Below are 144,179 nucleotides of genomic sequence, written 5' to 3'. Positions count from 1 at the left end.
GAAAGAGAGAGAGAGGAGCTCCAGTTGCGCAATCGGTTAGCGCGCGGTACTTATAAGAAAGAGAGAGAGAGAGAGAAAGAGAGAGAGAAACATCAATGTGAGAGCTGGATCAGTTGCCTCCCATAAGCGCCCTGAGTACCTGCCGGGACTGGGGATCAAACCTGCAACCTTTTGGTATATGGGACAATACTCAACCAACTGAACCACCCAGCCAGGGCAGTAAAAGACATCTCATAAGACCTTCTTAATTTTTTTCACAGGTATTGAGGAAATAAATGAATAATATCTGGTTAACAAATTTCTTTGCAAATCAGGTAGATTCCAATTCTTTCTTTCAAACCAAATTGAAAGAGGGCCTAATTAAGCATAATAGATAACTAAAAATAATTTTGATTATAGGTAACTGGGATTTTATTATGTAACTCAGAAAGAACTAAAAATGTTGAATAATAGTGCATGACAAAACTCCTTTTATTACCATCAACCTATTTACATGAACAAGGTTTTTCAGCATTTACATCTATAAAAACAAAAAATAGGAATAGACTTGATGCTGAACCTTGTTTCTTTTAAGCAACAAATGATATTCATCCACATATAAACTAATTTTAAAAGATCCTATGCATTTCATTAAAAGATACATTCTAATAGATTTTTACTTTGCATGTTTAAAAAACATTTTTCACAATATGTATATATTGTTCTGATCTGTGTTATTCTTTTAATATATTTTTTATTGATTTCAGAGAGGAAGAGAGAGTGAGAGATAGAAACATCAATGATGAGAGAGAATCTTTGATCAGCTGCCTCCTGCATGCCCCACATTGAAGATCGAGCCCACAACCTGGGCATATGCCTTGACCAGAAATCAAATCATGACCTCCTGGTTCATAGGTCAACACTCAACCGCTGAGTCATGCCAGCTCGGCTAATCTATGCTATTCTAATTGTAATGATAACTCAATCCAGAAAACTGTTTTAACATTTGAGCTCATTTATTCAATTTTTAAAATAGTAAAATTTCATCCATAAACATGAAGTGGTCACTCTGTTACTGCAGGGACATGTGACAGAGGGACCACTTAAAGACTTTGAAGTATAAACATATTGTATTAGGATAAAATTCTATGATAGGAGTAGAATAAAAATATGACTGATGAAATGTCCAACTGCTAAAGAAGAAGTTGGCCATGTTTTATCAATAATAGTATTAAACATTATTGTATTTGTGTTCCACTAGATGCATTTGAAAGAATGATGAGTTTTATTATTTAATAGCAATTTTATATTATAGCAGAAATTACATTTTTATTAACCATTTAAACTGGGTGAAAATGTTTAGATGTCAACTTAAACATATGAATGGAGGTAACTAATTTTCAAAATTTTTCTAGAGAGTCCTAAGCAAAATAGTTAGATATTACTATTGTAAGCCAATCATAGTACTTTTGCTCCCCTTGCCAGTGATTGATCTAGGGGTGGGCATGTGACCAAGTCCTAGCCAGTGAGGCCTCAGAGGAATGTGGCAGAGGGTTTCCTTAGAGAAGAATCTCCTTTCCCTTTTTGTTATATTTCCTTGTGAGAATGCAACTCTTTTTTAAAAAATATTTTATTGATTTTTACAGAGAGGAAGGGAGAGGGATAGAGTTAGAAACATCGATGAGAGAGAAACATCAATTAGCTGCCTCCTGCACACTCCCCACTGGGGATGTGTCCGAAACCAAGGTACATGCCCCCGACCGGAATTGAACCCGGGACCCTTGAGTACACAGGCCGACGCTCCATCCACTGAGCCAAACCGGTGAGGGCGAGAATGCAACTCTTTTTACAGATGCAACCATTCTACAGCCTTGGGGGAGGCATCATTGTCGCAGGGAGGATGATGGGATGGAAGGATGGAAAGGATGATGTTGCTTAGCTACTGATCCATCCCTGGAATGCTCACCCCTGGACTTCACATTCAGGGAGAACAAATAAAACTTTATTTGTTTAAGCCAGTTTTGGTTGGATATTCTGTTACTTGCAGCTAAAGCATCCACACTGACTCACCTTCTTAACTCATCTGACAGTGGATAATCACATTCATCAGACAGGAACTCGCCACCGACAAGCCCTCTTTCTCTCCTTTTGTCCCAATAGAGGAGACATCCCGCCACAGATTGAAGGTCATTCTGTCACACATGGCCTTCCTTCCAACTGAGGACGTTGCTCAGGTGGTTATCTTCTCAGTTTTGCCTCTTTAGCCTCTTATTCTCCAGTCATACCTTCCAAACTCCATTCAAACATCCTCTTATGGCTCCTACCCTCAAACAAACAACCAACAAAAATGCCTCCCTTGATGATGCATTCTCCTCTGCCTGTATTCCCAGGCAAGATTCACAAGAGTTATTTGCACTCGCTGTCTCTTCCTTGCATTCTTCTACTCCCACCAATTATAAAAACAGTTCTTACTAAGGTCACTGTGACATTCATGCTACTAAATCCAAAAGACACTTCTCAGTCTCATCGTATCTAACTTCTTAGCAGCATTTGACATTGTTGACTACTGACCAATTCTCTTGGCTCCTATGAGAGCACACACTCCTGGCTTACGGTCAACCGTGTGGCTAGACTCCTGGCCTGGTTCCTCCTTCTCAAGGCACTTCTGAAAGCCAAGCCTCCCCATGGCTCTACTGTGGTCTCTCTCCTCTTTCTATTCTGTTCTGTCTTCCCAGACTGGTCTCATCTGTTTTGGCCACCAACTCTCAATGTGTATCTCCAGTCTGATCTCCTTGATTAGCTCCAGATTTGCATAGATAGTTGCTGCCTTGACTTCAATATTCAAATGCCTCACAGATACCTCTAACTTAAGTCTTACAAAACCAAAATCTGTATCCACTCAAATGTGTTTCTCCTTTGGTGTTCTCCACCAATAAGTAATATCTTCATCTACCCAATGTACTTGCTGGAATCCTTGACATATTCTTTACCTTCAATCTCATCTCTTTCCTTTAACCCCAGATTAAATCCCAAATAAGCCACCACCAAGTCCTATAGATTATACCTGTAAAATACTACCTGCACGGATCCATTTCTGTATGTTTACACTCTAACCAAATCCAAACCACCAAAGGCTCTTACAATAGTTTCTTAACTGGTTTCCCTTCATCTTTTTTTAAATCCATTCTTCATATAGGAACCAGGGCAATGGTTGAAAAGATTAATTTAATCACATTGAAGCAAATGCTTCAATGGCAACCCATTGCACCTGGATAAAAATCTGCTATCTTTAATATTGCCTTCAAAGTATTGTGTAATTTATCTCCCGCCTACCATCCCAATCTCATCATATGTATCTTCCCTTGGCTCACTGTAACCCAACCACATTAACCTCCTTTAGTTCCTTGAAGGTTCCAAGTTCTTTGCTTATTCAAGGTCTGTTCAGTGTACAACACTTTTTGCCAGGCTTTGCCTCCTAGTCTAAATTTAAATGTCATTTCCTAAGAAAGTCCTTTCCTAGTACCCAGTGCAAGTTATACCCCTACCTACAGTTACCTTACACACATGTTTACCATTAGCCATATGCATTTCCCACTTTTTTGCTATTTCAAACAATGCTGCTGTGGATATATATATATATATATATATATATATATATATATATATATATGATTTTCTCTAAGGCAATGTTTTCCAATCTGTAGGTCCCAACTTGCTGGTAAGTAGTAATATCAATTAAAAAAAGAAAAAACAGGAAGAAAGAGCTCAGCCTGTGTGGTTCAGTGGTTGAATGTTTACTCATGAGCCAAGAAGTTACTGGTTCAATTCCTGGTCAGGGCACATGCCCAGTAGGGGCATGTAAGAGGCAGCCAACCAATAATGTTTCTCACTCATCAATATTTCTCTCTATCCCTCTCCCTCCCTCTCTCTCTAAAATCAATAAAATATTTTTTTTAAGAAAAAAAAGGAAGAAAAAAATAAAAGAGAATAGAATGGAAAACACTAGGGTATATTTCATATAACAAGTGTAAGCTTTGTTTTGTGAAACTTTCATTTCATTTACCGTGGGTCACATGGTAAAATAGATTTATTACTGAAGGTCAAAGTCAAAACAGATTGGAAAGCCACTATTCCATGGTATATTTTAGGAATGGATATCTTGGGTCATAATATTCAATTGTAATTTTAAGCACAAATACAGAAAGGCAAAAGCTCAAATGCATATATATATATATATATATATATATATATATATATATATATATCCATCCATCCCTTGGTTTACTCATGTTAGTTTCCATAAACTTATCCCTTGGTTTACTCATGTTATTTCCATAAACTTTTGTTCATATTAGCAGTACCTTTTTTTAAGGGAAGGGGGGGATTCTTAAAGTAAAATACCTTACAAGTATAGTATAAAAAGTTATTTATGTAGAAATCAGTGTTATTTAAGCACACTGCATGCTGACAGAAACCAGGAGGTCTGAAGTCTTAGCATGCATTCTTTTTTCATAACTTTCCACATCACCAATTTACATTATGGCTAGAAATAAATCCTCCATGTTTATTTAAAAGTTAAAAGTGCAGAACCCATTTGTTTTATTGTGTAAAACTTTCCTGGCTGCTTAGGATAGTAATCCCCAATCCATAGACAAAATACCATCTCCATGTGCTGTTTTCTATTCTCAGTTCCATGTGGTGCACTTCTGCCCTTTGACCTACCTTTACTCCACAGCAAAGATCTGTAACTGCGCCAGTCCTACCAAGCCAGAGCAGACAGCTGCCTCTGTGCAGGACTTGAAGGAAACTGAAGGACAATCCACTCTGAAGTATCTATCCTACTGCCTGACTCCCCACCATTAGAGTGATTTGTTTGGTTTCAGCAGAAGGCCCTCATGAAAATCCAAATACTTTACATAGAAAGAAGTCACATATTTAAACCATTTGTTTTAAAAGCAGGATCAGGACTTGGATAAATGGGATGGAAATAAGTTGGCTACTTGGACAGGCTGAGGTGGGAAGCAACAATGGTGCCTTTAGTGAGGGGGCAGTCGGAGTTTCCCAGCTGGACATGGAAACAAAGGGCTGGAGACAAACTCTTGGTAATTCACAGTTTGGCCCTGCCTGGGAACACTATCCCTGATACTGTGGGGACATTCCAGCTCTGTTCTATTCGACCTCATTTACATGCTGCTTCCACTGAGAGGTTGCAGGCACTGCCCCACACTCACATTCAAACAGCTTCTCAGAAGTCAATATTTGGTATATGGAAACCACCCTGGTTTATGTGTCACCCTTTTATTTCTGTTGAAATTATCTTTAGAACTAGCCTGACCCTTCTTTTAGCCAGCTTTATTTTTTTTCAATCAACTCCAAATAGATAATCCACATGAGAGAAACCAGTATTGCCCTGTATCCTAGGCCAGCAACGAAAAGAGGAATGCTGGATTTCAAAAGTGATAAAAGAAAACAAAACCAGACGGAGAACAGGTCTGTTTCTTGGGACACATCAACCTTACACTGCATTGTTGGAGTCGCTTTTTATTGAAAATGACAAACAGGTAAAAATCCCTCCATAGCTGATGTAAGAAGTCTTTTGGTAAGAATAGCAGTAAAGAGAACTCAGGTCTAGGGTGAGATTGTTGTGCCAAGTGTCAATTGTGGGGGTGAGTTGTCATCAGTCCATCTGCTTCAGATAAACAAGATGTGACCTGATTTTGCTCCCAGGTGCCCAGGGACTCTCTGTTGGGAGACAGGCTGGAGAGAGACAGAGTTCCTCACCTTCAGAGTCCATGACTTCTTCTACTTCCCCATCACTCACTCCCTGACAAGGTTTTGATTAAACTCATTTACAATAAGGCATAAATGACAAATGTGGCTTCTTGTTTTGTTTTGATTATCTTCCTACTGAAAATGCATAATGCTCATTAGCATGTAATATATATTAGCGTATAATGCACAGCAGGCATTAGTGCCCTCATTTTCCAGAGGAGGAAACAAAGGTCAGCAAAGCATGTGACCTTCCCATGACCACACAGCTACTGGAGGGCAGAGTCAGGATCTAAACTCAAGTCTGTCTGAGTCCAAAGTCATGTGCCAAACTAACAACTTCCTGAGAACAGCTGCCTGCTAAGAGGCCCATGCCATCATGCATTCCCTCCCCAGAGCACCTAAATACCTCTTTGCAATTCCAGACTCCGTGTCCTGGAGATGGTACAGCCAGAAGACTACACAGATGGCACATTCAGTTTTGAAAGGCACCCTTCAGGACTCAAAGTACGATTCTCAGTACCAAAAGTGGACACAATTTGCATTTCATGCTTTCAACTAGGCCAGTGATGGCGAACCTTTTGAGCTCGGTGTGTCAGCATTTTGAAAAACCCTAACTTAACTCTGGTGCCGTGTCACATATAGAAATTTTTTGATATTTGCAACCATAGTAAAACAAAGACTTATATTTTGGATATTTATTTTATATATTTAAATGCCATTTAACAAAGAAAAATCAACCAAAACAATGAGTTCGCGTGTCACCTCTGACACGCGTGTCATAGGTTCGCCATCACTGAACTAGGCTGTACTCCCAAGTGCAGAAGGGAAGACAAGCATGCCCTTTGGAAGTCTTGATTTTTCTGTGGTTCTGAGCCCTGAATGGTGGCAGTGGTCTTTAGAGAACCCAGGAGCAGGAGCTTGTGGCCTCCTGTGGGCCTCCATGCTAGCATTGCAAACCCCAGGCCCCTCTGGGAAGCTCAGAGGTCCTCGGGGAGCTGGTTGGTGATATGGATGTGGCTTGAGGATGTTCATAGCTGCCAAATAGGGTTTGAGGCTGGAGGATGAGGAAAGAGGAGTTGGTTTCAAGGTGTTTTACAAGATCTAAGTGTCTGGCAAACTGCTTCATCTGTAGAGTAAAACTATGTCCTCAAAAAGCCCTGGGTCAGCCTATTTTTTCTCTGAAATGTAGAGTGGCCGACAGGGCCAAAACCCATGTTCCTGACATCTTCTACACCATATATTCATGTATATATATATATATATATATATATATATATATATATATATATATATATATATATATATTTTATGTTGTACCTGCTGTGGGCCTAATAGCCAGTTGAATTTCGAGAATCTTGGAGTCGGAGAAACCAAGATGGCGGCATAGGTAAACACCTGAAATTGCTGCCTCGCACAACCACTTCAAAAATACAACTAAGACAAAACAGACATCATCCAGAACCACAGAAAGACTGGCTGAGTGGAAATTCTACAACTAGAAGGAAAGAGAAAAGCACACTGAGACTCAGAGGAGCTGCGGAAGTTAAGTGCAGAGGTACGGAGGCGGAGGCGCATGCAGAAAGGGGCTGGCAACTGAGGACGTGGTTGTCTTTTTCAATCTGGAGGGAGACACATGATCCCGCTCTGAACTCCAGTTCTGGGCTAGTCTCTGGGGACCCAGACTCATACGGGGAGAAACTGGACTGTCTGGCAGCGGTCAGACCTCGAGGGTGGCTTTCTCTCAGAGGTGATTGCAGCGATTACCGGGACACTGAGACACGGGGCATCTTAGGGCAGGGCTGAGGATCAGCCATAGCTGTTTGCTCCGCCCTGTTGATTCCCTGAGAATCCGCCCCACCCAAGCTGCGGCAGAGGCTTTTGCATATGAATGACCTGGTCCTTTGCAATCTAAAATTACCTAACAAACTGCAGCTGGGTCAGAGAGACCCAGAACATCCAAAAGAAGGCCCAAGGCCCCATAGCAGCTTGCATTGCTTCACAGCTGGGTCTCATCTGGGCACCTCCAAATCCCAAACAAAGAAGAGGAATCTGCAGATCTCTCCATAGCTCCTGCTGGGTAGCCTCAGACAGAGGCTAAATTAGCACCTTCTTAGAGATCCAAGTGCCAATGTACCTAGTGGTCAGAGTGGGACCATCCAGATTACAACTCCTCAGATCCATAAGGGACACACTCAGGGGGCAGACTCAGTGAGCACCAAAGCCCCACTGAAGCAAGTCTTGCCCTATAAGGGTGTCTCCAACACAGAAGTTCTCCCACTGTAGACACAGCTGATTCTCACAGCCAATTGGCCTGGAGGTCAATTCCTCCCAGTGATACCTACAACAATCAAGGCTTAACTACAACAAGACTGTGCACACAGCCCACAAAGGGGTGCACCAAGAGTGTCCACCTCAGGTAATTGGGGAGGCTGAGCTACTGAGCCCTATAGGACACCTAGCACACAAAGCCACCCTATCACCACAGGGAAGCAGCCAAAATGCAGAGACAAAGAAACGGGTCACAAATGACAGAAATAGAGGAAAGCAAACTACTAATATAGAGTTCAAAACCACACTTTTAAGGTTTTTCAAGAATTTTCTAGAAACCGCTGATAAGTTTAGTGAGATCCTCAATAAATCTAGTGAGACCCTCAAGGATATGAAAAAAGACCAAATAGAAATTAAGCATACACTGATTGAAATAGAGAATATTATACAGAGATACAACAGCAGACTAGAGGATCACAGGAATCAAGTCAAATATTTAAATATGAAGAAGCAAAAAACACCCAACCGGAAAAGAAAAAAGAAAAAAGAATCCAAAAATATGAAGATAGTGTAAGGAGCCTCTGGGACAACTTCAAGCAAACCAGTATCCAAATTATAGGGGTGCCAGAAGAAGAGAGAGAGCAAGATATTGAAAACCTATTTGAAGAAATAATGACAGAAAACTTCGCCCACCTGGTGAAAGAAATAGACTTACAGGTCCAGGAAGCGCAGAGAACCCCCAACAAAAGGAATCCAAAGAGGACCACACCAAGACACATCATAATTAAAATGCCAATAGCAAAAGACAAAGAGAGAATCTTAAAAGCAGCAAAAGAAAAACAATTAGTTAGCTACAAGGGAGTACCCATAAGATTGTCAGCTGATTTCTCAACAGAAACTATGCAGGCCAGAAGGGAGTGGCAAGAAATATTCAAAGTGATGAATACCAAGAACCTACAACCAAGATTGCTTTATCCAGCAAAGCTATCATTCAGAATTGAAGGTCAGATAAAGAGCTTCACAGATAAGAAAAAGCTAAAGGAGTTCATCACCACCAAACCAGGATTATATGAAATGCTGAAAGGTATTATTTAAGAAGAGGAAGAAGAAGAAAAGGTAGATAAAAATAATGAACAACAAGTACATACCTATCAACAAGTAAATCTAAAAATCAAGTGAATAAAAAAATCTGATGAACAGAATAAACTGGTGAATATAAGAGAATCAGGGGCACAGAAAGAGAGTGGAGTGACAATTCTCGGGGGGGGAAAGGGGTGTGGGGGGTGCAGGAAGAGACTGGACAAAAATCGTACACCTATGGATGGGGAGGGAGGTAAGGGCAGAGGGTGGGGTGGGAACCGGGTGGAGGGGAGCTATGGGGGGAAAAAAGAGGAACAACTGTAATAATCTGAACAATAAAGATTTAATTTTTAAAAAAAGAATCTTAGCCCTAACCGGTTTGGCTCAGTGGATAGAGCGTCGGCCTGTGGACTGAGGGGTCCTGGGTTCAATTCCGGTCAAGGGCATGTACCTTGGTTGTGGGCACATCCCCACTAGGGGGTGTGCAGGAGGCAGCTGATCAACGTTTCTCTCTCAATGATGTTTCTAACTCTCTATCCCTCTCCCTTCCTCTCTGTAAAAAATCAATAAAATATATTTAAAAAATAATAAATAAAAAAATAAAAAAGAATCTTGGAGTCTCTTATATCTAATAATTGTTATGATTGGAGATGCCCCAATGAAATGTCATCTTTGGGGCTGAAACAGTCCTCACAGGGCTCCCTCAGGCTTACATACTTGCCTACACAGAGACAGTGGGAGACACCAAGGGTGCAAATAATTCCTATAGATCTTACCTGCCCTTCAGGACAACACTGCCCCAGAAAGAGACCTCTTTGTAAGGCACAGGCTTTGACCACAAATACACCTGAGTTTGACTCATGGCTTGCTATGTGATCCTGGGCAAGACATTCAGTTTCTCCATCTGTAAAATGGATCTAATATCTTTATGCTGGGGTTGCTGTCATGATTAAATGAGTTCATATAACTCAGTTCACAAAATACTGAGCACATTGGAAGCCTTTAGAAAATGGTAGCAATTATTTCCTTCATGATTATCAAGCAGAGGTGAAAGGCCCGAAATGAGTAAGCAAGAGGGATCAGCAAAGAAAAATCTGCAGCAGTCAAATCTCTGGCTCTGGTGACCCTATCTCGTCCCACTCTGATCCCCATGAGATCTAATGGTCCCTAAATGAACTGACAAATAGCCTAGTCTCTTAGCCATCTCCTTGGGCCGGCACATGTCTTTAAATTGAGGCCACATGGGGTAGCATATCAGGAATTATCCCCACAGTAGTCCTGCTTTCATCTTTTCTTGACTATTTGATCTTAGGCAAATAATTTATACTCCCTATATCTCACTTCTCTCATTTGCAAAATGAGAATAATAATGACACCTATCCCACAAACATTTGTGCAGATTAATGAGATGATGTGGGAAAGGTGCATTAAGGTATAGTTATGTTTGATGATGGAGAAAGAGGAGTAATTGTTCATAAATTTGGTCTTTACTGGAAAACTCCCAGGAACAATGAGTTCACAGAAAGGATGATTACATTATTGATCAGTTATGATTATTTAAAGTTTTCCCTTTACATTAAGTAAATGCCTGTTCTTCATCTCAACTTTGACACTAATGGATTTTGTAGGACAAGATCCAGACGCTCTTAATCAGAATCTATGAGGACAGGACCTGGGTTTATATAGTCAAAATCCCCACAGGTGACTGAGGGACAGCCAACACTGCCAACGCTGATCTAGGGGCCAAGAATAACACAGAATTGGGGCAAAACTGTTGGGCTAACATTGATATGATCAAGTTTTATGGATAGCAAGGACAGAAATCTACCCAGTGTAGTTCAAACTCTACCCTTGGCCAGGAGTTTGTCTGAAACCCTCTGGATTTCTATGACTTATCTTCCAAATGACCAAACCCCAATTTATCCCTCTAATTGCCCTCGAGTATCTCCGAAGTGACTTGGGGTAGGGGTGGAAGAAAGCAAGGAGAATGGCCACAGCAAGGGTGGCTGAAAAACTGGAGAGACTGAACCCTGCCTGGCTCAGGGGTTGTCAGTTTATTTAGAAAAAAAGAGATGAATGAGGAGGCTTCTCTACTGTATCCCACCCCCCTTTCCTGATGCTTGTACATACTTGGACTAAAATGAACACACTCTAAAGACGTAAGAAATTTAGCCATTATTAGTTTGTGGGTATGTAAGAGATTCAGCTCATATGTCAAGAAAGTGTCTCACCAGAAAAAAACAACAACAAAAAACAAGAACCATATGATTTCACTCATATATGGGATATAAAATAAAAAGCAACAAACAAAACAAAACCACTCATAGACACAAACAACAGGGTGGTGGATACCAGAGGGGAAGGGAGATGGTGGAGGAGAGTAAAGGGGGTCAAATATATGGTGACAGAAGGAAACTTGACTTTGGGTGATGAACACACAATGCAATATACAGATAATGCATTATAAAATTAAACACTTGAAACTTATATAATCTTATTAACCAATGTCACCCCAATAACTTTAATAAAATTAACCAAAAACATCTCACCACATAATGTTTTGCATAGTGAGCTGTTTAAAGCATAAATGTAAGCAGTACAAGGAAAAATATACTGACTTCCATTATAGCATTCTTTTTCTATACTCTTCTTCTTGGAACATATTAATATACTTTTCTGCTTTGCCATTTCATATCAATTATATTATTTTCTCAAGGATATTAGAAACTCCTTGAGGGAAGGGATTCTGTCCTGTGCAGCCTGATACAAAATTCTGGGTGCTTGGTAGGTGCTCACTAAAACCTTAATGAAAAGTGAGTACTGTGGGACCTAGCACTATATGCCGCTAACCTTGGGTCCAAGATAGACCTGGCTTGTTTGGAAAGTACCATCCAGCATCTTACGTCAAACTATGGTGAAACATCCCTGGGAAGCCCCCAGAAGTTTCTCTGGCTGCTTTCTAAAGCTGACATCACCTGAGTGACAGCATCTGTGGGTCTCTAGAGACCAGGACCACGGGATACACTCTCTCTTCCTCGTTCCTCACAATGCAGCATTGACTGAAGGGAACTTACTTTTTGTAGCAGGCAGGTTAAGTTACAGGTACACACTGTATCCATTACTGATTCACTGGTGATGAGTTGAGGGGCAATAAGCAGTCTTCTGAGTGGTACCATGGGTGGGATCCTTCTTAGCACAATCTTTCGACTCCCATCCTGTCATTTTTCCCTTTCTCCTCTCTTTTTTTATTCGATTGAAATATAATTGACAGATAACATTATGTTAGTTTCAGGTATACAACCTAATGATTTGATATTTGTATATATTGCAAAAGGATCACCATAATAAGTCTACTTAACATCCATCACTACATGTAGTTACAATGTTTTTCTTGTAACGAGAAATTTTAAGATCTACTCTCCCGGCAACTTTCAAATATGTAATACAGGATTATTAACTACTAGAAGCTCATTGCATGAAGATTTGCCCAATAGGCCTTCCTTCCTCTGGCTGCTGGCACCGGTTTTCCTCCGGCACCCGGGACCCTGGCCACAGCGGAGAAGCCAAGCCTCTTCAGTCTTCACTCTTCAGTCTTCACTTTTTAGTCTTCACTCCGGCCAGAGCCTTCAGTCTTCACTCTGTGCCTGCATATGCAAATTAACCACCATCTTTGTTGGGTTAATTTGCATAGTCGCTCTGATTGGCTGGTGGGCGTAACAGAGTGACACAAATTTGTATATTTCTCTTTTATTAGTGTAGATCAGGGGTCCTCAAACTATGGCCCGCGGGCCACATGTGGCCCGCCAAAAACATTTATCCGGCCCGCTGGGTGTTTTTGCCGCTGCTGCCTGTCCTGCTTAGCAGCCAATTCGTCCTGGGTCCACAGTGCGCATGTGTGGAATGTCTGAGGGACAGTGAACTGGCCCCCTGTTTAAAAAGTTTGAGGACCTCTGGTGTAGATAGTCACTAGACTATACATTACATCCCCAAGATTTATTTATTTTATAACTGGAAGTCTTTTCCTTTTGACACCCCTCACCCATTTTGCCCAACCTGCCTTGATAATTTGTCTTCCTTCTGCCATTTTGTTTTGAGATCTCTGATTTCTGAAGATATAAAGTAACTTCTGCTCAGGACCTGAGTTTATCCCCTGGAATTTTCTCTGCTCCTAACCAATGGAGCCCATCATCAACCAATGTCCTGAAGTGCTATTAAAATTAAGGCTCAATATTATGTACTCCCTTGATATCTTATAAAATCCAGAGGTCCTTGTATGGCCTAACTGCAAGTTCCCCTCCCTATTCTGTTCTTGTGGATAAGGTCTCTGAGCCAAACAACCCTTCTTATCAAAGGAACTGGGCACAGTGCCTGCCTATCCCTGAGTAGGGGGTTTCATTTCCCTGCCAGCTCACAGAATTATTCAAACAAGCCAATCACATCCTTCTGTTGGACTCAGGGGAAGCCTGCCTCCCACAGCCCCTGCTTGTTCACTCTGTCCCCAAGTGCAACACCCCCACCCCCACCCCCAAGATGGCCCTGCATGCCACTCCGTGTCCTCTTCCCGCAGGCTGTATGTGATTAATAAATTGCTGTTGATCTCATCCGTCCAGTGTCTGGTGTCAGGTGTTTGGCCAGCCCCCTAGTCCCAAGGCTCTTAGGAATCCCTCTCTCACTGATGGAGTGAAGAGGAGGCAATGAAACACTTATGCCCACACTATTCCTAAGTGAATCCTGTGTTGCCTCTACTAAATTTTGTTGGATTCCTCTCATAATCTAGAATGTAGATCTCTCTTCTGCAATGTAGGTCACCTGAAGATTAGATTTACTTGGATTAGCCAGAAAATATAGGTGAATGTTCATCTGACTCCTGATTAGGGAAAGCCAAAGTTCAAAAGCAAAGTAAGAAAACATAATGGGGGAAAGGTGATAGACTTAACTTTATAAAAGTGGCAAACTTTGCCCTAACTGGTTTGGCTCAGTAGATAGAACATCAGTCTGCCAACTGAAGGGTCCTGGGGTCGATCCCAGTCAAGGGCATATGCCCGGGTTGAGGGCTCAATTCCCAATAGGGGGCGTGCAGGAGGCAGCCAATCAATGATTCTCGCTTATCATTGATATTTCTCTGTCTCTCTCTCTCTCTCCCTCTCCCTTCCTCTCTGAAATCAATAAAAATATATTTATAAGTGGCAAACTTCTGCAGGCTAAACTTAAAAATTCCTAAATGAGGTTAAAGGTCAAATTGGAGGAAAGACGAAACATATATAGCTGTTAAAGTGTTCATATTCGTACTGTTAAAGGAGCACTTACAAAAAAGACAAACCAAAAAAAAAAAAAAAAAGACAGATAAATGCCCCAATAGAAAGCTAATTATTTGGATAGAAAAGCCATCAAAAGATATGTTTAGATAGTTAACAAAAGAAAAAAACACAGACCACAAATAGGTCTATCCAAAAGGTCCATCATCTCTAGTAAATAAGTGCAAATTAAAATAATATTAAAGTACTATTTTTTGCCTATAAAACTGACAGTGAGTGGACTCTCCCACCTTGCACATCTTTGAAGAAGGCAGGCCTCATCTCTCTCTCTCTATGGGAGGTATATACACCTGGCACACTCACTGCTAGCCCCTAGGCTTGGGCACTCAGATGTGACGACCCAAGATTGTGTGTCTGTTGCCTGTCATGCTGACAAGCTGACAGAGAGCAGAACTCTTTCTGGCTGCAGTGCATCATCCAGTTTCAAGGAGCTCTAAGGGAATGTTGCCAGCTTCGGTGTCTAGTGTCCAATGTCCAGGCCCAGAACCAGCAGTTGTGGCAAAGCAAGTACAGCTCTCATTTAGCCTCGGTGGCAATGGCAGAGGAATCCTCACTGCACTGGATTTGTAGCATGGTCTTGGCTGTGTCTTTGGCTGCACAGCCTTCCTCCATTCCTGCCCATTTTCTAAGCCTGTGGCTGTAGCTCTCCTGACAAATTTTTGGGATGCACAATACCTTGCAATAAGCTCCTGCAATGGTTTCTGTTGCTTGACTAATATAGTACTATATAAATAAAGCAATCCAACCTATTATTTTCACTTCTCAGGATATATCCTTATATGATTAGAAATGTGTGCATTTAAGTAAAAGGGTATCCTAAGCCCTGTTGAGAGTAGCAAAAACATGGAAATGATCTGAATATTCTCCCATAGGGAATTAGTGAAATTAATTGTAATATATCTATAGTCTAGACCAGTGGTTGCCAACCGGTGGTCCGCGGACCACTGGTGGTCCATGAGGTCTGAAAGGTTGGCAACTGCTGGCCTAGACTATTAAATAATAATTAAAAATCAAGTTCTTGAAGAATATTAAGAGAAGAACCAAGATGGTGGCATAGGTAAATGCTATTATTTGCCACCTCCCACAACCACATCAAAATTACAACCAAAATACAGAACAACCATCATTCAGAATCACCTGAAATCTGACGGAATGGAAGTCCTACACCTAGGGAAGAAAAGAAAAAAGTACATTGAGACTGGTAGAAGAGGCAGAGGCACAGTGGCTGGTCTGACACCCGCATGTGGCATTTTTTTAATTGGGAGGGATATCTCCACTGTAGAAGCCTCCCATGAGAAGCAAGGGATCCCAGCCCCACACCAGATTGCTAGCCCAGGGTTCCAGAGCTGGGAATAGAAGTCCCCGTAACTTCAAGCTATAAAAACCAGTGGGGATTGTGGCTGAGTGACATGGTTACTGGAGACCCAGGCAGTTCCTCTTAAAGAGCTGGCGCATACTTACACGGACTAGCTCCCTCTGAGCTCCAGCACTGAGTGGAAGCACCGGGGAGCCAGGGACATACAGGGAGGAGCTTAGAAGCTTTCTACCAGATGGGGGTGCTCACAGAGGTCATTATTCCTTTGCTGGAACCTCCCTGGTCACAGAGCTGACTGGCAGCCATATATGAATTTTCATCAGCATGGCTCACAGTGTTCACTCCACCCTGGTGATTCCCTGAGACTCCATCCTATCCAACTTGCAGCCCTTTCTAAGCTGTTTGCAGCAGATTTTCCATATGAATGGCCTGTACTGGCTCAGGCTCCAGACTTTGCTAAAATCTCTCAAACAAGCAGCAACTGTTGTGAGTGTGCTCCCATACCTCTCAATAAGAGGCCCAAGACCCCAAACTAGTACCAGCCTGACTTGCTCCACAACTTGGCCTCTCCTGGGCACTTCCAAGGCCAACACAAGTAGCAGCCATCAGCAGATAGCTCTGTAACTCCTGATGGGTGGCCCCAGGAAATGGCTGCCTTTGCACCTCCGGGAAGGCCCCAGAGCCAGTGCACCCAGTGGTCAGCTCCAGACCATACCAGATTACAACTCCACACATCCAAGAGCAATACACTCAAGGGGCAGACTCAGTGAGCACCAAAGTCCCACTGAAGCAATTCCTACTCCATAGGGGTGTCTCCTGCATAGCAGCTCTTTCATTATAGTTGCAGCTGGTCCTCACAGCCAATTGGCCTAGAAGTCAACTTCTCCCAGTGATGCCAATAGCAATCAAGGCTCTTCACCACACAGGGATGAACTTAGACAGCCCAGCTCAGGTGACTGGGGAGGGTGAGCCACTGGGCCCTACAGGACACCTACTACACAAGGCCACTCTACCAATTACAAGAGACACAGAAACACAGGGAAGCAGCCAAAATGCAGAGACAAAGAAACATGTCACAAATGAAAGAACAGAAGAAACCTCCAGAAAAAGAAATAAATGAAATGGAAGCAAGCAAACTATTAGGTACAGAGTTCAAAACACTGGTTATAAGGTTGCTCAAGGATCTTAATGAGAGCTTCAAGGAACTTAGTGAGACTTTCAAGAATGTTAGAGAGAATGTCAAAGACATAAAAAAGGAGCAATCAGAAATGAAGTATACACTAACTGAAATAAAGAATAATTTACAGGGATTCAACAGTAGAGGATTCAGAGACTCAAATCAATGATTTGGAATATGAGGAAGCAAAAAACACCTAGTCAGAAGATCAAAAAGAAAGAAGACTCAAAAAATATGAAGATAGTGTAAGGAAAACAAAAAAGATAGTGTAGGGAGCTTTTGGGACAACTTCGACAACTTCAAGTGTACCAACATTTGTATTATGGGGATGACAGAGGAGAAGAGAGAGAGAGAGAAAGGGCGAGAGAGAGAGAGAGAGAGAGAGAGAGAGAGAGAGAGAGAGAAATATTGAAAACCTATTTGAAGAAATAATGACAGAAAAATTCCCCTACCTGGTGAAAGAAATAGACTTACAAGTCCAGGAAGCACAGAGTCCCAAACAAGAGGAACCCAAAGACGCCCACATCAAGCCACATCAGAATTAAAATTCCAAGGGTTAAAGACAAAGAGAGAATCTTAAAAGCAGCAAAAGAAAAGCAGTTACCTACCTACAAGGGAGCACCCATATGACTGTCAGCTGATTTCTCAACAGAAACTTTGCAGGCCAGAAGGTAGTGGCAAGAAATATTCAACGTGATGAATAGCAAAGACCTACAACCAAGATTACTCTACCCAGCAAAGCTATCATTTAGAATTGAAGGTCAGATAAAGAGCTTTCCAGACAAGAAAAAGCTAAAGGAGTTCACCACCACCAAACCAGCATTACATGAAATGTTAAAGGGTATTCTTTAAGAAGAAGAAGAAGAAGAAGAAGATGAAGAAGAAGGGATCAAAAATATGAATAATGAAATGGCAATAAATACATACCTATCACCAATTGAATCTAAAAATCAAAATAAATGAACAAGGAATCTAATGAACAAAATAAACTGATGAATAAAATAGAAGCATGAAAACATGGAACAGACTGATGAATCTCAGAGGGAAGTGGGGAGGGGTGGGAAGAGATTAACCAAAGATCTTATATGCATATATACATTTCCTATGTACACAGACAATAGGTTGGTGAAAGCCTGAAGCAGGATGGGAACCAGATAGAAGGGGAAATTGGGGAGAAAAAGAGGAACATCTGTAATACTCTCAACAACAAAAATTTTTAAAAGAATATTAAAAGACATGAAAATACTCATAATGTAATAATGAACTTGGAAAGCAAAATGTTCATAAAAGTTTAATTTTTCATAAATAACCAAAATGTTAACAGTTGCTTTCTTGGGACACAGATATGAGATATGGGATTACTAGTGAGATTTGTTTCCTTTGTACTTATTGTGTATCTTTCCATTCTTCATAATAAGCATGCATTTTTTGCCAATTTCAAAAAAGTAAACAAAAGTTGAGTTTTAAAAAATAGATTTATGCGAAGTTGTCAGGTGAATTCATTGGTCTTTTGTTTGGTTGTGTGTTTGCTTTTTTTGCAGTATGGTAACAGATCAAATGGCAAAGTACAGAGAAGATTTAACAGGCTTCTGAAGAGACTTAATGCTCCATTTTCTGTATGTTATAGACTGATGCTTGCTTCCAGCCCTCTCCACACCCGCCCCCCCCCCCCCCAAATCATAGGTTGAAGCCACAAAGTGATGATATTTGGAAGTTGGGTCTTTGGGGTAATTAGGTCATGAAAGCAGACCTGTATGAATGGAATTAGTGTCCTTATAAAAATAGACCCCAGAGAGCTCTCTCACTTCTTCTGCCATGTAGGGACACAATGAGAAGATGGGCCTCTATAAACCAGGAGGCAGGCCCTCACCAGACATGTAATCTGCTGGCACCTTGATCTTGAAATTCCCAGCCTCCAGAACGCTAAAAAATAAATTTCAATTGTTCAAAAGCCATCCAGTCTGGGATACTTTGTTATAACAGCCTGAACTAGGACACTTTTGTCCCCACAACTGCCCAAAGAACATCTCAATATAACAATGTTTTTAACTTAGAAAACTTGCTTTAAAAAAAAAAGTAGCCTGAAAATTATTTGTTCATTTATTTATAGCAGGTAGTTAACAAAACAAAATTTAAGTCTAAACTGGAGGAAAGATCAAAAGATAGGTGTATGGGCTGATGGAGAGACTCACGTGAGGAGGGCAAAGGGTCATAAAAGCAACACAAACTCTAAAAACCTAGGGAACACAAACATATCACCTTTCTCCACTGAGGGAACATGTTAATTGTCTTTGCCTTATGCTGATGCCACTCTTAACAACAATTACTACAGTGGCAGGCCGCTTTACAGTTTATGAAGCACTTGTTCTTTGCCACATATTATTATTAGGCTCATTTTGCTGAAAAGAAAATTAAGCCCTAGAGAAGGTAAATGATTTATTAAATATCTTATGCTTCTTATGTGCAGAACTGGGCCTACAAACCAGGTCATTTGATCCGTTCATGATTCCTGGAGATGGCAGAGCAAAGTGATTAAAAGCTTGGGCTTTGGAGCCAGACAAATCTGGGAATGCACCCAGCTCTGGCCCTGTATAACTGTGTCAACATAGAGAAATTGCCTACCCCCCTCTCAGCCTCAGTTTCCTCATTTTTCAGGTGGAGGTAAAAACACCTACCTTGGAGACTCCCTGGGAGAAACAAAGGTAGCCGTTATTACCCGACTCATCTTCTTGACAAGCCTTATTTTTTAGTCTCCTGGGATTACAACCCTGTTATGGCTGGAATGGTGTCATTGTAAAGTTGATATGTTGAAGTCCAAACCCAGTACCTCAGAATGTGATCTTATTTGAAAATAGGGTCTTTGCAGATGTAATGAATTAAGATGAGGTCATATTGAAGTATGATGGGACCCTGGTCCAGTATGACTGGTATCCCATAAAGAGGGGAAATTTGAAGACAGACATATACAGGGAGAATGCCAGGTGAAGATTTTAGTTATGCCAAGGAACTATCAGAGTTCATTGAAAGGCCTGGAGCAGATCCTTCCCCACTGCCTTCCCAGGGAGCATGGCCCCCTGCTGATACCTTGATTTTGGCCTTCTGGTGCCAAACTGTAAAACAATAAATTTTTGTTTTTTAAGCCAGCCAGTTTGTGGAACTTTATTATGATAACCTTAGGAAAGTAGTCCCAAAATATTAAATGGAAAATTTCAGAAATAAACAAGTCATAGTTTTAAATTGCATGCCATTATGAGTAGTGTGATGAAATCTTATACCATCCGGTTTGGTTCCACCTTCAACGTGAATCATTGCTTTGTCCAGCGTATCCACACTGTATATGCTACCTGCCCGTTAGTCACTTAATAGTCATCTGGGTTATCAGATCAACTGTCCAGTCTCACAGTTTTTGTGTTCAAGTAACCCTTATTTTACTCAATAATGGCTCCAAGGTGCAACAGTCATGATTCTGGCAGTTCAGATATGCCAAAGAGACGCCTTAAGGTACTTTCTTTAAATGAAAAGGCATATATGTGCATATAGAAAAAAATATAGTTTATATACAGTTTACTACTACCACAGTCACAGGCATTCACTGGGGATCTTGAAATTTATTCCTTGCATATAAGGAGGGACTACTGTATATGCATTAGTTTCCTTTTACTGTTGTTAAAAAATTACCATAAACTTGGTGGTTTCAAATACACAAATTTATTGTCTTATAGTTCTGGAAGTCAGAAACAAGAGTTGTCTGTAGCGCCATGTTCCTTCTGGAGGCTTAGGGAAGAATCCATTTCCTTGCCTTTTCCAACTTTAAGAGACCACCTGTACTCTCAGCTTGTGAGCCCTTCCTCATACCACTCTGACCTCCTCTTCCATCATCACATCACCTTCTCTGGCTCTGCCCTTCCTAACTCCGTTATAAGGGCACCATGATTACATCGGGCCTACTCTCCCAGCACATCACTGTGTGACAATATGCAGCACATTGCCAACTGTGGAAACTCACCCAAACTTCAGTGTCCAGAGTTTTCATTAGGGTTTCATTACATAGGCATGATTAATTAAATCATTGGCCATGTGACTCAATCTCCAACTTCACGATCCTCCTAGTGGGTTGACCTAATATCACTCTATTCAAAGGCTCAACCCTCTAATCACATGGTTGGTCTTTCTGGAGTGGTCAGCTTTTGTCCTAAGTCATTGTCTTTGTTAAAACTATCTAATGACCCACCATTAGTCACTTATCAGGGAACATAACAATGAACAAAGACACTCCTATCATTTAGGAAATTCCAAGGTTTTAGAGGTTACTTCCCAGGAGCTAAGGACAAAGACTGATTTTTTTATTACACAGCCTGAAAACTAGAACTCCTACACATGGTCATCCCATGTTATCTGTGGGTCCAAGAGTAAATGTCCTGAAAAAGAGAGAACTGGGTAGAAACTATAATGCTTTTTATTGACCTAATTGACCTAGCTTGGAAGTAATGCGATGTAACTTTAATCATATTGTATTTGTTGAGGAAGTTCCAAAGACTCACCCAAAATCAATGAAGAAGATCCAAGAAGGCAAGGTTTGGAAGAGGAGAAATGGAAAAGAAAATATCATGAAGGCATTTGTTGAAAAATAAATCTTACAAAAACATCAAGTCTCAAGTCTGCCTGAAGGCTTTCACAATCTTTGACAATTAGGTCTCATATAACTTTTCTTTCCTAATATCTAATTGCCTCTTCACACTTTGGGAGTCATTCCCATCTCAGAGATTTTGGGCATAACTTTTCCCCCACTGCCTTCTCTTAATGTAAATCCAGCCCATTTTTTTTTTCAAGGATATCCCTATTATGACATCTGTGAACCAATAGACAGAAATACTTAGTTAAACTGGCTTAACAGAACAGAGAATGTATTGCCTCAACAAACTGAAACTCTAGAGGAGAATTTGACTTTAGGCATGGATTTGATTCATTATTCTTACTGCCAGCCATCATATACAAAGAACAGGGTGTCTTTCTTCTAATGAATCCCAAACAATTACATATTCAGAAACTTGAAATTCAAAAAGATGAAATGACTTTCTCAAGTTGCACACAGTGGCACATCATCAGAGCCAAGACTAAAACCCCATATTCTGACTCCCTCTTTGTATAGCCTAATGTTTTAATAGACACCAAGATTATATTTTAAACATCAGTTTTGAGTTATTAAAAAACAACAAAAATTATGCCATAGCCGGTTTTGCTCAGTGGTTTGATCTGCAGACTGAAGGGTCCTGGGTTCGATTCCAGTCAAGGGCATGTACTTCAGTTGCAGGTTCAATCCCCAGCTCGAGTCAGGGCGCATGCGAGAGGCAACCAATCGATGTGTCTCTCTCACATTGATGTTTCTTTCTGTCTCTCCCCATCCTTTCCATTCTCTCTACAAATCAATGGAGCCTGGCCAGCATGGCTCAGTGGTTGAGCGTTAACCTATGAATCAGGAGGTTGCTGTTAGATTTGGTCATGGCGGGCTCCATTCCCAGTGGGATGTGCAGGAGGCAGCAGATCAATGATTCTCTCTCATCATTGATGTTTCTATCTCTCTCTCCCTTTTCCTTCCTCTCTGAAATCAATTAAATATATATGTATGTACACACACACACACACATATATATATATATATTTTAAAGACAGTCTCTAAAAAAATGTTAATAAATCAATGGAAAAAATATCCTCGGGTGAGGATTAACAACAACAACAAACATACCAAAAAAAAGAGAGAGAAAAGAACAGCAAAAATTAGAATCACATGGGCTTCAAATTCTATCCACTCACTTGCCCTATTAATTTGACAAGTGACTTATCCTCTCTCAGCTTCCATTTCGCATGTACAAAATATAGTAATAACAGCTACCTTGAAGGGATGTTATCAGGATTACATTAAATACTGTAGAAATAAATATTCTAGCAAACAGGAAATGCTCAATAAATTGTAGCTACTATTTACATCTCTTGCTATGTTTAGTAGGGTTTGACACATATTCCATACTTAGTGGTTAACTAACTTAATTCTTTCATATGTGGGGGTTAAGATTTACCTCATCTAAAGCATTTAATTGATAAGTCAGTGAAAGTTCTTGCTCTTAATAGACATTAAACAAATATTTTTTTAAAAAAAGAAGTATCTAGCTATACAAGTTAGATAGAATTATAAGGAGCATTTTATGGGCTTCTGAACACCCTTTTGTAACACTGCCTTTGAAAATCCAAGTGTAGGATGGCAGAAATTTTATGTGTCGTCAATTCCATGTGTTTCTGTACTTTAATTTTTGCTTTCACATTCAGGCAGGACTGACACGTGCGGATGAGTTTAGTGATGACAGTTTAAATAGTCTGACTCTGCCCTTAAGCCAATGTTTATGGGTACATAACCCAGATATGATACACATGACTCACCAGGCCATACAAATCACTGGTATTTTATATCACGTCAAAATTTTTCTGTTGGCATTGCATGTTTCAAGTACTCACAATGTTCCCTTTAATCTGTTTTTGTTGTGATTGACAACACAAAAGAGTTTTGTATGTCTTGCCTACTTGGATAAAGGCCAGTACTTTTACTTAGCCCCAAGAGATGTACATATGGTTCTTTAAGAGTACAGATGCAGATATTTTATTAAAAATTTCTCTCAAGAACTTATAATTGCCATAAATGTAATTAGAACAACAAATTATTTCTAACAGATATTTTAAACAGAATTGATGGGACAAGAGTCTGGTAAATAGGAGGTTTGAAATACATTTCAGCAGCTATTATTTGCATCCCTCTCCATGTTTCATGGTATTTGACACATGGTAGGTCCTAAATGAATACTTGGTTCTGAATGATGGATTATTCTTTCCAATGGTAGGTGCTTATGATTTATACCATCTAGTGCATAGGCTCAATTTGGCAGAAATTATTGTTTGACTCATCAATGTAGAAACTATAGATTGTATAAATGTAATATAATAGCCATATATTTTTATTAAAAAAATATTTCACGGGTTATCTGTAATGTACTTATTATAAGATTAAACATAAAATTGGTCATGGTCTTTTGCCAAAGGCCGATTCTAGGTTTACTTTGGAGAACACCAATATATGACCATCAAATTAAATGAAGAAAAAACTAAATATATGAAGTGTATATATTTATTTCAAAGATTCATGAGCAAGGCTGGATCTAAGCATGGTGGTGCTTAGTCTTTACTAAATCCCTTTTTAAATTTATTTTACCCTATTTCACCAATGCATGTCAAGGCAACTTGCTTACCAAGTATTAAAACTTGAGTCTAAAAAATCTAAAGACTTTCCTATTAAGATGTAAATGTCTGCCTTAGGTGGGAACACCCAAACTTTCATCCTCACACGACACACAAGATATAAATTAGTAAAATTTTAATTTTCAGCCTTCAGATGTGTGTTGGGAGAGCAGCAAAGGAGAGAGCAATGAGGTCTTCACAGAGTATTTTTGATGGCAATAAGTATTCACCTACATTGAAACATTTAAATGAATACCAATGACTCTTGGCCTTTCTAATAAGGTACTCCTTGCTACATTTTATTAAACTTACCAAGAAAGGTTACTTGATGAAGTCATTGGCAAAAATATCTAAGTATAGTTCCGCAGATAATGAAAACACGAGCCCCAGTAACAAAATATCTCTAGAAGACCACATTCGTACCATGAAAATGTAATCACTCTGTGCCACTTAAAGCTGAAAACTACTTTTGCTTCCTCTGTAAGCATTTATGAAACTGACATGAAATGATTTTTCCACTTCCACCTTTGCTTTCCTAAAATCTCTTCTCCATACTGCAGCAAGAGTAAAACATAAATCAGATCATGTCACTCCCCTGCATGAGAACCTGCAGTGTGATTCTCCATAATGCTTAACCTCAAAGCCCTTACTATGGCCCACAGGCACCCTGCCTGCATAACACTCTCTCCCTCCTCCATTATGCCCCAGACATCCCAGAGTTCTGTTTGTTCCTTGATAGGCCATTCTTACTTGCACCCCAGGGCCTTTGCTTTTACTTTCCTCTCTTCCCCCATACCCAGCCTCATCTCACATTTATTATTTATGTGTATATATATTTATATTGATTTCAGAAAGGAAGGGAGAGGGAGAGAGAGAGAAACATCAATGATGAGAATCATTGATTGGCTGCCTCCTGCACGCCCTCTACTGGGGATCGAGCCCACAACCCAGGCATGTGCCCATGACTGGAATCGAACCTGGGACCTTCAGTCTGCAGGCCGATGCTCTATACACTGAGCCAAACCAGGTAGGGTGCCTCATCTCACATCTATAGCGACTTGCCTGGTCCCTATCATAGGCTATTACGTTTGCAGTCTGATGCTAACCTGAATTTCTCCCACTACATGATGCTTTTCTACAAAGAGGCCTCTCCCATGCTTGCACAGATGGCAGGGTGATAGATTCTACAGTGACTTGTGGAATGGGGGTCAAGGGTATTGTGTTAGCATTTGTCTTGCAACTGGGGTTTTTAAGGAGTGTGTCAAAAGGAAAGGAGGGTGTGTTAGAAGAGAAGAGAGAAATTTTCCTTGAGTGGAGAGAGCAGGAGAATGGAGAAGGTGACAGCTGGAAGCAAAACTCTAGGAAAAGTGATGATTTTACATGAGGCTTGTGAAATATTTTTTCTGTGTAATGTGCAGAATAACTCCTTTCCCATCTCACCAAGATACTTTCAGTAAAGATACCATTGTTGAAACTGTTCTTTTTTCTTGGATGGAAAAATGCATTGGAAAGGGTCTCAAGCAGAGAACAAGTTATCAAGAAGGCCCAGTCACCTTCTGCAACAAAAAAAGCAGTGACTGAAATCAGATGGTACTAGGTCTGCAAAAGAGCTTTTTTTTTCAACCTTAGTTTCCTCTTCTGTAAAATGGAAAAATAGTATCTTATTTGCAAAGCTGTTAGGAGAATTAAATGATACTCATAAGAGGTATGGAGTTTGGCACATTCTATCTAGGTCAAGGTCATTCTCATCCCCTTATAGCGAACTAAAATTATCTTCTCTGTAATTCCCACAAATTTGGTTCTAGTTCTACTCTGCTGAACATAAAGGAATTTTTACCTTTTTCTATAATGGAGCTCTAGTTTGTCTAGATCCTGCAAGTAAAGAAAATGCATTTTAATATAACTGTATTTAATTGTTCTCAGGCTTAAAATGACTTCATTTTTCAGTTAACGCTTTTACTATTATTTCCTAAAAGTAACAATAAAGATAAAGATTAAAAGGAATCTAACTGAAAAAAATCTCTTAACTATTTAAAGGGTAAGATCAGTATACATCTGACCTTGGCAACTTTTCTAAAGGAAAAGGATTCCCCAGGCCAGTGTGGCTCAGTTGGGCATCGTCCCCTGTACTGAAGAGTTGCTAGTTTGATTCCAGGTAAGGACACATGCCTGGGTTTACTGCTGGGTTCGATCCCAAGTCGGGGGCATGTGGGGTAGGGAGTATGAAGGAGGTGGCCTATCAATGTTTCTCTCTCTCCCTCTCCCTTCCACTCTCTCTAAAAATCAATTAAAATAAATAAAAATAAAGGCAAAGGGTCTATTTTGGTGATTAACCTTTTTGAGCACTCACTAGGAGTCATTGATATACTGTGTTTGGGTGCTTTTAGCTACAAATGACCAAATACAAAAATAAAAGTGGCTTAAACAATGAGGAACATTTATTATTCCTCCCTCCCCCGCAAAAAAATAAGTTCCCAAGGTAGACAATTCCAGGGAGGGCTCAATGTGAAAGACCCACACTCATGCCATCATTCCCCTTCTTCACAGTACATTGGTTCTTTGCAAGGTGACCCAGGAGTTCCAGGATCACATCCTATATAAGAAAAGGGTAGTATGTAAATTGACCCTAAGGGCCGAATGACTGGTCGCTATGATGCGCACTGACCACCAGGGAGCAGACGCTCAACACAGGAGCTGCCCCCTGGTGGTCAGTGCGCTTCCACAGGGGGAGCGCCGCTCAGCCAGAAGCCGGCTCATGGCTGGCCAGCACAGCTGCGGTGACGGGAGCCTCTCCCACCTCCACAGCAGTACTAAGGATGTCTGACTAATGGCTTAGGCCCACTCCCTGCAGTTGGACATCCCCGGGGCGTCCCGGACTGCGAGAGGGTGCAGGCTGCGCTGAAGGACCCCCTCCCCGCTCCAGTGCACTATTTTTCATGCACAGGGTCTCTAATATAGAAATAACAACATATGGCCGAAGAAGGCATTATCTCTCTTGTGACTCTTTTTATTAGGGAGAAAAATGTTTCCCACATCCATCTCCCCAGGACTTTCCCTCAGGTTCCATTGTCAGAATTGCATCACATTACCCATGCCTTAAGCCAGTGCTACCCAACTTTTTTTATGTTTCAAATAGAATGTTTTTGACACAAAGGGGTACCTGGATGAGGTTGCCTGTGGCCAGATGGAATCATCTCAGAACTTCAGAAGCTGAACCTCACTTAATGTTCTGAGGTTTAAGGGATCAATATCTCATCATGTCTATAACCTATTCAAGACATACCAGTGTATGCTGGCACATAGATATAGAACACTCCGCTCTCGGCTACATGGGAGATCGAGAGAACATGTATCCATATATAAACTTTAGTGAGAGGAGGGGTTTCCAGTGAGGAGGAAGAAGGACATGGTGGTCAAGGGTGCCTACTCTACTCTAATTCTCATTAGTACATCATGAGAGGGAGTATTTTGTGGAGAATAAAACTTGGCTTATAGTTTAAGTGACTTATTGAAAGTTAAGTGGCTTATTGAAGTTAAGTGACATATTGCTTAAAGTCATGGAACCAGTAAGTGGCCAGCTGGCACAGTGGATGTAGAGCCAGCGGTGTACTGGTAAATGTTTAACAACCAGCTCTTCAAATGTAGTTCATTTGCCTGTTGGCTAATATTTTCATTTAAGATAAAAGTGAAACGACAAAAATGTACTATATGGGAAGATACTTGTCTATGATGTGACTTCTTTGCTGAATCAGATGCGTTTATGCTATTCACCATGTAACAGCTATATACACACAACGTGCCTTTTAAGTTTAATCTGCATTATTAACATTTTCTCCATCGCTTTCTTAGGTCTAGACAATCAACAAAGCTGTAAGTCAGCCCTGATTTGTGTCATTTGCTGACTACCATGGTGTAAATACTCCCTCCACAGCCAATTTCAAGCTACCAAAGTGAAGTCATTGAATGCGATGTTGAGAAGAGATATGAAGTAACATGTTATCGAGAATTTTTACCATACACATACAATATGTATAAGTAACCTCAAGTATAGATAATAAATTAAAATATATTAAAATAATTTGAGAGTGATGAGTTTTAAGTATACATTACCTTTGTTTAAAACTCACTTAATTAGAAGTTCACAGCTGGCAAAATTGCTAAAAATTTAACAGCCAACTCTCCTGAGCTAGTACAAGCCAGCTCCACACACCATGACATGCTCTTTCTACTCCTTGACTCTCCTTGCTGCCTTTGTTACTGGCATATAAAAGCTAGGCTTGATCCATAGGCTACCGGGAAAACCTGGGTACCATCATTACTTTTGGTGACTCTGGGTATTTGCTATCCCTCCCACACTCAGTTTTCTCTTCTGTTAAGGAAGAAGACAATAGTCCTTGCCCTGCTTGCCGACAAGAGTTGCTGTGAGGATTAAATTGATTGGTTTAAGTGGCAGTTCAGAGCCAGATATAGAAAAAGACCTTTATGTTGATGGTCATTTCATCACTGGTTTTCAAACCGCCCACCATTGTTCAGGATGCAAAATGTATTGCAGCTTTCAAAAGTATGGTTTAGTTTGAGATCTTCTGTGTTGCCCGCATTAAACAGTAAACACCCAGAAAAAAAAAATGCTTCTTTGTTTATATCCCTCATTATAATATCAGTTTTCAAATTTTTGCTAATCTTTACTCACTAAGAACAGCTATCTTTATTGGGAGAAAAACAATGTTTTCAAAGTTTACAGTTTACTCATTTTTAGCTGCTGTTGGATTGTCAGAAGAGAACGCTCCCCGAGTTTGCGGAATGCTTCTTAATTTCAACAGTTACATAAAGGTCCTTGGATTTTTAATTTTGACTTTTCAAGCTGCTTTGCTTTTTTGGCCCAGACCAATTCACTAAGTTAGTTTGTATGCATTGTGTCCCTCTGCTCAAGGCCGTTTCCTAATTGTAAACTGGATTAAGTACCCCAAGTATCCTCAGTTGAAATTCTAAAGTTGAGTGACTTTATAAAATATTTGCCTTGAATTTGCAGACCTTCTCTTGGGTCTATAGACAACTCTTTCGCTGCCAAAGGTCTTTCCCACATCAAGCCCTTTGCCTATGCTGGCCCCTCTGCCTGGAGAGCTCACCGTGATTCTTTGCAAAGCTGACTCTCATCCTTCAGCTCAAATGCGACCTCCTTAAAAGGGACTCCTTGTTTCAAGCCATCTCCCTGATATAGCTCCTTATTTCTTTTACAGCACTGATCACAATGTTTATTTATTTACTTCTTTGTTTCTATCCCTCATTATAATATCAGCTCCTTGGGAGCTGGGCATTTGCCCAGTGGTGTCATTACCTGCCCCCAGCACCCAATAACTATCTGTTGAACAGATGAACTTGTCTGACAAGAACCACACCAATGTTGTCAGGCATAGCAATATATAGTTCTCTTGAGGCAAGAGCCTATTCCAAAGCCTAACCAAGCCTTGGCCTGTGGTGTTCACAGTGCCCATTGCTCTCAGGGACCAGGAGGAGCCCAAGTGGCAACAGAAGACTGCTGTCCCTCTGCTCCACCCTAATGGGCCTCAGTGATGTCACACAGGACAGAATTCTCTAATCCTTTTCATTCTGTAACAGTCCTTTCCACAGCTACGTTTTTCATAACCTGATATGTTGGGGTGAAGGGGGGTAGAGGAAGGAGGACTGGAGTGAGGGTGCACCCCTCCCCAACAAAATTAGTGTAGGGGCACTATTTGCTAATATGCACTGCCTCAGTAGAAAGTGGTTAGCAGACGCTGTAATTTGGACTAAGCTAAAGAAAAGAGAGAAAAGAAGAATGGGGAAAAGGATAAGGGAGAAAAAAGGAAAACAGAAGAAAAGCATAATAAAAAGAAAAGAGAGAAGAGGACAAATGAAGAGGATGTTCGTGAGAAAAAAACATGAAACAGGTAGTAGAGGAGGAGGAGGATGGAAGAGCTGAATCTATGTTCGGCTTGGCTTTGTAACTCTTGAGTAGTGACTGGCTTCAGTGGAAAAGGATGAATGGATCAGGTGAGGGGGATCCTCAGGGGTTCCCTTGAGGAGTCACTTAAATTGCTGAGATTTATTCTGAGAGGCCCAAGTAAGGCTGTCGCAGGGGTGACTCTCCTGGGTGGATTCGCAATAGTAATTTTGGAAACAGGAACATTAACTTTTTAAAAAATCATGATTGTGGAAGAAGAGAGAGTATTACTCATCAGTCTAAGCTTTAGATTCCTCACGGCAGCCCCTGTCCCACCCAAGCCTCCCGATTACTAGACTAATAGCATATAGTACTTAAATTCAGGACTTGAAAGCCAATCTGTCAGAAAATCTTCTTCCTCTTTGGTAACTGAAATATAAACAGATTTCCAAAGCAGAGTTGGGATAGTTTTAAAAATATACCTATAAAAATTACTAAACTACAGCTATTGCAGTCTGTTCAAACTATTTCACAAAAACTATGAACATCCCTAACATGTGTAGGCCAAAGAAAATCCTTGTAGTTCAAAAGAAAACAAAACTTTTAACATTATTTTTTCAATGTCCTTTTGCCCCTTTCTAGATAGTATGCTATTTTAGAAATATTTAGTATAATACTTAAGGAAAATAATATTATAAGGAAGGGAATATTATAATATCAAGCATATATATCCAGGCAATATTAATATACCTTTGCTCTGAATTTTTAAATGTTAATCTTATAACCCATGAGTTTCTTAGTTTCCCAAAATGTCCCTGCAAGCTGTGTCAAGAAAGAGTAGAGGAAAATGCAGTTTTATTGGCAGTTTTTGATACACTGTACAGACTCCTTAAAAATCTCTTTATGCTCAGCATTTCTTTTTCCTCCTCTGCTATAATTGACCCAGATTCTCCTACAAATATAGAGCAGAGAGAAGAAAGATATGGATGGCCTAGAGCAGTGGTTCTCAACCTTCTGGCCCTTTAAATGCAGTTCCTCATGTTGTGAGCCAACCATAAAATTATTTTTGTTGCTACTTCATAACTTAATGTTGCTGCTGTTATGAATTGTAACATAAATATCTGATATGCAGGATGGTCTTAGGCAACCCCTGTGAAAGGGTCGTTGGACCGCCAAAGGGGTCGCAATCCACAAGGTGAGAACCGCTGGCCTAAAGGAAGGAAGTAGAAAGACAGACAAGACCTTCAAGTTCATTGCCACTATTGCCATTGGCAACCCTGGTTCTGCCTTATGAATAAGAAAATTTGTTTTCTAAGACACTCCAAAAACTGGTTGCCACATGAGCTAATCATGCTATTACTTGTCTGAAGTATTAGGGATTTCAATAAGTCAGTTTCAAAGATCTTTGATCTAATTTTCCTTTTTTTTTTTCTTTTGGCAAGTGTGTGAAGAGGTAATTAGGAAATGTGTTCTCACATGATACTGGGACTAAGTGCATAAGTGAATTTTATTTTTACTTTGTACACATGGAAATAATCCATCTTCATCTTACTCTAGGAAGTTCTAACCTCAAACATATTGGGTAGAGTGATTTGGGGGTTCCTTAAAGATTTGGCTGCCAGTGACCATTTGGTGATATTTGATCCTGTGGTTAGGTCCCAGCCCTAAAAGTGAAAGAGACAGAATCTGCCTCCAAAAGTCATGTTGAAGAAATTGGAGATGGCTTTTACAGCTCTAAAAGCAGCTAAATGGTTGCTGATGACAGAAAGACAAAATTAAGAGTTGGGGCAACAAAGTGGTTTTAGGAGATATAACTTGCTCTCTATAGTAAGCTCCTGAGATAAAATGGAGAGGCCTCATCACACATTTACCATTTTATTGGCCAGAACCCAATTTGGCTAATATTTTGCAGTGTTCTTTTTAAAGGTACTACTATAGTGACGAATGTATACGTTTGTTTCTCTCTTTGTATCTACCGGAGCTTTTAAAAACAAACAAACGGATATTTCTTTTAAACTTCTATTCCTGCAAATGCGGTGTGGGCCAAATCCATGAACAGGTTAAGCTTCTGACACCAAAGGGAGGCACCCGGCCAATGGGAAGCCGCGCTGGTGATGCACTGCTCGCAGGTCCCGACTCATTGGCCGCCCAGGGCTCGTCATTCCATCCCCGCGGCGGCAGCGCGGGTCGGTCCGGTCCCCGCAGCCCGGCTCGCTCACCGGGACGGTGGCCTCCCGCGCGCAGTTTCCATTAGGTTCAGTCGACCCCTGACTCTCCACAGCAGCAGCTGTTACGTTTCGGATTCTACTCGAGTTTCTGAAAAACCTCCTTTCCTTTAATTTCGCTGGAGGTCGTTGGCGGTTCCCAGTGACAGAATCATGTGACTAACACGTGCAAATAAATACAATGTGGGATCCCACGAGCTGGACGGAAAACCTGCCAGAACCTCAGAGCATGTGCCCTGTGCGTGCATGAGGGTGGGTGGGTGGTGGTAATGTGTGTGTGTGTGTGTGTGTGTGTGTGTGTGTGTGTGTGTGTCTTCGCCCTTCGGTTTGGGGTTGGGGTACTTGCAGGCACCTCCCGGGGTCATTGGGGAAGAATGGGTTCGGGGAGGGGGGCGGCCTCGGGGAGGGGGTCTGGCGGCGGCCTAGAACCCAGCGCGCATTCGAGCCACACACAGCCGCCCGTCGGCGAACAGCCCGGGGCCGCGCCGGAAAGGTGGCAAGGGCAGGGTCCATCCTCGGGGCTCCGTGGACGGCATCATGGCGGGGAGCGGGGTGTGGATTTGCAGACAGGTGGAAGCGCGGAGGGAGAGCTTCCGAGTCCGACACAGCAAACGGTCTAGGTTGGAGAGGCCCTCGATTCTTACCCCCGCCGCTGCTCCTGACAGTCGCGACACTGCCCAGCGCCGGTGCCCAGTGCCGACCCGGGACGCGAATGCTTCCTCGACTCCGGGCCGCCGTCCCGTCCTTCGCAGCGAGAAAAGCTGGGTAGGGAGTGGCGTCATCCACGGCCGCCCCGCCCACGCCGGGCCGCCGGCCGGGCCTCGCCGCAGTTCCTGCCCAACGACATCCGGGTCCCTTCGGCAGCTCGGCCGCGCCGCGGCGGTGGCGGCGGCGGAGCCGGCGGGGCGAGGTGGGGCGGGGCGGGCGGGGCGGTGGGGGAGGGGCAGCAGGGCTCCGTCGTGAGCGCGCCTGCGCGGGTACGCGCTCGAGGCGGCGGCGGCGGCGGCGGCGGCTCTAGGGGCGGGAGCGCGCGCAGGAGCGAGGGAGCAGTGGTCTCGGCCGGCCCGGCCCGCAGCTTCGGGTGCTCGGGCGGCTGCAGCTCAGGAACCGGTGGTTGGGGAGGGGGGGTGGGGGGCACTCCAGGCAGGTGGGGCGCGAAAGCGATGAATCTTCGGCTCTTCCTCCTCCTCCTCCTCAGGGACCCGCTCTCCGCCTGCCGCTCCAACGCCCGGATGATCTGAGCCGCGAGGGCGCCGAGAGCCGGGGGCCCGGACGCAGCCCGGCTCCTCCCCTCCTCTGCCCCCTCCCCAGCCCGACCTGGTCCGCAGCCGCTTGGGTGACCCCCATCCCGCCCCCTCCCCGGCCGCCGCCGCCTCGGCCGACCAGGGACCTGCCCGCCCGCGGCTGCTCCGGGTAAGCGCGAAGCTCGGGCCGAGGGCGGGCGGGCGGGCGGGCGGCGCGGGCCTGCGCGGCGGCGGCGGCGGCCAGGCCTGGGGCCTGGGGCCTGTAAACAAGCCGGGCGTCTGCCGGGGCGCTCCCGGGAGGAGACGCGACAACTCCTCCCCCTGGCCCGGCCTCCTCCTCGGAGTCGGGCGGCGGGCGGCGAGGGGTTAACGCTCCGCGAGGGCGTCGGCCAGGAGGCGGGGGCGGGGTGTGGGCGGCGGGGGCGGCGGCGGCGAGGGGAGGGGGCGCGACCCTGGGCCGGGTCGGGTGTTGGTGGCGGCGACGCGGGCGAGGGCCGCGGGCTGGCCCGGCCCGGTCCGAGCGCGGCCGGCGGAACTTTTCCCGAGCGGCGAGTGGGCTCCCGCCGCCCCCACCCGCCTGGCCGCCCTGGACTCCAACCGGTGGGAGGGAGGTCCGCGGAGAGAAGGGGGGGCGGGTGCTTCCTTTGGACCGAATTTGGCCTCGATACATCACATTCTGTAGAATTTGCTTCAGGTTTTCTAGGGCGCAGAGCTGAGAGCGAGGCTTATTCAGAACTCGAGTCAGTGATGCCTCCGATTCATTCATTATTCAGGCGTCGAGCAGATCCATTGAAGTCAATCGCGCTGATTTCTCCTCGCCTTTGTAGCCGTGCTAATTGTGCGGGTCAAAGTTGTCGGTGTTCGCGTTTGGTTGCGGGGTAGTTCTGCTCTGCTTGTCGACTGGAAAGATTCTCCGGCTGTGCAGAGCCTTCCACCACTCGCAGTTTTAGATGCGTTTTGAAAATGTCATCCCCGGAGTTATTTTTCCTTTTCCTGAAGCACGCGGCACTTAAAACCCACAGAGGTCACCAGTTGTCCACGCCGAGAAACCCACGCGCCGCCGCCCCCCTTAAATTTGAAATAATGAGCCTGACGCATTCTAATGAGTGATGGGAAGAGGATCAGAGATGTAAAAATACGGGAGACGGGTTACTTTCTCGCAGTGAATGATTTTGACATTGAAAGGAAGGAGGCATTTTAAAAATGGTTTTGCGGAATGAGGCTTGATCTTTACAGATGTGCACCTGGGGGATTTTAAACACAGCCATTTTTCAGATGCGAACAGCTCTGAAGGGTCAAGAGGATTGACTCAGGTAAACAGTTCTCTGCTGCGCGTTAGGGGTTCCAGAGCCCTCAGAGGTCCGGCAGGGCCGGCTCTCCGACTCCCTAATTGGAACAACCTCAGTTTTATACTTTTACTTATTTGTATGTTGGGCCTATGCCAAAGACTGTATTTCTGTAACTCTTTACAGATTAGAAAACTGACTAGGAGGACAGTGACCCGCCCCACTGCCTATTTCCTAATCATATATGTTACCTTTATTAACTTAGTATTTCCTTTGCCAGTAAATAATTTGAAGCACAAACATTCCTTGCCTGATGTTACAGCCCTCTTCTTATGTGTAACATTTCTAATTAAACAGTCATGTAGGGATGATTGCTTTTAACTTAATGAACTACACATGGAAGTTCTTTAAGACATTTTTTATTTGCTATCTAAACTTTTTTTCACATCAGTGAAATCATGGGAGAGGTAAGGTTTGGCTACATACCTCATATATTTGAGAAATAACATGGTTGAAGGCTGCTGCATTCATCAAAATTTTGTACATGGCATAGGTATAAATATATATACGTGTGTGTATATATATATGTATTTATTATTTTTAACATGGTTTGTATCTGTTTATATTTTAGCTTGAAGGGTTGAGTGATGACCATAATTACAGTATAAACTGTTGAAGGGAACATTGCACTAGGAGATGAGAATTGTTTAGTCATGGCTGTGCTCCAACATATCTGTGTCCATGGACAAGTCCTTTAACCTTTTGAATCTCGGCTTACAAATCGGTAAAGCCAAGAGTAGATTATATTATCAGATGTACTGCCCAGTTGCTAAATTTTTTTATTATCTTGTTCAATGTGCCTTGACCAAATGCTTCGTCTGTACTTTAATGTTTCAGCATTCTAAAGCTAATTTTCTGCCTGGGGTTTTGTCTTATTTAGAAGAATTTTAAGTTGGTGATTGTTCTTTAGGAAAGATATCCAGTAGATAGCCTTTATTGACTTTTCTATTAGGATTGGGAAGTCTAGAAAAACTCTTGGAAGGGGGATTGAAATCAAAGGGTGGTTGAGATTCTAGGTTTGAACAATCATGTGGCCCTTGGTAGTTTGATGTGAAGGGTATTATAAGAACATATAAGTTTTTTTCTGTCAGTTCCAGTTGTGTCTTGTTTATCTTATTAATAAACCTTCATTTGAAAATGTTCCCTAATACCTATATTTCCTTTCAAAGAAATTTATAGCAATATCATATCACATGGTAAATATTGCTAAGCAGTTACTAAAAATATGCAGTCACTGAATTTGTTTAGATTACACCTAGACTATTTCTTACAATGGCTAGTAGTGTAGCTGATTCCTGTTTAGCTACACTATTTTTTTTGTATGGGATGTTTATTTACTTAATAATTTAAAACTAAAGACTGACATATGCCCAAAGAGAGCTTGTTATCTTTGAAATTGTCACCCATGAGAGCTGATTAATTTCTGAAGACATAAATCTGTGATCATGTAGAAATAATTAAGTATAATTATTTTGATGATCACCCCAAATGATTATCTAACACTTATATAGGCACCTGACCCTGAATGTTACCCCCTCCCCAAGTATCACATTGTTTAATGATAGATACAAATGTATAAAATTAGGGCATGAACATGACTTGATAATGAATGTTACTCTTGACTACTTTCCATCCTTAATCCAATCAGAGGAAGGAGGCAGCCATGTAAGAAAATCCGCTCAAGTGGAGTCCTATAAGGGTTAAACAAAAAGATAAAACAAGGTGTGGCTCTGTAAAAGATATGGACCTTGTGGGAGGAGGAAGGTGTTATGAGGCAACTAGGTAAAAGTTTGTATCTTCCTATTCCTTGAGTAGTATTTTTATTTCAGAATATGTTGCTTTCCATCTCAAATCACATTGGTGACCAAAAATTTTAAAATTGAGTTGTTTCATTTATTATTTTACTATTAACCTCTATGTATAAATTCTGTGAATTTCCACCTGGGATTATTCCCACCTGGGTCCTTATATGAAAGAAGCTTGGGTTAAATTATATCAAAATCAAAAGATTGATTATATTCTTTTTTGCCTCTTTCTAATATCTAATGTGCTCCATATTACTCAAGTAAAAAAATTATATTTTGAGTCTCCAGGATATATTCCATGATGATTTTGACCTTTGCATGTCCTACTTGTCTCTGTACTACCTAGATAATCTCTTTACATAGCTTGTTTTGCTGAGGCAGGTAGGAGGAGCTACAGAAAATAAACAGTTATGAGAGGTGAGCTTCAGTAACCTTTTTCTAAAATGTAATACACACTTTAGAGTTTTTGTGAGAAACTGAGGGAAAGATACTGGATATTAGCATATATTAATAAAGTAAACTTGATACTGTGTTTATAAAATTAAAAGTGTTTTAAACATTCCTTGAGTTAAAGTGCAATAAATGAGGGAGCTTGAGTTTTTATAATTACTAATGTGTTTATTTGGAATCCATTGACCAGGTTTATGTAGCATTCATATTTAGGATCCAGTTTGAAAGTCATTAGAGTTTTTGTGGCTGAAAAGATTTGAATTAAAATCCTATTATACAAAACTACTTTTAGATCAGAAGAAAGTGAATAAGAAAAGCCATAATTTGTTACTATTTATTTGTGTCAGGCTATAATTTTCACCACAGCCCTCTAAAATATCTGATGTTGCTATCTCTGTTTCACAAATGAAATATTGGCTCAGAATTGAAGTTACATGCCAAGATAAGATCTGTATAGATACAAAATTATTTTCAAAATATTTCTGAGTGGATTTTTCCAATTAGATGATCCTTCTTGTTCTTAGGAATTAAAATTTGAAAAGCTGAATATTAATACTTTTGACCCAGATTCCTAGAGTTAAGAGTATTTATATTTACTTAAATCTTGCAATGCAAGGGTCTCTTCTAAACTATTCAGAAAAGATTTAAGAAGCTAAGTTCATTTCCTCATTCCCAAAGTTTCAGAAGTCAGCAGAGCTAATTTTATGTCTATCATTGCTCAAATTGAGGAATGAATCAATGTACTAACATGGTTGATAATAAGGGAAATGTTTTTGAGTACACTCAATGTGTAGAGCCACGTTGAAGGTCACAAAGTGGAGAGGTAACACTTCCTAGTGGGGTGATCTTTTTTTAATTAATTAATTAATTAATTAATATATTTATTTTATTGCTTAAAGTATTACAAAGGGTATTACATATGTGTCCTTCCCCCCCCCCCCCCCGCCCTTGACAATCCCCTGGCCTCCCCTACCCCCCAATGTCTTATGTCCATTTGGTTATGCTTATATACATGCATACAAGTCCTTCGGTTGATCTCTTACCCCCTCCCTCCTGCCCCCCAACCTTCCCCGGCCTTCCCGCTGCAGTTTGACAATCTGTTTGAAGCAGCTCTGCCTTTGTATCTATTATTGTTCAAAAGTTTATAATGGTCTCTATTATCCATGAATGAGTGAGGTCATGTGGTATTTTTCCTTCATTGACTGGCTTATTTCACTTAACATAATGCTCTCCAGTTCCATCCATGCCGTTGCAAATGGTAAGAGTTCCTTCCTTTTTACAGCAGCATAGCATTCCATCGTGTAGATGTACCACAGTTTTCTAATCCATTCATCTACTGATGGGCACTTAGGCTGTTTCCAGATCTTAGCTATGGTGAATTGTGCTGCTATGAACATATGGGTGCATATATCCTTTCTGATTAGCGTTTCTGGTTTCTTGGGATATATTCCTAGAAGTGGGATCACAGGGTCAAATGGGAGTTCCATTTTTAGTTTTTTGAGGAAACTCCATACTGTCTTCCATAGTGGCTGCACCAGTCTGCATTCCTACCAGCAGTGCACGAGTGTTCCTTTTTCTCCACATCCTCTCCAGCACTTGTCGTTTGTTGATTTGTTGATGATAGCCAGTCTGACAGGTGTGAGATGGTACCTCATTGTTGTTTTGATTTGCATCTCTCGGATGATTAGTGACTTTGAGCATGTTTTCATATGTCTCTTGGCTTTCTGAATGTCCTCTTTTGAAAGGTGTCTATTTAGGTCCTTTGCCCATTTTTTGATTGGATTGTTTATCTTCCTTTTGTTAAGTTGTATGAGTTCCCTATAAATTTTGGAGATTAAGCCCTTATCAGATATGAGATTGGCAAATATGTTTTCCCACACAGTGGGTTTTCTCATTGTTTTGTTGATGGTTGCTTTTGCTGTGCAGAAGCTTTTTATTTTGATGTAGTCCCATTTGTTCATTTTCTCTTTAGTTTCAAGTGCCCTTGGAGCTGTATCAGTGAAGAAATTGCTTCGGCATATGTCTGAGATTTTGTTGCCTTTGGATTCTTTTAGAATTTTTATGGTTTCCTGTCGTACATTTAAGTCCTTTATCCATTTTGAGTTTATTTTTGTGTATGGTGTAAGTTGGTGGTCTAGTTTCATTTTCTTGCATATATCTATCCAATTTTCCCAACACCATTTATTGAAGAGACTATCTTGGCTCCATTGTATGTTCTTGCCTCCTTTGTCAAATATTAATTGAGCATATTGGTTCGGGCCGATTTCTGGGCTCTCTATTCTATTCCATTGATCTATATGTCTGTTCTTGTGCCAGTACCAGGCAATTTTGAGAACAGTGGCTTTGTAATACAGCTTGATATCTGGTATTGAGATCCCACCTACTTTGTTCTTTCTCAGGATTGCTGCAGCTATTCGGGGTCTTTTTTTATTCCAGATGAATTTTTGGAGAGTTCGTTCTAGATCTGTGAAGTATGCCGTTGGTATTTTAATGGGAAGTGTGTTGAATTTTTAGATTGCTTTGGGTAGTATGGACATTTTAATGATGTTGATTCTACTAATCCATGAACACGGTATGTTCTTCCATCTGTTTATGTCTTCCTCTATATCTTTTTTCAACGTCCTGTAGTTTTCTGAGTAGAGGTCTTTTACCTCTTTAGTTAAGTTTATTCCTAGGTAGCTTAATTTTTTTGGTGCGATGGTAAATGGGATTGTTTTTATATAGTGAGGTGATCTTAGACAAGCTTCTTGATTTCTCTAAGCCTCAGTTTTCTTTATCTGTCAAGTGGGAAAGCCTTTCTCATAAGGTAATCTTAAAGATTAAATGAAATAATTATGTAAAGCAGTTGCTATATTTTCTACCATGAAGTACCAAAGAAATATGGCAGCTATTATTGTTAAGTATATGCTATTATTGAGTATATGAAATCTTGAGATACCTAGGGGAATAGAGACTTAGTGGGTATGAGAGGGTTGTCTTTGAGTATAATTTTACTTATTTATTTTAAAATATATTTTTATTGATTTCACAAAGGAAGGGAGAGAGACATCCTATATAATAAAAGCCTAATATGCTAAGTGTCCAGTCATCCATTCAACCAATCAAAGCATGATATCCTAATGATATGCTAATGCAGCTCAACTGCTCACTGTGACATGCACTGACCACCAGGTGGCAGATGCTCCAACTGGTGGGTTAGCTTGCTGCTGGGGTTGGGCTGATAGGGACTGAGCAAGACAGGCCAGACATGCCCTGGAGCCCTCCTGCGGTCCCTCCCCAGCCCTGATCGTGCACTGGTGGGGTCCCTTGCCCTGGCCTGTGCCCTCTCACAATCTGGGACCCATTGGGGGATGTCGGAGAGCTGGTTTTGGCCCTATCCCACAGGCCAGGCTGAGGGACCCCACTGGTGCATGAATTTGTGCACCGGGCCTCTAGTCAGTGATAAGAGAGAATCATTGATTGGCTGCCTCCTGCATGCCTCTACATTGGGGATTGGGCCCATAACCTGGGCATGTGCCCTGACCGGGAATCGAACCGTGACCACCCGGTTCATAGGTCGATGCTAAACCATTGAGCCCTGCCGGCTGGGCTGAGTATAAATTTAGCCACTAATCTGGAAGCTATAAGAACTATAAGAGAGTGAGTAGAGACTTTAGAAGAGATTGAGGTTATAGAACTTATATATGAATAGACGAGAAGTTAAGAGATAATGGGAAAGTAATGTATGAGTAGATTTATTTGACTGAAGCTGGAGAAGAGTCATGGGTTTGGAGTAGATGATTAAAAAGAGGATAAAAAAGTAAGTAATAAAGCAAAGGTGAATGTTCAAGTGAGGGAAATACAGGGGTTGGTATTTCGAAGAGGAGTTAACAGTTTATGATTAGAAATGGGCAAGATGATATTGCTACAGGAAAAGATGAAAGAGTAAGAAAACTAACTTATTCTAATTAACTTAGTTCTTCCTGTAAAAAAGAAATAGGGAGTTTTCATAAAAGGTATTAAGGTTTTATATGTGGGTCCTGGGTTATTTAAAGTTGAAGAGTTGCATTTGAACAATTCTAGTCTTCTTACCTCATACCCAGACCATTGTTTTAGAACGCTTAACTGGTCTTTACCACTAGCATCTTGTACTGTCTCTCTCTCCCCCATTCTGTTCAATATACTCAATGACTTCTTTTGCCTCTAGAATAAAGTTTGGAAATCTTGGTTTGGCTTTTGACACTTTCCATTGATTGGACCTCAGGACTGATCTAATTTCAACCAAACTGGTACACTTGCTATCTCTGGAACATACCCTGTATTTTCAGTGGATCCTTGTTTATGCTAATTGGTAGCTTGAAATTCTTGCCCTTCTTCAGCTTTTGTTTTCTCCTTTATGAAAGCTCATTTCTAAGATTTCCTCTTCCACAAAACCTTCCCTGATGAGCAGAGTATTTCTTCTTTTCTCTGTACTTCTACGTATCTATTGTATTATATGGATAGCTTTAATAATATAATTTACTCTGTGTTTTAATTATAATTGTGTGTTCATTTTAATTATAAAATTCTGAAGGGCAAAATATAATAACCTTTATTTTCTTTTTTGAATCCTCAACCGAGGATATTTTTCCATTGAATTTTAGAGAGTGGAAGAGAGAGGGAAAGACAGAGAGAAATATCAATGTGAGAGAAACACATTGATTGGTTGCCTCCTGCATGAGCCTCAACCAGGGGAGGAGGAGCCTGCAATCACCATACATGTCCTTGACTGGAATCAAACCTGGGACCTGCAGGCCGACGCTCTATCAACTGAGCTATACTGGCTAGGACAATACAATAACTTTTTATATACCCAAGGCCTAGCACAATGCCTTGTGGATAGTAGACTTTCAGATATTTTGTTAGGGTTAGGCAAAATCTACCTGAGAGTGGGAGTGATTGCTGTAGGCAGTGGTGGAAAAAGTTAAGACCTTTCTGGGAGCAGATATTTATTACACTGTTTATATATTATTTTGGCTGAACCTGGATGTTTAAGAGTGAGTATTACACAAATCTGAAATGTGGCAGAGTTTATGTCGGTATAGAAAATTAACTTGACTGATTCTGGACCTTAAAGGTTTCATTTTAATTTTCTGTATTTAGGCTTTGAAGCTTCACAAGACATTCATAATATGCATCTGTTTCCAGTTACATTTGCAAATATTATGAACTATACATTCTTTTAAACAGAGGAATTGTGGTATTACAGCAATTACACATTGTATTAGCAACTATCAACTGATTTAATGTGAACCAAACCAATGTTTAATATATGAATAGTCTGTTCATTAAAACCTCTAAAACTTTAAACCTTATCAAACTGTTAAAACTATTTCCAGTATTTAGAAAATACATATACAATTGCTTTTATTAAATGTTTAAATGGATAATTTTATACAGGCAGCTTAGATTCATTTATTGGAGTAGGATACTAAAGAAACCAGAATCATGAATTTGATTCTTTGTGTGCCTCTTCATTTTTTCTAGCCTTGACATTAGCTAGTAACAGTGATAGAGCATAATTGAGCACTTATATGCTAAGTATTATTATTAGAAAATTTCAAGTACTATTCATTAAATATTCATATCTATATGGGATATAAACAATTATTACCTATCTGTTAACAGATGAAGAAATTGAGACGGAGGTTAAGTTACCTGACCAAAGTTTGACAGCTAGTAACAGAAACTAAACACATTCATTGGACTCTTCAAAGTAATTATATATGTGGGTTACTGCAGTTTTGTTGCTATTGCTAAAAGAAAATATGTTGACACTTGTGATGGATTAGAAAATTTGTATGCGGAGGGTATGACTGGTTTCATTGTACCCAAAAAGTGAATCTTGTGATTGAGTTGGGTTCTGAAGTGGAAGTGTATGCTAAATTTGAGGTTACAGTATTATGTGTCATGTCAGCTCCTTTTAAAAACTTTTCACCAAGAAGAACTATTCAGTTTTTAATATTAAAAAAGCATATAAGATACACATATGATACAACCAGTACCACAAACCAAACACAATTTTATTTTATGACATTCATCTATAGGAGATGCAACTTGCTTACTTATGACCTTTGTTGCCAAAATTCAGAAATGAAAATGTTAATGGTAAAGATAAGAGAAGAAGACTGTGTATAATTTTTTGGTTTTGTTTTGCAAACAGAATCATAAAACTTAACCAGGCTTTAGAAAAACATCTTTGAAGTATGCCATCATGCTTCAGAATGTAAATAGGCAATAAATAAAATTTTCACTTTTTATAAAGCAGTAGAATATTATCTTTGCTGAGAGTCTATAAGGCTGTTTTGGATGTCAAGAGGCTGATCTTAGAATTGGCAGCTTTTGTTTCATAGTCAACCCACAGCTTAATCCTGTGTTACTCCATATCTGTTGTCTTCATTTTCTCTACCTGTATACGTGCCTCCTTGTACAAGTGAGTACTTCAACAACTACTGAGCCACCCAGTGTGATCTATATTGTAAAGAATAGCAAAATGGAAATGGTAGGATACAGTTTGTTTGCAGGTCAATTTCTATGGGAATGAATACCTGGGTAGAAAAGAATTCCTAACTTTTGAGAAGGAAGGAAGAAGGCACGATGATGGCTGTCATTCATTTGTCTTACATATTAATCAAATGTCATGATACAGTAAGTACTATGAATAAAAAGGCATGATCCCTTCCCTCATGGATCTTAAAATCTAAAATGAGATAATTCTTTCATAGGGTTTTATGTGCTTTGGTAAGGGAAATACAGGATTCTGTAAGCTCATTACTAATGGTAGATTTATTTCCTGAGACACGGAACTGGGTAGGAGAAGTGGTAGGGAGTTGAGAAATGCCATTTTGGGCCATGTCATTTGACGTGAGGCTAATAAAGTATAGGAGGATGTATGTGTGTTTAGAAAGATGAAATTTTCACTGAAAAAAGCTTTTTCTCTTATTTTTCCAGCACCCCTTTCCATATACACAAAGCATCTCATGGACAAACTCGGTGAATAATTTTTTTTTTTTAAGAGTCTTAGCTTGTATGGACAGAAGTCTATCTCTTCAAGACAAATACTTTGGGATCCTCTTTCCAGTTGAACATTTCACAGCAGTCCCGGACCCTCGGGTGATGTTGAACTGCTGGTTTCAGCTCCATCCCTGCAGGCCAGGCCGAGGGACCCCATCGATGCATGAACCCATGCACCAGGCCTCTAGTTGAGATATAACTCACTTAGCATAAATTCACCTATTTGAAATTTATAGCTCAAAAAAATACAATTTATAGTTCAGCAGTTTTTATTATATCCACTAGGGGCCCGGTGCACGAAATTCGTGCACTGGGTGTGTGTGTGTGTGTGTGTGTGTGTGTGTGTGTGGGAGTGTCCCTCAGCCCAGCCTGCCCCCTCTCACATACTGGGAGCCCTCAGGCGTTGACCCCCATCACCCTCCAATCGCAGGATCGGCCCCTTGCCCAGGCCTGACGCCTCTGACAGAGGTGTCAGGCTTGGACAGGGGACCCCCATCTCCCCCCGATCACTGGCTCTGGCCCTGGCCCAGGAATCATGCCTGGGCAGGGGACCCCCATCTCCCTCTGATCCCTTGCTCCACCCCCCGCCCAAGCCTGACGCCTCTGACCCAGGCTTCAGGCCTGGGCAAGGGGACCATCATTTCCCCCCAATCCCCGGCTCAGCCCCCCGCCCAGGCCTGATGCCTCGGCCAGAGGAGTTGACCCTCATCACCCTCTGATCACCAATCACCAGATCGGCCCCTTGACCAGGCCTGAGGCCTCCGGCAGAGGTGTCAGGCCTGGGCAGGAGACCCCCAGCTCCCCGCGGTTGCAGGCTCCACCCCTGCCCAGGCCTAACGCCTCTGGCCTAGGCGTCCGGCCCGGGCAGCGGGGACCCGCAGCTGCAGCGGCCCCGCGATCGTGGGCTCCGCTTTAGGCCCAGGCAAGGGAACCCTAGCTCCTGGGACTGCCAGCTTCGACCGTGCCCAGCTCCCATCGCTGGCTCCACCCCTACTTCCTGCTATCACTGGCCAGGGCGGCAAAGGCACCTGATTCTCCGATCATGGCCCTGGGGCCGCCTTTGCCCTGCCCCCAGCTCTTAGCTCCCCCCTGGGTTTCCGATCACTGTCAGTGGCAGGGGGCTTCTTCCTGCTTTCCCTTTCGCCTCCCTGCATTGTGCCTACATATGCAAATTAACCGCCATCTTGTTGGCAGTTAACTGCCAATCATAGTTGGCAGTTAATTTGCATATAGCCCTGATTAGCCAATGAAAAGGGTATTGTCGTACGCCAATTACCATTTTTCTCTTTTATTAGATAGGATAGGATTGTACAACCATTACCACAATTTAATTTTACAACTTTTTTTTTTTAAGAAAGAATTAGGAAGGGAGGGGGAGAGACAGGGAAGAGAGAAAAACGTTGATGTTAGACACATTGACTGGTTGCCTCCCACACATGCCTCAACAGGCCAGGAATGAAGCCTGCAACCAAGGTACATGCCTTTGACCAGAATCAAACCCGAGACCCTTCAGTCCTTAGGCCGACGCTCCAACCACTAAACCAAACCAGGTAGGGCTGGAACGATTTTATCACCCCTAAAGAAAACCCCTTGTACTCATTAGCAGTCAATCCCTATTCTCTCCCCAAGCCCTTGTCAACCACTCATCTACTTTCTGTCTCTATAGGTTTTTGCTTTTAGGTTTCCTGTAGGTAGAATCCAGATAACTTTTTGATCAGTGATTTCTAGCCTGTATCAGCATCTTGTATATCTCATGAAACAGCCTGCTATGAATAATTTAACCTCCTTTTTACAGCTTAAATAATGGTTGTTTTTTGCTTCTCCGACCAGGAAAAAATATTCAATAATTGGAAGACTGTATCCAAATTTAAACCAAGATTCAGGCTTTACACTAGTATAACTTGAACAATTATGTATCACTCATCCTCACCTTTAGTAATAGTGTTTTTCACTGTGGGTTGCTCAGTAGCCCCCCAGCTTTCCCTAGAATGTTGCTGTGGTAGCCATTTCTCTTCTGCCTCTCAAACTCAGATTTGCATGAGTTCATTAACATGTTTCCCATTGCAGCTGGCTTGCTGCAGCGCTACCTTCTCATTCCTCTACGCCAGTGGTTCTCAACCTTCCTAATGTCGCGACCCTTTAATACAGTTCCTCATGTTGTGGTGACCCCCAATTTCATTGTTACAAATTGAACATAATTAAAGCATAGTAATTAATCACAAAAACAATATGTAATTATATATGTGTTTTCCAATGGTCTTAGGCAACCCCTGTGAAAGGGTCGTTCGACCCCCAAAGGGGTCACGACCCACAGGTTGAGAACTGCTGCTGTAAGCCCAAGAATGAGGAAGAATTAAAAGCAAGAAAGGGAAAATAGAAGAGACTGATCGGGCTGGGGAGGGACTAGGTGGTAAGAGTAGGAGTAGAAATGGTATACAATTTGCAAGACTGAATTTGTGGGAAGAAGAATGAAACTTGGCTGCTGCTTAGGAGAGAATAAGACCTAGAGGGAAAGACAGAAGGCAAAAAAAAAAAAAAAAGGACATAGAAGCCAAAGATGTTATGATGTAATAGAAGAAAAGATAGGTGAAGTTTTTTAAATGTTCAGTTCTGAATTTTGAATATTAGTGATATGTAACTAAAGCACAAATGATAATTTCATTTTCTGATGAGGATTAGTAGTACCCTTGACATTGTTTCTTTCCAGAACTTTGTGTAGACATTCCGAAGCTGAACCATAGTCATGTCTTTTGGGTTGTTTGAAGATCTTCAGGTTTGAATCAGTGCAGAGTTAGAAACTCATTTCACCTTGGGATTATCCTTCAAAGAAGTCCCATAGAGAATTAAAGGCACCATCCCCTGAGGTTTTCTAATTGAAAGGGCAGAAATCCTCTTCTGGGTGCCTCATGTTCAGTGGGCTGCTTCAGAGATCTAGAATTAGCCAGAGTTTGGCTACTAATTGAGAAGTTGCCATTGCCAAAGAAAATCTTATTTGATTTGATACATAAGGAATGTTTTGGTTGGATTAAAATTGTTAGTGAGATTTTAAGGACAGTCAGTAAAAGTGTCTCAAAAGAGCCAGAATCCCACATGTAGTTTTAAAGTAAGTAAAATCATATAATAAGCAAACTGGAAATTGGGGAAGAGGGAAGGGCAAACCAATAGGAATTGTTAGTTCCTGTATGTGACCACTTGGATGAAATGTTTCAATCCCTGTATTCAGTTCCTTGATCAGAAATATTGCCTATTATATTTTGTATATAACTTTTTCAAGGACCTGGTGATGTAGATAAGTTACTTTTTTTTTTTTTTTTTTAGAATAACTGAGATTTGTTATTTAACAGGTAAATTGTATTATATAACTTAAATGAATGTTTTTAATATTGGAAACCAAGTTTAACCAAATATCTGTGTATATCATTTGTTTTAATAGCAAGTATTCCTTTCTTAAAGAGCTCTATATACAGGGGTGGGCAAAAATAGGTTTACAATTGTGGGTATGGAAAATAATACAGTAATTAATAGAGAATAGTACAAGATAAACTTTCGTGTACTCAAACTGTAAACTTACTTTTGCCCATCCTGTACATTTGACCCTTGAACAACATGGCTTTGAACTGCATGGATCCATTTATACACAGATTTTTTTTTTCAAGTATTATAAATGGATTCTTTTCTTTTCTCTAGCTTATTTTATTGCAAGAATGTAGTATATGCCCTGGCGGGGTGGATCAGCTGGTTGGAGTGTTGTCCCATACACCAAAAGGTCGTGGGTTTCATTCTTGGTCAGGGCATGTATGGGAGGCAACCAATCGATGTTTCTCTCTCTCTCTCTCTCTCTCTCTCTCTCTCTCTCTCTCTCTCTCTCTCTCTCTCAAATCAATAAAAACATATCCTGGGGTGAGGATTGAAAAAAAAAAAAAGAATGCAGTATATAATAAAGCATACAAAACAGGTTTTATTGACTGTTTATGTTATCTATGGGTAAGGTTTCTGGTCAACAGTAGGCTATTAGTAATTAAGTTTTGAGGGAGTCAAAAGTTATACTCAGATTTTCAACTGCATGGGGGAGGACAGTGCTCCTAACTCATATAGTTCAAAGGTCAGCTATAAATTTTCATAACTATTTCCTATATTAGTTAAATTGTAGAAGGAGAGGCTTAAGAATAATTGTTGATTTAACTGACTAATCTGTAGCAATACTATATTCTTTATTAAAAGAATATTTAATCAGAAAACCTGTGAAAATTTAGTCCTGAGGGAAATTGGAGAAACATAGAGACCATGATCCTAAGAACTGCAAACTAATAGGTCTTAAGAAATTTCTACCTTTAACTAAAGAAAGATGTGAGAATTTAAAGATTGCTATGATATAAGTATATTTAGGAAAAAAATGAAATACCAGAGAAGCATTTGTTCAGTGAGATTGAGCATTACTATATGGGATTAAGGTAACATTATTTGGCTGGTATTTTCTGATTTTTTCAGTAGAATGTGTTGGTATTAAGAGTCTACAGAACTCTATTATAATACTAGAGGCCCAGTGCACAAAAATTTGTGCACTCGGCGGGGGGGGGGTGGGGGGGTTCCTCAGCCCGGCCTGTGCCCTCTTGCAGTCTGGGACCCCTCAGGGGATGACCACCTGCTGGCTTAGGCCCGCTCCCTGGGGGACTGGGCCTAAGATGGCAATCAGACATCCCTCTGGCAGCCCGGCAGCCCTCGGGGTTGTCCACCAGCCAGTGGGGAGCACTGCAGTCGGACATCCTTAGCACTGCTAAGGAGGCAGGAGAGGCTCCCACCACCACCGCTGTACTGGCAGCCATCAGCCTGGCTTGTGGCTGAGCAGAGCTCCCCATGTGAGAGTGCCCTGACCACCAGAGGGCAGCTTCTGCATTGAGGGTCTGCCCCCTGGTGGTCAGTGTGTGTCATAGTGATCAGTCATTCCCAGTTGTTCTGCTGTTAGGGTCAGTTTGCATATTACCAGTTGACTATATAGGATAGAGGCCTGGTGCATGGGTGGGGGCCGACTGGTTTGCCCTGAAGCGTGTCCCGGATCAGGGTGGGGGTCCCGCTTGGATACCTGGCCAGCCTGGATGAGGGGATGATGGCTGTTTGCAGCTGCTCATACCCCCTTCAGGGTGGGGGTCCCCACTGGGGTGCCTGGCCAGTCTGGGTGAGGGGCTGAAGGCTGTTTTCAGGCTGGTGGGCGACTAAAGCTCCCAGCCTCTCCTTTTTTCTTTTTTTTTTTTCTTTTTATTCTGGGATTTATTTACCTTCTATAGCTGTCACTGGAGCTGAGAGCCGGCTCCAGCTCTGAGCCCGCTGCCGGCTGAAAGCAGGTATCTGGAGTTTGTTTAGGTTCTATAATTGCAACATTGTTGCATCCAGAGCTCAGAGCTGGGCTGCGGCAGGTGGGGAACCTTGGCTTCAGAGCTGGGCTGCGGCAGGTGGGGAACCTTGGCTTCCTTCATCACTGGAGCAAGCAAGCCTCATGTTCGCTTCAGCTGCCTGGCTGCCGGCCGCCATCTTGGCTGGCAGTTAATTTGCATATCTTGCTGATTAGCCAATGGGAAAGGTAGCGAAGTTACGGTTAATTACCATGTTTCTCTATTATTAGATAGGATACTAGTAGCCCGGTGCATGAAATTCGTGCACATTGAAAGGGAATTAATTAGAGGAATGTAATTTGGACTCCCTACCTAATATCAATAATATGTGAGCGTGAGGCAGTCTGCATTTCTGAAATTCAATGACATGAATTTTAACTATTACTTTGCCAAATTAATGGAATTTACAGATATCATTTAAAAGAGCATCCAGCTTAATATTAAAAACTCTGGGTACCAAGTCAGGTCTGTTTTCAACTTTTTGCCAGCGTTGTAAATTGCTTGCAATATCTGCCCATTTGGGGTTGCATATCATGGTTATGAATAAATCGGGCTTGCCATTCTTCATTATAATTGCCTTAGCATCCTGATATCGCTGCTGCATAATTCTGGGACTACCCTCAAAAGATGATGGAAGTATTGTCATTTTACTAATCGGCACATTGTCATTTTCAGATCTAGATTTGAGATAGTCCATCAAACCACTGTTTTTCAACTCTCAACTTAGATTGGTTTGCTTTGATGAAACCCGATTGGCCTCCATTTTTGAATATGAATCCATGATAAACTGTTGAGTTAATTTTCCTGCATTTAAAATAGGATTGAACGTGTCCCACACAGAGATGAAATCCATAATATTGCATTTGTGTGACTCATGTCCTTACATTTTGTTTAGTATTATTGTCGATTACACTGTTGTCTCTTTAATGCAATATCTGTTCCCTAGCCTTTTTCACCATGTGGAAAAAGAATAGGATATGTCATCGCATCTAATGTAGGAAACAGAATATTGACTTGTTTCATTTTAGTGGCATTTGGATTATTGGGATCTGGTTTACAATGAATGAGCAAGTCCCTTTCAAAAGGGGGTTCTCCATCTTTTTTCTAAATATGACAGCAACCTTAGTTACTGTGGGAGAATTATATCTACCTGGGTCACTGTTACGATCATATTTAGTTGCCATTGTTTCTTCTGTGGGAGCAATACCTTTTTCTGCTGCTTCAGATTGGGCTTCCTTTTCTACCTCATGTAGCATCTTGTACAATTTTGTTAATTCATTTATTTCATGCATGTGGTTGTTGATGTTGATCATGAATCTTTTTGAGCAGCCCTGGTTTTCTGGCATTGCTAATCTTTTACTTGTAGCTTCGGCTGTATCCAAAATATAGAGTTAAGCAAACTTCTGAGGAACACCATCCAAAGGATGTAAAGTTCCAGTACGGTGATAAACTTGTCCATGTATTCTAAAACAGTATGGCCCATATCCTGATGGCAATACAATATTTGCACCCGTGGAAGCAAAAGCAAAAGAACTATTTATGAAACAAATATTTTCCATGAAGTTTTTACTGTCAGAATCTTCGTTTGTCATTAATCTTTTTAAATATGCCGGGTAATCTGGAAAATGTATATCATTTGGACAGACTTTCCCTTTGCGACAACATCGAGTAAATTTCCATTTCCATCGGATGGCTTTTCATCAGAGAAATTTAGTGATAGGCACAATTCACATTGAACAGTCATTCCACCATAACTATGTTTGAGAATTGCATCCTCATGTACTCCATTTTTGCTAAGAAGGCAGTTCCTACCAGTATTGGTAGTACTTGTTGATGACTGTTCTCTAGACATATTCTGTCGTCGCCACCACCTTCTTTCAACTTCAAAGACACGTTGGTCTTTAGACATTTTCTGTTGATAACGCCGGTGTTTTTCGGCATCAGAGTGACGTTTTTCCAGTACCTGGTCTTCAAATACATTCTGTTGCAGGTGCCACCTTCTTTCAAGATCAGACGCACGCTGCTCTGCAGACATATTCTGTCGATAACACCGGCATCTTTTGGCTGCAGAGCTACGTTGTATCAACAGTTGTTCTTTAGACATAGTCCCACCCTCTCTACTGTCACGGTGAATGAGAGTCCTGGCTGTCAGGCTGCTGAGAGCTATCTGACCAAAGGCTGATTCTGGCTGATTCTGTGGGGGTGGGACTTCCTCCTCCCTGCTGTCAGTTTCCACAGCTATGATGAGGGAGCCGCGCCCACCAAGCTGTCCTCTCTCTCGCTCTGCTCTATGTCCAGTGGTCGCCTGCTCTGCCAAGTCCTCCAAACCTCCCGCTCTCTGCCCGCTATCCTGCTCTGCTCTCTGCTGGCAAGGTCCCGGGAGCCCGCAGGCGTGGCTTGGCATGGCAGGCCTCACCTCCTGGGCCGGCAATGGTCCCGGGAGCCCACAGCCTCCGTCACCTCCTGGGGCACTTGACACCTGTGCATGCAAATTAACCATCTTTGTCAGGTTAATTTGCATACTCACTCTGATTGGCTGGTGAGTATAGTGGAGGGACGGTTAATTTGCAGGTTTCTCTTTTATTATATAGGCTAGCCAATTCCAGGGATTTAACATAGAGATTAGTTAATAATAGCTGGACTTCCAGAGGTGTCAATGTCCTAGTCTTAAATATCTAGGTTCCTGCATCTGTAGAGTATTTATGCTATTTTACTATCATTGGAGAATTTTATTTTTCTTCCCCTTTCTGTCATTCTTGGTTGAAGCTTTTTTTTTTTAAAGCAAACATTTTTTTTTATTTTTTAACTCGAACTAATTTACTGCATTTGTTTCTAATCCATTGTTTAAGTCATCCTTTGAGTTTTTAATACCTCGATTTTTTATTTAATTTCTAAAGTGTTATTTAATTCCCAATTTGCTTGATAATTTTTAAAATACTTTCTCATTTTTCTGTTTCTTTTTTAAAACCTTGTTAAACATTTCATACACATTTATTTTATATCTTATATTCTTTGATTCCAATTATCTGAAATTTTAAGGGCTATATATTTATTATATGTTGACCCCTACTCATAGCAGCTTGATTCCTTCTATATTTAGTGATTTTTTAAATAAGCTCACTAGATGCCCAGTGCACAAAATTCGTACACTGGAGGGTGGGAAAAGTCCCTCAGCCTGGCCTGCACCCTCTCGAAGTCTGGGATCCTAAGCTGGCAGTCAGACATCCCTCTCGCAGTCCAGCACCGCTCGCTCCTTAGTGCCCGCCTGCTCGCTGCTCCTTACCTCTCAACTCACTGCTCCTTAGCACTGTCACGATGGTGGGAGGGGCTCCTGCCACCACCGCTGCACTCGCCAGCCGTGAGCCTGGCTTCTGGCTTAACAGCGCTCCCCCTGTAGGTGCGCACTGACCAACAGGAGACAGCTCCTGTGTTGAGCATATGCCCCCTGGCAGTCAGGGCGCATCATAACAACCAGTTGTTCCACAGTTGGGTCGATTTGCATATTAGACTTTTATTATGTGGGATACTTGATTAAACACTAATAAACATTCCTCTATCATCTGTATAATTGTAATTACCTACAATTGTATTTCCCCTTTTTGAACATTTTAAAAAAAATACTTAGTGGAAAGTATTACATATGTCCCCTATTTTTGCCTGTTGAACTCTTCTAGACCTCCCCCATCCCCTGCCCCAAGCCTTCACATTATTGTATGTGTCCAAGGGTTATGCATATATGCATACACAAGTTTTTTGTTGATCTCTTCCCACCATCCACCCTCCCCCACCTATGCTCTGAGATTCCACAGTCTGTTCCATGCTTCTATATCTCTGGATCTATTTTGTTCATCATTTATTTTGTTCATTAGATTCCACATATGAGTGAGATCGTGTGATACTTATCTTTCCCTGGCTGGCTTATTTTGCTGAGCATAATTTCTAGATCCCTCCATGCTGTCTCAAAGGGTAAGAGATCCTTCTTTTTTACTGCTGCATAGTGTTCCATGGTGTAAATGTACTACAGCTCTTTTATCTACTCATCTACAGATGGGCACTTAGGCTGTTTCCAGATCTTAGCAATTATAAATTGTGCTGCTGTGAACATAGGGGTGCATACATTCTTTCTGATTGTTGTTTTGGGTTTCTTAGGATATATTCCTAGAAGTGGGATCATGGGTCAAATGGGAATTCCATTTTTAATTTTATGAGGAAACTTCATACTGTTTTCCATAATGGCTGCATCAGTCTACATTCCCACCAGCAGTATACTAGGGTTCCTTTTTCTCCACATTCTCGCCAGCACTTGTCATTTGTTGATTTGTTGATGGTAACCATTCTGACAGGTGTGAGGTGATACCTCATTGTCATTTTAATTTGCATCTCAGACGATCTGTGACTTTGAGCATTTTTTTCATATGTCTCTTGGCCATCTGTATGTCCCCTGTGGAAAAGTGTCTATTTAGGTCCTTTGTCCATTTTTAAATTGGATTGTTTGTCTTCCTTTTGTTAAATTGTTTGAGTTCCTTGTATATTTTGGAGAAAAATCCTTTATCAGATATATCATTGCCAAATATGTTCTCTAATATAGTAGGCTTCCTTTTCATTTTCTTGATGGTTCCTTTTGCTGTCCAGAGCTTTTTATTTTGATGTAGTTCCATTTGTTTATTTTCTCCTTAGTTTCCTTTGCGTTAGGAGATCCTGTATAATAAAAGCTTAATATGCAAATTGACTGAACGGCAGAACCACCGGTGGAATGACCAGTCACTATGATGTGCACTGACCACCAGGAGGCAGATGCTCAACACAGGAGCTGCCCCCAGGCCAACCAAGGCCGGTGCCAGCAGGGCCCCCCTTGATCACCCCGCTGGTCACCCCACAGATCGGCCCTGATCGCCAACCAGGCCTAGGAACCCTACCCATGCACAAATTTTGTGCACCGGGCCTCTAGTGTATCCATAAACATTGCTACAAGAGATGTCTAGATTTTGCTGCCTATGGCTTCTTCTAGGATTTTTATGGTTTCCCAACTTACATTTAAGTCTTTTATCCATTTTGAGTTTATTCTTATATGTGGTATAAATTGATAGTCTGGTTTTATTTTTTTTCATGTGCTTGTCCGATTTTCCCAACACCGTTTATTGAAGAGACTTTCTTGACTCTACTGTATGTTCTTGCCTTCTTTGTCAAATATTAATTGAGCGTAATGGCTTGGGTCAATTTCTGAGGTCTTTGTTTTGTTCCATTGATCTATATACCTGTTCTTGTGCCAGTACCAGGCTGTTTTGATTACAGTGGCTTTACAGTATACTAGTAACTTGATATCTGGTGATCCCTTCAAGTTTGTTGTTCTTTCTCAAGATTGCTATGGCTATTTGGGGTCTTTTTTGGTTATATGTAAATTTTTGGAATATTCGTTCTAGCTCTGTGAAATATGTCATTGGTAATTTAATAGGGATTGTATTGAATCTGTAGATTGCTTTGGGTAGTAGGAACATTTTAATGGTGTTAATTCTACAATAAATGAACACAGTATGTTCTTCCACTTGTTTGTAACTTCTCTCTCTTTTTTCAATGTAGTTTTCCAAGTACAAGTCTTTTACCTCCATGATTAAGTTTATTCCTAAGTATCTTAGTCTTTCTGTTGCAATAGTAAATGGGATTGTTTGTTTAGTTTCTCTTTCTAAGAATTCATTATTGATGTATAAAAATGCCACAGATTTTGCCTGGCCTGCATGGCTCAGTAGTTGAGCATCGACCTATGAACCAGTAAGTCATAGTTAGATTCCTCGTCAAGGCATATGCCTGGGTTGTGGACTCAATCCCCAGTGTGGGGCGTGCAGGGGGCAGCTGTTCAGTGATTCTCTCTTATCATTGATGTTTCTCTCTCCCTCTCTCTTCTCTGAAATCAATAAAAATATATTTTTAAAAAGTAATAAAAATGTCATAGATTTCTGGGTGTTAATTTTGTATCCTACTAGTGCCAAATTCATTTATTAAATCTAGTAGTTTTTGATGGAGTCTTTAGGGTTTCTGTGTACAATATCATGTAATCTGAAAATGATGAAAGTTTTACTTCCTTTTTTTCAATTTGGATGCCTTTTATTTCTTCTTCTTGTGTGATCACTTGTGGCTAGCACTTCCAGTACTATCTACTTATATAAAAACCCTGGGTATAACATCACGACCCGAGGTGCGACCAAATGGAAGGAAGTCAGTCCTGCAGGGGTTGTCTTGGAAATGGCTGCACCTTCCCCCAAGCTGTTTCCCGGAGCTGTTTCCAGTAAGGGTGAGGTTTGAGGCAGGAACCCATCCTTGGAGTGGGGAGGCATATCTTTATAAAGTGTGCTGTGCCAGCACGACCAAGGGTGAACTTGAGTGGGGGTGGCTGAAAGGCTTAGAAAAGACAGACAAGAGAATGAAAGCTGGGTCTCGGTGGGACGCTGCTTCTCTGAGAGACAGCGACCACACCCACAATCATGTCTTTATTTTATAGCAGATGCCGTGAGGCAACGTAAGGGTGTGACCAAGATGTTTACAACATTCTCCTGGGTTTCAATCCTACTCAACTACATGCACCTGAACTCTGTCAAGCCTACATCACTCGGGCACGTGGGGCCATGTGTTTGGACCATAGGTTCAAGCTTACAACTATAGCTGTTGGCTATAATTGTGCTGGGAGGGCCCTGCCTTACAAGGTGGGACTTGCATGTGGCAATGAGAGGACTGTGCCCTCTCATCAGTCCAAAGCTTGAACCTGTCCAAAACATTGTAGTGGCTCCCCACAATAAAGTTTTAATACATTATATCAGAGGTTGTGGTGGTACTGTTTTACCCACAGCATCTACAGGAATTGCTGCAAATTTACTTCTTGGTGGAAGAACCTTTCATTCCCAATATAAATGACCAATTCCATTAAATGAAACTTCAATTTCTAGACTCGATATAAACAGTGAAGTTGATACAACTATTAAAAAGGCCCAATTTCTCATTATTGATGAATGCATCATGGCATCCAGTCATGCTATAAACGCCATAGACAGATTACTAAGAGAAATTATGAATTTGAATGTTGTATTTGGTGGGAAACTTCTCCTTCTTGGAGGGGATTTTCGACAATGTCTCAGTATCGTGCCTCATGCTATGGGATCGGCCATAGTACAAACGAGTTTAAAGTACTGTAATGTTTGGGGATGTTTCAGAAAGTTGTCTTTTACAACAAATATGAGATCAGAGGACTCTGCTTATAGTGAATAGTTAGTAAAACTTGGAGATGGCAAACTTGGTAGCAGTTTTCATTTAGGAATGGATATTATTGAAATCCCCTGTGAAATGATTTGTAATGGATCTATTGTTGAAGCTACCTTTGGAAATAGTATGTCTATAGATAATATTAAAAATATATCTAAACATGCAATTTTTTGTTCAAAAAATGAGTATGTTCAAAAATTAAATGAAGACTTTTTGGATATTACTCAATGGAGATTTTCACACATATTTGAGTGGTAATTCCATTGATTCAACAGATGATGCTGAAAAGGAAAATTTTGCCATCGAATTTCTTAATAGTATTACTCCTTCGGGAATGCTGTGTCATAAATTAAAATTGAAAGTGATGCAATCATCATGCTATTGAGAAATCTTAATAGTAAATGGTGTCTTTGTAATGGTACCAGATTTATTATCAAAAGATTATAACCTAACATTATCGAAGCTGAAGTATTAACAGGATCTGCAGAGGGAGAGGTTGTTCTAATTCCAAGAATTGATTTGTCCCCATCTGACACTGGCCTCCCATTTAAATTAATTCGACAACAGTTTCCTGTGATGCCAGCATTTGCAATGATTATTAATAAATGACAAGGACAAACTCCAGAGTAGGAATATTCCTACCTGAACCCGTTTTCGCACATGGTCAGTTATATGTTGCTTTCTCTCAAGTTTGAAGAGCATGTGACTTTACAGTTAAAGTTCTAAATACTTCATCACAAGGGAAATTAGTCAAGCACTCTGAAAGTGTTTTCACTCTTAATGTGGTGTACAGGGAGATATTAGAATAAGTTGAATCACTTTATCGGTCATTGTTTGCATCACTGTTGTTTTCATATCATGTTTTTGTCTTTTTTATATCATGCCTCTGTTGCTGTTATATCCTTTGGTTACTGTTCATTTATTAATATATATGTGAAAACTTGGGCAAGTCTAAACAGAGGTAATGAAATAATATCTGAATCATGGGGGGGGGTGGTTGTAGCGATGATTACATGAATATATGTAAAGCACTTAGGACAGAGCCCTACATACTTTAAGTGTGATATAAATGTTAGTATTTGTTGTTTGTTTTAACATTCTTGATGTTCTGGACACATTCCCATGATATGCCTTGGTGTGTGTATGCTGTATTATCTGTGGGTACTCTTTGAAATACATTGTCGATCTGAAAACTCCTCTTTCTTCATTTCTAGAAAATTCCTTAGCTTTCATATCTTTGAATATTGCTTTTCCAGTATTTCTTCTTAATCTCTGTGTTGTGTTCTAGGCATTTCCTAAGCATTATTTTCCAGTTTACTAATTTACACCTTGAGTTGTTTCTGTATTTTTCTCCTGTTCACATTCTGTCTCTCTGTTTCTCTCTTTAACAGCTACCTATTCTGGTTTGATTTTTGAATTTTAAAAAATTTTTCTTCATGTCTACTGTTCTTATTAACTTTTGGAGGCTCCGATACATACTTATTTTAAGTTACTCACAAATTATTATTCTTTCTATTATTATTTTTTTTAATCCTCACCCTTGGATATGTTCAGAGAGAGAGAGAGAGAGAGAAACATTGATGTGAGAGAGAAACATTGATGTGAGAGAGAAACATCTTGTACACGTCCTGACTGGGGACCAAACCAGAAACCTAGGTATTTGCCCTGATGGGGTATGGATGGTTTATGGAATGACACTCCCTACCAACTGAGTCACCTGGTCAGTGCTATTTTTTCTTCTGGATTGAATTTCTACAATTGTTGGGGTTTTTTGGCTGTCCATCTTAGTTTAATTTTCCTCACATACTGGTATGTTGGAATTTGGTTTTACAGTCTCATGTTAAATAGAAATTAGTTTTGTTTTCTTGCTTTAAAAAAATGTTTTATTGATTTTAGAGAGAGGAAGGGAGAGAGAAACATTGAATAGCTGCCTCCCACACACCCCATCCCGGGGATCAAGCCCACAACCTCAGCATGTTCCCTGACCAGGAATCAAACTGGCAGGCTCCTGGTGCATGGAACAATGTTCAGTCAACTGGCCACACAACTGGGCTATTTTCTTTCTTTTCGCCCTTCTTATTTAATGTTTTTGCATGTGCCTACATGTTGTCCCTAGGGTGCTCGGTTTGAACCATGTCTTACGTTAAACGCGTGGTTCCCCTCATTCTTGATAACATCAAGATTAGGCTTATCTCAGACAGTCAGAGAAAGAAAATATCGTATGATCTCACTTGTATGTGGAATCTAATAAACAAAATAAAATGACGAACAAAATAGAAACAGAGTCATGGATATATGGAACAGACCTACAGCTATCAGGGAGGAGGAGGGGGCTGGATGAAAGAAGGTGAAGGGATTAGCCAAAAAAATACACACACACACACACACACACACACACACACACACAGACTCAGACAAATAGCATGGTGATAAGCCAGAGGGAAAGTGGGAATGTGGGGGGATAGGTGGAAGAGGGCAAGGGGGCTGGGGAATGGGGATGAAAAGAAACTTTGCTTGGGGTGATGGGTGCACGATGCAGTTGCAGATGTTTTGCTGGGTTGTACACTTGAAACCTATATGGTTTTGCCAACCAGTGTTACCCCAATAAATTCAATTTTTAAAGAATGATTAGGCTTATATCTCTTTATACTTCTGTTCACTAAGCACATACTAGTAACTTCAGTGAGCCTGGGGTCTATCCTAGCCTTGTACAGGAACGTTGTTAGACCCTGTAGGATGCGGACTTCTCTCTGTCGCTGTTACTTGAGCCCAAGTTTCACAGTTTCAGCTTCACAAAGTACTTTGTATCTTAAGAGTTTATCTTTAGCAAAGGTGGCTTGGTCTCTTAATGTTCTGTGTTATAGTTAATCTACTTTAAAAATATATTTGAAACAGAGAAGCACTTCAAAATGTAAATACATAATATTTATATGAAAGTCAACATTTAAAATTAATGTATATCATACATATCCTTCAGAAAAGTACCAGATTGCTCTCCTACGTACGAAAAGGATATTTACTTCTTTGCCAATAGTAGGCATTGTAAATTTTTACTCTTTAATAAAGTAATATGTAAAAACAAATTTGTGTTTAATGGCTAATGAGATTGGTGGTCCATATATTTATTGGCCATTTGAATTGTTTGTTCATGTTCTTTGCCCATTTCTTTTCCTTTAAATTGTTCATTTTGTTGTCTTATAGGAGCCTTTTGTCTATTAGGAATATTAATCTGATTACATACACTGCAAATACTTATTTAAAAATATTTGCCGTTCAAGTTTCTGAGCTTTATAGTGTAGAGATTTTATTCTCTGGAGTCACATTTTATTCCTTTGCAGTCAGTCTTTCCCTTTTTGCTATTGATGTCATACTTATATCTAAATTCCTTTTCTATCATAAGATTATAGAAACATTTGCCTACATGTAGTTGCATCGTTTTATTATTAGTGTTTCAAACTTAAATCTTTAATTATCTGGTATTTATTTTAAGATGTGTGATAGGAATTCAGCTCTCTCCACAGGAGGGCAAGAGGATAAGACAGCTGTTCTAATACTCTTTATTGAATTTTTGTTTTCATAGCTCTCTTTCTGGACTATAAATTCTATTCCACTGATCAATTCCCTCTTAAATTGTTTTAATATTAGATATGGTAAATTCTCATGTTTTTAAGACTCTTTTGGCTATTCTCAAACATTTATTCTTTCATATAAATTTTGCAATCAAGGTCTGGGAACAAAAAGACCCAGTTGTGCCATAGCTGGTTTGGCTCTGGATAGAGCGTCAGCCTGCGGCCTGAAGGGTCCTGGGTTCAATTCTGGTCAAGGGCACATGCCCAGGTTGCGGGCCCGATCCCTAATAAGGGGACATGCAGGAGGCAGCCCATTAATGATTCTCTCTCATCATTGATGTTTCATTCTCTCCCTCTCCCTTCCTCTCTGAAATCAATAAGAATACATTTTTAAAACAAAAATTGTAAAGGCCCAGTTGTGATTATATTGAATTTCTGGTTAATAAGGAGAAAATAAACATCTTTACAATATTGACTTTTACTATCTAAGAAAAAGTAGTGTCTTTATACTGAAGCTCTCCTAAAGATCTTGAATCATTTCTTGTTAATTTTTAATTTAGATATATTTGTTTTTTCTAAGCAATTATTATTTCTAATCTTATTGAACTTTCTTTATTCCTAATAATGTTTTAGATTTTGAGTTTGCCATCATATAGTCATTATCTGTAAATAATACTTTGATCACTATTTCTAGACATTGTTAAATAATAGGGATAAGAGCATGTATCCTTGTTTTCTGGAAATTGTTCTAATCACTGTGCTCCCTGTTTGGCTTGAAATATGTGTTATCATATTATGGAATGAATTTTATCAGATCCCTTTTAGCATACAAAGAGATGATGTGATTTTTTTCTACTTCAAACTTTTAAAAAAATGACATTAATAGGTTGGCTCGGGGTTAAATTCCTGAAATGTATCGTACTTGGTGATTTATAAAAAATGCTTATGTTTTACTTAGGGTTATTTGCACCTGAATTAATGAGTGTATTTAGGTTATAGGGTTTTTTTAGTGCTTTGTCAGTTTTTATATCAGTATTTTGGTAGGTTTGTGAAAAATAGGAAGTTTTCTTCTTTGTAAACTTACAGAAAATTTGAAAAGAGTACAATGAACTTCCAGATATATGTAAATGACCAACCACTGTTAGCATTAGCCGCATTTGTTTTATCAATTTTTCTCCTCTCTGTGTATGCACATGCAAATTCTCTTCACACACATACACACACACACACACACACACACACACACATATAAGCCAGTGCACAATCACACATTACACTTTGATGTAATATCTTTTGGTTTTCTTTAACCTGGAATAACCATTCTCAGTCTTTTTGTTCTGGAACTTTTTTTAGGGATAGTTCTTTGATAACTTTCTAATTTCATTTGAGAGTTACAGGTCTTTATATGCTGTCAGTTCTTGAAAAAGTTTGGTAATTATTTTTCCAAGAACATTGTCAGTGTCCTTTATATTTTCAGATTTATTAGCAAAGAATTGTACAGTGTGTTTTATAAAATGTAAAGCAAGAAATAAAACACCTTTCTCTCTGTGAGGTAAGTATAGCCTGTTTAGTTTCAGATTTTAATAATTTTCTCAATAAGGCTAACTAGTGATTTACCACTTTTACTCATTTGTCTCTCATATAACTTATCATATTTACCTTAATTTTTCATAATACACTCCTTCAGCTTTCCTTAAGTTTTGTGTGTATGTGGTTGATTGTACTCTTCACTACTTGAGTTGGATATTTAATTTACCAATTTTCACTTTATTTTTTTATCCTCGCCCGGGGATGTTTATTGATTTTTTAGAGAGAGAGGAAGGGAGAGTGAAAGAGAGAGAAAGATAGATGTGAGAGAGAAACAGTGATCCTTTGCCTCCTGTATATGCCCTGCAGCCTAGTATGTGCCCTGACTGGGAATCAAACCTGTGACCTTTGGGTGCAAGGGACAACACTCCTACTGAGCCACACAGGCCAGGGCAATGAGTGATTTTCTGGCCCAGCCTTACAATTTTTCATTTTGGGAATTAGTTTGGTTTTAAAAGACCAAAATGTTCATTAAATTTTCTGGTTATATCGTTGATGAATTCAGTCTTATACTTGTTATAGTAGTTTGTTTTGAAACGTCCAGATCAACTGAGAATGGTAGTGTTGTAATGAGACCCAGTATGTGCTCAGAGTAGATTTAAGACTTGATGAGAACTAAAATTTCTCTCAGAAACTTATTTAAACTTTCATGAGTAAATTGAATCCCCCTTGGGTCTATTACTTGTAAATATATGCCAATTTAATAATTTGACTAAATAAAATATTCTTTAGTAGTTCACTTATGGAAGATGATTATGTAAACACTAGGGGCCCGGTGCACGAAATTCGTGCACTGGGTGTGTGGGTGGGGGGAGTGTCCCTCAGCCCAGCCTGCCCCCTCTCACATACTGGGAGCCCTCAGGCGTTGACCCCAGCCCAGGCCTGACGCCTCAGGCGTCAGGCCTGGGCTGGGAGCAGAACCAGTGATGGGGGAAAATGAGGGTCCCCTGCTGGGCGGGAGAGCGGGTTGGGGGCAAGTCGCCCTGCCGGCCCGCATGATTGGGTCCCGGGCGACCACCGGCACTCACGCCCCCAACCCGCTCTCCCGGGTTGAGGGCGTGAGTGCAGGCAGACGCCGCAGCCGCCCCGCCGGCTTGCGTCCCGGTTTGCCGGCTGGATCGGGTCCCCGGCGACCGCTGGCACTCACGCCCCCCACCCACTCTCGCGGGTTGGCGGGGTGAGTGCGGGCAGACGCTGCAGCCACCCCGCCAGCCCCGCGTGATCGGGTCCCGGGCGACCACCGCAGCCGCCCCACCAGCTCGTGTCCGGGTTTGCCGGCCGGATCGGGTCCTGGGCGACCACTGGCACTCACGCTGCCAACCCACTCTCGCGGGTTGGCGGCTTGAGTGCGGGCAGACGCCGCAGCCGCCCCGCCGGCTCGCGTCCAAGTCTGCCGGCCGGATCGGGGCCCGGGCGACTGCTGCAGCCGCCCTGCAGGCCCGCGTGATCGGGTCCCGGGCGACCACCGGCACTCACGCCCGCAGCCGCCCCGCCGGCTCGCGTCTGGGTTTGCCGGCCGGATCAGGTCCCGGGCGACCGCTGACACTCACGCCCCCTACCCGCTCTCGCGGGTTGGCGGCGTGAGTGCGGGCGGATGCCGCAGCCGCCTCACTGGCCCGCGTCCGGGTCTACCGACGGGATCAGGTCTCGGGCGACTGCTGGCACTCACACCCCCAACCCGCTCTCTGATGGCGCTGTACCATCCTGCCTGCAATATGCAAATTAGCCGCCATCTTTTTTGGCGGTTAACTGCCATCTTAGTTGGCAGTTAATTTGCATATCTCACTGATTAGCCAATGAAAAAGGTATCCGTCATACGCCAATTACCATTTTTCTCTTTTATTAGTATAGGATAGTATTTATAAATAAATAACTTTTGGTAAGAATTATATTTACATAACCATCTGTTATATGTATGTAGCTATAGTTGGCTCCTTCACCAGGAGTCTATAAATTACTCAGAACCCCAGGAGGTAAGATTTATGAATTGCCTATTTTCAGTATATTAAAGTTCAACCACAAAATTAATTTGCCATGACTATATTATACATTTGCTATTGAGCTGAACCTAAAATTTTACATTTCTAATATTTGTATTTCAAAAATTTGGGTTTTGGTTTTAGGAAGTATACCCTATTTATCTTAAAAGAATTGTTTATTTGGTAGTTTCATATCTTTATCTGGAAAATAATTTCTGGACTTTTCTATAAAAGAGACAGTCAGGATCCTATTAGGTGATAATTAGAATCTAGATGTGGCTATGTATGTAGGAATCTATCTTCTATATATATAAAAGCCTAAGCAACCAAATGACTTTTCGACTGGTCACTATGACGTGCACTGACCACCAGGGGGCAGATGCTCAACATAGGAGCTGCCTACTGGTGGTCAGTGTGCTCCCACAGTAGGAGTGCCGCTCAGCTGACTGACAGGCGCCAGATGCAGGGCTCATGACTGGCCGCCGCAGCCTAGAGATCACAGTAGAGCGGCAGCAAGCCTACCAAGTGGCAGTTTCGGCCCGATCCCTGCAGGACACACTGAGGGACCCCACTGGTACACAAATCCGTGCACTGGGCCTCTAGTGTAATAATAATTAGTTTCCATTTGCTGAGTGCATCATTTTTGTCAGATTCTATATGGCTACTTTGCACTCATAACCTCATTTAAGTCTTTCAGCAATATTCAGAGATATTAATATGCCCATTGCACAGATAAGGAGTGCTAGATTAGTGGTCATCAAGCCTCTTTAATATAATACCTCCTTTCTCTTTAGCCTAGCTAAAGGTATCAAGAGATAAGGCAACTTGCTTTACCTTCAGCAGATGTCTTACCTTCACCTGGCTCAAACATCTACCTACCAGACTTCTCTACCTGTCTAGGCATTATATCTAATCTTTTCCACAGATGACTAGGTTCCAGCCCTACCCTGGAAATTCTGATTTGTTAATCTTAAGTTTTCAGAAGGTCCACAGATAATATTTGTGTGAACCATTGCCTTAATAGTAAGTGGTGCTTTAGAGTCAGGCAGTTTTGAATTAGAGTCCTGATTCCTCTAAATTGATCAATTGAATGACTTTGGCCAAGTTCATTAGTCTAACAAAGATTCTTCACCTGTAAATTGGAGATATTATTATTACACTAGAGGCCCGGTGCACGAAATTCATGCACGGAAATGGGTCCCCTCAGCCCAGCCTGCACCCTCTCCAATTGGGGACCCTTCGGAGATTGGGCCTAAACTGGCAGTCAGACATCCCTCTCACAATCCTGGACCACTGGCTCCTAATTGCTCACCTGTTTGCCTGCCTGGTCACCCTTAACTGCCCCTCCCTGCTGACCTGATTGCTCCTCATTGCCTCTGCGTGCTGGCCTGATCACCCCTAACTGCCCTCTGTGCCAGCCAGGTCATCCCCAACTGCCTCCCCCCACCCCCGCCAGCCTAATCTCCCCTCACTACCCCCCCTGCCAGCCTAATCGCCCCCAACTGCACCCCCCCGCCGGCCTGGTCACCCCACACAGCCTGCTGCTCAGTCGTTTGGTCGTCCCTCACTAACCCCCCTGCCAGCCTGGTTGCCCCAGGCAGCCTGCTTGTTCAGTCATTTGGTCGTCCCTCACTAACCCCCCTGACGGCCTGGTCATAGACAGCCATGTTGTGAGGGTGTGATGGTCAATTTGCATATTACCTCTTTATTATAAAGGATACTTTATAGGGTTTTTGAGGAAAATGAATGAGATAATGCTTATAAAACACTGAGAAGTTTTAGAATTCTTAAGCAATGCCATTGAGGTGTCATCATGTTAATTTTTGTTCAGTCAAAACACTCACCCTACATTTATCAAAGTAGTGTGTATCAACTTTGTGTCAGAACAGTACTCTGATGAATACCAACGTAAGAAATGAATGGTGATTAGTTTTCATTATTTACCTTCCACTAGTGGAATTGCAACAGGGGCAGAGGAGTAGGCAGGAGATTATTTTATAGTACCAGTCAACCAGACTTCTCTACCAGTATATTTGTTTGATCCTAGTAGGAAAAGGAATAGGGAGAGGTTGCTGGTAAACTGTTTCTTTCGTTTTTCTTCTTTCCCTTTCTCTCCTACCTTCTTCTCAGAGCTTAGCATCACCAACTTCATCAATCCCCTAGTCTCATAACTGTATCCTGATTTACCTAGGTAATTTTTCCCATTCCTACTCGCTAACCCTTCTCTCCTTCACTTCCATCAAATCTCATTCTATCTTTTTTTCAGATTGCTTTGTGTTCAGTTGTGACTCATTTGATGACTTGGACCCCAAGTTTCTACATTCCTAGACTATTACTCAAGTAAAAGCCAATCTAAATCCTGACCAACTGTCTCCCTGCCTTGTGTGGGCTCCTTTCACACCAGGAGTTTTAGTTTTTTATTATTGCTAAGCATTAGATTAGGTAAACTTTCAGGCTTGTCCACAGTGCTGTCCGTAGTGCCTTTCATCTCCTTTACAATTTATACCTAATGACCATCCTATCTAATAAAAGAGAAACATGGTAATTAGCGTACGACCGCTACCCTTCCCATTGGCTAATCAGGGTGATATGCAAATTAACTGCCAGCCAAGATGGCGGCCGGTAGCCAGGCAGCTTGAAACTAACATGAGGCTTCCTTGCTTCAGTGACGGAGGACTCCAACGTTACCCGCCTGTTGCTGCCGACCTCTGAGCCTGCAGTTTAAGAAACATTGTAACAAATATAGAAGCTAAACAAAACCCCAGAAACCTGCTTTCAGGGAGCCGGGATCTCAGAGCTGGAGTTATACATTGTGTCGATTATAGAACTGAAACAAACCAGATACCTGCTTTCAGCAGCGGAGGCCTAAGAGCTGGAGCCTCAGAGCTAAAGCTGGCCCAGAATTAAAAAAAAAAAAAAAAAAGGAGGGGTTGGGAGCTTCCACCAGCCTGAAAACAGCCCTCAGCCCCTCACCCAGACTGGCCAGGCACCCCAGTGAGGACCCCCACCCTGAAGGGTGTGTGACCAGCTGCAAACAGCCATCATCCCCTCATCCAGGCTGGCCAGGCACCCCAGTGGGGACCCCCACCCTGATCCAGGACACCCTTCAGGGTAAACCAGCCGACCCCCACCCATGCACCAGGCCTCTATCCTATATAGTAAAAGGGTAATATGCCTCCCAGCACCGGGATCAGTGTGACAGGGGGCAGCGCCCAAACCCCCTGATCGCCCTGCAGCTCTGTGTGTGACGGGGTGGGGCCACAACCTCCCTATCAGCCCTGCTCTGTTCGTGACAGGGGAAGGCGCCACAACCCCCTGATCAGCCCTGCTCTGTGCCTGATGGGGGGGAGCTCCCCAACCCCCTGATCGCCCTGCAGCTCTGTGTGTGACAGGGTGCGGCGCCCCAACCCCCCCACCCCACGGGCCCTGCTCTGTGTGTGACGGGGTAGAGCCATAACCTCCCCATTGGCCCTGCCCTGAGTGTGACAGCGGCGGCGCCCCCAACCCCCTGATCAGCCCTGCTCTGTGTGTGATAGAGGGCGATGCCCCAACCTCCCCCCACAGGCCCTGCTCTGTGTGTGACGGGGTAGAGCCATAACCTCCCCATCGGCCCTGCCCTGAGTGTGACAGGGTGCGGCACCCCAACCCCCTGATCCGCCCTGCTCTGTGTGTGACAGAGGGTGGTTCCCCAACTCCCCTATCGGCCCTACTCTGTGAGTGACAGGGGGGAGCTCCCCAACCCCCTGATCGACCCTGCTCTGTGCGTGACAGGGTACGGAGCCCCAACCCCCCTGATGGGCCCTGCTCTGTGAGTGACAGGGGGCAGCGCCCTAACCCCCTGATTGGCCCTGTTCTGTGTGTGACGGGGTGGCGCCGCAACCTCCCCATCGACCCTGCCTTGAGTGTGACAGTGGGTGGTGCCCCAACCCCCAATCAGCCCTACCCTGAGCGTGACTGAGGGTTGCATCGAAACCTCCCGATCCGCCCTGCTCTGTGTATGACAGGGGCAGCGCCCCAACTCCCCAATTGGCCCTGCTCTGAGCCCGACCAGGGGCTGCACCTAGGGATTGGGCCTGCCCTCTGCCACCCGGGAGCAGGCCTAAGCCAGCAGGTCATTATCTCCCGAGGGGTCCCAGACTGCAAGAGGGCACAGGTCAGGCTGAGGAACCCCCCTTCCCCCTGAGTGCACAAATTTTTGTGCATCGAGCCTCTAGTCTATATATATATATATATATAAAAGCCTAAGCGACCGAATGACCAGTCGACCAGTCACTATGACACACACTGATGACCAGGGGACAGACACTTAATGCACAGGATCAGGCTCCCTCCTTTCTGGATCGGGCCTGTGGGGATCGGGCTCCCTCCTGTCTGGATTGGGCCTGTGGGGATCAGGCCGAAACTGGCTATCCAACATCCCCCAGGGGTCCTGGATTGTGAGAGGGTGCAGGCCAGGCCAAGGGACCCCACTGGTGCACAAATCCATGCACCAGGCCTTTAGTAGAGTATAATAATAGTGATACTTGTTATTAACACTAGATTAATAGAATACATTACAGTAGATTTGTTAATATGTAAGCTTTGTTATATGTATGTATAATTATTTTGCAACTTGAAATTTGGAGCTGGACCACTTAATGGTAATTTAATAACTTACTGATTGTATCAAAGACTGAAAAACCTATAGAAAAGGTAGAATTTAAGTAAACTTTAAAGGAGGGGAATGCTTTTTTTATAAGTAGGAAGGAAAGGCAAGGGACTGACATGAGCAGAGGCTTAAAGGAAAGGGTGCAGATTTGGACCTTTGTGAGTAGATCACTTTTTACTTTTTCATAGTTTTGATGGAGTAGGAATAAAACTAGGTGATTTGGAATCAAACTTTGAAAAGTTTTAATGTTTCATTAAGATTTTTTATTTAGTAAGCCTTTCGTATGTCCTGTGAATTTACTTGGCTTTTCTTAATATATACACATACAACTTAGTTCTGAGATTCCCTGAAAGATTCACATGTTTAATGCAACCCCAAACGTGAAGCCTACTTTATATAAGTTAATGGCTTCTGCCAAGTCTTTCTTCTTTAAGTGGTTATGCCTTGAAAAGAGTGTTTGACCCTCCGTTTTTATCGTGATGCTTTAGTTCTTTCTGCCTGTTGTCCATTCTTAGCTGTTCCTGATCAGTCTTTCCTCCAATTCTTCCTTCTTAATATCCAGGTTCCAAGTAAGCAATACAATGAGTGTCTGCTAATTACAAGAGTTGTAAATTCTTATTGAAAGTTTTTTTTGTATCTCCTTCACTTTTAAAAGGTTGTTGGATATGTATTTTTCTTTACAAAATAGTTATTAATTTTCTTGTTTCTCTTCCTTTGCAGACCTAAAGGATCAAGACATAATGGGAGCATTTTTAGACAAGCCAAAGATGGAAAAACATAATGCCCAGGGGCAGGGTAATGGGTTGCGATATGGGCTAAGCAGCATGCAAGGCTGGCGAGTTGAAATGGAAGATGCACATACAGCTGTGATTGGTTTGCCAAGCGGACTTGAAACATGGTCATTCTTTGCTGTGTATGATGGGCATGCTGGTTCTCAGGTTGCCAAATACTGCTGTGAGCATTTGTTAGATCACATCACCAATAACCAGGATTTTAAAGGGTCTGCGGGAGCACCTTCTGTTGAAAATGTAAAGAATGGAATCAGAACAGGTTTTCTGGAGATTGATGAACACATGAGAGTTATGTCAGAGAAGAAACATGGTGCAGATAGAAGTGGGTCAACAGCTGTGGGTGTATTAATTTCTCCTCACCATACTTACTTCATTAACTGTGGAGACTCGAGAGGTTTACTTTGTAGGAACAGAAAAGTTTATTTCTTCACACAAGATCACAAACCAAATAATCCCCTGGAAAAAGAACGGATTCAGAATGCAGGTGGCTCTGTAATGATTCAGCGTGTGAATGGCTCTCTGGCTGTATCGAGGGCACTTGGGGACTTTGATTACAAATGTGTCCATGGAAAAGGTCCTACAGAGCAGCTTGTCTCACCCGAGCCTGAAGTCCATGATATTGAAAGATCTGAAGAAGATGATCAGTTCATTATCCTTGCATGTGATGGTATTTGGGATGTTATGGGAAATGAAGAGCTCTGTGATTTTGTAAGATCCAGACTTGAAGTCACTGATGACCTTGAGAAAGTTTGCAATGAAGTAGTCGACACGTGTTTGTATAAGGTAGCTAGACTTTTTTTTTTTTTTAAGATAAAATGATTTTATGCCATCTTAATTACTCTAGTATTTAATCAACTTAGAACCTGATAGTTCTCAGAAATAAGATTTTGCCATAATTACAGGATACACTTCACTATAGGAACACTTTTTAGAAATAAACAACCCTGTTACCGAATATACAAATTATAATCTGAATGTTTAGTCTTTTAGTAACCATGACTACTTGAGCTTTTTAATATTGTATAACATTGTCAAAGCTAAAACGATTGTATAAAAATGCATGTTTTAAAAAGGATAGCGAAAGGTTAGGCCTCAGTGTCTGTAAATGAAAAGTATTTTAGAATTTTAATGTTTTATTTTTACCTTGTGATATCTCAGTATATTTATTTTTTTTATACTTTTTTTTATTGATTTTTTTTACAGAGAGGAAGGGAGAGGGAGAGGGATACAGAGTTAGAAACATCGATGAGAGAGAAACACCGATCGGCTGCCTCCTGCACGTCCCCTACTGGGGATGTGCCCGCAACCCAGGTACATGCCCTTGACCGGAATCGGACCTGGGACCGTTCAGTCCGCAGGCCGATGCTCTATCCGCTGAGCCAAACCTGTCAGGGCCTCAGTATATTTATTGCTTTGAGACTATAGTCTAATGAATCTGTAGCATCAACAAAGAGAACTGAGCGATTAGTTGGTGTGATGTAATAGAAATAGTCTTGGACATAGAGTCAGAAGAAATTGGTATGAGACTGTGTATGACTTTGGGTAAGCTGTTTATCTAGAAAATCAGTTTCTTTAATTGAAAAAAAAGTAAGGAATATTAATACACTGTCTCATGGGGTTGTTGGCATGATCAAATGGGTTCATGTATGTAGATGAGCCAGCTCAACACCTTTATTTTACAGAGGAAGCTGAAGCCAGAGAAGGCTCTGTGACTTAGGCATACACACCTAAAATCAAGGCTTACTTCTGTTACTTTTGTACTCTAGGGTATTGAACAAATTATCAACCTCTCAGCTTTTGAATGAAAATAATATCTAACTTGGGATTATTAAGTAACTAAATTAATGAACTAATGTATACATATGAAGTGCTGAGTTTACCAAATAGTGTGTACTGAGTACATGCTGTTCCCTATCCTAGAGAAGTTAAAAATGACTTCTAGAGGGTTATACAATTTACTTCTATGGTAGCACTAAGGCTAGACTCTAAGACTTGACTTAGGTTTAGTGTTCTTTCTACCACACTGTTCTCTCTTGTCAGTAATGCTCCTTGACTAATTCTTTGATTGTTTAAGCAAATATTGATTATGTACAACTCTTCTAAGGCTATATGTATTTGATTTTCTTTTAACATACAGAAATAGAAAGTCAACATAATACTCTTTATAGTTTTACATTTTTTAATTTTAAGTTTATTCTCACCTGAGGATATTTTTTCCATTGCTTTTCAAAGAAAGTAGGGGGTGGAGAGAGACAGAGAAACATTGATGTGAGAGAGGATGTGAGAGAGGCACGTTGACTGGTTGCCTCCCGCACGCACTCTGGGCAGGGACGGAGACTGAATCCAAAGCTGAGGTACGTGCTCTTGACTGGAAATCAAACTCATGACCCTTTGGTGTGCAAGCCACCATTCTAACCATGGAACACATGTGCCAGGGCAATACTCTAGTTTTATATGCACACTGCCAGCTCTACTTAAACTTAATTAAAATCTGATCGTACTTAGAGATCAGTTTTTTTGTATCATCCAACATGAGTCAAGTTTATGTAACATTCAGCACTTAAGTTAAAAATTCAATAGAGCCACAACTTAATAGTGTACACTATTAATTTTTTAATTTGAGGAGAATCAAACAATGATGCATATGTTCTTTGTCCCTTTTAGTATGCATAAAAATAGTACCTATTTGTTGGGTTTATTCTGTAGCACTTGAGAATTAAATGCTTTTTTGCTAAATTAAAAGCTGTTTTCTTAAGAGAATTGTCAGATTCAGATATTAGTAAATATGGTTCAGATTCCACTTTTTCTCTTCTGCATTCTACTCTATTTTAAAAATTATTCAGCCCTGCCCTGACTGGTTTGGCTCAGTGGATGGAGTATCGGCCTGCGGACTGAAGGGTCCCGGGTTCGATTCCGGTCAAGGGCATGTGCCTTGGTTGCAGGCGCATCCCCAGGGGGGAGCGTGCGGGAGGCAGCTGATCGATGTTTCTCTCTCATTGATGTTTCTAACTCTCTATCCCCTTCCCTTCCTCTCTGTAAAAAAATCAATAAAATATATTTTTTTAAAAAAATTATTCAGCACTGGCCATTGTAGCTTAGTTGCTTGGACATCAACTCATGCACCAAGGGTTGCTGGTTTGATTCCTGGTCAGGGCACATACTTAGGTTGTGGGATCAATCCTTGGTAGGGGGCATACAGGAGGCAGCTGATTGATGTTTCTCTCTTTTCCCTTCCTCTCTCTTTAAAAATAAGCTATTATAAAAAACTAGAGGCCCAATGCACGAATTCTTGCACAGGTGGGTCCAGCTGGCCTGCCCTGATCAGGGTCCATTAGGCTAGGCCGGCCTGGAGGAGAGGTTGCAGGGCAGTTGGCCGGCTAACCCCACCCCCTGGTCGAACTCCTGGTTGAACTCCTGGTCAAGGGGACAGTTTACATATTAGCCTTTAATTATATAGGATTATTCAATACCTTATCATTTGCCACACTTAAATTCCCCAAGATCTTTTATTATTAAATCTTTGTATTGTTTGCTTAAACTAATGATACAAGGTCGGTTTTCCCATATAATGAGATTAAATATTTAAAATGTAAAAAGTTAATTCCAATTACTAATAGGAAGGGGAAGTATGGGCACTCCACATTGATTCAAGTATTTAATTATAGTATTTTGAATACCTAGGTGTTTTTAAAAATGAATGTGCTTTCAAAAAGTCAATTTTTTTGAAGTTTGAAAGTTAAAAGCTGGTTTATAAACTTAATATATGTAATTTTGCTTCTAATTCCAATGATATATCTAAAGTAAATTAGCCCCACAATTCATTATAATTCTAAATGTAAGTTTGTCAAGTATACATGTAACTACAGGTCATATAGTTAAAAAAAACACCACTGGAATTTTCTATTTTCTTGAATTAAATGCATGTCTGTATATATGTGTACTTGTCTTTAGGTATCATATCACTTTAAGTTAAGTGGGCCACCAACAAATGTTCAGAAATATATTTGTTTTATAGAATTTTAAAAAATTGTTGCAGTAGAATTTAACTTGTAGTGTTTCAGTCCTGTTTTTTTATAGTGTTGGTTATACTGTGTACTATATGTACAATATGTGTTAGGAGGGGTGTACCTTCCACATATTCATAAATTTCTTTCCTTCTTAAAAACTATTTTCACTAAAACAATTATATTTATAATTGGCATGGCTGTAAAGGTTCTCAAGGCTTCCAAGAGCAAAAAGAAAACCAAACTATTTTCTCAAATTCTTTTCTTCCCAGGGAAGTCGAGACAACATGAGTGTGATATTGATCTGTTTCCCAAATGCACCCAAAGTATTGCCAGAAGCAGTGAAGAAGGAGGCAGAGTTGGACAAGTACCTGGAAAGCAGAGTAGAAGGTGGATCATTTAACAAAAAATAAGTTTCTTTATTAAAGAAAATCTCAACACAATCAAACTTTAACATTTTAGCTTTTATATCTTTACATGCCTTTGACATCTAGTGTTTAGTGTACAAAAGAGGGAAGGAGCATTTCTGTAGTAGCTGTTTAGATGTTTGTGATTGTTTTTATCACAGTTAGCAGTAGAAATAACAACTGGTGTGGTCCTGTACATTCTCTTAAGGATACTTTTGTTTTAAAAGGCTCAAGTGTTTGTATGCTTTAAAATTCTTGATGAATTCACTGGTATGAGTGATTTTATGCCAGGAAAGTAATTTGTGGTTTATTTATTTATAAACACATTATTTACGATGGTGATAATTTGATTACCATCTTTGTAAAGCCGTGTATATGAATTTGAGATCTTTAGGAGTTTTGTTTTTTTATTTTTGTTTTTTAATAACTTGAAGATCACAGCATGGTTGTTAACAACTTCCATGTGCCAACACTTTAAAATTTTTATTTTAAACTCTTTTAAGAATTTCTTGCCAAAGTCATAAACTGCCACACCTGGACAACATAGACCTGAATAGAAGACATACTAGGTTTCTACCTAGCAGAAATATAAATGCTGAATTAAATCAAGAAATAAGTTTGGAATTCTAGGAGTATATTTGTCAGAATTCTGCAAATTATTTTGAGATGATTAGAAAGATGTTTGTAACTCTCGAATGTAATGCCTTTAAATCCTTGAAAAAAATTAAATGATCTTTAATGCAATTACTATTTGATATAAATATTAAATCTCCTCAGAGAATTCCAGTTTACTGCATATATGCCATAAGCATGTAAATTATGCAGTTTCTTTAAGCAGAAAAACTTGGCATGCCTATAATAGCATTACAATGCATTTTGGGCTCCTAATGTCATTAATTTGCACGTTAAAGACCTCTAATAGCATGTAAGCATTGACCTACACACTATTATATCCTGCTGTGCCTGCATTAATAAAATCAATCTGCACTTTAATTTTGTTTTCTCCCTTTTTACTGTTTGATATCAGTTATAATCAGTTTGATATTAAAATCATGATTGGTTTTGATTTGCAGTACTATCTATAGCTGCTGTTTTTATAGTTTTTCACTTGATAGTGATATATTTAGTACTGTGTGTATGTTACTGTTTAATATTTCATTCATTGGACATACTATTCAATGAGTTTGTTTCCTCACGAAGGGTCGTAGAATTTTTATATTTTAAATGAATAATTTAAATGTAAGTTATTTATATATAATACAGTAAAGTAAAATATTTAGTGATACCAAGTCATATCACATTGGTTTAAACTGCTGGTTAGTGAAAAAGTATGAAGCCATAAGAAAAATATGTATTGGGATAAGTTGATATTTAATTTATTGGCACTTTAAAGTAACTTGGGCACATATGTTTTCTTACGATTTAAAGAAACAATAGTTTCATTTACTATGAAATGGGATCAAATTTTAGAAATAAATCGTTACTTTTCAGTGTGCACTCTTAATTTTGATGCAATTCTAAATAATTGCTGTAGATATATAATTTTGTGGTACACTATTGAGTTTTACATTGCTTATTATTGAACAAGAATTGCCACCTGAACATTAATTCTCAATGTTTTTGATATGTTGTAGTTTTATTATACTTATACCATTAAGTTGGAGATTAAAGAATATGGCATTCTTTACTGAGATTTGATGAGACTACAACTAGAGAATAAATATTACATTAATTAAAACTACTATATTTAAAAAATAGAAAGGATATAACTATTTGCATTATAAAAATTATATCTTAAAAAGTGAAAAGTACTGCACTTAGCTTCTAAAATAGACATCGAATACCTTTTTTTAAAAATTTCTTTAAATACATGCCTTCAGTAAATTGCTGTGACTTACTAAACCTCATTTTATTTGTTTTGAATACGTTTGGCTTCTCTGTCCACATCACAGAAAAGCACAGAGACTTTTTAGCTCTCCTGCTATTATCTGTGCCCATCTAAAATTTGACTCTCTTGGGTTGTGAAAAGATTGAGCTCATAATTTAAACCATATCACGTAAGATTGTGGTCCTGCTAAGTAAACTTAAGATTATACTTGTATGTACATATTTTTTAAATCTTTGCTACTGAGTGCCCAAGCTTTAAAGTTGCTAATTTGTAGATAACTGCTAGAATCTCTCAGACTTAGTGGATGGAAGAGCAGAATGTGTTTATATATGAGTATGTGAAACATCTATCTTCTATACATAAGTGTTGTTCAATAAAAGGCATTTAGTCTTTTTACAATTCTAATTAAAATGTATAGTCCAAGAACAATTAAGGAATACTTATTAAAGTTCTTTCTTTTCATTTTTTTTTTAAAGCAGAAAGAAACAAGGCTAGTGTAGTATTAATGGTCAGATAATTTACATGTATTATCCCCTGTGGAATAGGAGATATTAACAGTTTTTAAAACCTTACATTATTTTTTTAAGAATTTGTCTTCCTGTAATTTTCTTCACAATTAAAATATCCTAATTTATATTTTAACAAAGGAGATGTAAAATAACATCAAGTATAGACGACTCAAGGTAATGATTTTTTTAGACCTGAAACCATCATTGATTGAATTTATCATCAGTGTTCACTTCTATTATGTCTAGTTATCTACCCAGTAATTGTATTGGCTTAGCAGAGACTGTATGTTAAGTGTAATTACAGCTTTAGATTGTGAAATTGTGCAGTTTAGGTAAACATCAAATCCCTTTATTTTTGTACAGCAGATTTCCAGCATTAGAACCATGTAGAATAAATATACTAGATGTTAAAGATTACACAATAAAGGAACTTGGCAAACCAAATCTGAGATCCTTGCTTTTTGTTCAGATTTAAGACTGTTCTTTTTTAAAGGCAAAATATAATAGATGGTAAAATTTGGCCTTAATTCCAAAAGGATAGTTTGAGCCATTTAAAGAAACATGGGTAGTATTGTCTGTCTTTTAATAGGTGGCTTTAAGGATGAATTAATACTTTGAGATTCGATCAAAGAATGAAAGATCTTTATATGCATTGTTATTTTAAAGGTATTTACAAATTGAGAACTAGAATGATAATTTTCTTGCCCCAATGGTGACAAAGAAAATACCTTAGTATAATAAACATTACTAAAGCAAAAAATTAAACAAACTTGAACATATAACTTACACAAATACCTTTGGCATGATCTTGCATTTAGAATTAAATACACTAAAACTTCAAGTAAAGACTTGTACTTAAAGTGATTAGTTTGAGAGTTCTTTAAGTTGCTTGTACATAATTGTTGGTATTCTGTGGTATGAATGCATCTGCATGGCAACACTGCAGATCATATCACTATACTCATTTAATAACTGAATTATTGATTTCAAGTACAGTTGTATGATTTATCAGTTTTATTCTTTTTAAAAACTTTGTCATGAAATTTAGACTTTCGCATTCTATAGGCTTTGTTCAAATAATCAACTAAGGAAAAGGTATTATGTATCTCTGTATTGCTTAAAGATACTTTAGACAAAAATTAAATAGAATGATGTGTTAGTACATAACCTAATCTGCACATGCTATTTCGGAATCATTTTGAAATATAAAATTATATGTAAAAGTAATTTGCATTAATATATAATCAGTAAATTCTTCTGTACTTAAACATTAATTTTTTTTCAAATCTTGAAATTGTTTATATTTTTTTAAAATCTGTGTATTTTCAAGGCAAAGTTCAGGAAATATATTTCTAGTCTAAAGAGAGGAGCTGATTTCAGAAGTAACTAGTTCGCATCTTAAGAAGAATACTCATTTGTACACACGTATTTCTGATTATATAATACATTGATTTTAACATGAAATTTTGTTTTCACATTTTTGTCTTGTTTGTTTTCACTTTGCAAGTAATTATGGAAAATATCTTTTGTGTCCTTTTGTACATCCCTTTGTCACAAATGTTCAAAGATCTACTTGATTTTTTCCCCCCTACACCAGTTTAGAAAATCTCAGATATGGTAAATGCCATCTTTAAAAACCTAAGTTATCATTGTTTCAGTTTTTTTAAATTAAATTTGGATAACACTTACAAAAAAAGTACTTCTGATTCCCAGAAATCATAAAGAAGCAGGGGGAAGGCGTCCCTGACTTAGTCCATGTGATGCGCACATTAGCAAGTGAGAACATCCCCAGCCTCCCACCAGGAGGTGAATTGGCAAGCAAGTAAGTTACATTCTGCATACTCTTAATGTTTTATCTCAGTACATGAAAATGTTAGGTGTTTGCTGATTAAATGTATATTTACTAGTACATAATTTCTAAAGTGATGCAATTATCTGTATCCTCAGAACATTTTATTTGTGGTTCAGTGTTTTCCAGTACGTATTAATGATATATGATGCTTGTTTAGAATAGATATCAGAATATTATTGTTTTTAGCTAATTACACTGAAAGCTGTCCTTAGTGGAGGTTTGGATTTCCTTATATAGCATAACTGAGATAATATAGTGAAAGAATTTTTTAAATTAAATTCTATAGCACTACAAAATTCTAAGTATCATTATTATTCCTATTATTATATTTGATCATGTCAAGCCCTGGATAATTTACCCCAGAGATTAGCATCTTTTTCCTCCTCCATCGGATCCATTTTTTTACATCTGACTTTCCCAGTGTTTTTAGTTGTTGATTGCTGGTAGGTTGGGTTTTGGTATAAGGTTACATTTCTTGCCTTTTTTTCTTTGCACTTTATCTCACAGAGCTGGACTTACTATGTTAAATATTAAGCTTACATCTTTATAAACTAAAGTGGAGACTTTAAGGCATTTTATAATTTAAGGTTTTAAACATTTTTACCTCAGATATCTATATAATTGACCTAAAAGGATATATTGATTAATTTCATTGATTCTCCACTGTATTCTGTAAGTGTAGCCATATTTTTTTATCATCCTTTCACATTTAGTCATTATAAAACTTCCTGTTTGTAGCTTTTGTTTTTAGGAAACGTTTTTTTCCCATATGACCTTCTGTGAAATGAATGTCTATAAAATTTTCAAATTGATTTTGGAAGTAGGAAAACTAAAATACCACTACAGATTTTTTTTTTTTTTACGAAATATTATTCAAAAATGAATTCCTAGACTTGTCAGGGAAATGTCATACTTTACATTTCAGTTTGTTTTTTTTAATCCTCACCCAAAGATATGTTTTTATTGATTTTTTTTTTAAGAGAGAGATAACAAACATACATGTTAGAGAGAATCATCAATCGGCTGCCTCATGCATGTCCCCCCACTGGGACTTGAGCCCACTGTCCGGGCATGTGTCCTGATAGGGAATCAAACCATGACCTCCTGGTTCATGGGTTGATACTCAGCCACTGAGCCACACCGGCCAGGTACACTTCAGTTTTAATAAAACTGTTTTAAAGGGGCATTACAAAAAGCATAAACTGAAATGTAAAATATATGTAAATTACTTTACTACCACAGAGGTTGAAGTTAACTTCTAGTTCAAAACAGTCAACTTTTAACCAGAATATATTAGTATGTCTTAAGAACTGCTTCATCATTGCCAACTTAAAACCACTTAAACAGTTCCAATAGAAATGGATCATAGTGGCTGATTTTTTTTCATTACTTTTAGTCTTCTGTTAATTAAGTTGGTGGCATATTACATTTTAGAGTAAATTTACCTCTACTTTAACTTTGGGCCTCAAGTATCTTAAAGTGAGGCTCACTTATTGACAGCTAGAAATAGAACTAAAATAATTCCCAAGTATAAAATTATCTTTGACATTTTAATCAACACCTGGCTGTGAGTTATTAAACAACTTTATGCTCTGAAGAAAAATTAACTTTCTGCATTTTTTAAAATTTAGGCGGAATATAATTGAAGCCGTTTACAATAGACTGAATCCTTACAAAAATGATGACACTGTAAGTAGCATTTTAGTTCCCTCTGCTTTCCCTTCCCCTCCACTCTAAATGCATATCCTTCCTACCTGTTTTTGCAGAGTTGTTCACTGCACCCATTCTTTTACACACACCCCTGATTGATTGCTCTGAATTCTGCCTGCACCACAGTTCTAGTGATTGAGGACATAATCATGGTGAGTGGCCACCTCTCTCAAAAAAGAAGAAAGTCCCTTTGAATTATTGTGGGTTTTTTAAGCCTCTACAAGCAGTCAATTTCAAGAGGTTTGCCTCCACTAAACATTTTTTTGAAGTTGGGAATAATATATCTACTCAGAATCTTGATCTGAGTTTGTAAGCAGCTACAACAGAACTTCAGAATGCCAATCTCCACAAAGTAGTTTTTTTATGGTTGGAAATACTTTTGCCAAGAACCTGAAGTACTAATACTTCATTTAAATATTAAAGTAGAGAGTTCTGTTTATGTAAATAGACATTGGAATGCCATTCTTCAATTAAGTTTCCTATTACAGTTGTGTTATAGTATGGTTTGTGTAGAAGAGTGCTAACTTCAAATCATTTGGGCAAGTCCTGAAATATTTTATATGTTGCAAATGAAGCCTCCTCGAATCTTATATTACTTGAGGTCTTAATCTCTTATGCAATAAAAAGTTTATAAAAGTAGTGTTCTAAAAATTGAGTTTTATTGGAGAAAAAAATATTTAGTGGTTTTATTGGCTTAGAAATACTTTTGGTCAAACCCATGAAAAACCATATTTCAAGTACTATTGTATTCCAAAACAAAACAAAGGGTTAACAATTTTTTGAAATATTAAATATTGATATTTCATATACACATATACACATAAGCTTTAAGAAACATATTCTGAAAGTCAACTTTACAAAACCTATCTTCTTCATTGTCCAGAAAGTATTGTATTGTGGCACCTCTGTGCTTTAATTTAGTTCCTTGTTTTGCTTTGTTTCCTTTTATAAAGGACTCTACATCGACTGATGATATGTGGTAAAACTGCTCATCTAGCCATGGAGTTTATCTTCACCTTCAAAGGAGAGTACAGCTCAACTTCATTGAACCTTTTAACATTCATCCTCATCTTTAAAGAAGGGCATATGACATGGGTGAGAGTGATTACACCAGAGAACTTCAGCAGTACAACAGCTAGCCCAGAACTGATTTTTTTTTTTTTTTTGTAAATTTGAGACTTATGTAAACGTGATTTTAAACCATAATTCATGTTGTAAATCAGACTCCAGCAATTTTTGTTGTATGATTTTGTTTTTTGTAAAGTGTAACTGTCCTTGTACAAAATGCTCATATTTAATTATGAACTGCTTTAAATCATTATCAAAGTTATAAGAAATGTTTGGCTTGTTGTGTGACGCAACAGATATATAGATCTTTCAAGTCATGTTGTGTTTGGACTTGGGGTTGGGACAGAGAGAGCAGCAGCCATGTCAGCTAGACGCTCAACTGTGCACATGATTATGGAGAAAAATTCCAAAATCTTAAAAAGCCGAGCATCCAGGGAGTTAATTGGAAACTATCTTAATGTTCTTGGCAGTGGGATTGGCATTGTTGATAAAGCTGGTCCCTTCACTTAATTGTCTTTAAGTTGTTCTCTACTTGTTGCCATGAGTATTGCAGGTTATGCAGTATATTCATAAGAATATCAGTCTTGGGGCTAAAATGCCTTGATTCTTTGCACCTCTTTTACAAGTCCTTACATTTAATTATTAATTGATAAGCAGCAGCTTCCTACAGATAGTAGGAGAGACTGCCACATTTTGCTATCATGATTGGCTGGGCCTGCTGCTGTTCCTAGTAAGATATTCTGAATTCCATTTTATCAATAAAGCTTGATTTAACGAACAAGAAATTTAATCATGTATGTGTAATTCCTCCTTTACCTTGCCCTTTTAAAACACCATGCCATTGTAAATGAGAAGTTTCTATGGGAAAAGATGTTAGTCTCTTTTAATTGGAACATCCTGTTACTCAAGGCATAGAGGGAACTGTTTCTTTTCCATTAGCAAGACTAAAAGATTTAAGTCTCTGTTGTTCCTTAATCTGTTTTTTAAATGGGTTTCTTTCTGGCTGCTTATTTTTCATTAAGATATGTATCAGCTCGAATTTGCCTACTGTTTAATTAAAATAATTGTCAGAGCTTGACAATCTAACATTCTGTGGTAGGTGTGTGTGTTTGTGAGTGTGTTTGCCTGTGATTTTCAATTGGCCCATGTCTTTAGAATCCAAGTAGTTAAGATGTATTTGTGATTTGAAATATAGCATGTTGATAATATTGAGCTGTTGGCCTTTAAAAATAACTCAAAGTTTAAAGAACTGTAGATATAAAAATAACTAATTTAATTTAGGCTTAAATTCCTCTGATTAAGCATGTGAAAGTAAGTTTTAAAATCTGTCACATTGAAAAGACTACTGTTCTGTGCCCTTCTGTATTTTTTGTCTCTTTAGGTTGAATATTGTATTTATACCATGTAATTTAATCATTCAGTAGGCAGATTCCCCACTAGAAAAATATTAAAATACATTTGAATACAAGATCAAAACTTTGTGTATAAAAGGTAATATAACTAGTTTCCTTTTGTTTTTACATAATTTGAAAATATACATATTTGTATATATAGCCTTAAAACTAATCTAAAGGTAGGGGAATAGTGGGAAAAGTGATGTGAAATGTCTCAGATTTAAGTAGTTACATACCAACAAAATCTTTTCATTATCCCTCTTATTCATGAGGTGATTAAATGTAACTTAACTGTATTTAATTTATATTTTAATCTAGCATGAATTAAGAAAAACAAGTACTATTTATATTTAGAAATTCATAACAGTTGGAATTACAGAACCAATTCCATACTTAACTTACAAATAAATGCTTCATGTCTAAAATCTGTGGTAAAGTGCGAAGTATGATAATGTTTTAAGTTATGGCTTTGCAAGCATCTAAATGTGCATTTTATGAATAGCAGTGCTTGTAGTATAGATTGATTACCAGACATACTGGTACTGAAAACTAAATTCCTATTGCAAGAAGCCAGGTCCTTAATTTTTTTAAGTAGACTCAGTTTTTAGTTCTGGAAACTTCAATTAGTTTTTGAAATGAAAAATCTTAAATCACAAGTAAGATATATGATAGAAAGCTATATTTTAAACCATAGCAGCATATGTAGAGCCTTTTTAAATTTAAGGATCTTTAAATAAAAAAAATCAAAATGTTCCTCTGTTAAAGTTATTAGTACTGAAATTAGGCTTGGAAGTGAGAGAAAACTGTATGAAGTGTGATCTGAGAAAACTAAATCTTTTCTACATGAGTCAGCATTGCCATATTAGGTACAGTTTTTCATTATTAAAATACAGGAAGAAAATATACATTGTAACAGCAAACTGTGTTCTTCATTCCTGGGGGTAATGGTGGTTGTAGGGAACCAACCACACTTTTAAAAGGCACTTTTGCACCTCTGTTGTGCACTTCATTTTTGTACCACTTAAATCCTTGACCTCCCGCCCCCTTTTGTGTGCTAATTAATTAGCATCTCAGGGCAATGCCTCAAAATTTGTTTGATGTGTTGTATGTTATTTTCTTTGGAGGGAAAAAGTTCATGTGTGATGATAATATACTATTCAACATGTGCTTTCGCTTAAATGTTTTAATAGGATGAACCCACTTTGCTGCTTTTAGTGGGAGATTCATTTTGTATAGCAGACTCTTGTTACCCTAAAGAAATTAAAGAATTTCACTGATCTTTTATTGTTTTAGCTAGGTAAACTCTTAATTTCTACTTTCTTAGGGAATATACTTTTACAGATAACAAAAGCAGGTCTTAATATTAGTGTTAACTTTTGAAAATCCTAGAGGTATTTTTCTTACTCAGCTTTAGAACTATTTGAAACATATTTTTAATTGTAAAGCATTAACTTGCTTTTAGAGTACTATGCAATGAGTGTACTGCTTCCGCCGCTAATTCTTTTTAAAAAACTAAGTAACCAATTTGGGTCAAAGAATAAATCAAGTATGTAATTCAGATGCTCTGAATTGTAGCAGTACTTTTAGTGATCATCTATTGACCAATTAATAACTCAGCTTTTCCACAAAATGTTTTGAGTAGTTATCTGCAAAATACTGTGCTAGACAAAACATCTTGTACTATAAAGAAATGAATAAATAGGTCCTTGCCCTCAAGGAGTTTACATTTGAGTAGAATTTATAACCTAATATATGTTAGTAAAACTGGGTCACTCATCCAAAAAAATAGTTAATGTCCACCCACTGTCTGCCAGATAATTTCCTGAACACACAGGTTTCTACCCTAAGCAGCTGATTTGTACTTCCTTTATTCACTTAAAAATCTGTTTATTTTCTCCACAAAGTTAAAAATCTCATTCAAAAGAAAATTTTGCTCAGCATAGGAATAAGGTTGGACGATGAAGCTCAAGTCTATTCAGTTTGCTTAACTGCCTTGAACAGATAGCCTTTATTCCCCTGCTGGGAGCAGCAAGTCAGAGGAGGGTAATGGATTTCACAGCACTCTGCAATCCTGGAGATTTTGGTGGATTTTGAAATTTTAGCTAAAATATATATATTTAGCTAAATTTATCTTATTTAAGTAAAACAGTGTTCTTTACTTGAAAACATACTGCCAGTGCTAATATCTAATTTTAGCTAAATGATTACTATGTGTTTTAATTTTTAAAAATAACTTCACTGCCTATTTTTATTGGACAAATTCATATGGGAATTCAGTTTGTGATTTCTGAAAGAAATGATTAAATTGGTTAAGGGTTTTCTCTTTTGTTTTAATTTTGAATTTCATAATGCATATGCTTTTAATTCATAAAGTTTGAGTGAAAGGTTTAAGCCTTTTAATGTTTTAGTTGCTATTTGTACAGTTTTATGTTAGGATTTGATATTAGAAAATACTCTGTAAATATTTCAGGATATAAATGTCACTCATTTGAGGTTTAAGGAACTTTAAAGAGTTTCATGTACTTTTGCTTGCAGATCCTGCTGGTGAGGTGACCATTTTTTAATTGAGTCATCTAGTCTTTTCATTAGTAAGGGTTTTCTTGTGGGTTTGTTTGTTTTTAGGATTTAGGAAGACTTCTTTATAGCTTAAAATTTTAGAAGCCTAATTTTACTTTATTTCTTTCAATAATGTGTCATGAGTTTTGGATTGTATTTGTTTTAAATTAAACATTACTTCAGAATATGCTTGAAATATTTAAGAATACATTTTCTAAATGTTATGATTATAATACTTGTTTGTTAATGTGTCAGTTAAGTGTTATTACTGATAGAATGCTCTATGCAGAAATGATGAGAAGCATTAGCCTCCACTTCATTGTCAAATGAACATTTCTACTTTTATTCACCTCAACACAGATTATTTCTCTTTTACCTGCTTTATATATTAAACTCGTGGCTTCTGATCTCATCTTTTTCTAATTATATTACCAGCAGTTAGGAGTGTGCCAATTAGAAAAATTCAACTGTATTGAAGTTGTAGTTGGAAACTTATACTTTTAATTAATGGGGCGGGGGGAGTGTTTAAATTGATATAATAACGAAGAGACCCCACTTATTCTGTATCAAATGTTGCTTCATTTCCTGTACTAGTCTCTTGGTGTTTTCTCTCTTTTTTCAGATGGAAACTGGCCAATTCCTTTTTTTAAGCAAGAAAACTTAATGTATTACCTCACCAAAGCCAACAAATAGTATATAAAACGGCCAAAATTAAGAAAACTTGGGAGGTGGAGGAGTGGGGATATGCCAGTGAGGATAAAGAGGAGAATTAGTTATTTTTAAAGTCATAGGAAGGTCTTTCTTGGACCCAGCTATATATTAAAAACTGTTGCATACGTAAACCTGCAAGAACCAACTTTGCTTCTTCAGGTAATATGATTTTTCCACCAAGGGAAATAATGATAAAAAAAAAAAAAACTACTGCTCCTTCAACATAGAAACTACTGAGAAAAATGAATTCAATGTTTCTTCACCACAAAACCCAACCTTCAGTTCTTTTCATTGCTCCAAACCCAGTATTTTACTAATAGCTTTGTCATTGAACTAAATGTTTAGAAAAATTTAGTTTTTCCTTTCTTTTTACATAGTTCTCTTGACCCAGTAAAAGACATTTACTAACGTTTGCATTTGTATGATACTATCTGAAGTTAGATTTTGTAGGAGATTGGGTAATGATTAGGTTTAGGTATAAGCATAAATTCACTATAGCAATTGTTCTTAATCTTTTAGAGTTATAGGCCCTTTGAGACTGGTGAATCCTAAGGACTTCCTTATATAACTCCACAAAGTATACAATATTGCATGGTTTAGGGACCCCTGCTTAAGATCCCATATAATAGCACAATAGGGCATCAGCTTTTTTTCCTACAAAGCCATAAGAAATACTTCAAGGGCATCAAACTAATTTGACTCTTAAGGAATTGTTCCACTTTTTGAAAAATAGAGGAGGTAGAAGTGGGCCTACCCTGGAATCTGACATTAAAGTATGCTTTTTAAAGGTTGTGTTTTGAGGAAATGGAGAGTAATTAAAGGTGAAAAACTAGTATGAGGATAGAGGATAACATTATTCTCTGATTTTGCCACTTTCGAAAGTCAACAGGAAAGAGTTAAAACAGAAATTGAGTATTTCTGGAATGTTTCTGACCTTCATGGTGCAGATGTAATATATTAACAACCAACGTATTTAAGTCAGATCTCACTCAGATTTTGAGCTTCCTGGTGTTAGAGTTCATTAAATGTTTAATTCACTTCAGATTCCAAAGAATTAGATATTTACTTACTGATACAGAATGTTAACATGCAGCCACCAATATACAGGATTAATGAGATTTCTACTAAAATATAACTATCATGAAAAAATTCATTAGCTTGTTGCATTTGTTGCCAAAATTGGATGTTTAGTTATAGCTTATTTACTTCCCATTTATGGGACTTTTTAAACAAAAACCACTCATTGTCTATGCTGTTGACTAACTTAGGAAAATAACTTGTTTGTGGTAGTATGTCCTTTTCTGCTTAGTTTCACTCTTGAAATGATTTCTCCTAATTTGTATAAATGTTATGAGTGGAGAGACCATATACATATTAGAAGCATGTTGTATAATATATAGATTTTTTAAATCTGTAAGTGTAAAAAAACTAATACAACTGCAGAAATATTTTTCCTGAATACAGTGTATAACAAAATTCTCTACAGTAACTTACCCACTCTTTACAGTTTTTGTGATCCAAACTTTTGAAGAAATTTCATAAATGTATATTTTGTATTATGTACCAATTCCTGTTCCAAGGAAAAGAAGTGAATTCAGTTCTAACTTTAAGAATGTACTTTTTGTTTACAAGTCCGTTGGAGAAATTTCATTCAGCCTTTGAATGGTTGCAAATTATATGTGAGATGAAAAGTAGAAATCTCTAGTTTGCAAAACTGGTGCCACTAAGTAAACAGGCAGTTGCATAATGTGTGAGTATTTATGATTGATATTAAAAGCAGCATTTTTGTTCTGGCTAGAAAAGAAACCTGGACTTTTTAAAACATATATATTTTTATTGATTTCAGAGAGGAAGGTAGAGGGAGAGAGAGAGACAGAAATATCAATGATGAGAAAGAATCACTGATTGGCTGCTTCCTGCATGTCCCCCACTGAAGACCGAGCCTGCAACCCGGGCATGTGCCCTTGACCAGAATCAAACCTGGGACCCTTTAGTCTGCAGGCCAACACTCTATCCACAGCCAAACTGGCTAGGGCTGGACATTTTTAATTAGTTATTAGGAGACCTTAAGAAATTTTTTAAAAATTGAAATTGGTTAATTTGCTATAAAACAATGGATCTGATAGTAACTGTTTGAACTATACCTATTTCTTCTTGATTTAAGGAAGAATACTGAAAGCCAGTAAGTTTGGATTGATGGTTATTTTCAGTGAACACATTCCAGAAATAAAGAAGCCAAAGTTACTTCCTTTGGCAAGATCATTCCCGTTGTCTTCTTACAGATGATATATATATTTCTTATTCCCTTGAAGAGTTGAGATTGGGAATTAGAACTTCCTCATATAGTATCTCTGGTGTAAACTGACTTAGATTGCAACCCGCTTCGTAGTAGACATGCGTGTGTGTGTGTGTGTGTGTGTGTGTGTGTGTGTGTGTGTGTGTTTTAGGATGCTTACTTCCTCTGCTGATTATGTTAAGTGGTTGTATTACCTGTGTTTTTTATTGTCTAAACGTGTGACTTAGAGGCTTACACAATTAAATTAGAAGGACTTTAGAGTAAGTTGAATTAGTGATGTAAGTGAACTTCAATGACTGCAAGAACTTATTTTGTTCGTTGTAAAATTTTTAATGAAAGCACAATAATGAGGCCTCCTAACCAAAGTCTTTAAAAGTAAGTAAGATTGCAGCAAATAAGGATTTACTTAGCTATATGTAGCTAATACCTGTTCATTTGCCAAGGTGTAGCCTTTTGTTTTAGTTTTCCATTTGAAAGTTGAAGCTAGGTTTATTTGTTTTTAGTAAAACATTTATTTCAGTTATTCCCCCCCCCCCATACTTGATTACTTACTGCACTGAGAAACTAATATTGGGGTACTCATCTTTTTCTTTTTCCCTTGTTACTGCTTATTAGCTCATACTGAAATTTTCATCAAATCACAGAAATTTCTGTTCCAGTTAAAAAGTCTGTTTGTAGGTTAATTACCCCAGGAAACCTTGGCTTGCGTGCCCTCCATAGGACTTTTGTTTACTTGCCACAAAACATGTGCTATGCTACTGCTTGTTGTGTACATGAGAGTTATATTTATTTGTCCTGATACCTTATTAAAATGATTCAGAGTTTCTAAAAAGCTTTTTATTAGTTCATGTGTTTCATGTTAATAGCTGTATTGTAACCTAAACAGTGGATTTGCTAAGCACACCATGTGTGTCATCTATTCTCTGCTATATTTTAGGTCCAGGCTTGGGTCTTCAGACCAAAGCACTTTCCCTATAACTTTCCTGGTAACTACCCAAAATATTTTCCAGGTGTTAATTCAAGCCAATGAAATTTCCAATATTTGACCATCTACCAAAATGGCAGGGTTTTTTAAAAAATATATTTTATTGATTTTTTTATAGAGAGGAAGGGAGAGGAATAGACAGTTAGAAACATTGATGAGAAACATCGATCAGCTGCCTCCTGCACACCTCCTACTGGGGATGTGCCGCAACCAAGGTACATGCCCTTGACCAGAATTGAACCTGGGACCTTTCAGTCCGCAGGCCAACGCTCTATCCACTGAGCCAAACTGGTTAGAGCCAAAATGGCATTTTTATTTGGATTAATTTACCAGTTTCTGAAATTAGTTCTTGAATGGCCAGATTACAAGTCAGTACTTCTCATTTATATTTCAATTTAATTATGTCTCCTTAGAATTGATCCTGAAGGGGAAAATAAGACATTTGCGGGGCGGGGGGGGGGGTGGGGGGGTAGCTATCTGAATCTGTGCCAGTAACCTGCATTCTGACACACACTCTTGCTTGCCAATAAACACCATTCTTATCTGTGATGCCTGTCCTGCATTGCAGAACCTGTTTCCCGGAATACTCCCATTTTACAGAGATCATAAACCATGAACCAAATACAACTCCCTGTGGGGGTTGGCAGCACTGGCACCAGACAAGCCTCTCACTTCCCCCATCCCAACTCACAGGGGGCTGCAAAGCCTGTGAAAAATCCGGAAGCCTGATCTATATTTGGAGGACAAAGAAACTAAAGGGGGAAAGCTTCGTCCATATTCAGCACTCAAGATTTGGAAACGGACTCCCCTGAGTCACAGCACTAGTGCATCTGCAAATAAAGGCTACTTTTCTGAATATCCTCTGAGTGCCGGCTGATTGATTCTCCCTCGCCGCCTGGCAGCTTATCTGCAACAATCCTTAGAACTAGGTAGGTAACAGGTTTAAAGAAAAGCCATGTATATTTGAACAAATTTGCAAATACGAAGTTTGCTAAAATAGACAATATCAAATATATCATTTATTTTAAATTACTAATTTATTGTCCAATTTTTCATAGATATTCAACTTCTGCTCAGACATTGGTATGAAAAATGTTACATCAGCAGTAACCTGGAAAGAAAATAATACTGAATTTAGTGTTCAGGCAGGCTTATAATAAAACAAAGATAAGAAGGGAAAATGATTTTAATATTTTATTTTGAATTATATAATTAAGTGCGGTGGATGCAGAGTTTCTTTCAAATATTTTATTAAAGGTGTTGAGATGTATGGACCCAAAAGGTCCTCACTGAAGTCTCTGAACTATTTAAGTGCAATCTTTGTTAAGGGCTCTAACTTTGTTCTAGGTGAGTAACTCTGGCTTCGATTGCAGCCATGCTGTGCCCTTCCTAAATATCTTTTTTATATTATATTTTGCTATTTGTTTTGGTAACCGTTGACTAAAATTGTCTAGTATTTAAAAATCAAAGGGTTTGCTAGAAAAGTTGTGACTGTCCTAGGTCAAAGGAGTTGTATGTGTACCTGACATTAGCTTACTGAAACCATTCCAGGATTGTTTGTCTTCTAAATTCTCAGTAAAACAGCCTTGAATGTGTAATTTGATTATGTTTAATGAAAAAAAAACAAAGATTTGCTATGTGTCATTATAAAAGCAGAATTATTCTTATTTTAGCCTTTGATATTTTAACTGCTTACTAACAAAACTGAAAGGTTTTTCAAAACTAAACATCTCCAGAACATTCCTAACAAAAAATTTTCTGGTGATTGGATGTAGTAGAAGCACACGGGAATTGGCTTTTTGAAACTGTGATGTTAGACAAATAAAAGTCTCATGTAACTCATATAAATTCAACGTTTATAACTGTCTGCCTTTCTTGATGTATTTTGACAGACTTTGCTGCATTGATCCTTAATAAAATAAAAAGAGAGAGAGGCCTTAGCATTTAATAAGGGAAATGAAACTGCTTCTGTGCCTAGATCACACAAAGAGGTTGCTTGGTCTCCTCCTTTCTTAATATTTACTTTTCTGTCTGAAAATCAGAATGCTTGCCTGTTCTTTTCCTTTGGTTTTGTTTTAAATATATACGTTCCTAGACTACATTCTGCTTTAGGGCCTTTGTGAAATACTTTTTCAGAAAAGTCGGTGGGCGTTGAATTCTGCATCCTTGACTATCATAAGGATTTGCCATGTGCTTTATGCTGATTTTTTTACAACATGACAATATGGCTATAAGCGTATTGCATATGCATGTATCAGTCAATACCCTTTCCAACTCCATAGCCCTGTCTCTAGTGTTACTGGTTCAACTTGACCTTCAGAGAGTTTTGCCTGCTTCACGACCAGGTAGATTTGGCATATTATTGATTTCAGAGAGGAAGGGAGAGGGAGAGAAATATAGAAACATCAATTGATGAGAGAATCATTGGTCAGCTGCCTCCTGCACACCCCCTACTGGGGATTGAGCCTACAACTGGGCATGTGCCCTGACCAGGAATCGAATCATGACCTGGTTCATAGGTCAATGCTTAACCATTGAGCAACACGGACCAAGTTATAGCAATTTTTTAAGATCACGTAGTTGATTCTCTAAATCTACTTGAACTCTTGATATTTCAGTTTTCTTTGAAAGTCAAACATTCAAAAATCATGTTCAGGTATAAAAATTTGAATACTTTATGTAAAAATAATTCTACTTTTTAATTTTAGAATCTGTGATTATCTTAGACTTTTTACTTGAAATTTAGTGAAGTTTACATTTTTCTTTTTTTGGAAAGGAAGGGCTAAAAGAGGAGGTTTTAAGTAAACAAGGTGTTTTTTTTTTAAGTAAAGAAAATTCTATTTTTCTGATATTCAAATGGAATTCATCAGTTTAGGCCCAATAAATCAGTAGGTTTTATAGCAGTCAGTCTGTGTCACTGATTGGTAGGTTAGTCAAGTCTCTTTGTTCTCCCTCAAAGTATTAGGGGAAAGGGGAGGTAATCTAATTTCAGTTGTCAACTATCACTTGTATGTTTGATTAGCAAAGCAGTTAAAATTAGGTTTAAGATAAGGATTGCAGATTTCCCTTTTATTATCAGTTTTGTTCTCTGGTCTTCAACCTGCCACCTGCCGGCAAGATAAAATGACCTGGGAAATATTTTTTAAATCCTTCAGCAGTAAAGATTAGGTTGGAAGATAACAATTGAAAGTCTGTTCTCTCCTCCCTCTCCAGCCCCTTTGAGTGCCTGCATCCTCCTTTGCCCCTCCTAACAGCCTCTGTTCAAATGCCTGTGATGGCTCCTGTTTCACTCAGTAAGATCCAAAGTCCTTACAGTGGACTACAGAGCCCCCTATATGATCTGATCCCTGTGACCTCTTGGATTCACTTCAGTCTGCTGTACCCACACAGGTCTCCTTCCTGGCTGTCCTGTTTCACTCAAACCCCAGGGTCTTACAGGCACTTGCTTTAGCTGTTCCCTCTACCTGGATTGTGCTTTTGGCCAAAGTCACATCTAACTTCAAGAGGGACTTAAAAGAAACAAAGGAATACTTGTGAACCATGACAGCCTAAAATGCATTCAATGGCTGTATGCGCCTGCAGAAAATGAGATTGGTGTTATGTACACTCCAGGAGGCAGTCTTACTTGAACAAATGCCAGTAGCAGAGAGACATTGTGGGGTGGGCAAACTTTTTGACTTGAGGGCCACAATGGGTTCTTAAACTGGACCAGAGGGCCGGAACAAAAGCCTGGATGGAGTGTTTGTGTGAAATAATATAAATTCAAAGTAAACATCATTACATAAAAGGGTACGGTCTTTTTTTTTTTTAGTTTTATTCGTTTCAAACGGGCCGGATCTGGCCCGCGGGCCGTAGTTTGCCCACGGCTGTCACTAGGACCATATGGGATCGTCTCATTGTAAGTACTCATTATTAGAAAGAGGTCAGTGTTCCTGCATCTTTGGGGATGAAGTAGACTGGCGGTCCATGAGGTCCGAAAGGTTGGCGACGGCTGAAGTAGAGCACCTGGCGTTTAGGGGGAGGTGAAATTTGCATGGGCAGAGAGCTAAGTAGGAAGAGATTCCAAGCAGAAGAAATAGGATGGCTGAGTAGGGAAGGCAGTGAGGCCAGTGAGGAAGTTGGTCTTAGCAGGAACTTCACACACACTGACCTCCTAAGGGGGCTGAGAGGTACATCCCTACGAAGGCCTGCTGTTTATGTCCGAGGTTTCTTATGTTAATGATATTGCTTATCTCAAATCAGCTTTACTCTCAAGTGCAGTGACATTTCAATAATACATGAATTTGTTTTTCACCCAGTGCAGTGCTGCCCTAAACCTAACAGCCTTGACGTAATTTTGGCTGATTGTCCAATCATAAAAATTTGTTATGCCCCCACCCAGATGGAGTGTTTGGGGCCTCAGGAAGAGATGCGGGCTGTATAGAGCCTTGGCAGTGGTCTGGCAGACCTGTGGGTCCACGCAGAAGACATTCTTCATAACCTCAGTGAGCCTCACTGGGCTGCCTGGCTAGCACCTGGCCAGCAGGAGCTAGGGGCTGTGGTCTAATTTGAACTGTGCACTTTAAGGCAAGTGCATGTGAGCAGAGGGGCGGGGACCACATGAAATGCTGTTTGAGGTTTCCTGTTTGCTCTAACTCCACTGTTGCTGCTGCTCCTCTGCCACCACCACCCTCCAAGCCAAAACGAAGTAACATTAGCTCAGGAGGTGAAGTTAGAGCTAAAAGCAGTTGGGTATTTGATAGTTCATCATATTCCAAGTTTTAAACAATGGACAGCGTATTTCATAATTTTAAACATAGCCTTCAATTTATTAGCAACTTGTTTCTGAAGTGACTATGTTAAAGTGTATCATTATGTGCATATTTTTAGCTTCTAAAGCTATTATCCAAGTCTGTTCATTGTGAATATAATTTGGATGTAAATATTACAAAACCTTTTGTTTTAATCAGAAAGCTTCCCTCCATCTGCAGTGCTTTATTTCCTTACATTCCTTTAGCAGTAACCTATACCAGTTGTGGCTAGGACATGAGATAAAACAACATATTTTCTTCTTAGTACGTGTGATTCTTTGGAGTAGAAAGTGTGTGAATATAGTGGGAGTAAAAAACAAAAGCAAAACCCAACAGTGTGGGCTCTGCTCACTCACAGGACATTTCATCTTCTTGCTGCTCCAGCTGCTCTGCCCCACGTTTCAGGGGAGAATTATTAATCAATGTTAATAAATAAACCCTGCCGTCACTAACCCTGAAATATGAAAGCTGCCCCTTTCAGAGTCTTCTCCACTGCCATCCACTCCTGCAACTGGTGTTTCTGCCTTTGAGACGAGTAGACAATTCACGTGGAAACCGTTGCTGTCTGCTTTCACACACCAGCAGGAACGTGACGATCTCATCCTCTCTAGATAATGATACTTATCTCTTTGAGGTGCTTCTGGGCCACTAAAGAGAATTTCATGTTTGCCACGGAGCCTATATTTTAAGTTAGACTACCTTAACCCCCCTAATTTGATGTCAGTCTTTCTACTCATTTTCTGGTGGTGTGGGGAAAAGACAAATCAAATAGAAAATCTGAAAATATGGATTATTGTATATGTTGAATATTAACAATTAAGATGTACTGGATTTATTTCCCAGCATGATTTAAAATAACCTGTAAAAAAAATTCTCAAACTGGGGAAAAATATTTTTTTTCAAACATCTTTGATTAACATTAACCACCCTAATTAATTTCGTAGGGAAGATCTCACCAGCTTTATTACCTTTTGACATAATTCTAATTATAAAATATACATAATGAAATTTATCATTTTAAACATAAAATGTAGTAGCATTAAGTACATTCACAATGTTGTTTAATCGTCACCACTATTTCCAGAGCATTTTTATTATCCCAAACAGAAACTCTGTACCAATTAGCAATAACTCACCATTCTCCCCTCCCCTCAGCCCTTTGCAACTGCTGTTCTTTCTATCTCTAGGAATTTGCCTATTCTAGATATTTCATATAAGTGAAATCATACAGTATTTGTCCTTTTGTGTCTGATTTCTTTCACTTAGCATAATGTTTTCAAGTTATATCCATGTTATAGATTGTAGGAATGTCATTTCTTTTTATGACTGAATATTATTCCCATGATATATATACTAGTTTGTTTATCCATTTACCCATTGATAGACACTTGGGTTTTAGCTATTGTGAATAATGTTGCTATGAATGTAGGTGGGTATAAGTTTGAACCCCTGTTTTCAATTCTTTTGGGTATATATCTAAGAGTGGAATTCCTGGGTGATATTTTAATTCTCTGTTCAACGTATTAAGGAACTGCCAGACTGTTTTCCACAGTGGCTGCTCCATTTTCCATTCCCACCAACAATGCATGAGGGTTCCAGTTTCTCCACAGCCTCACTAATACTTTTTTTCTGTTTGAATAATCAGTGTGCAATGGTCTCTCACTGTGGTTTTCATTTGCATTTCCTTGATGACTAATGATGTTGAGCATTTTTTCATGTGCTTACTGGCTATTTATGCATCTTTGGAGAAATGTCTAGGTTCCTTGCCCATTTTGTGGTAGGGTGGTTTGGGTGGGGTTTGTTGTTGTTTTCTGGTGTGTTGAGTTATAGGAGTTTTATATATTCTAAATATCAATACCTTATCAGATAGGTGATTTGCAAATATTTTTTCCCATTTGTGGGTTGTCCTTTTATTCTGTGAATGTTTACCTTGTTACTCTAGTGTCTTTTAATGCACAAAAGTTTTTAATTTTGGTGAAGTCAATTTTTTTTTCTTTTATTGCCTGTGCTTTTGGTGTCATACCTAAGAAATCATTGCTTAATCCAAGGTCATGAAGATTTTCAGCCATGTTTTATTCTAAGAGTTATATAGCTCTTAAATTTGGGTCTTTGATCCATTTTTTATTTTTATTTTTTTTTAGCAGTGATATACTATTGTTTACTTTGTTGAGTCAGAGGGCTGTAAAAAATAATTTATTGCCAAAGTAGATATCAGACCAACAGAAAAGTGCTTTAGAAGTTCAGTTACCCTGGGTTTATTTAAACTAAGAGGAAAAGGTCATAATGTTTCCATGCAATACATAATTGGTTCTTTAAGTAGGGACAAGTAACAGAAAGAATTAAGGAATGCTGCACTTGTCATCCATATAAAACACCAACATTTTGAGTCATACATAATTTAAAGAAATGTTTCCAACACTTTTCAAAATAGTTGTCGCCAATACATGGAGGCATGCCTTAGGTGGTCATAGGAATGCAGTTTAGATAAGAAAGAAAAAAAGTCATACTGGCCCTGGCTGGTGTGGATCAATAGGTTGGAGCATCCTGTGCACTAAAAGGTGGTGGGTTCAATTCCTGGTCAGGGCACATGCCCAGATTGTGGGGTTTGATTCCTGGTTGGAGTGAGTGTGGGAGGCAACCTATCAATGTTTCTCTCTCTCTCTCTCATCCTATTTCTAAAATAATTTTTTTAAAAAAAAAAATCACACTAGAACTACTCAGTTTCTTCAAAATTACTGTGCAAGATAAACAACATTCAGCTACCATACTAATTTTATACAACTTCTGTACAGTACCTTGACTTAAATCCAAGAGCAAAAGTTAAGACTCTCCTCTGTTTTTGACAAACAACTGCACTTAGGTGACTTCCCCCCACCTCCCCCCTGGGTTTTACAATTTAGGCCTTTTAAATTGTTTTATTTAAAAGAAGGCAGGTTTTGTGCTTTTATACTGATGTCACCAGTGTTAATATTTCTTGGGATCTCAGGAAGATTCACATTCTTTACTGCTAATATAGCATGGGCTAGAGCTCCCGCTAAGCCAGCCTCAGATTTCTCCAGTTTATTTTGTGCATCAATTTGTGTAACAATCTCATTCATGTTGGTCTCATTCATGTTGGTCCCCCATCACTATTTCTGCAAGAATATTGTGAACCTCGCTTACATAGGAAATTAAATCCAGTTCACAGACATTTTCAAAAACTGTCTAATGTTTCCAAAAATACTTGAATTAGATCTAAAATGCCAAGTTCACTTTCTGAAGAATCCACACAGAAGACAAAATATAACACTGCATAATGTCTGCAAATCAGTTTGTTGTCAGTTCCAATTAATAATCCTCCTCCTAGGAAATTACAAACATGTGCATCTCTCTTGGATACCAAATGGAATGTCTCCCTGATGATTCGTTGTGTTTCTTCACTGGAAGGCCTGTAGAACTTGGAGAGCCCAGCTTCCTGTGGTTGTTGAAGATGAGCATGGCCTTGATCATGGCTGAGCCAGGCTGGCCGGGTGGGCGCTGGTGCCAGGGCGGGGGCAAGAGCCTCACCTGGGATCTTGGTGGGGATCCTTCCCCATCCACCCCTGATACATTTTTTTCTTTCGTTAACTTTGGTATATGGTGTAAGGTAAGGGTCCAACTTCATTCCTTCATGTGTGGGTACACAGTTTCCCCAGCACCATTTGTTGAAAAGATTACCAGCTTTATTTATGATGATAGATTGAGCTTTTCTTTTCTTTTTTCCTGTCTCACCTGACACTGGCCACACAGTTTGGAGACGGAACACTTGCAAACTGCTTCTTCCCCTTCATATTGCCTGGCTGGTGAAGATCCACCTTCATTCCTTCAGTAATAACAACACTTATGCTCCCCATGGGTTCTATGATTCTTGCTACCAGCAATTAGCCTTCATATCCCTGCCTTCCCCAGGAGGCTGGTAGGTGGCTTTGAGAGTTGGTGAGACAATGTTTACAAAACACCTAGCACTGTGCCTACCACTCAGCAGGGGGATCAGTTATGCCCTTCCTTTCCAGGCAATAGCTCCTGACTCTTCATGACTTAAGCAAAAAGTGAAATTTATAGAAAGGCCATTAAAAGCTCACAGACGAATAGGAAGGCTGGAAAGCCAGGCTTGAAAATGGGTAGGAACCAAGGTCATTTGAGGTAGGGTCTGTCCTTTCTTGCTTCATAGTGGGGCAGACACCAAAATTTAGTGAAGCACCAAGAGTATACATAATGCTGTATAAAAGATTTCCCAGAGGAAATCAGGGACCATTAGGAAGAGAGAGTCAAAGATGGACAACAATTTATGGCAACTGTTTGCAATAATTCATCTGGTTGGTTTCCCAACATCCACATCCTTTTCATTCATACACTCCCCAAAATGCTCCTGCCTCACATAATGCATTGGCCTCTCCCCAGAGGGAGACAATAAGAAGTGTTGTCAACTTCTGTTCCAAGTCCAGGATGGCTCTGTGATGTATATATGTATGTGTACATATATATTTTTTTTCTGAACGATCTGAGAATTCATTGGAAACATTGTGCTTCTTTACCTCTGAATACTTCGATGTGTATTACCTGAGAGCAAGGATGTTTTCTTACATAACCACAGTACAATTATTACAATCAGGAACTATAATAACGATAAAATACAGTTACCTAATCTAAGTCCACATTCACATTTTATCAGTTACCCCATAGCTCCTTTTCCCACTCCAAGGTTCAGCCCGGGATCGTGCATGGCACGCAGTTGTGTTCCTTTAGTTTCCTCATTATGGGACAGTTCCTCAGCCTGCCTGCATCTTTAATGATGTTGCCACTTTTGAGTAGAGGCTGGTCATTCTGAGAATATTCCTCAATTTGCGATTGTCCAGTGTATTCTCATTATTAGTTTCATATTACACAATTCTGGCAGGACCACCACAGAACTAATGTCATGTCCTTAGTGCATCACATCCGGAGGCACTTATCTGTTTGTCCCATTACTGGTGATGTGGTGTTTGATCTCTCAGATAAGGTGATACCTGCTTTTTTCCTCCACTGTGAAGTCATTGTTTTCTCCCTTGTAATTAATGTGTAATTTGTGGAGAGATTGAGTCTAAATAGTCTATTCCAGATCAAATTTTCCTGCATCAGTATTTTCCAGCTCCCGTCTTTATATTCTACTATAAGGAAAGTCTTTCCCTTTTCCAGCTTTCAGCTCTTTGAAAATTAACACGGGCCCAACATATTCTCACCCCATCTCTGACTCACCCTATTCTCAGTTCACTGTTAGTCCCCATTCTAGTCCTGAGCCTTACCTTTGACTGACTGCTATCCATCTGACTCCTACCCCATCTCTGGACTTCACCGCTCCCCAAGTTTTCCTTTCTCCTTCACCCCACCCTGTTTTCTGCCTAGAGTCTGGACAGTATACCCTGGCAGGTAGAGTGGATATTGATAGTCTGTTATCAAGAGCATTTACCTCAGAGAATATTATATCAATCTTCCCCTCCTTTTAAGTATTTTATTACACCTTTATGGATTTCTAATATTCCCCATCAATCTTAAAAGTTATAGACAGCCCTAACCAGTTTGATTCGGTGAATAGAGCATCGGCCTGTGGACTAAAGGGTCCCAGGTTCGATTCCGGTCAAGGGCATGTACCTTGGTTGTGGGCACATCCCCAGTAGGGAGTGTGCAGGAGGCAGCTGATTGATGTTTCTCTCTCATCGATGTTTCTAACTCTCTATCCCTCTCCCTTCCTCTCTGTAAAAAAATCAATAAAATACATATTTTTTAAAAAGTTATAGACATACTTTCATTGTTAATCTTAGTATCATTGGCTTTTCCAATAGTCAAAATTAGTTGGGTTTTTTTTTCTTAAAACATGAGTCCTGGTTTTACTTTTTTTAATACTTTATTCTAAAATGTAGTTTTCAAAAATATACAATCCAGTGACTTTTTTGAGGGAGAGAAAATAGGAATTAAGGAGTGGGCTGAATGTTCATTTATTTCATCCATTCATATATAAAACTCATATGGTGAAACCTTAATCTCTAATATGATAGTATTTAGAGATGGGACCTTTGAAAGGTAATTAGGTCACAAGGGTGGAGTCCTCATGAATGGGATTAGTGCCCTAATGAGAAAAGGCCAGAACTGGCCAGCTCTCTCCACCATGTGAAGACACAAGAAGTTGGCAATTTGCCACCCAGAAGAGAGCCCTAACCAGAACCTGACCATGCTGGCACCTTGATTGCTGACTTCCAGCCTCAGAACTAGGAGCAATGAATGTTTTATGTTTATAAGCTGCCTTTGTTATAGCAGCCCATCCTGACTAGGACAGGAAGCAAGAACAGCAAAAGTACAATTAAGCCTGAAATAAGGCTAGTATATAGAATGCATATCATGTGGGCATTGCTTGGTTTGGAGTATCCTTGTAGCCACGCGAAAGGAGTTTTATCATTAACTTGTCATCTTTATTCATCAAATAGCAATACATTTTAAATTCCCCAAACTGAAGTAACAAAGTTAGCTACTGAAAATGTGGGATATTTTTACCATTTTCCAGTGCTGGGTGGTTCTGTCCCTGGCCTTACATAGTTTCCACACATGCAAATGCTGACTGGTACTCAGCTGAAGATTTGCATGGACCTCTGCAGATCTCTAAAGCTCTTTCCCTCTTCAGCTTTCTCCAAGACTCTCCTGAGAATTTCAGTGGCCTTGGCTTCCCTGGACTCCCAACTCTATCTGCTCAATGCATTGAGGCTACCAGGCCCCATGTCCCCAGAGAGGATGCTGGAGCACTCATGGGGCTCATGTTTTATATTTCCCTTCTCTCAGGAAGGATCCCTGTGTCTCGCTGCCTGGTTGTCCAATGTCCCCAAGAACTTTGTTTTATGTATTTTGTCTGTTTCCTTAATTGCATCACGTGGAAGGATAAATCTAGTCCCGGATAGTCCATCTAATTGGAATCTGAAGTCCCTTGCTTTTTTAATATTTTTAAAAATTATTTATTTTGTTAATTCTCACTGGAGGATATTTTTTCCATTGCTTTTCAGAAAGAATGGAAGGGAGGGAAGGAGAGGGGGGGAGAGAGAGAGAGAGAGAGAGAGAGAGAGAGAGAGAGAGAGAGAGAGAAAGAGAGATGAAAGAGAGAGAGATTAAAGAGACACATTGATTGGTTGCCTCTTGCACATACCCCAGCCGGAGCTAGGAATTGAACCTGCAACCCAGGAATTGAACCCATGACCCTTTGGTGCACAGGCTGATGCTCTAACCACTGAACACACGGGCTAGAGCTGAAGTCCCTTGCTTCTTGACAACCCCACACTCTTAAGTCCTAGCCCGATGGACCAACCTGTGATCAGAACTCTCAGGAAATGCTGCGTCTTCTGGACAACACTTACATAAAAATATCCTAATGAGCCGAACTGGTTTGGCTCAGTGGATAGAGCGTCGGCCTGCAGACTCAAGGGTCCCAGGTTCGATTCCAGTCAAGGGCATGTACCTTGGTTGTGGGCACATCCCCACTGGGGGGCGTGCAGGAGGCAGCTGGTCGATGTTTCTCTCTCATCGATGTTTCTAACACTGTATCCCTCTCCCTTCTTCTCTGTAGAAAATCAATAAAATATATTAAAATATATATATATATATCCTAACAAAAACTCAGTGACATTTTGTTTCTTCTCATTGTCTCCACGTTGGATGTCCTCAGATCTGCAGTGACCTGGGAAAGGAGATTTTGTATTACTGCAAGATCAATTGTAGTATCAGCTTTTCATGTTAACTGAACCCAAGACTTCTTTTATTTTCTAGAATATAGTCATTTTTGTTGTTTATTGTGTCACATTTGTAAGTAATGTTTGTCATGTAAACATGTTTGCATCTCATGTGGATAATATATGGAATATATATATATATTTACTAAATATATTCAATTCCCAAATATCTGGAGACAAGTAAACTATAATGATGACAGAAAAAGACAATGCACATTAGGAAAAAAATTAATTATCTGGGTATCAATAACAAGCACCTACAGATTGGAAAGCATAGGTATCTCTTGTTTGCACTACCTGGAACAGTAGACCCCATGCTGGATCTACCATACCTAGGAATGGCCCCTCCCTGGCCAAACATAAATACAACTTATCCAAATAGAGCTTGATTTCTCAACCCACAGCCCCTCTGGAAAGCAAGGCAGTGACCTATCATCTAGGAATGGCGTCTGCATGGCCAGAGATCCTGTTCCAGTCAGCCACGTGAGACCGTGAAATTGGGTTCAGAAGGGCTGAGGCAATGGAAAGCGCTTGACTATGTCCTGAATTTCAAAACAATGGGCTCAGCTAAGAAACCATTTGGCTGTTTTCATCCCAAAATCCTTTACAGCATTTATACCTTTGGATGATGGTTGTAGAAGAGTCAACATGTAGCATGTAATTTTAGCTAGACAGACAATGCCTCAGGGCTACCTCATTCAAGGTATAACAGCTCCAGCCTTATCCACGGGCAGCCATTGCTGGTCACTTTCAAGATTCCACCACATTTGTGACTCAACTTTGTTGCTACTACTCCTGATGGGCTCTCTCCACAGACCTTTATTCCAGTTTCCCTCAAAGAGAGGATCTGAGTGGCTGGCCAGTTAACATGGATTCTCTAGTCCTGCGGAGCTGACCTCCCTCTCTGGGCCACAGCCAGCCTGTGAAACAGCTGCCTTAGACTCAGGGACCAGCCTTTGACCTTGGGCAGCAAGGTCACGTGGAATAAGGCCAGATCACCTGTGAGCGTGACAGGCACTCAGTCCCATCACAAACACCGCAGGAGTGGACGGTTTTACTTAACATTTCCGACGGTACATGCAAGCCCCTGAGCGAACCTCTGTAGAAGATAAAGATGTGGGAAAGACTTCATTCCTGTCCTGAGGAACAGTGTTAGATGCTGTACAACAAGCATGTCAAACTCGCGGCCGGTGGGCTGCACGCCTCTTGCCATGAGTTTGACACGCTTGTTGTACACAGTTATGAGACAAGCCTGTGAATGAACAGGGACTGGAAGAATGGCAATGTCCAGCTGATGCAGAATGTTAGTTCTGCCCCCAGCCAAGCCTTCACTCAGTTGCTTAACTTCGGGCTTCTCCCTAATTAGAGCTCAGTACATGATAGTTGTTAATATGGAGACAGCAAAGCCCATCCTGGAACCTCCCAGGCCTGCTGAGTCCCACCCAGTCCTGCTGGACCAAGAAGCGCTGGAGAGCACACACAACCAGTCTGTGATGCAGCTGCTCTTTTGCAAACGGGGGAAAGCACAGCAGGAGCGGGGTCCACAGAGCTGCCACTGTCATTCCAAACCACCCCTAACTGCTCCCCCAGGCAGGCACTTTGGCCGGGCTAATGGGAGGCATTCAACAGCGACTTGAGGAAGCTTAGAGTGCATTCAGTCCTCCTGTCACCCCACCCTCTGCTTGTCAGCAGGTCAGCTGACACCATTCTTTCATGGCCCCAGCTCCCATGTCTGCCTGGGAATTTGTGGATTCAGATGAACTTCTCTTGCTGGGTTCTTCTCGCCACCTTCACTTTCTTTAACGCCATAACCTAGTGGTTGCCTGGAGGTCTTCCTGAACAGCAAGTAGCTGTGTTTCCCTGACTGTCCCCAGCCCCTACAGAGCCAGCCGTTGGTCCCCATGGGCAGGGGGAAGGCTCACATGGGGACTCCCTCCCATCGCTTTGCTCGCACAGTGAGCGCCTGGCCTCAGATGTATGATTCCCAGGCCACAGCGAGGCAATGAATAGCAAGGAATATTTATATGTAGCTCTGCAAACGCTGCCTGTAAATCCCATTGGGGTCTTGAGTTTAAATTGGCCCAAATTAATCTTTTCACCACAAAAGCTCAAGATCACCAGGTAGTAAGCATGACTTTGGAAAGGTCACCTTTGAAATGTAGGTAGGAGGCTCTCAGCTGTTGGGAAGCACAGAACCAGCATTGTGGTCTGGCCTCCCGTGGAACTAGGAGCAAGGGCAGAGGGCCAGGGCCATCCTCAGGGGCTGCCCCACTACCCAGGGCTGCCAACATGAATTATATCCCTGTGACGAGATTTGGCCTAATTTCTTATTTTTGATCCATGACTTTTGTGTGTGTGTGTTTTAATGGGGGGGTAGACAGTGTTTTCAGCTGTGGCCAGGGGTTAACACCAAGTCTCATAGGTTAGTTAGGGAAGGGGAGTTGTTGCTGATCATCAAGCTTTCCATCCACGGGCAGGTATCTGGTCCTCCCTCATGTCCCTACTCCTTCCCAGGTGTCCCACATCACAAGTCACTTTATTCCAAAATCCTTGTCTTGCTAAGTCCTTTCTAAATGTCCAAGAGACAGAAACATGGCCAGGGAATGGGCATTTTCACAAACTCCTCAAAGGCAACGTAGGCCACAGAAGGGCTGGTGGGGGATTGTGGGGGGCGGGGGGACCTGATTTCTAAAATAGGGCTGTTAAATCCTCCAGAACTGGCTTCTTAGCAAATGCATTGGTCTCGAAGAGACCAGAGAACCTGCCAGGGACTCATGTACCTCTCATCATCCTACCGCCCAGAAACCCCAAAGGAAGGAGACACGCAGCTCAGAGTCACTTGTATTTGAGTTATGTCATTTGTTCATCCATGATGAAAGTTACTTACTAATCACTCCCTTATCTCTTTTAATTCACTGAAGGGGACTTCCCAACCTCTCAATCCAGAATGGTAGGTCTCCTGAGCTAGGTAAACAGGCAGTCTTTTTTTTCCAAAGGAAAGAGACCTGCATGGAAGCCCACAGAAGCAAGAAACACATAAACCCATTTTCCAGTCCTGCACCATTCCGTTCTCCAAAATACGGGACATGACAGCTTAGCGGGACTTGCCCAAAGAACATGGTGACTCTTTCCCACAACCACTTTGCACAGCACCAGACAAAGCAAGTCAAACTAGCACACCACATGATTGACATGTGTGTCCCCTGTGCCAGGGACTACGCTAAGTGCTCCCACGCAGCATCTCCTCTAAATCCTCAAGATAACACTGTGAGGTACACATGACAATCACCTACCACTCAGACGAAAAACAGAGGCTTTGAGAAGGTGCCTGACCTGCACGAGGTGCACCACGCCTCCCTGGTTAAGCCCTCAGATCAGATCCACTCTTCTAACCACTCTGTGGTCCCCACTGGCAATCTGTTAAGTGGATGAGCCACAGCCCTTGCTTCCTTACCTTAACTTCAATTTGGCACTAGAGCAAATGCCACAGAGGGTCTACTAAGCACCTACCCCCAGAAGCTTCTGCAAGAAGCCCCTTCCTTCCCCCAGAGCCCTACCATGGACCCCACACAATTATGTAAAGCTAAAGAGAAGTGAGCTGCAGATTCCTTTGTTCCCGGTTAAAATCCATTTCCTTTTCTATTGTCTAAGGAGTCTTAGTGATGTAACATTACACCCAGCTTATCCTGCTTTCAAAAGGAAAGGTCCATGGAGGTTGGCAAATTACCATTCACAGCTCCGAGAATGATAAAGTCACAGGAGATGAGTGGAAACGGTGCACCTGGTGGCAGTAATTACAGGCTTGGGCAGGGAGGAAAGAAGGGGTGAGGGCAGGCCAAATACAGCTGGGTGTGGGAGGCTGGCAGGGAGGGGGGAGAAGGGGGGGCGAGCCTGTGGAGGAACGGAAACCAGGCAGGGAGGAGGTTACATCACCTCCCGCCCCAGCCCTGCCCTCCATCTTTTATTCCTTACCTTGGGTTTTATTTTTTATCTGTGTGGGTTTTTGGGGTGTTTTGTGTGGTTTTTTTTTGCCTTTTATCTCCAATCTCTTTGTCCATCGTCCCACATCAGCACCAGATGGCCTGTGAGGATCAAAATAAAACCTCTTGAGGCCTCCTCATGTCAAACAATCCATGTTTTGCTCCTTCATTTGGGTTCTCTGATCTGTATCATGTGTGAGAACCTGCCAGGAACACTCCAGGAATTTACTACAGATACAGGACTGAAGAGACTGGAAAACAGGAGTCGTGATGTCTACTATCCCCCAAACTTTCTAAAAAAGGGTCAGATAATAAATATTTTAGACTTTGAGGTCCATACAGTTTTTGTTGCAACCACTCAACTCTGTTGTTCTAATGCAAAAGTAGGTAGTTGATACATAAACAAATGGGTGTGACTGGGTTTCAATAAAATTTTATTTATAAACCTTTACCCCTGAGGCCATAGCCTGCTGACCCTGGTTTATAGACTAAAGTTCTAGAGTCTAGGTCTTCTTGTCTTTAGCCCTGAGTATTTAGAAACAAGCTTTTAGAATTAATATATATATATATATATATATATATATATATATAATATATATATATATATATATATATATATATATATATATATATATATATATATACTAGAGGCCTGGTGCACAAAAATTTGTGCACTCGGGGGGGGGGAGGGGGGGTCCCTCAGCCTGGCCTGTGCCCTCTCGCAGTCTGGGACCCCTCGGGAGATAACGACCTGCTGGCTTAGGCCTGCTCACGGGTGGCAGAGGGCAGGCCCAATCCCTAGGTGCAGCCCCTGGTCGGGCTCAGAGCAGGGCCGATTGGGGAGTTGGGGCGCCGCCCCCTGTCATGCACAGAGCAGGGCGGATTGGGAGGTTGTGATGCCACCCTCAGTCACGCTCAGGGTAGGGCTGATTGGGGAGTTGGGGCGCCGCCCCCTGTCACACTCAAGGCAGGGTCGATGGGGAGGTTGTGGAGCAACCCCCTGTCACACACAGAGCAGGGCCCATCAGGGGGTTGGGGTGCTGCCCTCTATCACCCACAGAGCAGGGCGGATCAGGGGGTTGGGGCGCCGCCACTCTCACACTCAGGGCAGGGCTGATGGGGAGGTTATGGCTCTACCCCGTCACACACAGAGCAGGGCCCGTGGGGGGGGGGAGCTCCCCCCTATCAGGCACAGAGCAGGGCGGATAGGGAGGTTGTGGCCCCGCCCCCTGTCACACACAGAGCCGCAGGGCGATCAGGGGGTTTGGGTGCTGCCCCCTGTCATGCTGATTCCAGTGCCGGGAGGCCTCGCGGCTCCGCTGATCCCGGTTCTGGGAGGCATATTACCCTTTTACTATATAGGGTAGAGGCCTGGTGCATGGGTGGGGCCGGCTGGTTTGCCCTGAAGGGTGTTCTGGATCAGGGTGGGGGTCCCCACTGGGGTGCCTGGCCAGCCTGGGTGAGGGGCTGAGGGCTGTTTTCAGGCTGGGGGTGACTGAAGCTCCCAACCGCTCCTTTTTTCCTTTTTTTTTTTTTTTTTTTATTCTGGGCCAGCTTTAGCTTGAGGCTTGGCTCCAGCTCTTAGGCCTCCGGCTGAAAGTAGGTTTCTGGCCTTTGCTTACAATGTTGCGAATCTGCTGGCTGAAGTTGGGCGTATTTGTTACAGAGTTTCTTAAACTGCCGGCTCAGAGGCAGCGGCAGGCAGGGAACATTGGTTTCCTCCGTCACTGAGGCAACCAAGCCTCATGTTAGTTTCAAGCTGCCTGGCTGCCAGCCGCCATCTTGGCTGACAGTTAATTTGCATATCTCGCTGATTAGCCAATGAAAAGGGTATCGGTCGTACGCCAATTACCATGTTTCTCTTTTATTAGATAGGATATATATATATATATATATATATATATATATATATATATATTCAAGTGTGACTCTTACATGTAAAAGCCAGATTAATTTGCTATTGATTTTTAAAATCTACCTTTGAACTCAAACACCAAGAATGTCCTTCTTCCTTAGTCTTACCCTAAGGGGAGGTCTTACAGGAAGTCCCCATGGAGGTTTGAATGTCAAGAGAAAGGTTATGGGGCCCTAACCGGGTTGGCTCAGTGGATAGAGCGTCGGCCTGTGGACTGAAGGGTCCTGGGCTCAATTTCGGTCAAGGGCATGTACCTTGGTTGCGGGCACATGCCCAGTAGGGGGTGTGCAGGAGGCAGCTGATTGATGTTTCTCTCTCGTTGATGTTTCTAACTCTCTATCCCTCTCCCTTCCTCTCTGTAAAAAATCAATAAAATATATTTTTAAAAAATAAATAAGTAAAGAGAAAGGATATGGGTAAAGGGATTAGAAAATAGTTAAAAATCATATTTCTCAGCTACACTATAACACAATTCTTACCTAATTGTGGTTGGGAAGATTAATTTAAAAAGGGTATTTTGTATAATGTGCTCACGTTGTCTGGTTCCATAAACGCCCATCTCTGTCATTCTAGGGTCCACACTGCGATGTCATGTGAGCAGCAGCTGGGAGACCCACTGTCTCCAGTACCTGCACTCAGCAGCTTATATTGAGTTGAAATGCATTCTCTTTTCCATTAAAAAAAAAATGCAAATTTTCCCCAAAGGAGAAATTTTGAAACTCTCAGCTTTCCCTTAAGGCCACAGGAGAGAAAACTGAAGGCCAAATCCTTTGGGAAGGAGCCCACTGGTTTGAAAGGGGAGCAGTGTCCTGGCAGGAAGGTACTGCTTGTCCACTTGGGAGGAAAGGACACTGAGCAGCAAGTGGAGGGCCACAGTCACTTCCTCCAGATGAGCCAGGACTTTCTTGGGATAAAGTGATAGAAATGTAGCCAAGCGAGGCGAGGCGAAAGGGGGACTTGTTAGTTCAGAGTTAGACTGAACAACTAAGTTAGAAGCTGGGCCTCAGGAACAACGGGGCCCTGGCACCTGCACACTCGCCCTGGCCTCCTCCATCCTCCATGTGGGCAGAGCAGCTTCCTCCTGTGGGAGGCAGATGGCTGCTGCAGCTCCCGAGCCTCCTCCCTCCTCCACCACCACTGGGAGGGCGGAGAGTCCCTTTCCACTTCCAGTGTTAACAGCCCCAGGGATGCCCTGTCAGTGTGGCTCAGTTGGTAGGGTGTCCTCCCATGAACCGAAACGTTGCTGGTTTGATTCTGGGTCAGGCCACAAGCCTGGGGTTGTAGGCTGGATCTCCAGGATGGGGCATGCAAGAGGCAGATCAAGGTTTTGCCCTCACTTTGATCTCTCTCTCTCTCTCTCTCTCTCTCTCTCTCTCTCCTTCCCTCTCTTTCTAAAGATCATTTTTTAAATCTGAAAAATAAAAATAAACCCCCCAAGAAAGGACTCCAATTGGCCAAGCTCCAGCCACGCTGCCACCAGCCAATGGTGGTCACAGCTGCTCCCACTCTCGCCACGCGGATGAGGGAGGCAGCAGGCCTCGGTGGGTCAGGATGCCCCGTCCCTTCCCCTGCACAGGCCCCGGACAGCAATGCTTTGTGCTTGTCACATATGAAGTTGTTTGTTCCCATGTTGACACTAAGCTGACAGATCTCTGTTCTTCTCAGGCAAATTCTGCATTTTAGGTTGAAATCTTGGAAACCCTGACTGTCCTTAGGAAAGTGTTACATGAACCTGTCTTGTGTGATTGGTTAGCTCCGCTGGCCAGTGAGCGGCGCTGAGCCCGCCCTTCCTGGCGATGCACTTTGTCCCCATCACGCTCTGTTTCTTCTCATGGTCACTGAGTCGGCCCCATGCAGCCCCTCAGCACCCAGCCTGGCGTCCCCGGGGCAGAGGATCTAATGTCAGTGGGACATGATTCGCTCCACGCTGAAGGTGGATATTAAATTTTTTCACTCAGGCTCTTGTCAAGGAAAACATAGCTGCCTGCTCTCAAAGGCACAGAAAACGCCCCTTCCTATCTCAGCAGCTGTCGTGTTCACCGACACCAAGGCCCGCCTGTCCCCGGGCCTCCCAGGCGCTTTGTCAAGGTCAATTCAGCTGATCTTTTTCCGTGATAACCCAAAGAGGATTAAGCTAACATCTGACCTTTAAAGAACTTTATCTTTGGGGAACCAGGCTAATTAGAAAATTAAAAGGCTGCTTTTTAAAAATATTTAGACCACAGCCTAGGGAGAACATGAGCACACTGCTTATAGCAGCAGAACTATCCCTAGAAAAATGCCATCAGCAAGCTAAATATACCGTCACACGGATGAACTTACTGTGTGGATCCTGGCATCAAACAGAAGTAGGTCCGATTTGGGCTCCACCGCTTTCTAGTTGTGAGACTTCAGTCAAGTGTCTCACCTTCTCTAAGCACTGTTTCTTCTTTGTAAAATCTATAATAATCTATGATAATAAAAGCATAATATGCTAATTAGACTGGACGACCTTCCGACCTTCCGGACGAAGCCAGGGCTGCAAGGGAAGCCGGGGTCCCAGGTGCCAGTGGGAAGCTGGTGCTGGCAGCCGGGGGAAGGATGAACTTCGTGTGCATCGGGCCTCTAGTGAGGATAATAATAGTAACCACCCCGGGAGGTTGTTGAGAGGATTAAGTGAGATCGTACAGGCAAAGCTCTATCATTTAGGTTAGCTATTAATATCACTGTGAATGTGTTTAATTTTTAAAATTTAAAATTTTGCTTTACTTACTGGCCCCATATGCTGACTGTTCAATGGGACCTCCCTACAGTGGCTGGTTCTCACTGTGCACAGAACTCAGACTAGCACCGGTGCAGCAATGCCAGCACCCAGCTGCCTTGTACTTGGCCAGATAGATACCATGATGGTGACTCTACTATTAGCAAAGCCGTCTTGAGGAAAGAGTCACATGAGAATAGGGATGGTAATATTGTCCAGAAAAGGCAGGAACATTCCTGTTCCTAAATTCTGCAAATACTTTTTCATTCAAGGACATATCAATCATTGTTAAATATTTTCATCCAAAGCCGTGTTCTTTTTATATTTTTAAAATTATTTTTTATTGACTTCAGAGAGGAAAGGAGAGGGAGTGAGAGATAGAAACATCAATGATGAGAGAGAATTATTGATCAGCTGCCTCCTGTACGTCCCACACGGGGGATTAAGCGTGCAACCTGGGCATATGCCCTGACCGGGAATCGAACCGTGACCTTCTGGTTTAAGGTCAACACAACTACTAAGCCACACCCGAAGGGCAAAGCCATGGTTTTGTTGGTTTTCTTTTCCCTGGTTTATGATGGCTGAAGTTATCTCTTTCGCATGTTGACAAATGTCATAAAGCCATGGAGACTATGAGATGGTATGACATGTGACCATGGAGTCTTACGGGGAGAGAGCTTATTCTAGTTTCAAAGGCCTCTAGCCCTTTGGGCCTCAGGCCTGGTGCCTGGACCGAGCTTTGACATCACCTGAGCACTTGGCAGAAGCTCTGGCCTCACCCAGACCTGCTGACTCAGCACCTGCATTTGAACAAAATCCCTGTGCAGTGCTAATGCCCAGTCCAGTCAGAGACGCACTGCTCTCTTCTCAGCCCTAGCTGCACATCAGAATCACCTGGAGAGCTTCACAGAGTACTGGTGCCTGGGTCCTGCCCACAAAGATCCGGACTTAATTGGCACTGGGATTTTATAAATCTTCCCAGGGGACTGCAATGTGCTACCGAGGTGGAGAACTTGTGCCCCAGAGACAACCTTTCCTCTTTGTCTACTTCAGTGGTTCTCAACCTTCCTAATGCCGCGACCCTTTAATACAGTTCCTCATGTTGTGGTGACCCCCAACCATAAAATTATTTTCGTTGCTACTTCATCACTGTAATTTTGCTACTGTTATGAATCGTAATGTAAATATCTGATATGCAGATCTATTTTCATTGTTACAAATTGAACATAATTAAAGCATAATGATTAATCACAAAAACAATATGTAATTATATATGTGTTTTCCGATTGTCTTAGGCGACCCCTGTGAAAGGGGTCTCGACCCACAGGTTGGCGACCCACAGGTTGAGAACCTCTGGTCTACATAGTCCTACCATGTTTATTTCTCCGAAAGAGAAAACCTCTCTATGTTGTTTATATCAGTGGATGGATGACCATTTTCTGGATAGTGTTACACAATTTGATGATTCACTCTGTTTTAAAAATAACCTTGAGGGCCTTCGCCTGTTTGGCTCAGTGGCTAGAGCGCTGAGGGCTCTCCTCCCCTCCCCCCCAAGGGTCAGGGTGGGGGCGGGAGGCAACCAATCGATATGCTTCTCTCTGTCTTTCCCTCTCCCTTTCACTCTCTCTAAAAGCTCAATGGAAAAATACCCTTGGGTGAGGATTAACAAAAACTAAAATGAAAAAATAACCTTTAGGAGTGTTTTCTGAGCCTTGGCCAAGGTCTCCGCAGCCCTCTGCTATTGTGAAGTCCAGCCCTAGACGCAGTCCTCGAGGGCAGCCCTGAACAGTGCTGACCGCCAGCCTGAGGGACGTCTGTGTCCTTCTGAATGACACGCACTGTGATAAACACAGTCTGGCCATTCTAAAGGGGAGAGGGGGGACTTTAATGGCCAAGCAAAAGACTTCCTCATGCCCACATTCACGCTGGGAGCGAATGAGCCAGTTATACAAGGAGAAAATCTACCTCCCAGCTTTGAGTTTTTCTAAATGGTGCAATCAATGTGTTGTTATTTAACTAAATAATTCATCAGCTTTCTTGCTTCTGTAATTCACGGACAACCAAACTTTAAGGCAGTTTTGCTGATTCAAAAAATTTGGCTGTCATGAGCATGAAAGTCACCTGAACCTTAGGCCTCCCAACCTGATGACAACTTAGAAGGGTCACCTGGGCTACTGACATAGATGTTTGGGCAAAGGTATTTGTGGTTTTAAAAAACTAGATCTTCTCACCTTTAATGAAAAAGCCTTGTTAAAATTTAGATTCCCATTCCACGGATCTGGGTGGGGCCTGAGATTCTACGTTTCTATCTTGAATGCTGCTGGGTCATGAACCACATTTTGAGCGGCAATGCCCTTGAAAATTCTAACCATCATCCAGTTGAGGAATCAGACTTTGAGGTATCCCACATATGAAATATGAAAAAGCTCATTGTCAAGGTTTATCAACAGCTCCGGGTGTGTCAATGCGAACAGGACGTAGGCTCATGTAAAGTATTAGTGGGCAAATTCAACCTCAATCGGTGGGAGAGACCTGGCTGAGAATGTTTAACTGCATCCATGCTTGGCCAGTAAAAGAAGAGAGGGGAGTCTTCGTTCCTTTATTTCTCTAGTGATCTCTTCTTCAGAGTTCTCCAGCAAGCACAAAGGCAGGAAGAACCATTGCCCTAAATTCCTATTATTTTAGCTGATGTATCTGGAGCACGGTGATACATTAATCCTGACGTCTGGCCCGGATTAATCATACGCTAGCCCAATTTACACTTCGCATTTGCAGAACTGAAAAGCGATGCATTAAAATGGTGCGCACATCACGGACTGTTCTCCTCACTGGACCCATGGAGGGGCGCTCTCTCCGCCTTCGGTGGCCGCACCTGCTCGCAGACCGAGGCCCGCCATGGATGGCCTTCCGTACGGAGCCCAGCCCGGAGGCCAGAGAAAGGCGGGCTGGGCGCTGCAGACTCGGCCGCTGCCTGCTTTCGGGGGCGCGGGGGGACGGGGTGGGGAGAAGAGTGGGAGTCCTTAAAAAATAACTTCCTGGCTTAACGACCACGACAGGCGTGTTCACGCGGAAGGGGAAGCGGCGGAGGGGGGGGGGGGTACTAAACACAGCAGATGGCAGCTGTCCGCGGCTCTACGGGGCGCGCTGACAACCCCCCGGGCGGCCGGCGCTCAGGGAGGCGCGGGGCTGCGGACGCGGAGCAGCTGCCCGCCCCGCTCGCAGGCCCCGGGAGTGCGGGTTCACGGCTCGGCCGCGCTCCCGGCCCCGCACGGGGCCCCGGCAGGACGCGCTGGTCTAACTCCCCGGCGGGAGCGCGTGGGCAGGAGCGGCCGCTGGGCGGCACCATCTGCCCTCCACGCCCACACCCAGCCGGCGCCCGGGGGGCTCCCCGTTTGCGGACACGGACCCCCGTAATGTCCCAGGGAGATGTCACTGAGCCTCCAGGAGCCTTTATCCAGCCGTTCGGCGCCCGGAGGTGGACGCGAGGCTGAGCTGTGGTCTCTCCGGCCGCCTTCCAAGGCCCAGGGCGGCTGGTGAAACAGCAGACACTAAAGATGATGCTGAACCACGTCTGAGGCTTAATTTTATGTGGAATGGGTCTTAGCCACGCAGTCCAGGTGGGAAACTTTCCGACCCCCAAATCCATCATCCATATACTCTACTACTCCCTGGGGCGAGGGGGAGGGTATGGAGCCCCCCGAGTAGCCACAGTTACTACACTTTTCAAGCTGCAAAGACCATGGAGGAGTGAAGGGCAGACACACGGTAACATCAGACAGCTTGTCTCTAAGTCAGTGATGACTGTCCCGGGAGGAAGCAGAGGAACCGTGTCCAGACTTTCGGCCTAAGGTTCTGAGTCTCTGAAATGAGCTGCAAGAGTGATCCCACCGGGTCGGTGCCTTTCGGTTCCACGCTGGCCTGCGTGCAGAGTCCACAGAAAAGCGCCTCTTCCCCACTCCTCTTCCCCATCACACGGCGGGGACCCAACCTTCCTTATCGTCTCCTCGGTCGCTCTGCAGCGCTTTTCGCTGAAGCTTAATCAGGCCAGGGTTCACGCATTCATCCAATAAATGTTTATTAGGAGCCTTTTATGTGCAAAGTCCAGATGCTCACACTCTAAACAAAGCAGGTGAGAACCCCTGTCCCTGTGCAGCTTGCAAGAAGCAAAATAAACCAATAATGGCTGTGCCCCCTTTTCCCGGCAATGGGGCTGGCGACACTTCTGTAAACAGAGTCCTTCCCTGTGACCGAATGAGAACCTGGCACACAAAGGGCCCTCCACACATGTGAGGCCATTATTGTGATGACGCAGTAATTTCAAGGAAAAAGGCAGAGCTGGCGGAGGAACCTGCTTGGAAGAGTAGGAGAAAGTTCTAATTCCTTCTTATGAACTTAAGTTCATCTGGTGGAGGGGTCTTGGGCTACATGCAAACTTCTCACAGGAATGTGGGTCTGTGTGTAGAGTCGGAGTATGACGCCGAGTCATTAAGGAACATGAGTTTCCTGTCTCCATCCTTGGGAACTCTTAGGTCAGACAGAAATGCAGGGCCTCCGGTACCCACGTTCACTGGGACCACAATCTATTAACTCTTCTTAGCTCCCCTTCACACCCCCCTCATGTTCTCACTTCCCTCCCTCCCCACCTTCAGTTCCGTGGCCAAGCAAGATTATTCCCTTATCTCTGCCACAGGATCCTTCTCAATGGTTCCCAGAGCCTAAAAGCAGTTGTGTATCTGCCCTAGATAAGCCGGAACAGACTAACCTACCTGTCAATTTTTTATTTTTTTGCTTTTGACAGCAATAGTAATTCACTGCCGTCACAGTGGCTGAGCAGTTTACCAGTCATTTTTTAAGGAGTATTTGGAAGTTAATATCAGAATGCCACATAAAGCCACAATGAATATTCCATATGATTGCGTGCATCACACACACACACACACACACAGTCACACTCAGGCTTAAGTCAGCTGTATCATAAAACTTGCATGTGCCCATTTTACAAACATGGGTTTTTGTATTCTCCTTTAATCCCTCTGTTTTCTATATAAAAGCTGGACTTTTTTAAAAAAAATCCTTTGTTTTATCGTTATAGGTGATAGTTACAGCTACACTTACTCAAGATGATTTAAGGCAATATATGGATGAACTTTAAAACTTGATGATAGTTAAGCATATGTTTTAAAGTGTGGCTTATATTTTTAACATAAGAACCATAATTTCACAGAAATCACTTAGGATGCAAACAAGTTTTTTTTAAAAATCAAGTTACTTGCCCTAACCAGTTTGGCTCAGTGGATAGAGTGTCGGCCTGCGGACTGAAAGGTCCCAGGTTCGATTCCGGTCAAGGGCATGTACCTTGGTTGCGGGCACATCCCCAGTAGGTGTGCAGGAGGCAGCTGATCGATGTTTCTCTCTCATCGATGTTTCTAACTCTCTATCCCTCTCCCTTCCTCTCTGTAAAAAATTAATAAAATATATATTTTAAAAAAATCAAGTTACTTATAAGGCACTTAGCTCTCAGATACGACAAAAATAACACAGGCAGCGAGGAATGCCTAAAATTTACATAGGTTCCTGCATGACCCAGGAGGACCAAAAAAGGCAACAGCAGTTGGCCGAGCAGAAAGGGCCCTTCATATCGTATGCTCCCGTCCGACTTTGCCAAACATCCCATTAGCCCTTGCTAGCAGACACATAAAACCAGGTACCTGTGGCTTAAGTAAAATATTTATTTATTTTTCTGCAACTCAAGAAATTTCTGCCATACAATTTTATCAACAGAGCACTTTCCGGCTCACGGGACATCTGTGTTTAATGTGATCCTGGCTTTAGATCTTTAGAGCCCGCAGGCATGAGAAACACGCCAGAAATCTCCCCGTCATAGCAAAGCTGCTTCCGTTAGCAAAGCACCCAGTATTTAAAAGCCTGTCCGGAAAGCTCCCTATAAATCATGAGCTATTTTTTTTCTTGTTCCCCTTTAATATTTTCACATTCAACTCCGAGAAGCCTACTTAATGGAGCTTCAAAACTTAAAAGTGGATTTATTTATATTTTTATAAGAAGAAATAACCGTGTAGACTCTGAATCATACAGGGATTCTCAGCGGGGGTGCGGAAGGCCTGGGCCATTAGTTTCGCATTGCTGGCTCCTGGGTGCTGACTGCCTGCAGCACCCCCTCCGAGTCTTTGTGACAGTCACACACCCCCTCCCCATCATACACACACACACACACACACACACACACACACACACGTGCACATTCCAAGTACCCTTAGTGGGGCAGTATCTCCCTTGCTTGAGAACACAGCTGCCTTACTAAAAAGACACCTCGGATCCAGACAGAAGCTTGTGCAGAAAAATTGGTATTTCATAACCTGCACCAAACTGGCATTGTGTTAGGTTGCCCGGCCGAAAAGAAGAGAGTGTCAATCCACTTTGGATGCTGGGTTTACAGGGTGGCTGGTGAGGATACCCAGGAAACATCTCAGGGGACCCCCCCCAGCCCCCCGCCTATGGAGAGGCAGAGCACTGCTCCCCACTGTTGCAGATGCAACAGCAGACGTGACTCTCAAGGGCAGCTCTGGGGACTTGACCACCGTGTCATCTATCCCAGGTGCTCAATGGCATGGGGGACCCGGCTTTCTTCTGACGGCACCACCTTCTGCCTCTCTTCTCCTGCTTTGCTTCCCCTCAAACTGTTTCCTTATTGCCTCTGCCCCTGTTACCCTCTTTCTGATTGTCTTACATTCACACTTTTCTCAAGAAAATACAAACGGGAGCATTGGACGTGGCCGCCATAAAGCATGCGGGGGGGGGGGGGGGGGCAGAGCTTTCTTGCCGGGCTCCTTCGCTCCCCCCCACAGGCCAAACCTGGTTGTTCTGTTTGAGGATCAACAGTGCATTTACCCAGCAGGGGGCAGCGTAGCTGGATTTTGAAGCCAGACTGCTCTGGGTTTGAAAGCCAGATCCACATAGCCCCTGTGTAACTTCAGCTGTCTTGTTCCTCAGTTCCTCATCTGTAAATTGACACATTATTAATGGTATAGACCTCAAAAGATGTATGCGTAGGGCGTGGAGTTAAGGCATTAAAAGTACTTAGCACTTAGTAAGCATTTGATAAACACTAGCTGTTATTTTTGTTGCTGCTATTATTATTAAGTAGAAAATGGATTATTATTATTATTAATTATTATTATTATTATTATTATTATTATTAAGGAGAGGTTAGAACTTGTATCTTATGACACCATCACCACCCCCACCACCACACAGTGCTTTTCAACTTTCCTACTGGAGTATCTTCATTGGCCAACGGCAGTGAGATGTAGACCCCGGTGGGTGGAGGTGAGGAGAGTTTCTAAGTGTCCTTGTGAAAGCCTGGTATTTCTCTGAAGTCAATTGTTTTATCTTTGTTTTATATTCAATTTCATATATTGCTTATACAGTATGCAAGACTCTGTGGGCTTTTTAAACATCTATTCCTTGATATAGACATGCCTGTTCTAATACCAAATATTTTAAATTACTTACTAGTCTGTTTAGTTTTTGGCCCAAAAAAAACTTTAGAGAAATTGATGTCCCAGACAGGGGAGTTTCAGCACTTTTCTCTGCAAGCACATGCCTAATATACACACTCCATCCTATGTCACCATAATTCTCATGCCTTCGTGGTTGGAATTTTTCCTTCCAGAAAGATCAAATAGCAAGACATGAAGCCAGTCATTACATTGTCAGATGTTTATAAAATTTTGTTTTGTGGAGGACATGTAGTAAGTACCACAGTGGACTCATCCTCACAGCTCTGTGCTCCAGGAGTCTATCATGCTCAGCCACACTAGTGATGTCTTCTAAAGGCGACCCACAGCTCGCAGCCTTCCCCACTCATGCCCAAATGTCAGCGGCCCCAAGTCCCCTTCTTCCTGCTCGGTCATTGAAAACATGTTCTTTTGCTTTTTAAATATATTTTTTTTGATTTTAGAGAAGGAGAGAGAGATAGAAACATCACTGATGAGAGTCATTGATTGGTTCCCTCCTGGGGATGGAGCCTGCAACCCGGGATTGTGCCTTGACCAGGAACCGAACCGTGGCCTCCTGGCTCATAGGTGAACGCTCAACCACTGAGCCACAGTTCCCTCTTCCTGAAGTGTTTCTAGGAACCCCTTGGGGTCTTCACAGGAATCCACATATTAATCCCAGTCATCCCTTGCTGCTGCTGCTGGCCAAATCATAACTCCTCAATCCCAGGATCCAACAAACCCACCGAGGTTTCCCTGTTACCCAACTCAAGGGGTTTGCCACTTGGGGGGCTCTATCCAAGAACGAGATGCAGTTGTCCTCAGGTAGTTTTATTTACTTGCAGCAAGTAGAGGAGACGGGGGCTTCACATCCAAAACTCTGTCTCCCTGAAGAGAGGCTTAGCCATTGCTCATGCGCACTATTTGGTCAATTATAGATGATTTCTTCTTTGCAGTGGGCTACTTTCAAGGTGAGTTCCTGTCAGCTCATCCTATTTTGCCGGGAGCCGGTCCATCCTTGCTGTTTCAAGGACCCCAGCAGTTATTAAGTGCAGAGGCTGCATCTTAGTCATCTATGTGCCCCACAGTGACTAACCCAGGGCCATAGCACAGTAACTGCTTAAGAAGTAATTGCTATACACTCTGGACCCGGCTGCCACCATTCCAGAGAATATTATCCACAAATTCTAAACCCCAAAGACAAATGGTTACAATATTTGTTTTTTCCTATTTGCTTTTCTAGTGCCCTCTATTTGTCTCTTGAAAAATTATTGCCGGGAGCTGGTCCATCCTTGCTGTTTCAAGGGACCTGGCATATATGGCATACTGTTCTTAAAGTGTTTGCTCACCTTCTTGGCGCTGTGTTTTAACCAAGGTCACCTCTCCGAGAAAGGTTGAATCCCCAGGTAGGGATTTTCCCCTGAAGTTAGGGAGGGAATAAAACCCCTCAACTAAGTGCCAGGCGGGTAATTAATCACTTTAACTACGAACAATCATGCTTAAGCTACATAATCTTTACTCCCTGGAATGGAGATAAGAAACTCCCTAACCTTTGTAATAGAGATTGATAGGATTGAATCAACTGGTATAAATACAGATGTAACCAGACAGAGAGAGACAGAACTCAGAATCTAGAGACAGAACACAGAACTCAGAACAAGACAGCAAGAGACAGAACTCAGACAGGGCTTGGAAGACAGGACCAAGAGAGACAGAGCCTAGGCACAGAACCTACACAGAACATTCTCTAGAGACAGAAGAACTTCGCTGGAGAGAGCATGCCGGAGGATCCTGGACAGGGACTGGCCTCGGAGCCTAGAGACAGAGCCTAGCGGGAGAACATGGCAAGGGATCCTGGACTGAACCTGACTACAGAGATTGGCAGGAGAACCTGACTGGAACCTGGACACTGAACCTGACTGGAGAGCCTGGACAGAACCTGGCTGGAGAACCGAGCAAGGGAACATGGCTACAGAACCTCGCTGGAGATCCTAAGCAGAACCTCTCTGGAGATCGAGACCAGAACTTGGCTGGAGATCCTGGCTAGGCTGCTGATCAACTGAACGCTGTCTCCGTGTCATTCCTTCTTCGCCGACTCCGTCCACACCTTTGGGGAACCCCTAGACCCGCTGGGGCTGGACCCCGGCACTATTTATAGCTGGCCTGCAAAATACTGTGCTACGTTTTAACTTTACCAAGAATAGCATTTCTTAAGACCTGCCCAGACCTGGAGAGCCTGGTGCTATCTCACACCTCTACCAGCAGGGCTGAGAAGGCGCCAGTGGGCACCATGGTTCTCATGAAGAGAGGAGAATCTGTTTTTACTTTTGCCTATTTCGGTCCCAGAGCAAGATTGCGTGAGCTCCCAGATACTACATATGAGTGATGCCCTCTTTCCTGCCACCTGAGCCAGGACCCTGCTGCCTCCAGCCCCCCGAGTTCCACAGGGGTGCTGTGCTGCCTGCGTGTCCCCTTGTTCTCATGCCTGTCGTGACTGTCACCACGGCCTGGATGTGGACGGAGCGGAAGACCCTCTTTAGCTCCGAGCCAGCGGGACAGGACGGGGGTTGCCCTGAGACTGATAGAACTTGAATGTGGGCTGCACTGTAAGGCCAGAGATCCAAGTTCCCATCAGGCAAAGTGAGAAGAATATGCCTTCTGAGCTGTACTCAGCTGAGGGCAGAGGGGAAGGTGTTCCATTGGAAGGACATTTGAGCCCTCATGTGCCACGGTCTTTCCTGTGCGCCCACATGACGTAGCCAGAGCTGACTCCCACCACATTTCCTGCAAGCATTTCCTGCACTTTGCGTTTGATTATAGCTGTATTTCTCCAAGCCCCAGTTGGACAAGGACAAGATCTTCTTTACAGGAGGTCCTCGGCCCTTATGTAAATCAGTGGATATCAACAGCCTGGGGACCCCTCCCAGTTCCATGAACGTGCCGTCTCTCTCACCCGGAGCCTTTGCCATGCTCTTGCCTCTTTCCCTTTCCTTCTGTCCTTCCTCAGGCCATTCACTCTCAGCAATCCCCATCCTTCCTTCAGGTCTCAGGTCTTCCTCTGGGAAGACTTCATCGACCCTTGGCCTCCAGTCGGAATGGGGTGCCCTCCTCTGTTCTCACACAAACCCCTCGACTTTCCCTTCTGGTTATTACACTGTATCACAGGTGCTTGTTTGATTGTCTCTCCATCCCCTCTCCCCCCACCCCCACCCCCGAAGATTTAATCCTATGAGGCTGGGGATTATAACTATGAAAAGGCCTTGTTGGCCTGATGTTCATCGTCTGGCTGGGTGCAGGGATGAGGGTGGGTGTGGCCTAGCTCCGCTCTCCAGAAACCTGTGTCATAAGAGGAGAGAAATAGCTATGTGTCAGGTATTTTCTTTTGGTCTAAGTCATGTTCAAGTGGACAAAATGACCAAACTGCGGAACAGCTAATCTGAGCTGCTTTAGCCCATCATAGCAAACACTTCAACTCATCTGGTATCCAATAATGTGACAGGGAATCTGGTCTGTGATGCAATCTTGTTCTCCATAATGGAAGGTCTCTCAGCCACTTGGTCACGGGCATGATGATCTTACCTGTGATAACAAATGCCTGACTCGGGCACTTGAACTTAGAAAGCCCTTAGTTTGCAATTACATAGTAAAGCTCCCCTCCCAAAAGCGTTGCCAATAGTAAAAGGTGTTAGAATAGCTGCCAATAAAATGGGCAAGTTTGTAAAAAGCAGAGAGACGTGCGGTACAGAGCAAAGACCAGAGGGGGAAGCTGGAGATGGAGTCCCGGCTCCATCGCTTCACCTCTGTGTCTCACGTTTCTAGCAAGAGGAGCAGGATGGAATGAGATCTACTTGATCTGCCAGCGCTGACGCCCAGCTCCCACTCTGGGCAAAGGTCCACTCCAGGCCAGCATCTGGCATTAACAGAGCTCACTGCACCTGAGCCTTCTGCACACCAGGTGTGAGTCTGGGTCTCAGAGAAGCAAACCTGGGTTGGATCCTCTGCGGGAGCCCCTTCGTTACCCTGTGACCCTGGGCAATTCTCTGGCATAAGCCTCATTTTCCTCATCTGTACAGTGGAGGTGATCATTAGGCATCAGGTTCTTACAATTAAGTGAGAGAAGTTCTTACACAGAAAGTATTCAGGACAGTGCCAAGTGCACTCTCAATAAACATCCCTATTATTAAGTGACTGTACATGGTGCGTGAGACTTCTGTATTCTCGTAAGGTATGTGTGCGTAAGGTGAGAGCAACCGTGAGGAAAGAGCCCTCCTCACAACACGGTCCCCATTTTGTCTGTTGTCCCATTAGGCCCCCTCTTCTCAAATGCCCCTGCCGGTGGCTGCGTGTGGCACTGGGAATCCTGCCTCCATAGGAAGTAGGACCAACTCCCATTCTTCCCATTTCGAGGGAGCATTTGCGGAAGTCAGGTAATTGCACAGCATTTGGAACTTTCTCATAAGCAGTGGCAGTTGATGGTGAAAACTGAAAAACCCATGTTCTTTTAAAGAAAGGAAACCATGGGTTTTGTTTATTTACTTGTAAATATCACAGTGAAATGTAAAAGTAAGAACTCCTTTGAAACTCACTTTTAAGAAGGGATATTTTTCTTTGTCAATGAAGCCATATATCTCTGACAGTAGACTTTCTGACCTGCTTTCTAGCATCTACTGTTGGGTTACAATGATTCCTTTGTACATTCTCTGGGTAACGCCCAGGCAATGGAAACGAACAGGATCTGTACGTAGCAAAATTCAGTCTTTCAGATTTTCAGAACAAATCTGTAGTTATGTAAAATAAGCAGATTTTTCTTAGTAACCTACAGTGGTAGAATGCAAGAAAAACATTGGCTTTCTTATGGAGCGATTTACCCTTTTATGGTTAATTTTTAAGTGGGTTATGTCACAATGAAGAATCCATTGTCTAAGCTTATTGACTTGTAAATTCAGTGAGTAAGACCCATTACCTGGCGATGGTTGGGAGGAGGAGTCAGGTATTTAGAGAAGGGGAGGAAAGGCTTTTCTTAGTATGAAAGAGACTAACCCTCTGTCTTCACCGCCTACATTCACTCGCATGAAGAATCTGCTGCCCATCTTGTCTACACTCCAGGGGGTTCCAGGCCACTTGCCAGAAAATCACAAAAGGGAACACATTTCTTTTTTTTTGGGGGGGGGGGTGGGGGGACACATTTCTTGACATTTCTTCCTCATTATGTTTTCTTTGTTTTTGGCAGGGTCACAAAGGCACTCAAAGGCCCAGAGTCAAGTGTATGTGATGGAAGAAGGTTCTTTTTCTACTTCTTTGACTAATAAGTAAAGAGGATCTTTCAGGATTTTGTAGTCCAGTATGGACACAAAAGTGGATTGGGTAAGTGTTAGCGTTTTCAAATATATTGCAAAGACTAGGAAGCATTTAGTTTACCCTCTAAGTCAATTTGCCTATGTTCTTGTCTAGATGATAACTATAATTTGTTACATGATAACTATTTGCCATGATAATTTTAAAACCAAGAAAGCATTTTAGAGTCAAAGCAGCACCTCAAATCCTTATAAACATTCCCCAGCACCCTGCCTACCTCCCAGAATAGAGACCAGAGGCAGGGAAATGCTGACCAGGTTCATCACCAATAGCACGTGACTCTCACAGCTTCCTTGGTGATAAAACTCTTTATTATATTTACACTAGAGGCCCAATGCACAAAATTTGTGCACAGAGGCGGGGGAGTTCCCTCAGCCTGGCCTGCACCCTCTCCAATCTGGGACTCCTCAGGGGATGTCTGACTGCCTCTCACAATCCAGGACTGCTGGCTCCTAACTGCTCACCTGCCTGCCTGCCTGATCGCCCCTAACCACCTCTGCCTGCCTGATCACCCCTAACCACCTCTGCCTGCCTGCTTGATCGCCCCTAACTGCTCCCCTACCAGCCTGATTGCCCCAACTGCTCCCCTGCTGGCCTGATCGCCCCTAATTGCTTCTGCCTCGCCCCACACCCAGGACCCAGGATTCCCTCCTCCGGCTGGTCACAGGCATCCAGGACCCAGCCCAGCTTCGCCCAGGCCAGCCGCAGCCGCAGGGGACCATGGGCAGGTGGCTTTGCCCGGGCCGCGGCTACAGGCACCTGGGACCATGGGGCGGGCGGCTTGTCCCTCTCCCAGGCCGCAGCCCCAGCCACTGGTGCCCAGGACCATGGGGAGGGCAGCTTGTCCCTCTCCTGGGCCGCAGCCTGGCTGGTCCCTATTTCTCTCTCACAAGCTCATTTGCGCCTGGCTGGTCCCCATTCCTCTCTCACAAGCTCATTTGTGCCTGGCTGGTCCCCATTCCTCTCTCGCAAGCTCATTTGTGCCTGGCTGGTCCCCATTCCTCTCTCCCCAGTGTTGAGTGTCTGAGCCGTTACTGCGTGACGGCATGAGGGCATGATGACCATTTGCATATTAGTTCTTTATTATATAGGACTAGAGGCCCAGTGCATGAACACTCATGCACTGGAGGGGGGGGTCCCTCAGCCCAGCCTGCCCCCTCTCACAGTCCGGGATCCCTCAGGGGTGGAAGGCAACCTGGCGATCAAGGGAAGGTGATGCCCCATCACATCTCTGCTGCTGCCACTGCCGGCAGCACAAGCCTCAGCTGGCCCTGGTTACCTGAGCCTCAGGCGGCCCTGGGCAGCTGGGCAGCTGCCCTCTGAGGCTTGCCTGCACCTTGGGCTGGCCCTGGGCAGCTGGGGGGCTGAGGGGACTGGGGTACTCTGGAGGCAGGTGCCCCGGTGGGGCTGAGGGGATTGGGCGCTACCATCTTGTGGCTGTGGGCACCACCATCTTTGAGGGTGGGGCAGTCAATTAGCATATTCCCTCCTTATTGGCTGTGGGCGCTGCCATCTTTGCAACAGTGTGAGGGTCAATTAGCATATTCCCTCTTTATTAGATAGGATTATATAAGATTGTAGTTTTAGCAATAAAAATGATTATCAACATTATTAAAAATTGTGACAACTAATTGAATTGTAATGAAACTATGACTATAAGTCTATGTCACTTTTTATTTACTATTTTTATGTTTCCATGGAATCAAAATAAAAACTTACTATTATTATATCTTTCAACTATTAATGGCATTATTATTGTTGAACTACAGCCAAGGCAGTAAACGTCTGCAGTGGTTTTTATCAGTTTCCTTGCTTCTATTCTCTCTCCGTAGGGCTGTCTCTCAGACAAGCATGGTCCCGCGGGTCACCCTGCCCAGGACAGCTGAGCACACATGTAGCAGATGCAGCCTCTTTTTCTACAACAGATCCGAACCACTCCTCTTACCTGGACTTCTCTTGCCGCAACTCTGTGTGCCAGCAAACTGGACGCTTCTCGTGGATCACAACTTTCCCTGCTTACATCCTCTCCACCAGCTGAAATCCTAGCCGTCATCATGGCTAATGACCACCGTTGTCCCGATGTTCACTGTGCTGACTGTGTGGGGGACACAGAGCCCAAGAAGGGGTAAAACCACTCAACCTTTTACAGGTGGGAATCTAAAGCATAGAAAAGTAAAATAACTTCCTCAGGTCACACCTCTGGGCTGTGGCATGGAGCCAGGACTAGAAGTCAGGTGTGTGAATTCCATGTACAAACCCACTCCACCACCTGGCTGTCTCAAGAGCAGCCTCAGCCAGAAAACTGGGCCTAATGTCCCATTCAGTTGTGATCGACCACTCTTTAGAACTGGAGCGTGGGGACTATTTTATCATCTCTGTGCCCCTTGCAGCCCCTCCACAGGCTCACTCACATAATGGGAGCTCGCTGTGCATCTGTGAAATCTACCTGGAGAACAATCCATCACAGAGCGTCATGTCTGGATAGTAAACTCAGTGGAAGTTCAGAGGAGGGACACTGAGCTTCCTGTGGGGGAGGAGAGGCAGGGGGCCTTGAAGGCCTGGGCTGGTGAATCAGAAGAGAAGGAGGCTACTCCAGGCATGGTGCTAATCTCAGTGAAGTCGGGCAGGATCATGGTATGCATGACGAACTATGGAAAAAGCAGTGCCTGGTAATTCGATGACTTAATGTGCTTTGGGGAAGGTTATGAGATTGGATAGATTAAATGAGTTTATGGATTATGGAATGATTTGAGTGCCAGGCAGATGAATGTGTATAGAGCTTTCTGCTGCTTTTATATTCTTATGTGACATGGAGTTCCTGATATTCACCTACTGTACGTTGTTGGTGTAGTTTTAGTTCACTCATTTTCAGTGCTGTATAATATTCTATTGCATGGCTAATATCACTATCTATTCTAACATGGATGAACATTTCTGGGTTATTTCTATTATGAATTTTGCTGTTATGAATATTCTTGTACATGTTTCTTGGTGCATATGTACCATTTTCCTTGTGCTTGTACCTAAAGGCTGGGCCATATGGCATGCACGTCTTCATTTTTTTTAGGTAAGGCCAGACTGTTTTCCCCAGTGGTTGTAACAATCTACACTTCTACCAGCCGGGTATAAGAGTTTCTGCTCCTCCATATTCTTGCCAACACTTGATTTGGTCATACTTTAACATTTTTGCCAACTTAGGGAGTGTTAAATGTTATCTCAGATTTTCTCTTTATGGTATTCTGACTTATTAAAATTGTCAGTCTTTCCCCCCACATTTTGTGCTCATTTTAAGAAACAGTTCAGGCCATAAAGATAATCACCTACTAAAAGCTTTGTAGTTTTCACCTTTCACATTTAAGCCTCCAATCCATCTGGAATTCCCATGTAGATGTGCGTTTGGGAGTGTCCTCCTTTCTTCATACACCTTTCATGTTAGTAAACTGTTAAAGGTGAAGGAGTCTGGTGTTTAACCTCTGTGGAATTTTAAAACTACTAAAATAAATTTCTTTAATATTTACAGAACCATTCAGGTTTTGTATTTTTTCTTGAATCAGTTTTATGATTTTATTTATAATTTTACAGAATTCGTCCATTTCTCCTAAGTTTTCAAATGCATTTGGAACAGTTCATAATATTCTCATAACTTTTAAAAATATGTCTGCAGCATCTGTACTTGTGTTTCCTTTTCATTCCTGATTTTGCTTGTGTGTGTCCTCTATTTTTTACTTGATCAACCTTTATGGAAATTTGTGATTTATATCTTTTCAAAGAGCCAATTTGAGACTTGGTTGATTCTCTTCATTTTCTGTTTCACTAATTTATGCTCTTATCTTTATTATTTTCTTCCTCTTCTTTCTCAATTTAGCGTGTTGTTCTCTTTCTAACTTCTAATGTTTAGCCTTTCCTCCTTTCTAACATAAGTATTAAAAATGGTGATATTTTCTATAACTATCAATTTAGCTTTACCCAACAAATTATAATATATAGTATTTTGCTATCATACAATACTCAATTTTTTTCATTTTCATTATAGTTTTTTGTTGATCTATGAATTAAGTATATTTCTTTCTTTGTCCTATTCTCTTATTAGTAATGATGGGGAAAATGAGACATTTCGGGGGGCTAGCAATCTGAATCTGGGCCAGGAACCTAATGCACATTCTTGTTAGCCTACAGTCTCTAGGCCAGCCGTGGGCAAACTACGGCCCGCGGGCCGGATCCGGCCCGTTTGAAATGAATAAAACTAAAAAAAAAAAAGACCGTACCCTTTTATGTAATGATGTTTACTTTGAATTTATATTAGTTCACACAAACACTCCATCCATGCTTTTGTTCCGGCCCTCCGGTCCAGTTTAAGAACCCACTGTGGCCCTCGAGTCAAAAAGTTTGCCCGCCCCTGCCACTGCCCCTTCCTTAGTTATCTGGTCCTGCAAGACCTGTTTGCCAAAGGGCTGCTCCCCTTTCAGAGAGGCCATCACCATGACCAATACACAACCGCCAGACGGAGTTATCAGCGCTGGCACCAGGCCAGGCCTTGAGATGGGGTCTCACTGCTCCCATCCCAGCACATGGGACTTTTTGCAAAGCCCACGAAAGGTCCTGAAGTATGATCCATATTTGGGGGACAAAGAAACCAAAGGGTATAAATGGAAAGCTTCCTCCATATGGTTTGAGAGAAACAGCCTCTCCCGAGTCCTGTACTAGCCCTTTGCGGTCGTTTGTCTACTCTCAGCCACCAAAGCTTTTTTACGGTTCCGGTCGTATGTCTGCTCTCAGCCACCACAGCAAGGAACCATACGAATCTTTTATTATTATTATTATTATTATTATTATTATTATTATTATTAGTTAAGGTATTACAAATGTGTCCTCATCCCCCCCATTAACCCCCAACCTCCCCCCCGCCACGCCCCGCACACTCATGCTCCCATCCCCCTGTTGTCCATGTCCATTGGTTTGGCTTATATACATGTATACAAGTCCTTCGGTTGATCTCTTCCCCTTACCCCCGCCCTCCCCTACTTTCCTTCTGGGGATTGATAGCCTGATCGCTGTTTCTCAGTCTTTGGGTCTGTCCCTTTTCATCAGTCTATGTTGTTCTCTATAATCCACAAATGAGTGAGATCATGTGGTATTTATCTTTCTCTGACTGGCTTATTTCACTATTCATTCATGTATCAGTTCATAATTTCTCTGAAAGCTCTTAAGTGTCTAAGCGACCTTGTCACGAACCAAAACATTGCCCCGACAAATCGGAGATATCAAAACTCAATATAAACAAACGCGGTCGTGCCACACTCGCCATGCAAAACACCGTGGCGAGTCAGTTGCCTTTTGAGAGTGAAGAAATCGACAAGCTTCGGAGATACTTCGCAGAATTTCAAATAAAGCTTTACAAATTACGTTTAACTGTAATTAGGCATTCTCGCTTGTTAAGCTATTTCAAAATAATACTCCAAAATGGCAAAAAGAAAGTTACCGAAAGAAGTGTACTGCGAATCTGAAAGTAACGATGAAGAGTTTTATTTTGGCACCTTGAATACTGACTCTGACGTAGAAAGTGGTAACGTTTGTAGTGATTCTACTAGTAGTGACGTAGTTCCAAAAAAGAATTAATAAATCTTGTTTATCCTTCATAATCTTGCATGTTATGTATCACTGCTCTTTCAATGGAAATTAATTCCGACCAGTACGACACCCATGTCCAAATTTAATACGACCGCAAAGGGCTAGTATTTGAGAAACATCTGAAAATACATGCGTTTTTCTTGTGCCTCCAGTACTCCTGCATATTTTTCAGTCGCCTGGTAAATTCTGTAACAGTATTCCATTAATTTAAATGTAAAAGACTACATTCCCCTAACCGGTTTGGCTCCGTGGATAGAGCATCAGCCTGTGGATGGAAGGGTCCAGGGTTTGATTTCTGTCAAGGGCACATACCTTGGTTGCAGGCTGTATCCCAGCCCCGGTCGGGGTACATCCTGGAGACAACCAATTGATGTGTCTTTCTCACATCGATGTTTTTCTCTCTCTGTCTCTCCCCCTCCCTTCCACTCTTTCTAAAAATCCATGGAAAAATATCCTTGGGTGAGGATTAACAACAACAACAACAACAAAGATTACATTCCCCTAAATTTCTATACCATTTACATAGTTATTTAAATTCCCTTACACATTTTAAACTACAATTATAAATTCAACACACCTGGATCAAACATCTAAAATGCAGACTTAATATCAAAATCAATAAGAACGTCCTAAGCATGTAAATTACTTATCAACTTTGTGATTCAAATTCTCTTAAGTAGCTCAAATATCTGCAAAGCATAAGCTAAACCACACAATGATAGGAGAACTCACTGGTACACAAAAAGGTAACTGTTCTTTTTTAAAATACCCTCCCTAATTCTAAATTTATTCCTTAAAAATTGAACAGGCCGAAACCGGTTTGGCTCAGTGGATAGGGCGTCGGCCTGTGGACTGAAAGGTCCCAGGTTCGATTCCGGTCAAGGGCATGTACCTGGGTTTCAGGCACATCCCCAGTAGGAGATGTACAGGAGGCAGCTGATCGATGTTTCTCTCTCATCGATGTTTCTAACTCTCTATCTCTCTCCCTTTCTCTCTGTAAAAAAATCAATAAAATATATTAAAAAAAAATTGAACAGAATTGCCTTCTTACATCAGCTGAATTTTCTTCTCACTTGCTACTCAAAGTAGGGTCAACAGATCAGCAGCCTCACCATCACCTGAAACATCCTCACCAAAATCTTTAACAAGATCCCCAGGTGGCTTGCATGCACCTCTGAAGTTTGAGAAGCACTGCCATCCAATGCTCAGTACTAGAACACAAGTGGGGGCAGGTTACTGAGAGACCGCTCTGTGCAGGCTTGCCTGGCAGATATTGCGGGCTCAGTCCCAGGCCACCGCCATAAAGCAAGTACAGTGGGGCCTTGACTTACGAGTTTAATTCGTTCCGAGACCAAGCTTGTTAAGGAGCTCGTTAACTCAAATTACTCTGTCAACTCAATGCAAAAAATCGGCGGAGAGACAGCTGGTATCTCAAAAAACTCGTTAGTCGGGACACTCATAAGTCAAGGCCCCACTGTATTGCAATAATTCGAGGGGTAATCCCTTTGCTTGTGGAAGGTCTTGCCTTCATTAAGTAAAAAAACGCAACATCTGGGAGGCGCAATAAAGCAAAGTGCAATGAAACAAGAGGTGCCTGTATTGTGAGAAGAGCTGTTGGTCTAAAAAAACCTCTAAATAACAGGACTAGCCCAGGAGCTGTTAGAATGAGCTCTTCCTGTGCTCAAATTTTACCTGCTGCACCGCTTTCTACACACCCGTCCTTCACCTGAGATACAATAAATCGCATGTTTCGTTTCCTTGCAACGTAGGCTTTCTCTGAAACTTCCCATGTAATCTGGGCTATAATCTCCTACATTAGGCCCTGGTGTGCCCCATGGAACCTTGGACACATTACTCACGCTGCCGCGTGCACCCTTCTCTTTCATGGTTTAGTACAGCTCACTGACTTCCACGCTATGATGATGTAAAAGCGGTTGGGAACAGGCTGGGAGGAGGGAAGTGGAGGGAGAGCCAGGCCTAATGGAAGGCTGTGTCTGGGATCCATCAGGAGGCAGAGGGAAGTCCCAGGCCATTCCCAGGGGGAATCCCCCCCTTGCCTATGTTCACACCTCCACACCCTGAGAAAGAGGAGGTGAAAATGGGCAGGCAGAGAGGAAATGGGAAGCAAGGACTAAGGCTCCCTTGTCTGAGGCTAGATGTTTACTTGCCAGTCAGCCAGTGTTGACACCTGATTTCCTATGTTAAGCGAGCGTGTGTTAGCTGCTGCCTGATGAGAACCATTCAGTCGGTAGCAAACTGTTCTTTCCATTTCAGTGCCTTTGCACCAATACACGAGGAGTAAGTCACAGGGCAGGGTCATTACACCAGTGGCCTAACCATGGGTCGAATATCCTCACCTAAGGAAGAAAAATCGGTTACTGGGAGTAAAAAGGCACTGGCTGCGAAGCATATTTCTGGATTCACAATCATGTACCCGACTCTGGTCCCACTGTGAAAGCGTGAACAAATCTCCTTTAGTTTCTCTGGACCACAGATTACTTACTCCTTCAGCAGGGGGATGAGTTCCAAAATCATTGGGTTTCAATTCCTGTCTTCAGGTCTGACACAGCCTGGAATGTTCCTATGTGTGGCTCAAGGCTGCTCTTGTGATTCAGGGCCAGGTAATGGAACTCCTGGAGCTTTGTGCTCAGCACCGGTGTTAATCCCTATGTTGCCTCTACCACCCTCAGGAATTAAGAAGAAAAGTTTCTGGGGAGCACCTTTGGGTAGGGAGACTTCAGAGCCACTGACTTCTAGCAAACGAATGTTGTGAATGGGAGTCATCGCCTCTGGATCTTGCTGCCTGAGTTGGAATCCCTACTCGACCACTTACTATGGGGTAAGTTAATTACTCTCCCTGCAACTCAGCTTCTGCACCTGCAAAGTGGGGCGATTAACAAGAAATATCTCACAGGCTTGGTGTGAAGATTAAATGAGACAATGCCTATAAGAGCGTGCCTGGCACGTGGTAAGCACTCAGTTTATGAAAACATTCCAGCTGAATGCAAAATACCACATTAAATACTCATTTTGGTCCACAGCTTATTTGAACATCTTTTAAGAGCAGATTTTTCCTGTGTGCTCTAGTGAAAAAGAAATTGCTTGTTGGGACTTAGTTGTGGTAGATGTGTCATACAACTTGGAGAATTCCAGAGTCATTGATGCAGGTTTTCTTGGCCTGAACTCATTGCTGTAAGAAGAGAACCACTAGAAATATGGCTGACTCTTGACTCTGCCTTTTTCTTTTACTAACAACAGTAGAGCTTTTAATCCTTGCATTCAGAGTCATACCTGCCAATCACCTTTTTCCTAATTAAATTTACCTGGACTTTATTTTAAGGAAAATAATTTGTTCAATTCTAAGTGGTTGCATATTTATGCTCCAATTAGTTAAGAACTCCACAAACGGACTCCTCTCCTGAGCCCCTGGAAAGAAAGGAGAATGCAGTTGAGAGCCTACAAGATTTCAGAGCAATTAAGCCTAGAAATGCAGGTGTTCGACACCTGTTTCCCCCTCCCTCCCGCGCACTGCCCAGGCCACCCCTCATCAGCAGGTTAAAATAATTAACTTACCCAATTGGGAGAAAAGCCCAAGAACTGCTAAGGGCAACAAGTCTCCTTTTCTCCCCTTTCTCAGATTAAAAGAGAGAAATGAAAAGGTTCATGGGTGGTCTGGAAACAGGAGGGGAAAAAACTTGCCTCTGCTGAAAAAAAAAAAAGACAAAATCAGTGACAAGGAAGACATTGTCTCCCTCAAGCAGACTAAGTGGCCTGCTTAGGTTCAGAATTCTATGTTTGTTTTGTGAGCGTGATTGCAGTGCTGTTCAGGAGCATGAAAAAGCCTATTTTAAGGGATATTTATGTGAAGAAATAAAGCAATTTGGGAGGATGTGGTTTTGTCTGACCTGCCTTTTGTGAATACCTGCAAATTTATATTAAATCCCAACAGCAGAGTCCCTCACAAGGATAAATTGTGGAAATTTTATTGGGACTTTTAAAAACAGAATAGTCCATAGCTAGGAAATCAAGAAATTGTTAGGGAAAGAAAAAAAAGTTCCATGTGGTAATTTGAATCAATTCAGTTTTGGCCTTTATGCTTTGTGCATCTCGGTTTTGTTTCCCTGAGTTCCATTAAGGCCACCTCTGAATACTATTTGGCATAACTAGAAAAAAATCATGAGGGTAATTTTGTTTTTATGATTGCTGGTACTTTCTCTGTTTAAAGCACAAATTTTGGAAACTGTCAGCATTTTAATTGGAATAGGTGTTTTTGGAAGATGGAATGCTAATAGTGGTCGGGGATCTGCTGATGTTGGAAACTGGTTCCATAGACATGCGTTTATACTTTTCCATTTTTCTCAAGATGACTTAACGCGACTCCGGTTAGAATTTGGGGTTTAAAAGCTTCGTGACAATACGCACATAAAACACAGATTGCAGGAAGCCAACCCCTAATTCTCACCAATATGTTTGCTTGCATAATGCCTATGGTTTTAAAAGCATTTTCCCATTTGATCTATGTAAGGCAGGTCTCATAGCACCTATCCTAGGGAGGAGGACATTAACGTGGAGCCATCCACGGCGAGAGCCTTAGGCAGCCGCCAGAGATCTGGTAACACTGGGGCGCCTGCACCACCGCCGCCACCCCCCCCGCCCCAGCCCCCAGGCTTTGTGATGCTCGATCTGGTGCTCTTTCCGCCACCGCGCAGGCCAGATGAAGCCCCTCTCCACAGCGTGGCATTTGCACAACCCGGCTGAGGCGCGCTGCACTGCAGTGAGCTCCTGGGAGCCGCAGTATCTCAAATGGCCAGCAGGTGGCGAAGTCAACCCTGTTCCCTGTCTATTCCAGGGGCGGTTAAGTTATTGGGAAAGTAACGGCTGAAAAAATTCAGTATCAACTCAAGTAAATTTGGCATGCACGGTTTCATTAAAACGTCAGCAATCACAGTGCTTAATATAAAGACTTAAGCCCACTGTCAAGTCAAAGGCTCACGCTAGCCCTTTCTTAGATCGCTTCACAATGGCAAAGCTGATTTTTTAATATTTTATCTCTCTTCCTCCCGCCTTGCTACTGAGGCAGAGAGAAGTGCTGGCTTATTACCCGCTTGAGTTCCTTTTCTCCGTGAGGGCATCTTTGTAACGATTAGCGAGGTGTGATGTACAGCCACCACGCCGCCCAGCTCCGCCTGGGTGCAGGGATGTCTTCATTAAGTGAGCACTAGTTCCCAGCTCCGCCGAGCCCCGCTCTGGGAGGCCAGCCTGCAGGAGGTGCAGGACCCTTCCTCTCCTTCACAGAGTCTCACCTCATAGGGCTATGATTTAAAGGGTTGGAGGTCCCCAAACTCTTTTGTCAAGTACTTTCTTCAGCTCTTTTCTCACATTCTTGGCAAACACCAACAGTGATGCATTTGCCTTGCATACATGCACTTGCATAAGTATCAAATCGTATTAAGGTTAATTTCATTGGGTTGTCCAGCTCCACCTATTGCTTCGAAATTTTGATGCCTCAAATATATTTCAATTAAATAAAAGAAACTAGGTGATAAGTGATCAGAACTAAGTGGCACCACTACTTCCTATCATTTATAACTGAGGAACGTAAAGATATTTGATCTGTAGTTTAATTTTTCATATATGGTATTTGCCATACATATATAGGCATCCATAAGTGAATTGATTTTAAAAACTGCACATTGAGAATATACATATTAATATCTATATGTTCTCTGTCTTTTTTTCAGAAACAGATTTAAAAAGGACTTACAGAGTTGCAAGAGAGTTTATATACAATCAACAGGACATTTTGTTTTAAGGATGAAAAGATTGAGGCCCAGAATGGTTACGGGCTTTGCTCAAAGGCACAGAGCTGAAGAACTAGAGATTGAAGAAGGACTTTGTAAATGTTTGTGAATTAAGGTGGAGAATAGTTCAGTGAGACTTTTTTTAAAAAATATATTTTATTGAGGGGAAGGGAGAGGGATAGAGAGCCAGAAACATCGATGAGAGAGAAACATCGATCAGCTGCCTCCTGCACACTCCCCACTGGGAATGTGCCCGCAACCAAGGTACATGCCCTTGACTGGAATTGAACCCAGGACCCTTGAGTCCGCAGGCCGACGCTCTATCCACTGAGCCAAACCAGTTAGGGCTTCGGTGAGACTTTAAAAGGTGTGCTGGTGAATAGGTGAGCAGCTGTCATAGGAATCAGGAATGCAGAAAGGCTGATGGAGAAAGGTGGTAACACATATGTCTGTGTGGAGAGGTGCTCTCTACAGCAGGTGGAGGGCATGCATAGTCACAGATGGTGGTGGTTTAAAACAAAGAGTTCTCTTTGGAAACTTGAGAGCAATGCCTTCCTCCCAAATCCAGAACATCTTGAAGAGTGGACTAGAGATCAATGAGAGCTGGGAAAGGAACTCAGAAACCCTTGCATCTCGTCTCCTTTATGTAACAGGGAGGTAATTCTAGTTGAAGAGTAAAATTCAGTCATTATGTCACATATAAATATTTTAACACATTTAGCACATTTAGCTGCTAGTATTTAATAAAAATGCACTAATAACTGACCCTTCTTGAATTATATAATGCCGTTTGTGAGTTGGTGTGTATTTCAGTTGACCAAATAAAGGTAAATGTTAAGAGTGAGCATTACAGCCTACTTGCTCTTTCTCTAAGTCACTCTAGCCACCAGCTGAGGAGTGGGGATTATTCAGCACATCTCAAATCCTGTCACAACACTGTTCCTTTTTCAAATGAATTCGAGGAAATTAAACATTACAAAAGCTCCCACCTGGAGTGGAACAAAGTGTTGCTGGTGATTTTAGAAATCATTTTGCCTTTCTCTGAAGCTGACAATTCCATTTCATAACCACGTTAAAGTCCCTCCGTGCCCAATTCCTCCATTGACGAGTACATACATGAACACACACACACACACACACACACACACACACACACACATTTTACAAGTAGCCTGCACTGTCCTCTCTAGAGTTGTTATGTCTTATTTTGGACCAAAGCTACGCCTACATAAAGCTTGCTTTTAAAATGTACACTTCTTGTTTGCTTTCCCAACGTTGCGTGTTTATTTTATAGATCAGGTGGAGAGCTGGAAGATTCCACGCCCCCCCCCCCTTCATCTGAAAAGCCCAAGGATCAATGCCAAGTGCGTGCTTAGATCTCGGCAACCTCCCAGCTGTGCCCCCGCTGCTCCCATTGGCTCGCCGCCGGGCCCTTGGTGTCCTTTTCCTGATTTGGATGAAACTTAGGCAAGACGTTAATGTGTCTCCTTACTGCTCCCTGCTCTTCTTTTCAATCCCGATGTGAATGACTGTCCGAGGGAAATATAACCAATAAACAAACAGCAGCGTACTCCTCCCCACATTGCTCAGGAGGCAGAGTAGGTGAGCATTCACACGTGCCCGTGTATTTCAGGCATGTTGTGGGGCCCTTTAAAAAGGCTAGCGCTCACTTCTGCCACTAGGCCACTTCTGACCCGGATGTGGAGGTGTTTTAACCAGAAGGATAATAATGATAAATTATTTCCATTAAAATCTTGCAGGATTTGTGTGGCACTGTGCACCACTAACAGAATACAAAGGGCCGCTATAGCAAACCCGGGGGAAATGTAAAATAGAAAAATACAGAGGTTGCTAGGATAGTTTCTGAATGATGTGTTAATGAAACAACGATTTAGCCTGTGTTATCTACAATCTGAATTCAAAACAGTCAAAGAAGTGATTAGTAGAGCACACAGTCAGGTCGCATTTAAAGTCTTTCCTAAACCTATGGCACAAAAACGCTGGTTTTGATTTTTAAATGTGATAAATGCTGCTTTAATATGGAGGTCATAAGAGAGTAATTACTAAATGATGTGAAAATCATCTATTGGGGGAATTCTTATCATCTCCAGAGGCAAATCATGAGTATCAGGGCCGAACCCTGAAAGGCACTAACTTATGAGTCACTTTCTCTTTTGTTCAGCCAGGAGGTGCCGGAGATGATGAGAAATCTGAGGTCCATCAGCTATTACCTTCAGTCCTGATTAAATGAGAGCTAATATAATTGAAGCACTTTTTTCCTAGAGCAGTTTCTGGAATGAAATATGCATTGTACAGCAAAGCAGAGTTTTAAGAGTTACAGAAAACATTAATTCAAAGCAATGAAGTTTTTGGATCCCAACATAATTGTTAAAAACTTACACAAATTTCCATTTGTCCAAATGATTGTAATCTCACATTGCTGAGTATGCAGTATACGTATTTGACATTTTTGTGCATTGACATGAACTTATTTGAACACTACTATTTTTTGTAGTTTTAAGTGTATTTCCTGAAGGTTTGTTCACTGAGAAAACAGACTATTTTAAATGGAAATAAAAATTAATCCTTAAAGATAACATCATTAAGGGGAAAAAAATCTTTTGACAATTACTCATTGAATTTGGTAACACAGTCATCGTATAAGAGAAAGTGAGTATTTTAGGGGGCCAATGGCCTGAAATTATACTTTTTTGTATTGAAAAAGGTTAATTAGGAATTGAGCTCAAAGTTAATTTTCTGCAGGTCAGCTCCTATGCTATTGGGCCCTGTGACCCTGTCTCAAGTAATCACAGCATTAACATACAAGTTATAGCTTTCCTTTCACTTGATGACATAATCTCTTTAATTGGTGTCGGACAGCCTGCGTGTGAAAGGACCGTGGAAAACACCTAGAGATTATAATTTTACTCTCTCCATTCACAGGGCAAAAGAAACAAGCCTTAAGAATGTACTAGAGACTCATTACAACTCCTAGGCTGTCAACACAAAGCCCTCACATTTCAACCGAGTTTTAGGAATGATCAATTCTGTTTAGTTCTTACTTTGGCTGGCGAACTATTAACCTCTTCAGAAGAACTGGTGAATGCTAAATGTCAGATAATCTTCTATGAGAAAGCTAAGAGGGTGGATAATGTGGTTTAACTGATTAGACATAAATGTGAGAAGGTAACATTTGCAACATTCTTAAGCATACTCTCTGAAAGAAACTCCCTAACTCTTCCATTTCCACAACCTTTCACATAATGCTGTCATAAATCTCCCAGAGTTCCTCACGCAGACTTGATGTGGCACATTTTCATTGGAGAGTTTGAATTCACCTTCAACGGAGGGAGCTGATCAGCATGGCTGTGACCCTGTTTTCCAAGGATTCTGCCTAGCAGAGAAGAAAGCTCCTGTGGAGTAGCTCTTGAAATGCCCACGATGAAACTCCTGCAAATATGCCTCCAAACAGGGAGAAGGGGAATGCTGAAGCTGGCTAGGCTCGCTGCAAAGTGGAAGGGCCCTGGGTCTGCTATTGATGTAGCTCCTGTCCTTACAGCACGGAGTATTTCCATTTTGTCACCTCTCATGATCTTTTCACCTCTTGAGTTCTGACATGCCTTTTTAAACATTAGGTAACCCAGGAGTGCTATGCCTAAGTTGCTTTGGGCGGGGCCTTGTATTTGGGTGCCATCAGCAACGTAGCCAATACGAGTATGGGGATGGGCCACCTAGCAGGGATATAAAATCATCCGTTAGAACTGGTTCATCTTTGTCCCGATAGAGATACTGGACTCGCCCTCTGGGCCTTGTCTAGACACAACTGTATTCCGAGAGTGTGGGAAGAGAGGATGGGGGTAGATAGGGCAAGCAGGTGCTCATTATTGCAGACAGTACAGTCCTGCCTTCCCGTGACAACTACTAGACAATAGCTATACTGTGTATTGACATGTCTTTAATCATGCCTCTGTGTAGATAACAAGCTAGTCTTTGGGGATCTGTTTTGTGTTTTATATAATCTTCCATTTTTCTGCCCAGATGCAGGGTGCACACAATCCATTCATTCAGTTCCTTAATGGAGGCAATCGCAATTACAAGCTTTTCTCATAAGAATATGGCAACTTTCACTTGTGAGGCTAGAAAACCAGAAAATAACTTTTTTTGACCTGTGATTCTGATTTCGTCACTGCCACGTTTTTATTAACCAGCAAAATAATGATGCACAGCCCTAGCTGGTTTGGCTCAGTGGATAGAGCATAGGCCTGTGGACTGAAGGGTCCCAGGTTCAATTCTGGTCAAGGGCATGTACCTTGGTTGCAGGCACATCCCTAGTGGGAGGTGTGCAGGAGGCAGCTGATCGGTGTTTCTCTCTCATCGATGTTTCTGACTCTCTATCCCTCTCCCTTCCTCTCTGTAAAAAATCAATAAAATATATTTTTTTAAAATGATGCACAAATGCCTTCACTATACCGGGCTTTGTTTCGCTCTATGCCAATCAGGTGCAGCCTCGGTAATACCAAGGACTACCTTGCTCTGCCCTGAAAACTAAAGTATTATTTTTCACCTTCAATCATTCAATAAAACCAACCATCCTCTTTCCCCATCAGAGCTTCCAGCAAAATCTGATCTTGTCATCTAATTTAAGTGGTAACTTATAATGGGGAACTTGCATTTCCTTATTACCCGGGGGCTTTCCTCAGGAAAAGGAAATAAATATCACCTGTTAATGTCACTGCAAACCTAATCATCCCTAAGATCTATCAATATTTCCTCACCCCCTTCAAGCAAAGTCCTTAACCCAGCACATGAGGGTACGCATGACCTGGTTCTGGAATTCCTCTAAACCTCCTGCCACATGGAACTCGTCTCAGTTACTCGAAGCTCTTTCTCTTAGTTAGAATCTTTTTTTAAAAAATATATTTTATTGATTTTTTACAGAGAGGAAGGGAGAGAGGTAGAGAGTCAGAAACATCAATGAGAGAGAAACATCGATCAGCTGCCTCCTGCACATCTCCTACTGAGGATGTGCCCGCAACCCAGGTACATGCCCTTGACCAGAATCGAACCTGGGACCTTTCAGTCCGCAGGCCGACGCTCTATCCACTGAGCCAAATCGATTTCGGCAGTTAGAATCCTTATACAGTGTTTTCTCTGCCAAGAACTTGGAGAATCTCTAACCACACATCCTTAAGGAATTAGCTCTGGTGTCATCTCCCCCCTCAAATTCTTATGTATGAACAACCACTCCCCCTACATTTTTGGCCCTATATCATTCTAGATGTTCTCTTATGACCCTGTGCCAAACTCTATTTCAACACCCTTCACACAATGCTTTAATTGTATGAAACTCCTCGGCTCCTCTTGAGGGCTAGGACTCTTTTTAAAAAAAATCTCTGAAACCACAGCCTTTGCACAGGTAGGTGCCTTGTAAATATTTATTGAATCATACTCTTCCAGTAACAGTATCTTGTTAATGTGTGGGAAATCACTTATCTATAATAATAAAAGGTTAATATTCTAATTTGTTCAAACATCTTCCGGACGTCATTCCGGATGTCCTTGCTGAGGAAGCTGGGGCCGGAGGGAAGCCAGCCTGGGTCCTGGGTGCCTGTCGGTTGCTAAAGGAGGGAAGCCCGGGTGCGGGAGGGAAGCCGGTGCCGGCAGCCAGGGGAAGGAAGGCCTACTCTTGCACGAATTTTCATGCATCGGGCTTCTAGTTTTTTATAAAATCCTTGAAACATAGAAACCCAGACACGTATATTAATGTTTGCTAATCTATCTAAAAATAATTTCAGTACCATTTCCAAAGTAATAATCTGGTTTTAAAACAATTGTGACTCTGCTGCTTCAGTCTTAACGAAGATCCCACTGTAACCTTTTTATAGGAGATCAAATGAAGGCCAAACACAGGCCACCTTAATAGTGTCCTCTAGGTTAAGAAGATGAGCTATTCTGCCAACTCCTTGTCTCTGCCCCTTCCTCCAAGGCAGGTTAAAGTTTCAATGGGTGTTTCTACCCACATATTTGCAATGGTGGCTGTGTTTTGACCAGCCACTTATGGCCTCTTCACAGAGGGTACAATCAAGAAATCAAAATTCTCTAGTTGTTGTGCAGATGAATAAGCATGCCCCGCCTGTATGCCTTCAGCAAAGCAAGCGCTTGTGACAGCAACTCTGAATAGAAGTTTTCCTGTTTACCTTCTTACCACTTGTTTAAGTTCTAAGGAGAGAGACCTGGCCATTTCGTTATAGAATGGGTGTTTTCAATGCAAAGGGAAAAAAAAAAAATCACAGTTTTGAGTTTTTACAATGTTTGCCCCTTTTCCCAGCGGGGATGTGTTTTGAGTGCCCGGAGACAAAAAGTGTGGCCTCAACAAGCAGAATTTTAAAAAGAACATCATTTTCATTATGTAGTCAATCTCAATTACAAGCAAATGTTTTCTCTGTGGAGGCTCTTCTCCTTTCAGGGCATTATGTGAGCCTCCTTTGTGGACTGAGAGAAAGGATCAGTGGTCAATAGGGAGCAGAGTGCTGCACACAGTGGATTTTTGTAGCCCTCAGTCTCCTACATAATGCGTTTTGTCAGGAGAACAGCCTGCCATCCTGAGCAGATTTGCTGAATTAGAGAGCACAGCGGGGATAGGAAACTTGTTGCTAGGTGACTGACCGCTCCTGCTTGGCGGGTCTGGGCCGAAGGTGACTCTCTGCTTTTCTTCCACTACTTAATCTTGCCTTTTAATCTGCATCTATAATTAACTCTGTTAATGCCACACATCCATTTGTTTCTTTTTTACTGCACTTCAGGCAACCAATTTATCATTATTTAGTCTTTACACACAAACAACAAACTCTTTTTTTCTCCATTAGCGTCCTCTGAGGTGAAACATTCTACAGTGCAAAGAAAGATGTAGACTCCGTAGATACTGCTGTGATTGACTCCTCACTTCCTCTGCGGATTTTCGGAGATACCTTTTGCTAACCTGAATGGAAAATATATCCGTGAGGAAGCACTCCCGTTTTCCATGATCTCTACAGCTTGATGGTGCCTAATTAATGGAAATGTTCTTGGTGACTTTAAATTCTTCTCGGTGGCAACACATCTCAACAGTTAAAAATTGCTTTCTTTCTCAAAGGTTTACATCATTGTTCCACCTGAAGCAAATGTGTGGCCCCCAAAGTCTTTGCAGGACAGTTTCTCTGTGGTCATTATCAGCCACGGAGGCTGGACTTGGAGGCAAGACCAAGGGATGCAAAGAAGTAGAGACTTGGCAGAATCAGTTCTGGTGAGGGGGTGGCAACGTCCAGTGTCGGCTGCTGAGGTAGATTCTAGCAGCAGCATCCAGAATGGAGCTTTGCTGATAGCGGTTCAAGTGTGATGTCGTACCCAGAGGGAAAACTAAGATGGCTCTAAGAACCAGATCTGTGGCACGAGTTTCAATACCGTTTCTGTGCGGATGGCCCCACGCCTGGCTCTCTGACCCTCCTGGACATTCTGTGAGCTATGATACATTCTAAGAATCCTTAATGATACAATAGGGTTCTTAATGTAGAAGTGCCTTGACTTGCACTTCTAACCCATACAGGTAGCCTGGTGTGGTAATGAAGAGATCTGACCTGAGACAGACTGACTGCCGGGGTTCAAATTCCAGGTCTACCCTTTACCTGCTGTGTGGTCTGAGGTAACCTCTCTGATGCTTTGGATTCCTCATCTCTAAAATAGTGATAATAGTACCTTCTGATTAGAGTTATTTTAGAATTAAATAAGTCAACCGAATGTAAAGCAATTAATGCTTATTACCTATTATTAATCCTATGTAATAAAAGCCTAATATGCCAAGTGTCCAGTCATCCGTTCAACCAATCAAAGCATAATATGCTAATGATATGCTAAGGCTGCTCAACTGCTCACTATGACGTGCACTGACCATCAGGGGGCAGATGCTCCGACTGGTAGGTTAGCTTGCTGCTGGGGTCGGGCTGATTGGGACTGAGCGAGAAGGGCCAGACATGCCCTGGAGCCTTCCTGCGGTCCCTCACCAGCTGGCCAACCTCCTGCATCCCTCCCCAGCCCCGATCATGCACGGGCGGGGTCCCTCGGCCTGGCCTGCACTCTCTCGAAATCCGAGACCCCTCAGGGGATGTCAGAGAGCTGGTTTCAGCCCAATCCCACAGGCCAGGCTGAGGGACCCCACTGGTGCATGAATTCATGCACTGGGCCTCTAGTATACTGATAATATGAGGAAACAATTATCTGACTAATTTTTCCATGTCTTACTAAGACAAAACTGCATGGCCAAAGTGAATAGAAAGTTAGGATATGGAGATTAAATGATACCTTTTACTTAGAGCAGGGGTAGGAGATGTCCCACCTGTGGACTGTATAAGGCCCATGAAATCATTTGGTCTGGCCCTGCCAAGGCATTAAGGGTGAGTTAATTAAATGTGTGACCAACTATAGCAGAGTAATTTTTAAGTTGATAATTTTGTATGGCCTGCGAATGATGTTATAAATATCCAAATGGCCCTTGGGCAGAAAAAAAGAGTTTAAAGTTTAGAGTTTTTACAGCAGTTTAATTGTATGGCCTCATTAATCCTCATACTCCTCCTAGTTTCATAAATTCTCAATCTATGTACAGAGACAGGTTACCATACCAAAGATAGCTTAAATGCACACTATCCTTAAGAACGTCTATTTTGTGTGTACTATAGGTTTATACACTATGGTTCAGATTTTTAAAAATTGCTCATTCTGACCCATCTAAATTAAGGAAAGGAAGTTATGCAGGCTTTCATGTCAGCCATATTTGGGGAGCATTAGGCTGTAATTAGACTAACTGGAGCTAGTTGGAGGTTGTGATGGCTCTACTTCAGTGGTGCATAAAAGCATCTTGTGCACAGAGAATTAGGAAGCCAGAATAGGACCATTAGGATGTCACTTACTACATTTTCATTTTATCAATTTGTACTCTTTAATGTGATGGCCTGGCTTGCATCCTTTATGCAGGTGTTAATTCTTTGCCTTTGACTTTCTTTAACGCGCGTCTATGCAAGGTGGCTGCCTGCAGGTCTGTGCACGGGTAATAATAGAGATGAGACACTGTTGGGGAAAGCGGGCCCAGGCCAGCACTCCTTATTACCACCAAACACAATGGGGCAGGTAGGAAACTTTTATTTCTAATAGTCTGAGAGTAAGCAAACCCCAGTCTCTTATGAGCACCAGATTTTACACAATACATTGAACTTGATTTTATGTCAGGATATTGCTTCCTTATCTTTCCTATTGGCATCAATGATAAATTAATGTACAATAATATTTTGAAGTGGCTGGCTCATGTGAGCACTCCTATGTAGTCCCACTAGCTTAAAAGTCTTTATAAATAATTCCATTTTATAAATGATAAAATGTAAGCCCAGCTGTTGACTTAGCTGCTCAAATAGATTTAGCAAGTCTGTAGCAGGAATGCAATAAAGCTCCATGCTGCCTCTCTCATAGTTCTTGCTGATTCAAGTACGGTATGGTAGAACAATAGGTTGTTTCTCTTCTTATTTTTCAGAAAGGCTGATTATTTTTTTAAAATATATTATTTTTATTGATTTTTTTTTTACAGAGAGGAAGGGAGAGGGATAGAGAGAAACATCAACGAGAAAGAAACATCAATCAGCTGGAAAGGCTGATTATTTTATTGAACTTATTTTTTTAGACAGCGTGGAAAGGAGGGGGAGAGAGAGAGACATGGATGTGAGAGAGACACATCAATTGGTTTCCTTTTGTTCGTGCCCTGACCAGGGCTGGGCATCGAGCCTGCAATCAAAGTATGTGCCCTTGACCAGAATTGAATTCAGGATTCCTCAGTCTGTAGGCCAACACTCTATTTATGGAGCCAAACCAGCTAGGG

At 41.6% G+C, this 144,179-nt stretch overlaps 1 protein-coding gene and 1 pseudogene across 5 annotated transcripts; one reads left to right on the top strand and one right to left on the bottom strand.

Moving 5' to 3' along the window:
- Positions 1 to 33,593: 33,593 nt before the first annotated feature.
- Positions 33,594 to 87,779, top strand: PPM1A (protein phosphatase, Mg2+/Mn2+ dependent 1A). Of its 5 annotated transcripts, XM_059694363.1 has the most exons (8): positions 33,616 to 33,745; positions 43,359 to 43,421; positions 69,348 to 70,201; positions 73,695 to 73,812; positions 77,940 to 78,048; positions 79,710 to 79,767; positions 79,845 to 79,940; positions 80,742 to 87,779. In XM_059694363.1, the coding sequence occupies exons 3-7, from the start codon at positions 69,368 to 69,370 to the stop codon at positions 79,881 to 79,883; spliced, it is 1,158 nt and encodes a 385-aa protein (XP_059550346.1). In that variant the 5' UTR covers positions 33,616 to 33,745; positions 43,359 to 43,421; positions 69,348 to 69,367; the 3' UTR covers positions 79,884 to 79,940; positions 80,742 to 87,779. The 5 variants fall into 5 exon arrangements, with proteins under 5 accessions (XP_059550337.1, XP_059550364.1, XP_059550374.1 ...); XM_059694354.1 differs by lacking the exon at positions 43,359 to 43,421 and having other exon boundaries at positions 33,594 to 33,745; XM_059694373.1 differs by lacking the exons at positions 33,616 to 33,745; positions 43,359 to 43,421 and adding an exon at positions 66,152 to 66,170.
- An 8,718-nt stretch (positions 87,780 to 96,497) lies between these two features.
- On the bottom strand, positions 96,498 to 97,077 carry LOC132233535 (AP-3 complex subunit sigma-1-like; annotated as a pseudogene).
- Positions 97,078 to 144,179: the final 47,102 nt, after the last annotated feature.

The sequence above is a fragment of the Myotis daubentonii genome, chromosome 1 (genome assembly GCF_963259705.1).
Source record: "Myotis daubentonii chromosome 1, mMyoDau2.1, whole genome shotgun sequence".
In the NCBI taxonomy this organism is placed as follows: domain Eukaryota; kingdom Metazoa; phylum Chordata; class Mammalia; order Chiroptera; family Vespertilionidae; genus Myotis; species Myotis daubentonii.
This window is presented reverse-complemented; position numbering and strand designations above follow the sequence as displayed.

Excerpts from the sequence above, each read along its gene's own strand:
- PPM1A (XM_059694354.1), top strand. The coding sequence starts at position 69,368 with ATGGGAGCATTTTTAGACAAGCCAAAGATGGAAAAACATAATGCCCAG. Across the intron at positions 70,202-73,694 it reads TCGACACGTGTTTGTATAAG|GGAAGTCGAGACAACATGAG; the intron begins GTAGCTAGACTT and ends TTTTCTTCCCAG. Across the intron at positions 79,768-79,844 it reads CTTACAAAAATGATGACACT|AGTTGTTCACTGCACCCATT; the intron begins GTAAGTAGCATT and ends CTGTTTTTGCAG.